General features: G+C 41.3%; 4 protein-coding genes across 7 annotated transcripts; 3 read left to right on the top strand and 1 right to left on the bottom strand.

Moving 5' to 3' along the window:
• The first annotated feature begins 1,832 nt into the window (after positions 1–1,832).
• On the top strand, positions 1,833–6,392 carry LOC125687891 (G-protein coupled receptor 183-like). Its single transcript, XM_048933223.1, has 2 exons — positions 1,833–2,014; positions 2,887–6,392. The coding sequence occupies exon 2, from the start codon at positions 2,913–2,915 to the stop codon at positions 3,966–3,968; it is 1,056 nt and encodes a 351-aa protein (XP_048789180.1). The 5' UTR covers positions 1,833–2,014; positions 2,887–2,912; the 3' UTR covers positions 3,969–6,392.
• A 2,771-nt stretch (positions 6,393–9,163) lies between these two features.
• UBAC2 (UBA domain containing 2) lies at positions 9,164–111,900 on the bottom strand. 4 transcript variants are annotated; one of them, XM_048933206.1, is made up of 10 exons: positions 111,669–111,900; positions 99,643–99,770; positions 96,300–96,419; positions 95,755–95,861; positions 95,430–95,525; positions 38,417–38,540; positions 36,551–36,598; positions 26,281–26,526; positions 12,820–12,942; positions 9,164–9,504 (listed from the first exon to the last, which is right to left on the bottom strand). In XM_048933206.1, exons 1-10 carry the CDS (start codon positions 111,760–111,762, stop codon positions 9,397–9,399), a joined length of 1,194 nt encoding a protein of 397 aa, XP_048789163.1. In that variant the 5' UTR covers positions 111,763–111,900; the 3' UTR covers positions 9,164–9,396. The 4 variants fall into 4 exon arrangements, with proteins under 4 accessions (XP_048789163.1, XP_048789164.1, XP_048789165.1 ...); XM_048933207.1 differs by lacking the exon at positions 111,669–111,900 and adding an exon at positions 107,632–107,802; XM_048933208.1 differs by lacking the exon at positions 95,430–95,525 and having other exon boundaries at positions 111,669–111,854.
• LOC125687890 (G-protein coupled receptor 183-like) lies at positions 38,556–58,531 on the top strand. The gene is made up of 2 exons (XM_048933222.1): positions 38,556–47,339; positions 55,865–58,531. Coding segments are annotated over exons 1-2 (1,116 nt in total). The 5' UTR covers positions 38,556–47,337; the 3' UTR covers positions 56,979–58,531.
• GPR18 (G protein-coupled receptor 18) lies at positions 87,230–95,421 on the top strand. Its single transcript, XM_048933226.1, has 2 exons — positions 87,230–89,870; positions 93,205–95,421. Exons 1-2 carry the CDS (start codon positions 89,829–89,831, stop codon positions 94,210–94,212), a joined length of 1,050 nt encoding a protein of 349 aa, XP_048789183.1. The 5' UTR covers positions 87,230–89,828; the 3' UTR covers positions 94,213–95,421.
• Positions 111,901–119,372: the final 7,472 nt, after the last annotated feature.

Here is a 119,372-nt window from a genome sequence, read left to right on the forward strand (position 1 = left end):
CACCAGAGCTTCTGGTCCACCGGGCCAGGTTTCTGGCCTGAAGGAGCTGTGGGTGCAGCATGGAAGGGTTTGGTGGGGCCATGCAGCGGGTGGGGCTGGGCTGCACGCCTGTAGGCTGCACCTGCTGCATGCAGGGCAGGTCTGTGTTTTGCACAGAAGAAGCCACTTCCTTTCTTCTGCACTGAAAAGAAATAAAATCAGGTGGAGCTCATTGCTTTCACCCTCCTTATTCCCAAGCATACATGCACTGGCCCTGGAAGAAACAGTGGGATCTTTGGGCTTCCTTGATTGTGATTGAGGCTGGTGGTGCCAGCAGGGCCCATCCCTCCTCTGGCTTCTCATTCCCTTGGGAGATCTTTGGTCTCTGTCCAGCATCCTGGTGTTGTGGTGCCTTCTTGCACCTATCAAGCAGCCCTAGGGATGGATGGGGACAGTGGGTCTGGCCTGGGGATGATGCTTTTAGGTTTTCCACAGAAAACTCTCCTGATAGCACCAGGAATGCAGCCAGGAACCTCTCCTGGGCCAGGCAGCACTCACCCCGGTGACCTCAGTGGGAGCATGGGGTACCTCACAGCCCACGATGCATGCTGGCTAAAAGTCGGTCCCATATCTGCTCTTGGGTGTGCACTCAGAAGAACCCCGGGCATTGCCATGATGGAGAAGGAAACTCAAGGACATCTGAGAACCATGCAGGTTTGGGTGGCTGAATTACTGCCAGCTGCACAGGTAGAAAGCCCGTCTTACTAAGGAATATTGTCTCCACAGCAGATCCTTCCCCTCAAGCAATACAGACCCCTAAGCTAGAGAAGTAGATCCATTCATAGATGGTTGCGAGCAGATTTTCACTATTAGTCTTTAAGTCATAGTGGTTCATGGCAATACCATTCACTGTGTAATTTCTATACGCATGACTCACCATCCACGAGTACACAGATTAGTGCTGAGTTTAATGCTGTTCTGTTGTAAAGCATTACAAGTATTATGCAATTAAATAATTGGTTGAGCTTTACTACAATAAAGGGTAATTTAAGTTTAACTGTGACTTTAACCTTGACTTTTCTTGGCCTCAGTTTTTCAGTAGCACCATGAATGCCCCTTGGTGGGAATTTCCTAGCTAATTGGGAGTTTTTGGAAGGAAGAAAACAAAGAAAATAAGCCAGATCATCACCACCACCAAGGAAAAACCCCAAAACACTGAGAAGAGAATAAAAATCCTCCTGGGATTTGAAAGCTCCATCAGTCTTCACTAAATGGTGCCCATGGGGAAGCGCATCCCACCAGCAGCAGCCTAAGAATAAAAGGCAACTAATCTAACTTTCAGTCTGTGTCTCAAGAAGCAATGCCTGATGGTCTCTCCATCCCTCAAAAGAGGGAGATTTGCCCCCAGAAGTGCAACGAGGGACAGCCTGGGATGTTCCACACTGTAGGCTGCACCAGGGTTTGTCCAGGCTTTGTTGGGGTCCCATCAGGCTTCTGTGGCCAAGGGGCTGAGCGTGTGAAGTAGGGCTGGAGCTGCTTTCCTGGCTTACTTGCGTTTTGTGTCCTCACGGACGTTTTCAGAGTAAAACCCAAAGTCGGCAGAGATGTCAGGAGCGATTGCTGTGCAGGTACAGTCATTTATCTGCTTCTACTCAGAATAACCCCGCAGCAGCCAAATGCCTCTCGTACATCGAGAAAGGAAGGAAAAAAAAAAGCAAAAAAAAAAAAGCCCAGTGAGAACAGTTTTACTAAATCTAAGAAGGAAAAAAAAAAAAAAAGCCCAAACCTCCCGGTGCTTTTATAGCGTGAGCCAATACCGAGAGGCGCTCACTCACACAGCAGGAGCCCTGCAGGGAGGGTCCACACGGAGCCAGGGCAAGAGGAAGGGGAGGAGGGCGAAGCGGAGTGGGTGTATGCCTGTGTCTGTCAGTGTGTCTCTCCGTCTGTTCACACCTCAGGGAGTGGGAGGTAGTGTGGGGCTGTGTGTCCACAGAGCAACAGGACAGGGGACACGACCTCAGAACAGCAGCAGGAGGTAAGCAGTGTCCACAAGGGATGGATAGGGTGGGGATGGATGGGATGGATGGGGCTGGATAGGGCAGGATGGGACAGGGAAGGGTGGGATGGGAATGGACAGGGGTGGATGGAATGGAGATGGGCAGGATGGGATGGAGATTGAGTGGATGAGAACAGACTAGGATGGATGGAATGCAGATGGGTTGGAAGGAAACAGGCAGGGAGGGATGGGATGTGGATGGATAGGGCTGTTTGGAATGGAGCAGTGTGATGGAGGACTCAGGAGTCACTGACCCACAGTCCGAAGCACATCAAGGAGAAGGAGGGTGTGTCGTTGGGTAGCAGGGAATGCTCCTCTCACATCTGTGCATGGCATGGGGCATTGTACGCATGAGGATGGCTGGAATCTCTCTTTTCTTTGAATTTTTTGTTTCTGCTTCTGCTCCCTTGCAATTATGCCTGCCCCCCTGAGCTCCCCCCAGCCCCATCTCCATCTGGCTGTTTTCTCAGTGAATCTCCCCATTGCCCCTGTGGTGATGAATCAATGATCTCACCGCCACAGGATGACTTTGGGACCTTGTTTGTACAAGATGCAACTGCTCTCCCCACGCACTGCCATCCTTTCTGGTATTGCTTGGATGTTTTTTAAAAAAAAAGAGAAAGAAAAAGAGATGGTGACAAGAAGCAGAAAGAAGGCAATGAGTCACAGCCTTTGTTGCACTGCTCACACCGAAATCACGAGAGATGCATGTTTCCAAATGACTCGGGCTGTGTGCTGCTGGGGGTGATGAGGAGCAGGACAGACAGGCGGGGGGTGGCAGGGAGCATGAAGGGACAGCCCTGAGGGTGCTGCTCCCGCTGCTGGGCTTTTACATCTGTTCCTATCCTCAGAGAGAAGGCTCACGAGACGCTCCAAAATGGCTGCAGTGGTGGCCACGTCCGCACCTGCCAACATCACCTCCAACCAGAGCACCTGCAATGTGCATAACCATCACTTCTCTGCCAAGGTCACCTTCTCCCTCTTCTACACTGCCCTGCTGGTGTTCGGCGCCTGCGGAAACATCCTGGCCCTCTGCATCACCTTCCAGCGCAGGAAGAAGAAACTCAACTCCACCGACCTCTACCTGGTGAACCTGGCTCTGTCCGACGCCCTCTTCACACTGGCGCTGCCTGGCAGGATCGCCTACTACGTCCTGGAGTTTAACTGGCCCTTTGGGGATTGGTTCTGCCGGGTCACCGCCTTTGTCTTCTACATGAACACCTACGTGAGCATCTACTTCATGACCTGTGTCAGCGTGGACCGCTACATCGCTGTGGTGCGCACCAGGCACCCTGGCAGGACCCGCAGGGTCAGCCGTGCCAGGGCTGTCTGCGCCCTCGTCTGGTTCCTGGTGTTCCTGCAGACGGCACCGCTCCTGCTGCGGCCCATGACGCGCCGGATGGGTGACAAGCTGACATGTATGGAGTACTTCAACTTCGAGGAGATTCCCAAGCTGCCCTACCTGCTCCTGGTGGCCTGTGTGCTCGGCTTCTTCCTGCCCGTGGGCATCATCTTGGTGTGCTATGTGAGGATCAACCTCAAGCTCTGCCAGACCGCCAAGGAGAACCCACTGACAGTGAGGAATGGGCACCACCACCGGGCCTTCACAGTCATCTTGGTGGTGCTGCTGGCCCTCCTGCTTTGCTTCAGCCCCTACCACATCAACATCGTCCAGTTCATGGTCAGGAAGATCCTCCACCAGCCATCTTGCCATGAGCAGCAGGCCTTCAAGATGTCTCTGCAAGTCACCGTGGCATTCATGAACTTCAACTGCTGCATTGACCCCATCATCTACTTCTTTGCCTTCCGAGGCTATAAGCGGAGGCTTCTCCGCATCTTCAGGAACAGCGGCTCCATGGCCACCTCCTCCACTGCCAAGACCCCCTCTGAGAGCAACAGCAACAGCCAGCCACCCGGCTCCAGCTCTGTCTAATGTGACCCTCCTGTTCTCTCCATCTGGCAGCGTGTGGACCATTCCCTGCAGCAGCCGTGGGGCCGGGCCGCAGAGCAGGACCAGACCCCACCGCTCTGCCTGGAACCAGGGGCTTTTGCACAGCTAACACAGCACCAACCCAGCTGCTGCCTGCAGCTCTTTCCCTGCAAGGATGAAGAGCAGCTTGCTGCTGTCCCTTCACCACGCACTGCATGGGATGGGTGGCAAGTGGGCACCATGTGAGCAGATCCTGGTCCCCTCTGTGGCACTGGGAGGAAGCGCATGATTCCCTGCAACATTAATCCACCTCACTCTTCCCATAAAAGGGACTGATGGTGGTCTTGCTCTGCTTTGGCTGACCTTCCCTTGAAGATGAGGACTGGAACATGAGCCAAACCAGGATGTTCCTGGGGCCTTGCTAAGGGTAGGTCACACATGACCCTCACCAGAGCCAGGAGGCATCTGGTTCCCATCAAAGCCTGTGCAGTAAGGAAAAGGTTGGTGTGACCTAGGAGCTCCACAGCTCCGCTCTGAAGCTGCTGGATTACAGGGCTGGACACAAGCAAACCAGATTTCATGGTTTTGTACTGGAGGCTGGAAGGGACACAGATATGCACAGAGATATGAAGAGGAGGAAAACCAGCTTTCTTTTGCTTAACTTTAAAGCAGTTCCATTAATGATACTTCTGATTACCAGAATTTGTTCTTGAAGGCAGTAACATTTCATGCTTGGAGGTTAATAATACAGGTGTGTGCAGCTCTTTGAGTGTGTATGAGTTATCTTTTGGATGAAAATAGCTTCACCTGCACACAGGTGACTGCAGGGATGTACCTGAGGTTGGAAGGGCCTCCAGCAGAGCCCTGCAGGGTACCCGAGCCCTACTCCCAGCAGTCTAAACTCAGTGCTGGCCTGAAGGGAGCCTGTGTCCAAAAAACACATTACAGTGGGCATGGAAGAGCTGGTGGGCAGTAACCGAGGGGTATTTGTGGTCTGAGCACTGCAAAGGAGCCCGGTGTGGATGTCCAGCACACAGCCTGCTGGGAGCCGGGCCACCATGCACAGGAGGTTGGTGGCTTTGTTTGTCCAGCAGAGGATCAGGGGTTGCAAGGAGGGGCTCCCTAGCAGAGGTGTTACTCCGCTCTGTCTCCTCCCATGGAGGCACTCCTGTGCTCTGCTCCACAGCTGATGCAGAAGTGTGAAAATGGGGCATTTTACCACAATAAGACAATCACAGTATCCTCCCCCATGGGCACAGAGCACCTTCTCCACATTTCATTCATTGCATAATGCTTGCCTCAGCCAGCACGTTTGCGCAGCACTGAGACATGCATGTTTCCTGCTGCTCACCTCACTCATGTGTGAACTCGCTGAGAACATTTCATCCCTCCTCTTATCAGCTCCTATCAGCAACTGCATTGCCACAGCTTTTGCTCCCTTCCTGACATCCTTCTCGGTGCAAACGTGCCTGCACCCAGCGCCATGCTGCTGCCATCAGATGAGGGATGCCTGCAGTTGCAGGCACCCGCCAAGATAACATCAGGGGAGCGAACGCAGCGGGAGGGAGCTGCTGGCCTGCTGGGAGCACGTGGCCACACCTGGCAGCACATCTGCTGACAGGGGGAGCTGGGACCTGCCTGGGGTTTCCAACAGTTCTATTTTCATACTAACTTTTCTTCTTTAAACCATACCTGGAACTCCCTGTTTCACACCAGGATACCCATCCTCGTATGGCACCATGATGTTGCCATGTGAAAGTGCGTGCATCAACCGAACCCAACAGCCTCTCACCGAGCAGCTCCTGCCTGCAGGTCTCCATCAGCTGCCATCAACACTCCATCACCTGCTGGGGTGACACTGGGCTCCACTTCACATCTGAGATTGGCTGGGACTGACCGTGCTGTGCTCCTCCCTGGGTAAAAGCAGCACCTCATGCAAAAGCAACCAAGTGAAATGGGTGGATGACCTTAGCAGACGTTCCTACAAGAAAAACCATGGGTGGATTTTCTGTACAGGCTCAGCCACACTGCTGATCTGCTCATGTTATTCCATCTCTCACTTGTTCATCTGAGCCCCATCTCACTCATGTCTTCTTCATTAAACTTAAATGCTGGGTTCGTTACCTACTTTTCTCTGGCTGGAAGGCCAGATGCTGCCTTCAGTTCAGCCATGCAGTCCCTGTCCCCACCACCACTCCCCATCTCATGATTGGGCTGATGGCACCCAGTGGTGCACACCCTCTTGAATTTCAATGTAGAACTGTGTGCTCTTTCTGCAGCCAGGGCCCCTCTTCCCAGCAAAGGAGGAACAATACCATGAAGTGTTAAACCAAGTACTGTATGCTTTACAGAAACTCATACACACATATAATAAAATACTGTGTGTGCATATATAAACACATGTAGTGCTTGTGTGCTCACGTGACTCTCCTAATAAAATAGTGTTTATGCTCCTTTATAAAAAACTCATTTCTATGACTATCCACTTAAAGAAAGTCAATCTCACTTAGGGGAACACATACAAGAAATTAAGCCCATTCTATGATACTACCTTGCACTATACTTGCTTGCTTGGTTCTCGTTTCAGACAGAAGCCATGAGATGTCCATCCCGTGCTCCGGGACCAGAGGGAGGTAGCAGCCCTGGCACCCAACTGCTCACCTCAGCAGCACATGGTCTTTGCTTTGGGAGAGGGAAAAGTTTGGGTGAGGTACAGAGCCCAACCACTCTGCGTCTCAGCAAAGAGCTTGGGCTTGAGAACTGCTCACCAGGCAGTTTTCCACAAATGCAAACAACTGCAGGTATATTTCCAAGTCCCACAGTCATCTAGGAAAGTCCACAGCGAAGTACTGTGATGTTGTTTCACGGTGACGTTCCCATGCTGTTAGAGAAGTCTGAAAAGCAGCTACTGTTACCTAGGGACTTAAAATCCTCTCCATAGAAAAGCATTCTGCTTTATGTCACAGCCTAAACATATCTTTGTGTCATACCTCAAAAAGGAACCGCACGGTGACATTTAAAGCTGTGCTGGGCACTGTGAGGGCTGGAAGGACCACTCTCCTCATGCTCACAGATGCGTCACAATCAAGAGGAGACTGAGGTCTTCCCCAGCTCTGGTGCAGTGGAGCTTTCTTGCACAAAACAGGAACTCCGCTCAACTGCATCAGGGACCCCTCCTTTCACCACTTCTTTTTTTTTTCTTCTTTTTTCCCCGGTTGGAAATCACAGCCCTGGGAGCATTCTGAGCAATAGATTCTTCTACAGAAGTCAGGTTTCTAGCTGACATCACCAAGACCTGAGCTTCACCCCTCGTGTTTGATCATATGTTGTGAAATGGGGCTTTCCAAAGCGTGGCCTTCGGATACCCTCTGTATAGATAACAGCAGTCAAGGATTGAGACTTGGTTTATGCTTTAAAATTCCATGTAAGAAATGCTTGTTCTGCCTATCCCCAGAACAGGGCACGTGTCCATGTGTTCTGTTCAGTCCATCCAGGGAAGGTCGACCTTTATTTCCTTCAGACAACATTTTATGTCTGAAAGAATGTATTAGTCTTTATTGCTGATTATGATGAAATATTTGTGGAGGAAGAGTCTGAATATTTCAAACTTAAAAACGTTTGCTTACACAAATTACTCTATTTTTTTAAGAAGATATTCCAACAGTTGCCCTTCCTAAGGCAGCCAGTTTCCAGCCATTTGGGTATAGAAGCACCCCCAGCTTGCACACACACACACACATGCACAGGACACTGGCTTTATTACAGAAGCCTGTTATGTGCCTAAAGATGAAGAAGTTGGATGTTATGCCTGCATAAGGACTTGCATGCTGGAAGGACCATTTTTAGTCTTATCAGTGAACTAAAAAAACCCCTCAAACAAACAACATCAACAACAAAAAACCAATGTATCTCTCAGTTCCTAAATATTGTGCTGTGATTCCCCAGCAAATATTCCAAGCGAAATGCAACTGGACACATGTCCAGTATGAACACATATGAACACACGCATTCTGTTGGATTTCCCAAACACCCTTCTCTTCCCAGTGTTCTTGCATCTCATTCCCTTTTCACCCACTATAGCCTCATGCTCCTGAGGACCTGTATCTTATTCTGAACACATGTATGTGTTAAATATGCCTGTACGTATATAAATAGACACATATATACTCAACATACCAACAAAAGTACATACACAACAGCTGACATTCAATGTCTGGGACACATGTATGCAGGGGTTTCATGGAGTTGCAGTTTGAAATACTGTATTACTTCAGCTTGGTGTCCTACCCACCTCCTAAAGCTCCTGAGGTGCTCACAATGAGCACTGCTGAGAGTCAAGCCACACAACTTTACCCATCCATCTACACTTCAAAGCCAGCATTATGCTACCTTGGCAGCAGTGTCCCGTTGACTCCTGTGTTACTCTGAGCCACTCTTATGGTTGGCACTCCATCTGCATTAACTACTTCATACCGAAAAGATTCAGCAAATGAGGATCACCCACAACTCTGAAAGTAGAAAATTGGAACTACATAGAAAAGATAGCTTTATATATTTTTCCTTGACAATGGTGTGTAGTCAGCTCAAAATACAAACCTGGCGCATCAGACACAGCACACATCCACTGATGCAGAAGCCTGTCTGAATCAGACGTGGATGTCATTCAAATTACTGCAGTTCTGACCTCGTTGTCTCATTCAATTCACCTTTATTGCTTCCAGTGAGTATCCTCATGCCCTGTGTCTGAACAGCAATCTACTCCATTTGCAAAATTTAAGTGTACAGTGGTCACTTATCATTGCTTGTAATACGCCATATAAATTTTCTTGTACCCTATCTGTGCATTATTATGTGCTGAATGACGACTTTTATTTAAAAAGGAATTCAGGAAACAAAATATTACAGGCATTAATAAAAGTTTCTGGAGTGACATTATAATCTCATAACACTTCAGTGAGTCGAACATGAAGTGACCGTTGAACACCTTATTACTGCAGTCAGAAATCAAGTACTGTAACATAACATGTAAGCTAGAGAAATCAGACGGGCAAACAAAGAAAGCACACCGTTCCTTAATGGGTCAATCTGGTTGTTGTGGTTGTAGGAGCATGTTTTCTTAGTCATTCAGTGTCTAACAATGATTTACAAGGAAAAAAACCACCTATTTTATTTAAAAAATAAATTTAGGTGATATCCAGTAATAAGTAGAAACTAAATTTACTTTGAAAAGGATAACCAGAATAGAAACCACCGGTTGATTCGAAGGCTTGGGAACAGCTCACGTCATTCACTAAGCAGTCACGCGGAGCCCACTTCTCCTTCCTGCCGGCTCGGCAGGGCCGACCTGCATCAGTCTGTCCAGCAGGTGGCTGTGTCCCCTTCGGGAGCATACAAACCCACGGGGAGAGTTCCTTCATCGCTCACATAATCATCAGTGCTGCAGTAGAAAATTAGTGGCTACATTTAAGTCATTATTTGAAGCCCTCAAAGCTTCCAGAGCGTCTCCCCTGGAAAATCCCATCTCCATAAGTCGTGCAACCTGTAAGACAAATAACATAAAACTACTGAACCAACAGTTTTACTCAGATGATGTGTGCATTACCTATTTAACAGTGTCAGGGATCACTTTTTTTTCCACTGTTCAGAAGCTTATCTATCTGAAGAGCGTGCAAGCGCAGATGGGCACCGCCACAAAGACTTGTCTGTGACAGCATGCTTGAAAACACCGCCAGAGAGAGAGAGTGAGACGAGTGCTCTGTGATCACTTGTTCAGAACCAGTCTTTTGCTGTGTTTTCAACCCCGACCCAGTTTTGAAAGAAGAGTGAAATAGAAAGTAAGCTTTGTTGTCTGGCTGGCATTTTTTCTGTTTTTCACTTTGGCACCTTACATGACAAGGGCAGCCTGACCCCAGGGCTCACTGCTCTAGAGAACGTGCCCTGCAGAGCCCAACGCTGACCCAAATGGGAAATCTTACAGCAGATGGGAAGACCTGTACAATTACACTTAGCTGTGCTCTGCTTGAAAAAAAAACTGAACTCTCCAAAGGTCATTAAAAAGCCCAAAACGTTTGCTCCAGGTGGTTTTTACAGCCAACCTGAAAGCTAATCCTGAGACAGAGGCACAGAGATACTTAAATCAGTTCAGTAAAATTCATGGAAGGATTCCACATGTTTTCAGAACAGGGCAAGTCAGTGCCATGTGATGGATGAGTTACCTCGAAATGGGCACACTGAGAGAATCATTTTGGTGATCAGTAACCAATTATCATTCTTTGCAACATCACGTTCTTGACACCTAACCTTTTCCCCTGCGCTAATAGATACTCAAAGTATCACAAATTACTACATGTTAAAAAAAGTACACACATCTAATTAAATCTACGGCTAAGTTTTGATTGAAATTACACTTGAAAACTATGGCTCTCTATTAGGTATAAGTGAAAGTCACAATGTAACTAATTCACTTTTATATTAATCATCCAGAGAGGGGGGCAGCATGCAGAATGAAGCATGGCCAGGGGCAGCAGGAGGCACTCTCCATCCTGCTCATGCCTGCGGGTGGGCTGTGAGGTGGCAGCTGCAGGTCCAGAGTGGCCTGGTAGCCCTGGTGGCTGTCTGGAGGCTGGCATGGAGCCTGTTGCACAGAACCAAGCAAGCAGGAATGCAGCTGAGATCCTCTGCATCCTGTGACACATTAACAATATGTGGTCGTATTTGAAATGCCTCTTGGAAGAAAGAACTCAGGATTTTTAATTTCTGCTGCTTTGGTGGCTTACTGAGAAATACAGTCTTGCTAAGTGTGGTCGGAGGTGGGAGTTCTGGTTCTCTTGATCTAAATTCGCTGTTACAAAATGTTTGAATACTGCTACCTTGGCTGTCAAAATATCAAAAATGCTACCATCCTTTTTTTCATTTCCCCTTCTCGCTCTATCACTTAGTGTCAGTTTCTCACCTTCTTGTAGAGAGAGAAACAAATCGTTACTTTCAACATCACTGCAACATCAATCTGGATCTCATAACCAGTAACTTTCTGAAGTTCCCTTTTCTGACTTTTCACCTAAGATAACGATTTTTATGAGAAAGAGGTCAGGCAATGGAAATAAAAGCTAACCACAGCAATACAATTCAGACGAAAGGTTTTTATGGCAGTGGGCATGAATTGTAACTTTGGCTTTCAAGAAGCGGTGGATGGAGTTTCAATGCTCCCATTTGCAGAAACATCCAGAGGGCATGATGGGAAATACATTTTAACAGCAGAAAGCTCTGTTTATCTGAGTATATTTTAACCACAGAATCCAGCACCAGGAAACTGAGTTGAATGCTGGTAACAGTAATTGAAGGTGCTAAAAAATCCACGAGATAAGCAGAGATTTTTCTACCAGACGTTGCTAACGCTTACAAATCTGAATCCAAAGAACAGGCACAAACCTTGCACTTCTGCCATTCTAAGACGATTCACAGACTTATTAGCACAAATCTGAAAAATCAAAGGTGCTTGGGTAACTCTCTGCCTCGCAAGGCAACCAGACAGCATTTCAGATGGCAGCAACTGGGTGATCTTTACAACTTCAGTGCATTACAACATGTAAGCATATACCGAAGTGCTTTCATACAGCTGAGCCTGGGCCAGGTTTGAGGTCAGAAGGCAGCACAAGTTGGACGAAAAACTGTTACATGAGTTCCAGCACAACAGTACAGTCCATACATACAGAATTTGTCACTTTACTCCCGGCACTGAATAGGCTTTTAGGCTGGTCAAAATTTCAGACTGGTCTCTGAAGGTGTTCTTCAGTGGGGGATTTTCTATTGTTTTTCTCTCTTTCTCTCTCTCTTTCTTTCTTTCTTTCTTGTTGATTGGTTTATTTTTTAATTTTAAATTTTTTTTAACTTTTCTGATGTAGGCCAACAAGTTCTCAATCAAAACCACCAGTTCAGTTAATGTGGGACATAATCTAACACTGAATCAAAACTAGAAATTGGATCATAGCAAAGTTTTCTCTTTGGAACAGTGTCATTTTAAACTAACTGGAAATAAGAGCATGGCACTGGCAGGTATTGATTTGTCTCCTTGAAACAGAAAAAGGGGAAAGAGGAACTCACTCTTGGAACCTATTCTCACTGAAGAATAGCAGATACCTTAGAAAATAAAAAGGCCAGTGCAGCTAACTGCAGATGGGCTAAAACTCAGAGAACTTGACTGCACACAATAAATCCTGAATAAAGAAACAAGATTAATATCCAATTCTTAAACTTCCTGGCAAATCCTCTCTTCGGAGACAACAAACTATCAACAAAAGTCTACATCTACACTACAGGTCTAAATCTACACTAGGCAGAAAAGACAAACTTCTCTGTGGCAACAGTATACAAAATCAGTCAACCATATTATGTAGGGAAACACCCCACAAGTGTCTGCTGCAGCCCAAGGCTGGCAGAACGTTTTTATTTCCAAACAGCCACATGACCCAGTTGGGAACTTAAGCTGGAGACCTCAGTGCAGGAAGAGCTGTATGTCTACAGGGAGAATGATGAAATCTATTTACCATTCTTCCTTTTTTTTTTTTTTTTTTGAAACATATCAGCCCCACTTGTGAAATTGTCTAACCTTTAAATATAAGGAATGAAAAGTTATGCATAAGAGCAGTAATTCCCAAGTTGATATGCAACTCTAGTTTGAAAGATAATGACGAGTCACCGTCCCTGTATTGTGACTGTTAACTGGGATTTCTATTTATGCTGCTGCAGGGAATGATTAAGAAGTTGTGTCACCAGACAAAAAAAAGCAAACAAACCAAAAAACAGAGGTAATTCCTAAAAACAGCTTTTTAAATGAAATATTAAAAGAAAAAATTACCTGTTCTTCAGAAACCTCAGTAGGTGGAGGTGTGTCTTGATCAGATGGGTGATGATCTTGGTAATTCTCATTGTGTCTATGACGTAGAGGAGGAAACAGTCTATTCCAGTTAATCATCCCACCCTGAAAACAGACACTGCTGTCAGTCTTTCCAAAAAGAACTACAGGTTCTTTTACACATAAAGACCATCCATCCCACATAATACAGAAGGCAAACATTTGAGCGAAACGCTTATCTCAAACAAGAGCTGCTGAAGCTTTTTGTGAAGTGAAAACTGGGACTTGTTACCTCTTTCTTAGCTACTGGAAGTAGCTGCTGTAAGCTAAGGAAAAGTGCTAATAAAACGAAGAAAGGACTGCCTGATTTCTTGCTAATACTTCTTGTTTCACATATGTTGTGGGTGATATGGCTCACTACAGTGCTAGGTTTCTGAGGCTGAAGAGCCTGCTCTCTTTGTGACTTTGTGCCAGACTTCGTGTCTGGCAAGGGATGCAACAGCACGTCCTGCATGTGCTTGCTTTACGTGGGTAAGAGTGAAATAAAGAAGCAGGGAGAAGAAGCAAAGATGCTTTTCACTGCATCCACAAAAACACATCAGGAAACTCAGAGCACATGCTGCTGATCACAAGCTCAACTTGCAGGATACCCGTGATAGACTTTCCACGCCAGTGATTATTTCTGTGACACCAATATGACTGTGACAGACTTACCTAACTTCATTGCATTACTACCACTGCGGAAACTGGCTGTACTCCAGTGCCGAATCATTTTCTGACTACATGGTAATAACATAAATACACAGCAGTAACGTAAGTATGGCATAAATCACCTAACAGAAACTTTAACAGCTCAGCTTGAAGCCTTAAAACAGTAAGACACACAGAATGCAAAGTGCAAGCTTTATCATTGCCCGGGAATGATCCATCTTCCTTTCATGAGCTTGCACAAACATTCTGGAAGAGATGTGGTATGACACCAGAACCTGCAAATGGGCAAGAGCAGCACCACTCGCTCCCTCTGCTCTTTGCAATGCAGCTGGTGTCCTTCTCCTCCTGACCCACTCCCTCTGCTACCATGGAAGAGATCCCCCTCCCTTTCAGTATATATAGGACAAGGACTTCCTTCCTCTAGTTGCTCTGTTTTAGGTCTGTGCTGTCGTTTCTCAGAAAATCTTCCTCTTATGAGTTTTTTCTTCTCTCAGCTGGGGCTCTTCCTGCCTTTATGTACTCCTGCAGCATTAAAAGCTCTCTGCTTGATCAGATCAGCAGCAGCAGCTTAACCTACTCCCAGACACACACACACACACACACACACAAAATCATTTATTTCATTTTCCTGCCCTTTCCTTTGTTCTCTTCCATTGTCTCCCTGGGAGACCCAGTCAGCCCAGACACCACAGGAGGCAGTGCAAGAGCACACTTGAAAAAGCAGCTGGGGAGTCATGAGATGCGACCTGTTAGCTTCTAAAGTGTTCCATTCCCTTATGGCACAGTGCATCTTCCCTAAGAAGATCAGCACCAGCTATGAGTCACCACTCATCTTCAGTACAAAGTTTCCACTACTGGCAATTCGGAGTTTAAGACACTATTACATATCCATATTTCTACTTTATAAGCTGCACTAAGCATCTACTTAAGGGTTTTATCTTGAAGGATTTCACATAAGCCTTGTGTTAGCCAAACAGTATAGTGCAGCAAAAAGGAGAATTGGTTTCTAGTTTAAACCTGGAGAGGGATCTCACACCTTCTACTGACAAGCTGAACTCCTCTGTGCTCTTGGAAAATCACATGCCATGTACTTCCCCATCTCTAGTTTCCCCTAGCTCAGAATTATTTTGAGTTTTAATTCATTAATTTTGAATTTCTGGAAGCCTACTAAACTCCATAGTTCAGCAAGAACATGGAACTGATGCTGCTCTGCCTGTGTGTGTTCTTTTCAAATACTTGAGGCAGAGAAAGCAATGCTTCCAAGGGTAATTCATATAAAACTAGTGGATTGAAAAATGCCACCAGGATCAAGGCATGTTTTTTGTAGCATCAGAATTCATAGGGAATAATGCATATTACATATAAAATCTACAATAAATGCATTAATTTATCAGTATGCTGATGCATCTGAAGACTGAAATAAATGCACCTTTCCAGCTGTGCTCTCAGCTTCACCACCAAGCTACCTACTGCACCCCATCCTGCATGCTGACACATAACACTGCAAAGACATCTGCCTTTTATCTTAAACTTAACAATACATGTTAAATTAATGTGCACCAAATGCATTACCTGCAGTAAGAAATCCAGATTCCCTAACAAAATATCTACATCGTTTAGAAGGTTTACTATGGATAACTGGATGAATGCATATTATGGATTATTATGGATAACTGGATATGGATGGCTGAATTCAGAACAGTTCCAGGCAAAGCTTGCTAACTCTATCCCAGAAATAACAAACAGACAAGGCAAATTGGATCAAAATTCCTATGAAAGGATCCTTTTCAGTTGTCCTCAGAATATTTCAATTACTTTTGGAAGTTGTGACAAACGTCAGCTCTTGACAGTATTAATGATGAAAGAATATCTAAAGCACAACTAATGAAGCCCAAAGGTCTTAATGCTACGTGAGTGCTGACGTTTAGGATTAATTACAACTTACTTTGGATGGTCTATTTCTCAACTGTGTATTATTTCCTAGACTGCACCTAAACCATGTAGTTATGCTTCTTGATCTGTAAATGCAAGGAAGTTGTTTCTTGTCGTGGGCTTGCCTCTAATCACATGATGGACACGTACAAAGTCAGACTGAAAAGAGCAGAGATTGAGAGTTGCAACAGGAACTGCTACTGTGGACCATTCCCTAAATATAAGAATACAGCAGGAACTGCTGCTAATGTCTCAGATACATAGAAAGTGGGGATCAAGGCTAAGGATTTCCAGTGTGCACAGTGAGTTTTGGACAACGTTACTATCACAGCAGAAATTGACCTAAGATCTGATTTTTAAATTGATTCAAAGCAAACAGAAAAAAAATGTCTTAAATTAAACAAACCTCTCAAATTCCAGTTAAAAATGTGCACAGATTTCCAGATCAATATTCTGCCTCGTCTTCCAGACATTATTCTGTAGACCTTCTGTCCACAATTTTATGATACATTCTGTATTAGAGGGGTTTTTGACCATGCTAAGACACTTATTCTGAGAAAGGTCAGGAAGATTTCACATGAAGATATCCAATCTGTGAATCTACTTAAGCAATGCTTCTAAACCATCCAAAAGTCTCTACTGGAGAATGGTAAATAAGTATGCCTTCTGCAGGAGACTTGAAAAAAGCTAAAGCCATATTACCAGTGATGGTAACCACAGTCAGCCAACAGTCCAGATCACCAAGCAAACCCACAATGGTGAGGCAGGTCTAAGATTAAGACCAGAAGTCAAATCAGTGGCTTAGGACCTGGACTTTGTACTAAAAAGCAGCGAACTCCCAGTTAGGTGGGTGAGGCCCCAAGACTTCTCACAGATGTTTCTAACCACAGCTCTTTCTCACAAGTCTGCTCCAAGGCTGAAGAGCTGTACCGTGTCAGAGGAGGCCCTCAGTACAGGCAACACAACCCTCTGGAAAGCATGTTGGTGTGCTCAGGATCACAACTGATAAACCAACTGCTTTCCGCAGTCAGTGCTCTGGGCAGAGAGAAACCACTCATCATGTTATCCACACAAAGGTAAGACTTACTGTTCATGCCTTCTTTCTTAGTCCAAATCTTTCATGACCAACTTGGTGAGGATTTTCTGCTTCTCTGCTAGAGGAAGGCAATCACTGAGAAAATCAGTCTATAAACTACCATTCATACAAATATTTTGTACAATTGGTGACTGGGCCCTGATTTCTGCCTGCAGCAGTCTTCCACATGTCATCAGAGAAAACTCATGTCAAAAAGACTGCTTCATTCAGTAGCCAAAGAGCAGGATGGACACATTTAAGGAAGGGTCTATAAGCCTTCCCCATTCTATTCCTCCTACAGCTGTAATTTTTTAACTAAAGAAAACAGCAGTTTCCTTTGATGCTAGCAGTGCAAAGACTGGGTGAATTGGTTGATGGCAAGTTCTTTGTTACCATCTGACAGGAGACAAACAAATCAACGAGACCATCTATAGATCTCTGTTACATCTCTAACAAAAGTGGATTAGGAAAACATTGATGATGTTGGAACTCCTGTTACAGGAAAACAACAAATCAGTCACAAGCTTCAGGCGACCAAACAATGAGATGGAGGAATGGGTTAAAGGAATGGGAAAATGGCATCTATCCATGATAGGAAATATTACAAGGAAATACTATATTGTTGAATTATTCTTGGTAACTGTCAGTACTTCAGTTGTTAGGTCACATACTAGATTTTATTTTTTTTTTCCTAAATGTTGTCTGGGATAATACTGTTTAAAGGCAAAGAGCATCCTCTTTTCCCACAGAACAAGACATTCGTATCAGTCTAGAGCTAGCAAATGTCTGACTGCATAACTTGCTGAAATCCCAACTGCACAACGATTTTTTCACATCATCTCCTTACTCTCTTTCAGAGATGACAGCTCTCCCTGCTTCCCGTTTACATACTTGCCATAGCACATTCTGTAAAACAATTCTCACACAAAGTCTGACAAACAAACATGTATTACACACCACTAATAAATACTCACTGAAGTAGCTACCAAATGTGCTGGTATTACAATTAGATTAATTTCACTAGAATTGAAAATGCCTTACAGAAGTCCTCTTGATAATTTTTCATGTGGTTAAGATTTTTTGATAATGTTATCTCATGTATATGGTTAATGCCAACTTGCCATCTGTTTGCACAAACAGGAAACACCTCCTGATATCTGTCCTGTTCACCTTTTCTCAACACAACAACCACAGTAAAAAAAAAAAAAAAAAAGGAAATTGCTTTGCATTTCATCTTTTAAAGTAACAACTTTAGAGCTTGCTTCCCTGCATAGCAGTCATTACTTGGTGCAGGTATAGATGCTGTCTTACTTCACTGATATAAAGATTCATTCTAAGAAACAAAAAACACTTGCCTTTCAGACACAATCTTTTTGTTAAAAATATTGACCCCAAAGTGTATGTACTGATAATATAAAAAAACAACGTAGCCATGAATGGTACACTGATACCAGCTGCCTCAGTCTCTGAACACTGTAAAAAAGATCAATGGCAATGGTAAAATTTCCAGTGGACTTATTAAAATGTCTGGCCTGTCTCTTTTTGTGAGGTAAAAACTGTTCTGGGGGTTTATTTCATCTTAAACTTTTTTCTTTTTTAACCTTAATAACGTTCTTTTTTGAAAGGAGGTAGAAAAGTAATCATACTGGTGCTGTGAGCATCACTCCTAACGATGGAAAGAATTTTTCACCATGGAAAGTAGTGCAGCAATTTCTAAACATATTCCAATTTCCTCTGGAAATTTATGCTACAGACAAGTCTCCTTAGCCCAGAGGCTTTGTCTCCAACTCTTATTTGCTGTATCCTGAGCTTTGATGTCTGCATTCTCCCAGAGGAGCTCGTGTGTCACAAAAATTCACAAATCCACATGTGGTCTTTTCTGAAGCCTGATCAGTTATTTCCTTTGAAATCCAGGAGGAACACCTCAGTCTGGCCTCTGAAGCCACTAGAGAAACAATGGAAGGGACTTCAGCACAGGCTCAAAGCATTCACAGCAGCAGATGCCAAAGATGCCAAGTGGCAGGCCTATCTGTGCCTTGGGAGGCGAGTGGGCACAGCTGCTTCTGCGACTGTGTTCAAGGGAGGTGTAGGGAGTTTTGAATGCTTCTTAGTGTACTCATGCATGCCCAAGCATTTGGCCTTGCAGTCTGCTTGCCACACATTACAGGAAGGGGTGTTGTTATATCACTCAGGCACACAACTAGCTGGTAGTAAAAGTGAAAAGCTATGAAGGTGCCCCCCAAAACTGCAAGTTAGCTCAGGACAGTGGGAGAGTCAGATGGCTCTGCATTCAACTCATCACAGTACGGTTAAAAACCTATTCTGTACCAAACTGCACATTATTGTAACACTCACATTTCAGTACCGCTGTGATGCAATAGTTCAGCTGGAAAGTGATGGATTGCTACACCAACAAGAAAGAAAGACATTTGATATCAGTCAGATGCTAAAAGATGGCATTTCTGAGAACAGATGTTAACTCGTTCACCCAGCATTAGGAAAGTGTTGAGCAGGGCTCTCATACTTTGTCTGCACTAATAAATGGGGATTTTGATCTTGTCTAGTCAGCACAGGCAAGGCTTCAAACACCTTTTCAAAGCACCTCCATTTGTGGACTTTCCACTTCACTTTTGCATCCTTGCATCAGTTGCTCTTCATCCAGACTGGGCTTTTCAACATCACAGACGTGGTCACAGCTACATCAGCTATCAGTCATAATCACAACCTGAATTTTAAGTAATGGAATGATTTGGAGCTGTTCTTATGTTGGTCCTTTAATATTTGCTAAGTGAGATAACCAGAGTGTGGCAGTCTTCTGTGCCAAATGCTGAAGGCAGATCAAGCAGCATGAACATCCTCTCTGGATTTAAGGAAACCATCTGTTACTCCATTTTTGACATTTTAGACAAAACAAAGGCAGTTCTGACCCTTCTTATTTGGCTCTTTGGATGCAAACTGGTGACAAGTGACTTATTAAAGCTTGATGGATGATTAGACAGATAATACCTCACTCACTTCCTGTGCACAAACATTTTCAAACATAAGTGAGAAATTAGAGTTTCAAAACTGTTTTGATTTGAGAAGCTTAGCTAGCAAACACTGGGTACAAAGAAACCTCAAAACCAGATTCTCCAATACACCAGCATAAACACATACTTGGGTACATAAAGGGCCAGTCTACCAACACATAGGAGGAAAAAAAAAAAGGTTAGTATCCCATTCAAGGGAGCAAAGATTCAGTTGCAAATGGGAAGAGCTTCCATCTGTTGACATCCTAAAGTCAACATTCAAGGTGACGTGCTGGCAATACTGCTTAGCAAAACCTTCCCATCTATTGTGCTTCAACAGGCTTTAGAAACAACCAGTGACACAGATCTGTAGTTGTTATGTGCTATTATCAACGTTCCAATCAGAAAAACTGAATACCAAGATGGACCACACACTATCTGAATTAGACGTTTCTGGTCTCTATGAGCTACAAAAGAAGAGACTTAGAGGAAGAAATGACTTCCAAACAAGATTTCTGAGTGCAGATGAAGGGTAATAGAAAAAACTACTGACTTCTCAGCCCTGAAACTGGATGTCTAATTTGGTTCATGCTTGAAGCCGCAGATGGAAGAACACAAACAGCTAAAAGGAAACTTGCCTTCTGTGGACAGTGGTGGATCAGACAATAAAGAATTAAATGCTCTCAAAATGCTTGGGGAGATTTTTATGCCGTGAGCTTTTTTAATGGGGATTACCTCAAATTAAACTGTCAGAGAGAATAGAACAGTCACATAGGAGAACAAACGTAATCTCTATCTCAAAAATTATTTGCTCTGTTTTGCTTTAGGAAGCATTCCACCATTGCTTCCGTAGGGAAACTGATTACAAACACTAACTCAAATTTAATCATTGTCTAAAGGCTACAGCTCAGAAGCCCAGTCAAACAGAAGGAGAACTGAATAATGGAGTCCAAGAAAAAAATGATAGTTCAATGTGAGGGCAGGAGTGCTACTGAGGAGTAGGAGTCAGACACAGTTAGCCTTGTGACTCTGAGCACTGGCTGTTAATGAGGTACATGAAGCTTACTCTAGTAGTACTACTTATGTCTGTCAACTCCTGGAACTGCTGATTTCCATGAAAAAGAGAGAGAATATAAAGTAGATACATAGAGGAAATGGTCATAAACTCATTACCCGGATCAGCACCCCAGAAATTCAACATTTTTCATGACATCAAAAAAAAAAAAGAACAAAACAACACTGAAATATCTGAATAGTAGGGTTTAGCAACTGCTGCAATGATGTTATCAAAATGGAGCAGTAAAAAAGATTTAATGTATACCAACATCAGCAGAATACACAGCTCTACAGCTGACTAAGCATAAAGCTCACCTTTGGGAATACAAACAAGCATTATTCTCAACACAGAGAAAACATTACAAATTACAGAGGAAAAAAAAAAAAGAGGTTTGAAAACACCAGAAGAATGTCAAAAAGCAAAAACAGGTCACCGAGGTCTGAAAAAATATTGTTTTGTTTGCAAAAATGGGAAAAAAAAAAAAGGCTGATGGTATATCCACAATGCATAAGGGAAGATGGATTCTCAATTTTAGCCAGTGATTATTGCTGCAGCATAAATAAACCCCTAGATCACTTATTAGCAGAATTTGTAAAAATATGACGTCAGTGCTGTAGAAACATGCCTCAGAGATCAGAGCTCAAGTGACTCTTTCATTCTGTGAGTATCCCACCTACAGTTGTGTTTAAAATTTATGGCAACGTTGTAAATAGCACTTTCTATTCAATTATGCCACAAAATCCCAGAGTTCCTATAGGTAACACACATTGGAGTGAAAGCCTAATTAGAGAAAAGGATTTTGCATTGCACTGGGTGAAAACCTCCCTCATTTATTCAGGTAAAGTTGTCTGGTACATTCTTCTCTAACAATGATAGATACATCCATGGGTCAGTATGAACAAACTCCTTCCATCTAACGTTCTGTGAGAATGGGAGCTGGCAATGTGTAAAGGTTGCAAGACATCTCAGGACCCAAGAAGCCTCTTGAAGCATTTATAGTTGGTACTCAAGCTTCTCAAGCTATTTCAGAAGACTTTGCTAAAGTGGCACCTCTCTGCATCAGTGTGAAAATGAAGTATGTTCAGATGTGGTTCTTCCTTGGGACAGCAGAAATAGACTGTCGGTATTCACTGAGGGATTTGTTTCTAGCATCATGAGCAAGGACAACATTCCTAAAGAGGAATTCTTGTCTTAGGAAAGTCACTGCTCCATTAAATTCTGCTTTCCAAGGTCAGAAGTTTACTACTTAAATAAAACTGAAAGGTAAATTGGTAATCTAGCCTCAGTCCTTAGCTCACAAAATAAGTAAGTTGCAAATTTCTCAGGATATGAGACGCCCAGTAACAATAAAGACACTCAATGCATCTCCCCACAGAGCATCTCTCCAGTGTCCCAGGAGGAAGACATCCAGTGAATGAACAATTAGGGGAAGCAGCATTGTTACAGAAGAAGTCTGGTCTCTGCAAGCAGGGGAATCAGAGATATGAATCAAAGGGGGTCTGGCCTCACTAAAAAGTACCAGGAGCTGGAACAGAAAAACAAAGACAGGAGGGAGAACAACACCCACCCCACAAAAAAAGCTTAAAAGCAGAGGAAATAGTAGAAAAGATTTTCATATATTGCTGTAGGCTTATCAGAGACGCTTGAGCACCTCCATGATACTCTTTTTTGAACCAAAAAGTTAAGAGAAACCAGGAGGCAGGCAACAGTGTCTTCAACATGCTCAATGTGAATGAAGGCTACTGAGAGCATTTTTTTAAGATGAATGGACCAGGGTTCATTCTCCAACCCCATATACAGAATGGGCACAGGAATGAGCACTAAAAGGAGAACTGGTATCTAATAGCCAACAGAAGATGCTGACCACCTTTTCTGCAGTCTTCCACAACCTTCCTACAACCCAGTGACATCAGTGCTGCCAGCAACACCTCGCACGCACTCCTCCCTCATCTATTTACAGTTTGGTTATCTGCAGCCTCCCTCTAAGCTTGTCAATGGGAAGTGAAAGTCAGGCTGGCTCCCTGCTAGCACCCCAGTGCACACATGCAGCAATTTCTTCCCCTTTCTCACCAGGGTTTTCATTTGGGTTACAGAAAGACAAACTTCAGAAAAGAGCTGGGAAATGAAACAGATCCAGAAATGCAAAAGTCAGGAGAGAAAGACCAAAAAGATCCATTGATATTACAGTATAAAAAGGATAAAATAGTGCCTGAAGATATAAACTATCTCCTGTTTGGAGTGAGAGAAAGGGAAGTTGCATCGACGCCTTCAGGATGCATTGCAAATGCCGACTGATGGGTAAGATGTGATGGGAAAGAATTTTCTCCAGAGCAAAGAAGGACGTAGAGGAGGAAACACAAAGTATGGGAAATAATAGAAATGAAGGGGAAGAGATGAAAATCTGGGAGGAAAATGATATAGCGGGGAATGAAAACGTGAAAATGATACAAAGGAAATAAAGAGATCAGATTTATGGAAAAAAGGGAAAAGAAGAGGATACATTACTAAAATGAGAAAAGAGGACTGACAAAAGAGAGAGAAAGAAAAGAATTAAGAAACTGGGGTTTAAAAAGGAAAAAATAGCAAGCTGATATTTTTTGAGGGCATGAATACATGTGGCACACATGTTATTTCACTGCCTCAAAAGGTGATGGAGGTGATGTTCAGTAATTCTGAACTGACAGGTTCAGAATTTGTCAGGATTATCATTGGAGGGGAAAAAAGGACAAAAATTTTTCAACATGCACACCACCATCTGGTTAAGGATTGTATCCATAGCAACTAGAAAGCAAGACAAAAATCAGACACCGTGTAACCACACTCCCCTGCGAAACTAGCAACGTAAGGTGATTTTTCAGTTTCTAACAACACGTTCAGACACAGCAGCACTGCACAACTCAGGGCTAAATCAAAACCACGTACATCAAGTAGTGAAGCTGGTGGCTTATGCTCGGGCTGTGTCCCTCACTCAACCTGCTCCTGGAAGCTGTGAGTGGCTGGCAGCCCAGCAGCCACAAGCACACCTCTCTGCTTCAGCATCCTGCAGGCAACATTTCTGGGAGAGGAAGACTGGGAAAGGCAAAGCTCTAAGAACTGCCAGCAAGGAAATTCTGTGTTCTTTTTGGTTTTGGGTTTTTTTTTTTTCTTCCCATAGAAAACACCCAAAATTAATTCTGTTTCAGATAAAAGAACTCAGTAAATGTAAACAGAAAAAAAAACCAAAACCCTCTATATTTTAGTATCTTAGAGATATAGTTTAAACAACTTAAGAAAGTTTTTTTCCCCTATTTTTTCCCTGTTGTTTTTAAGCTTTCTTTTTTTTTGTACATCAGGCTCACATTCTTCAGAATTTCTTGTAAAACCTGAAGAATGAGCTTAGTACAAAAAGGGTCCATTTAAGAAAGGGGCTTCATTACAGCCAGAGGACAGTTTGCCACATTCTGCAGGACAATGCAGCACTGTTAAAACCACACATTGCGTTCCTGTGTCTTCCATATGCTAACAGTACACAGGGAAAGTGCACTGCCTCTTCCCAAACAGAAGAATTGTAGAGTAAAGGAAAAGGAGGAACAAACAGAATGCCTCCCCAGGGGATAACAAGAAAATAGTTGCACAATGACGTGCAGAGGAAAGTTAAAGTTTCCTTTCCTTGGCAAACAACATGGAAAGCAGGAGAGAAAACATTCATTTATCTCATCTATGGACAGCATATTGGGATGCCAAAAATCTGCACAGTATTCTCTTGCAATGTAACTCTAACTTGTATTTGACAACTTGATTGATGTACTTCACAGCTTTTATTACTGTTAGTTTCACAAAAAACCTCCCAGTGACACTGACTGGTGTTCTTTACCAGCTTCAGCCCCAGAGGTAGCATTTACCATCTAAATTCCATCTGCAGTGCGATGCGTTCAACTCCACTGTCTTCAAATTATACCTTTGTAAGCTTCTAAAAGCAAAAGAATTGCACAGTTACAACAATCTGGAAAACTGTTTTCAAGTTTTGAACACTGAGACTGAAATTATCCTGTTTGCCTTTTTGTACCATTGCATCTCAGCTTTTGTGAAGGGCACTATTCATGATTTTGCTGATATCCAGTAAATTTTGTGAGTCATAAACAAAGCCCAGTAAATGCTCTCCTAACACACCTTTTCTGAAGAACCTTTCTGAAACGTTCACACATCGAATCCTTTGCCTTCTGCTCACCGGTTTCACAATTCAGCACTATCAGATCACAAAATGCTGCACTAAAGTTAAAGACCAGTCGATGTAGGCGATTTGAAAGAGTTTCAGCAACTTTTAAGGTAAACCATGTCACCACTGCTCAAACAACACTCACTTATTTTACTTAAACTCCCCCATATTTTATAAAAAACCTGTATTTGAAGTCAATAGTGAAAAGACATTTTGCCAATTTCATTGTTTGTAATCCCAGGAAAAGGAGAAGGATAGGAAGAAAACATTATCAACTCTTAACATTTATAACTCTGAACTTATTTAATGCTTCTTGCAGTTCAAAATATATTATAAAGATTGTCTTTCATAATTGGCAATTTCTTTCTCTTCTCATTTGAAGAAACTTAGCTGAATCTTCACAACAGCTTGTGGCCCGAAAGACACCTTCAAAGCACCTTCTATCAGAACACGGATGTTGAATTATTTCTAGTTCATTTCTTACATTAAAACTGGTAAATGTTGTAATGGGGATAGACATTAGAATCTTTCCACCTGAGGAACAATTTATTCAGTTCAAAATGTTAAGAAATGGAAGAAAACCAAATTCCAGGGAAACAACTAGAGTTGTTGGCCAGAGCTTAAGCTTTATGCTATCCTACATCCAATTCTGCCAACATATTAATGGTAACACAGGTGTATCTACAAGCTACCATAAACATACTAAGAATTCATATATCAGTACAGAGCTGCATTTCAGTCAGAGAAAACTCAATAAAGATCACAAATTGTCAGACTGTAACAAAATAATAAACAAGGTATGCTCACACAGAGAAATCTAAGGCACATATCTGCTAAGTTTGATAGAGCAGCAACATCTATTTTTAAGGCATAGGAAGAAGTTAATTGAGACACTGTCTGCCTTGTTCTGCAGTACAACAGAAAACATGTGAATGTCTTTCACTGCCTTGACTAAAACAGAGAAAACAAAGGGCTCTGCTATTCCATTCAGTAAGGAAATAAAATGAACACTAAATGCAGCAAAGAGAAAGTTCCTGTGGTTGACCTCTGTAAGGGAGTTAGAATTTCAGAACTTTCTCAAAGATGCAAGCCTTATTTAAAGTACATTTGCAAATAAAGTTATTGTGTAGATAATTTTCTCCGAAAAGGATGCAAACAATACAAATACTCAGAACAGACAGAACTTGCTAACTTTCACCAACAGCTTACTGTCTTTAGTAAGAGGAAAGGCAGGCACTTTACCTTTCAGGCTGACTTTTGGAGAAAGAAATGCCAGACGTATTGATATCCTTACAGGACTGTCTGATGCTCTGCTTCTATCTTGCAAAACGATTTTAACATTAAAGTTACAGAAACACCTGAATGGCCAATAGCCGGTGTATGAAAAACCAATTGAGAAGAATATATCAAGCAGGAACCATAAAATATATAAACTGAAAACATATGTTTCCCATAAACATAATCTTTATGGAGCATGCATCAGTACCTGCTGCTGCCTTTGTCTCCTCATTTGGGCAACCTGAGACATCATGATTTGTCGATCCAGGAGCTCCATTCTCTGCTGCCTCTGGATGTCGACTGTTGCTCCCATTCCCACTCGGATTTCATTCGTTGGTTCCGCAGACGAGAAGATTGGTTCAAGAGTCCAGGAAAATATCTTTGCTACCCAGCTGGGTACACAAAGAATTCGATGAACTTTTAATATACTGCTATTGTAGCAAATCCCAGAAATCTAAAAGTCAAAATGAAATGTTAAAAAAATAAAGACTTTAAATACAGCAAATGTACTTTGTACTTAGCTGCAGATGGCCTTTCTATTTTAAACGTACATTTTAATGTTTTCACCCAGACTCTTAGGTCAAGAACCAGGAATAGGGGATTTCTTTACCTTCAACTTCCTCACAACTACAGACTGTTACATTTCAAAATCTGTGTACTGCACTGCCTATGACTCAGAAAGTTGCTCTTTTTTTTTTTTCAGAACTTCAATCCAAACCAAATGACTGTTTCTCAATCAGGTTGAGAAAGATTTCTTCTACCTGAAACCAGTTTTATTTTATTCAAATAAAATTTTGACTTCTAGTAAAGGAACTGGTCAGAATATGCTGCATGCTGACCTGAGAAGACAAAGGCTGCCCTTGAGAATGCTGAAGCACTGTAAACATTCCTTAACAAAAAACAAGTCCCTCATAGTTTCTGTCAGCATTTCCAAGTCTGCCTTTCAGAGAATCACAGATTCCCTTTCAAAGAGTTGATTCCTCTCCTGTTTGTAGGCTCCCTTTAGGTACTAAAAGGCTGCACTGAGGTCACCCCGCAGCCTTCTTTTCTCCAGGCTGAACAAGCCCAGCTCCCTCAGCCTGTCTTCGTAGGGAGGTGCTCCAGTCCCCTGATCATCTTAGTGGCCCTCCTCTGGACCCTCTCCAACAGCTCCCTGTCTTTCTTGTATTGGAGGCTTCAGACCTGGACACAGAACTCCAGATGGGGCCTCACGAGGGCAGAGTAAAGAGGAACAATCACCTCCCTGTCCCTGCTGGGCACCCCTCTTCTGATGAAGCCCAGAGTACCATTTGAGTAAAGACAAAAGTAAAATAGCTGATTTAAAGTTTAACCAAAAAGACTTTTTCCAGTCTACCTTCTAGGGAAAAAATAAAATAAAAAGAACAGTTCATTAAAAACTGACATTGAAGAAAATCAGCCTTTGTGGTGCCCTTCTCCTACCTATTAAAAAAAAATAAAACAAAAAAACATTCCTGTGCTCATGCTCATGCTTGCCTTGGGACTTGATTTCATTGCAGATGATCTACTGTCATCACTCAAGCATCACTTTTAATCCCATTGCAAAACTCTGAAGGCCAAAGTGGTACTCAGAAAGGTCAAGTTCTTCCTCAAGTTCTGCCATTCTGCTTTATGCTATTTTTCTGTAGTTATGACTATTTAACATCTGCTGTTCCTCAAGAATTATGGTAGACAGCAGAGTGAAATGAACAGAAAGAGATAAGGACCATCCAAAATACATAAACGGTATATATCAAATTAGTGCATTAAATTACATTTCATTAAAAACAACGTAGAAACTTCATGTCTGGGCAATTTATCTATCTAAGGATTCTTATCCACTGACATTTGTATAAACATACAGAAAGCATTTCATTGCTGCAAGTAGAAAGGGAGACAGTTTAGAAAAAAATAATATTTCTTGGAAGAGAAAACTTTTTCAGGTTGTTATTAATAATCTAGTGAGAAAATGAAACTTTTAGAATAATAATTTCAGTTCTGCTGTGGGAAATACTGATTTTCTTTTTATTCTATCATATTTTATGACTTCTCATGGGGTTGGACGTAACACCAAACACAGGCCATAGTTCTAAGATGAGAAAGAAAAAACTTAGACTGCCTTTAACCCCTTATCTTTTCATGCTATGAAGAAGTTAAATGAGATTTGACAAGAGGAATGCCATCATCTATGGCATCTTAGGGAAGGCTGCCTTTAACAAAACATGTCTGCATTTAAAGAAAGGTTCTCAAAGGACTCTGGGAATGACAGGGCACTGGAACACAAGCTTCTTCATGACCTCAGTTCTCTCCTCAACTCTAGTGAAACAGTTCCAGAAGACCATAAATCCATGACTAAAACTTGGGCACATCAACTGGAAACTAAGATAAAACTCCAATGAATACATAAGAGTAGTATTCATATCATCTCTGTGATCATCTGCTTTTGGCATATAGTACTTTAGATACCTACCCAGCAAAGAAGGTACCTCAGAAGTTAGCCACTGGCTACTATGGGTGTCAGGGTATATAGGCTCCTTACTCAGCACTTAGATTGTATGGCTACCAGGAAGGTCACTCTTTTGGGAGCAAGAACGACTGAACTTTGTTGCACATATTACATAAAATTTCATCTGATGATTTCACAGATCTTTTCTCCCACTCTGTATCATTAGGCTACAGAGCCAGCCAGGCTCCACCTTTGGTCCCAGTAATTTTGCAAGGAAAGGCAGAAGAGAAGAAAAGGACTCAGAATACTTGGTCAGAAACCACATCAGTATTCCTTCAACTCTTTCACATGTCCTTCCCAACTATCAATCTCTGCCCACCAATCACCTGCAGTCTTCTGTGAAGGCTTAAAATTTTCACCATAATGTATGAAGAGTTCAGAAAGTCACAAGAACAAAACAATGCAAGCAGTGATAGGAAAATCTATATCTTCCTGAATGTATGACAAATCTTGACACGTGTTTGAACATGTTAACCACAAACAGTTCTCATATCAACTCAACACAGAAAGTGCAGCAAATAGGACAGCACCGGCATGAATTTGTGCCAGCACTTTGGGATTTGTTTGTCTCAGAAGAGGAAATGTACATTCTCACATTTTTCTAAGTAGAGATTGCTAGTCAATCAAGAGAATTTAATCAGAAGAGAAGGCTTTAGGAGCCTAAATTTTATGGACAACACTAAGATGGAGCATGCTAAGTGTGAGACTTACACACATGTCTCCTATCTCCCTTCCCAGATTTAATGAGCTCACTGGAGTAGCATGGCTGGTTTATGGCCAGTGCAGCACCAGGTGCAGAGGGCTGTCTTCTTTCTCTCTCCTCTCTTTCCCCAACAGCAGACTAATGTCTTGGCCCCTCCTTGTCCTGCCTTAGTTAGAAACTCATTGCATACCCCAAACGGGATCTTCCATGCTCACAGAGTAGAAGATCAAGAAATCTGACAATATGAAGTTCAGAGGAAAGTCTGAAATAAAATGAATCTCGTGAAGGAAGAAGATAAATCTGTTTATCTGTATATCTTCTACATGTAGTTGCCAAGAAACATACTGTAGGCTAATAACTGTGCAGAGCAATGACAAGACTGCAATTCTTGGTAAATAAAAACAGATTGAAGGACAGATTCAGCTGTGATAGGTACTATGTGTACATGGCCTACATCCATCTCGTTACCTTTATACTTGCTAGGACTTCAGCATCACTCCCACTCCTCTTTCCCTTGATTTACTACCCCAATTGTAAAGCTATTAGATGTAAAAGCTTCAAATACTGTGCTTAGCTTCAAGAAGTTTCACGTGGTGACAAAGAGACACCGATTTGCACACTTCCAATAAACCCTAGATGGAGGCTTGTGTAGTTAAAATACATCTTGTGATTCAGTCTGGTTTAGTGTCATATATTCATCTTAACATCAAGTATTTCCAAGGAACTTCTTTTTTAGCTGGTTTGTATGCAGAACTTTCTAAGTGTCATTAAAAAAAAGAAAAAAAAAAAGCTTTAATGAAGTGTAAAGTTCTTTCTTACACCAGTTTTTCTCATGGTTGTAGTGTATTTCTAGTATTTAAGTAAACAACTTAGTATTTAAATAAACAACTTATTCAGTGAATATAAGATTATATCGTTATATCTTGATTTGAACACTGTACATCAGGTTAAAGGGCTACTTCCACCAAACAGATGATCATCCAGAGTATTCTAGGTTCTAGAAAGTTATCAAGGGAAGACGTGGCCGTCAAGTTCACACTGATAAAATGGAGAATTTTTGGCTAGCAATATCATTTTCTTTCCATCCCTATAAGAAAGGTCAACTTCCTCTCCCCTTCCCTCATGTCTCTCCAAAGAGACATTTTTAAGAAAAAGGAAGTAGCTGTAGTTTCTCTTTTTCATTAGGTAGACCAAACACGGAAGCTCTCCAAGACTTTACAAGACAAGGACACACATGCATCATTACTAAATAAGACATTTTAAATTCTTTACTTGATTGACATTAAGGAGAAAATCGAACAAAGAAAAGGAAGGCAGATTAGTATCAAAATTATGTGAAAAATTATTTTGCATAGTGGTTAGAGCTTGACAGAATTATTTACCTTCACGACCAAACACAATTACTGCAAGATCTCAAAACATTTTTTCTGTATGTGCAGGCATGGATGTACTGCCATTTCAGCACAATATATCTACCTTAACTTGTACTTTTCTCCTTGTGTCACTGCTACAGTTCTATAGGCAACAGAAATCATATTGTTAAAAACATTTAATTTTTTAAAATATTACTGTTAAAAAATTGTCAATGCCTTAATGCAGACATCTCCAATTTAAAAGTCTACATATGAGTTAGTAATTTAAAGCTGGCTTTACAAGTCGACAAAGAGAAGTAGAAGTTGTTGAGATGTGACTCATTCTACAGCAGAAGCTTCAAAATACTCAGCTGAATAACTCTCATGGATTCCCTGTCAAAGCAGCGAAGAAGTAGGTGCTTCTAGGACACAACTCACCTCATCCTAAGCTAGCTGTAGCACTGTAGTCACAGTGAATCATAGAATCATAGAATCATAGAATCACAAGGTTGGAAACGACCTATAAGATCATCTAGTCCAACCATCTCCTCATCACCATTGCCACCACAAGCACTAAACCACATCTTGTAGCTCCTCATCCAGGCACCTCTTGAACACTGCCAGGGACGGCGACTCCACCACCTCCCTGGGCAGCCATTGCAGTGCCTGACCACTCTCTGAGAGAAAAAGTTCTTCCTTATGTCCAACCTAAACCTCCTCTGGTACAACTTGTGGCCATTGCCCCGTGTCCTGCTCGTTGCCTGGGAGAAGAGGCCAAATCCCTCTCCACCACAGCCTCCCTTCAGGAAGTTGTAGAGTGCAATGAGGTCTCCCCTGAGCCTCCTCTTCTCCACACTGAACAATCCCAGCTCCCTCAGCCGCTCCTCATAAGACTTGTGCTCCAGACCCCTTACCAGTTTTGTTGCCCTTCTCTGGACACGTTCCAGGACCTCAATGTCTTGTAGTGAGGGGCCCAAAACTGAACACAGTACTTGAGGTGTGGCCTCACCAGTGCTGAGTACAGGGGGATGATCACCTCCCTGCTCCTGCTGGCCACACTATTTCTAATTCAGGCCAGGATGCCGTTGGCCCTCTTGGCCACCTGGGCACACTGCTGGCTTGTGTTCAGCCGAGCATCAACCAACACCCCCAGGTCCATTTCCTCTTCACAGTCATCCAGCCACTCATCCCCAAGCCTGTAGCACTGCATGTGGTTGTTGTGCCCAAAGTGCAGGACCTGACACTTGGCCTTGTTGAACCTCATCCCATTCACCTCAGCCCAGCGATCCAGCTTATCTAAATACCTCTGAAGGGCCTCCCTGCCCTCAGACAGATCGACACCATCTCCCAGCTTGGTGTCATCTGCAAACTTACTGAGGGTAACAGGGGTGTAAGTGCATAGCTAAGAAAGGTTCAGGAAGCAGTATGCCACTTCCTGAACCAACTGGCACAACTGGCAATGTGGACCAGACATCGTGCACACAAATTCTTCCTCTGATCTTAGAGAAAAATTGAAAGCTTCACACTGAAAGCTAAAATCCATTCTACAGGATCTCAGAAGTCATGGATAAAACAGTATCTTATGACACACACATAATTACCTTCTCCTTTCCCAATTCTTTCTTCTTCTTCCAGAGCTGGAAGAAACTGCATACCCTCCTGCACAAACAGATATGACCTCTCATTCACACTAAGATCCCTTGTATGACAGGGATCATATTTCTCTTTTCAGATGCTTCACCTGATGTAGGAGTATATGTGTCAGCTAGCTGTGCAGACATGAGCATCTAAGCTCACACCACAAAGGAGATCAAGTCAGAAAAGTGAGCATTTCACATGTCAAAGTTAGTCACCTATGCTCATTCAACTGAATATCAACCACTGCCTAAATGCAAGCCACTTTATGTTAGTTTTGGGTGGGATTCAGCAAATTTAGGTGGATATTTGGACATTTGTACCTGTCCAGAATTTAGCACAAACAAACAGATGATGCTTCTTCCTCATTTCCTAATCCCTCTTACTCTAGTGTTGAACATCCTGAACTGTTGCCAGCAGGTCAAGGGAAGTGATCTTTCCTCTCTCGTCTCAGCTCTGATGAGGATGCACCTGGAATATTGCACCCAGTATTGCACCAAGTACAAGAAAGATACAGACTGGCTGGCTGGAGTAAATCCAGCACAGGTCCAGGATGATGATGAGGAAATTAGAGTGTCTTTCACAGGATGAGAGGCTGAGAGAGCTGGGAGTCTTGGAGAAGAAAAGACAGTAGATTTTATCAATGCATACAAAAGCCTGAAGGTAGGGAATGAAGACAGGGAGCCATTTTCTTCTCAGTAGTGCTCAATGGTAGAACAAGAGCCAATGGTTACAAATTAAATTGCTTGAAATTTCATCTGAACATAGGAAAAAAACCTTTTTTTTTACTGTGAAAATGGTAAAAAAAACTAGAACCGGTTGCTTGGAAAGATTGTAGAATTTTCCTCCTTGGAAGTACTCAGAATCTAATGAGACATGGTGCTGAACAACCTGTTGTAGCTGACTGCCTCATTTGGAGGGTTGGACCAGATGTCAATCTCAGTGCAACTTTTCAAACAATCTGAGAACTAAACCTGACAAAATACAAAGTCATATTTCACTCCTGCAAAATTATTCCAATGACAAATATAAGATATATAAGATGAGAACCTGGGAACTTTTTTTTTTTTTTTTAAAAGTGGAAAAGAAGGAGAGAGGATGGGCTGATGTATCTGTATGTGTCCAATACAACATTCAAATGGATACTGTTTTCTAAGGTGTTTCGACTGATCTAAGGAAAAAATAGGCAATTTTTTTCTAAGCTTCACTAAAATAAATGATATGCACTGCAGGGAAACACTTCTGTATTCAGCTAATCCAGTTTTAAGTGAAATGGAATTAGGCTGCATCCATCTGACTTTCAAGATATACCTGGACCTCTAATCTGAAGCTCCCTAATTTTATGATAATAAAAGAAACTTATTATAAAAAACAAATCTGGACTATATGTGCCAAGTATGGTATATACCTGGCAAAGTAAACTGCAAGAAACTAAGAGTCATAAACAATAAGAAGATTAACAATGCAGATTACTTATAAGATATGTAAATATTCAAGATATGTGAATTTGTTCACAATATACTTTTTTTTTTTTTAAATAAACACTATGTATTTATACAGCATGCTTTACACAACATACCAGCAATGGAAACTACCAGGACCACACTGACATACTGAAAAAATGGAAATTAAGAGGTACTACAGCTTCATCTGGAGAGTAAAAAGTTGACTTGAACAGAGTATTCATATGCTGATTTGAAGTTAGTGACCTAGGAAGATATCTTTTACGTCACAGACAGCCACACACAGCTTCTGTATTCTGATAACACAGAATATGTACTCTAAAATTCCCCATCACCAGGCATATTACAGCAACGCCTACCTGTCATATGCCTACAGTCATACACATGTGCAAACACATACAAAAACAAAAAACACAGAAAACATGAACTCATGACGTTCTTTTACATCCTGACATTTATAGATAAGAGCATTAGCAAGGATGAATGCAGAAACCTGCAGCGCCACGTCTTGTAGCTAAAAAGCCAGGTCTCATTTAAGAGCATTCATTGTGTGTTAAAAATACACAAATTGTGAATTTCAATAAACCTAAAATGGGAACATCCTGAGGAGAAAGTGGGAAGCTGAAAACAATTCAGAAATCATGCAGGCTCAGTTCATTTTAACATTCCAGATAGGCAGAAGTGCAGTGAAAGCTAAATGGCAGCAGCATCACATACATTCAGTCATATGAGTGTGTAAGTGTAAGTGCTAAAAGGTGTTCTTATGGTGATTCACATTCCTCTTCAGATTACTTAACGTACTTGGAAACATCACTTCTTTATCCGCTTTCTCAAGAGAAACCAAATTATCATCACTAACAGATGAGAAAATGAGACTTCCTATTCACAGAAGTATGACAGATATGCTGTGTAAAAATGACTGAAATTCATAACACGAACTTTTTTCCAAACTGCAGCACTTGTTACTTATCTGCACTTGTTACGGCAGAGTGCAGATATCTGCTCGTTGCAGAAAAAAAACTTGAGACCGAAAAGAGCATGATGATGACTTAATTCATCCTGACTGAAGTAATATGAAACTTTAAATATCTTTTTTTAAGCCTTCCTGTGACACACGGAAAGCTCAGTTTATTCCTGAGGGCTTATACCTATGTGGAACATACTGTCAACCTGCAATTAAAAAATGATCGTTCATGAAAAAGAATCCTAAGAAAACTGCATTATAGATCTGAATAAAACTGTAAATTAAAAGGCAATTAAAGTAAGAACTGGAATGAAAAAAATGCTTGATCCATTCTTTCAAAGTCTGTATAACCAAGTATACACACTTCCTACTACCAGGAAAGAGGGGGTTGAAATGCCTTTCCTTTTCTTTTCCTCTCCTTTCCTTTCCTCCATAACGAACACCTGTTCAAAAGGAAGGGCTATTAAAAGAGCTAGAAGAGTAACAGGAAGGGTAGAGTGTTTGGAGGAAGTCACAGATTCTCAATTGGGTTCAGAGGAATGTGATGGTCTCCAGGAGAGGAATTCTGGTTTGTTAGTTACGCTGTTGTCATCTGTATTTATGGTGAGACCAAACTGCTGACAGACTACACCATGTACAGCTCCATCTCTCACATCAGTCATTTGGAGTACACAAAAATGGTAAGAGACCAAACCACTGAACTATAGCAGTAATATGTGACATATTCACAGACATTCCACTCTGAGTTTATCTAAATTCTAATCAGTAGGTTCTAAAAACAAGGGTAGAATTTGAGTTATTTGTAAGATTGCATCAACCTAATAATCAGAGAATCATAGAATGGTTTGGGTTGGAAGGGACCTTTAAGATCATGTAGTTCCAACCCCTCTGCTATAGGCAGGAACACCTTCCTCTAGACCAGGTTGCTCACAGCCCCATCCAGCCTGGCCTTGAATGCTTCCAGGGAGGGCGCATCCACAGCCTCTCTGGGCAACCTGTTCCAGTGTTGCATCATTCTCATAATAAAGAATTTCTTTCTAATATCTAGTCTAAATCCACCCTCTTCCAGTTTAAAACCATTTCCCCTTCTCCTGTCACTACATGTTCTTACAAAATCATCTATTTTAGAAGAGGAAGCACTTTCACCGTTTGAAAAGCAAACAGTATTTTGAGTCAATGAATCACAGGTAGAGCTCCTAATTTGTAAGTTTGTAATTTTTTTCAAAAAGCTTATCATCATTTAACAATCTCAAAAAGTTAGTACAATGTGTTTTAGCAGTAAGTGCTTTAATACTAAGAACAGAGTCAGAAAGGAAAATGATAGACCACATCAACTTTATCTGAATGACACAAATAAAGTGATTTCCCACTCCTACTGCCTCCATCACAGTATGAAATGGCTATATGCATGTGTTCTAGGAGGAGAGCAAAACATGAAATCCCACCAGTAAAAAGTTAAAAGTTGCTTTCTGAAATAGATTTGAGGCTTGCTAAAAAAAAGTATAAACACCGGGGTAAATAGAGTATACAAGCAAACAGAAATGTAATGGGTATTTATACCATTTCCACAAAAGCTTTATAGCTGTGGATCTATGCCTGAGACAGTGAATTTAATTGCAGGGCTCAGACAACACTGGCAAACTGCAAATACTACCCATTTTGTTGTTTCATATCAGTTGTATGTCAGTTTATCACCAGCCAATCAGTATTTCACACTTTTAAAGACAAACTATTTACTGTTATAATCAAAAACATTCCTTAGTAATTGCAGCTCTTTTTTGAGTCCAAATGTACTGCCCTGATTGTACACATAACACAGTGTTTCAGATGATGCAATTTCTAAAACAGTAAGACTTACCAATCCACTTAAGGCTAAAATCCAGATGTAGGAACCAGAGGTTAAGAGCTAGAAGGTAAGAGTAGCAATTAAAAATTTTCATTTTACATAGCTGATGTTTCCTGAGCTACTACATACAACATTATGTAGGCTAAATACTTATCATGACCATCGGCAAAGTCACACCTTTATTTCTATGAAAGTCATGTTTAACATTAACAAGTATACATTCCAAAAGTAGAACTGGAAAAAAAAACACAGGGATAACAATTGTTCTTCTTCTACAGAACAATACATTTTATTTTCATACAGTATACTAAGTATAACAGGATGTCAGTTATAGGCTGCACAGAAAAACAAGTCTGAAAGACAGACTGAAGCAAAGGAAATGACTCAGCAGCAGAAGGAGAAGAGTTCCAAGCTGGGCAGTGCAAATGAAGCTCTTAGACATACAGCCACAGAGAGTTGAAGCATGAGTGTCAAAATTAAAGAATTAAAGTGCTCACCCAGTGACATACTTGCAGGCATGAAATCACACAAATTGGTCAAAGTGAATTAAAAAAAAATCTAGATATGCCAACAGGGTGGCCCACCCTTTCCAGTAAAGTGTACGTGACTCATCACCTGGAGAAGGTTATTCTTAGTTGGGAAAAGAGGGTGAAAATTAGACTGATACTGATTACTAAAAGCTCTGTGAGACGCTGCCTGAATTGTGAGAACACCTCTCTGGGCTCACTATGGAAAGAGTGACTTGAGATAAGGGCAGAGTTTGCAAATGAGGAGAAGGCAAATGAGTTTCCTTTGACCTCTGTGTGACGGCAGTGACAATTCCGCATGCAGGAGGGAAAGATCCTGTGGAGATGCAGCGATGAGTACCTGGTCTTGTATGTGTGAAAGCAAGAGGCAAGGGACACAAGGCAAAAGAGCTCAGACAGTATCACCATTTTCACAAGGACTGGAGTTACAGTGTTGTTGATGGTTTTGGGAGAGAGGAAACAATATCTCTAATGGATCGGGAAAACAGGGTGCTGGAGCAGAAATCAACAGAATCCAAATGTTGAACAGCAATGCAGGTGAATGAAACGCTCAAGCAGAGTGGGAACCACAGTTCTGAAACTGGCCGCTCATTCTAAAATGCTCTGTACCACATTGTGTAATTATGGTGCTTTCCACTACTAGTTTTAGAACTATTTTTGAGTCCCTGGAATATATAAAAATGAGTACAATTTCTCATAATTTCACACATGCATAATTCAGATTGTGACACTAGAGTCATTTCTAGGCCACTGGGGGCTCACTACCGTATATCTGAACCAGGTACCCATATTTTTCCATTCACATTTAACACAACACTACTTGAAAGTACTGTGCAACACGTTACACTAAATTATCTGCTACATGGCAGTGCTTGGTATAAAAATAACAAATTTATATGAAAGTGTAATACAACCAAATCCTTGGTTATTTATTAACAGTCTTAACCATAGAAAAATACTGTCTTCTATCTACAGTTTTGCTTGAGCAATATCAAACAAGGCAAAAATAAAAACAAAAATGCTAGCAGATTAGAAAGGTGAAAAATACTTGTGTGTTTGAACCAGGTCCTGCTTTCATCTGGCTCATTTCACTGAATCCCTCTCAAATTTACAGAACTTTAATATTATGTTTTCCTATGCGTGACAATCAAGACTGAAAACTGTGGAATAGAAGATAATCTCCCCACCACTTCACCCAAAAATATGTATCAGAATATATTGTTCAATATTGTAGTTCATGGGAAAGCACTAGCTAGACACAATCATGCACTAGAAGCATCAAAATCACACATTCAGAAATACTAACTGCTATGAAGTCACTAAAAGATGAACAAGCAAGTACATACCATACCTGTAAACCCAGTATATAGACCAATGTCTTGTTTGTAATAGAAAAAAAGCCTAGTACTTGTGTCACCTGCACTCTTGGAATGGAGCAATAGAACGGTACAAACAGAGCAAACACGGGACCCAAGCTGCAAATAGAAAGATACAGATGGTTAATAAGAATGATGTTAGTAATAACAGTATGTAATTTGTAATGTAACAAAACGTAATTAACCCCATGTACATGATAAAAACATGATAAACACTGCCTTGCAAAAAAGAGTATTCCTTGGGAACTGGTGACTTGGTAATCTGTGGCATTCAGGACAACAGATCCAACTACCAAATCATCTACTATTACTATCTACTAAATAAGCCTGCCAAGAAGAAATAGGTGATGAAAAGCATATTATTTCCAAGTATTCAGGAGAGGGGTCAGCAGAGAAGGCAACATTTTAGCTTTAATAGCTGATTGTTTCCACAAAATACAGCCCACAAAAAGAACAGCAGTGGTCTTCCGCATCAGAACAAAATGTATTTGATCTGGACAAAAGGATTATATATATCCCCAGAGGTCAGGAAAATCACTTCACATACGAAGTTGAGCTCCCACTATTCACCCAGGTTTAAGGTGTTACAGTATTGAAAACAGGATGCAATAACGCAATATCTAAAATGGGATAATCAACAGTTTGATTTAAGTTCCATTTTGCCAATGACTCCCGTGGCCCTAGAAACATCTATGATGGAGATGGGAAAAAAAGGTCAGTGAAGGAAAATGCTTTCAGATTTTAATGGGGTGGCTGCACATCTGTAAGCAAGGCATTATCAGCCCTCATTTCAGACTATGAAGAGAAACCTCCCATGGAGCTTAGTGCTTTGCTATAACTAGACACCCTCCATCCCAAAGCACTGTTTGCACAGGTTTGCCAGAATACTGCTCTGCCCAGGCTACTAAAAACAAAGATCCTGTCCGGTTGAATTCCCCCCACCCCCTCACATCTGAGCAATCCTGGTATCACTCCCTGGTGCATCTTGCTGCAGTGCAGCAGGGAGCAGCACCATGGGCATTGAGATGCAGCCAACAGCTGGGCTGAGGGGTTCTGCAAAGCACACGTCCACCCCAGCTGGCTCATCACTGCTTCTTCTGACAGATCCGGGATCAAAGCAGAATTTTACATCATTTACCAGCTTATCAAAAGCTCCAAGACTTACAGTTTCCAAAGACCTTTATAGGACAGGGATCTTATTGCTCTCAGTGGGATTTCTGCACACGGCATAAATCAGAATACAAGAACCTCAAGTGTTCACTCAGAAATCATTTCCCTTCCAGAGGAGCTACCAATAGGTGTAATGCTATGTGAAATGATGGTCTGAATATTAAAACTTTCATTTCCTGGATAACTGCCAAATGCAACACCCACAGCTATGAAGAAAACCTAATGATTAAGTACACAGTTAAAATATGCTGACTCGTTTAATGGGCAGTGGCTTAACAATATTTCATTATCATTTTGATTGCTGTTTTTGAAGTTTAGCTTGCTGAAAACCTTCCTCTCTGAGGACTTAAATGTCTTTTAGATAGAAGACATTAGAAACATTTTTAGTATCATCTGTTTCAGATAAGGCCAGGTCCATGTGGGTGTATGGAGGACACAAACTCATGAACTACTGAAAGATGTTCAATTTCACAGAGGATCCCTCTTATGTAAACTGAGAGCACCCGTACAAACACACATAACACATTCTTAAAATACATCCACATTATTTAAGTTGTAGGGATTGACAGACACAACTACACAACTGCCACATAAAAAATAACTCTTCATTGGAACTGCTCCCATTGCCGACAAAATTCACCATAGTAAATTGGGATTCATAAGCAAAGAAAGAAGAAAAAGAAAGAAAAATAATTTTTCTGCTCTTAGAAAAGCCAGGATAAATTATTTCTGTCTAAATAATGTGATTCTTTCTATTCTTACCAAATTACCTGAGGGAGTACCAAAATCATGGCATGCTTTTCAGGTTTTATTCTTCTTGTGATAAATAGTGACTCAGATCAAGAAATTTTGCATGCAAGCCTGCACTCAATCATAGCATGGGAAAATACAAAAGGGAAATTCTCATGCTGTTGCAGCTCCCGTTCCAAAGGGTCAGGCTGCTTAAGACTAGCGAATGACTAGGGCCATTACCGACACATACATCAACATGATGGAGAAGCAAATGGCGTTTATTGCAACTACACAGCAGTTTATATACCCTACATGCTTCGTCTACGCCCCTAAAGCATGCGTCATAAATCCATCACAGAGTAGGGGAGGTCCTGACACGTCACATTCCGATAACCCTGCTTTACGCCTACTACAACATCATGCCTAGAACTGTATTCTAGAAGAAGATCACAGAATGTTGAAAGGTTCCCTCAATGTTAATATTCATCACTAATGTCAGCACAAAACATAGAAAGCACCATCTCAGATCGTGGTACTAATCTGAGTAACTCAAAGTCCAGCATTTAACACAGCTCTCTACCTAATAATCTTGAGGAGCTTGAAGAAACAACAGATTTTTATAAAATTACTTATTTGTTAGAAAGACTTCTCATCTTCTATAAATGGGTATTACAAATGTATCAGGTATGCCCCAAGTGCAGGGGGAGATGGCCAATGTTACTGCCAGTTGTTCTCATTATTACTGAAATGTCATGGTGGTCAGGTCCTAATGACTGGAAAAATGCAAATGTCAACACCATCTTCAAGGAGGGAAGGAAGATGATTCAGGTAGCACCTCACCTCAGTCCCTAGAAAAGTTACAGAGCAGTTTTCTTCACAGCCTTTCCCGGACATGTGAAGGACAAACTGATAGCCATGTTGATTTACCAAGGTCAACCCATGTCCAGTCAAACTGATTAGTTTCTATGATGAGGTGACTGGCATCATGGACAACAGTCAACACATTGGAACACAAGGCTACATTCAGGTACATCTTGACAGAGAAATGGGCTGATAAGAATTTTATGGATTTCAACAAAAGCAACTGTGAAATCTTCCACTAGGGTTGGAATAACCCTGTGCAGCAGTATAAGCTTTCTATTCAGCAAATAGTCACAAAAGAAGCTGGAAAATAATTTTTTTGCCTGTAACTGGATGGTAACTGATGAGTGACTTTCCTGTCCTGCAAGGTTTTCCATCCTACTATCCCCATCATCCTGCTGAGGAAGCAGGGAGAGCAGCATGGTAGGTACCTGGTGACCAGTCAAAGCTGACCCACCACACTTGCTGCAAATCTAAGGGCTGGTACTTAACTAGTTTCATTGAGTTAATTAATTGTTTAGCAGTATATGGTCAGATTTGGTATCTACTCTTTTGAAGGACTATTTTAGTTCTCTCTGTTCCTTCATTTCCTTCTCCTCTCCTCTTTGCTTTCCTCTTAATGTCTTTTAATCTTCTTTCCCTCCCTCTCCTCTTTACTTTCCTCTTTACTTTCAAAGATCCTGGTCCCAGCCTTATGCTTACAACAATATCAGAAACAACATGGTTAATTAACACCCTGCCAATCAGTTTCTACTAGAAACTTGAGATATTCATGTGCAAAGAAGAAACACAGACTCAAACATACGCAGACTCTGTTTTTCTGCTCACCTCCTGTTTAGGAAATTAGTTTCAGTCACATGGGTTAGAAAATAACATTTTCAAACAGAACAAAATACTCTCAGTCCCAAAAGATTAAATTCTGAAGTCTGAACACTTGACATGAACACAACGTCCACCTCAAAGGCCTACTGTAGGCTCTGGAATGATTATATCCTCATTTTGAAGCATGTTAGATTTCAACATGTGCAGAGGAAAAAAAAAACAACAGCACAGCAAAACAGAAGAGAACTTTTTCATGGAGGAAAAAAAATGAAGAAACAATAATGTTGGAAAGAAAGCACCTGTATCCGTTACTGTACAGACTTCTGACAGAGAACAAAGACTCAAGGATAAGGATTCATCACTGAGTGAAATGGGTTACTCAGAGTTTAAAAGGGTGAATATTAAAAGCAGATTAAAACCTTTAATATTAGTAAGCATATGCACAAAATGTAGGAAACAATGGTTCTAAACCGTAAGAAGAGACGGGTAGTAAGAGACACGTTACTTCTGCAAAAATATCTGCTGCTGTCAATGGAAGTTCTGTGGGATTCAAATTTGCAGAAACAACCTGTTATTTTATTCAGAATGACTCACTACATTTACTAACTGCGGTACCGTATTTTTCTTTAGTTCACATTATTTAAGTTCTTTATAAAAACATTAGCCCAACAAACCCACAACCGCTTAGTTTTTTTGGGGGACTGAAAATATCAGCTCTAAAAGCAGCTGCACATAATACGGAGAGAGTACAAACAGTGTGCTTGTTCAGTAACTCAAGTTATCAAGTTTATTGAGTGCTCTATATTCCTACAGGCTGTCCAGGCACTGCCAAACTATGCATAAAGTAGCTGCCTTTGTTCTGAAAATGCTAAACTTCTTCTTGATGACATTTCTTAAAATTGGGTAGCTGCCTGACATATGACAGCCCTTGACAGCTGTGATCCTCTCACTGATGAAGCCCAGGATGACAAGCACCCAACCTTTCTGCCACACATGAGCAAAACCAGTAGGTTATGTTACCCAATGCTGTATCTGATTGCCAGTATTTTGTAGGAATGCAGGAAAATGGAGGGAAAAAAATACCCCAAACAAGACAACCAAATGAAAACATTAAGAGAAGTCATGCATCTTGAGGGGAAAATAGAGTTTCCAGCTCTCCGTGAATATCCCAACAGAATAACTGCAACTTTGGGTTCACTACAATATGTGACCAATGAACCAACAGAATGCAGATATCTACTGCTCCTATGAAAAGCTCTAAAGGCTTTGAAACAATTTATTCCATAAGCTGCTTGGTTCCATTTTAAACCATTAATGCTTTCTGTTCTCTCCCTTACCATCAGCAAGATGACTAACAAAGAACTTTCCTCTTCTGCTGGTAAGAGACTTTCTTCTAATTTCAGTTTTATTTATCATTAATAAGATGTTACCATTGTCCTTTATCACTTTCTACAAATGTCAGTTAGTGATATCTCCCCCCAACTTTTGTTTGCAAAGCTCAAGATAGTATCTGGTACTCTTTCACAAAACCCTTCTCCATCCCCCTGTTAGTATCTCCAGTCTGTTACAATAGGTTAACATAAAAATCCTTCACTTAGGTATTCTTAATATGCAGTCATCATGCAAGCCATTTTTGCAGAACACCAAACACTTATTCAGCTTATGGTACTATAATGATTTAAAAATAAATAAATCATTGTCCCTGTTCTTTCTCTAATATGATTAGCATGCTGCCATTCACATGAAGACCAAAACCAACCCATCCTGGGGAATACCAATGAAACTGAGAGGTATAAGAACAGCTGGCCAAGCCATGCATCCCAACTGAGGACAGCATCACAGCAACAGCTATGATCCCTGGTAATGCCAACTAGGTGTTACACAGTCAGCTACCTCTGCCTACCCACTGTCAGTTGCTGCTCTGCATCAGACATCTGCAGCAAGTGATTGGTAGAGACAGCTACAAGGCAGTTCTGCTTTTGTGACTGATTTCATTAACCCTAGCTTGAGTTCAGCAAGCAAGAGGAGCCTGTACCATAAAAGGCAGGCTCTCCCAGTGAATCCCACCAAGTCTGGCACAGAAAATGGGGTTGGGCAGAAAACAAATGAAGGCGCGAGAAAGCACTAAAGGGGTTTGGATGGCTATTTTGTTGAAGAAGTATGATCAAATAGCTGTGTTTAAATTTTTGTGTCACAAGTTCATTTAGCTTGAGCATTTAACTACATCTTCTTTATCCAGTCTAGCCTGACACATTTCATTTGGCCTCTGGAGAACAGACAGCAACTGTGACTCACCAAGGAGTCATCACTTGCTGTTCCTCAAACTCAAGTCACTTGAGAAATAACATTTGTTTGCAAAAGGACAGGATTCAGCTGGACACTAGTTTGAGACACCTGAACTTGCCTAGAAAAAAAAAGGTGTTAATTTTGGAAGGAAAAGCAGTTTTCTAGTAAAGAAACTGAACTGGGACTCAGGCTGGCTGGGTTCATTTTCTAGTTGATCCATGAACACCTTGTGTAATTTCAGAAGTCACTCCTTACCTTGCATAGTAGCTGTCTAGATACAGAATAGTAAAGCTAAATCCAGTATCTTTTGTAAACTGCTCAAATAGAGCATGAACTAAGCAAGCAGACTGAAAAATAAGTTTTCATAGGCATCATGACACAGCACTCAAAATATTAACTGTACTGCTTTAATGTAACCACCTCTGAAAGTAATGTCTTAGTGTACTAATTTATATGTTACTCTCCTTGCATGCCAAAAGCAAAACAGTCAACTTGTGTATTCCAATAGCAAAAACAAACAAATCACACTTTCTGACACATGCCACTTTTTGGTTTAGATTTTCACATTCTGGGTCAGTTAGATGGACTGGAAGGATGCTGTCTACGAGGGTGGATAGTGATAGGACAAGGGGGAATGGGTTTAAACTGAGGTAAGGGAAGTTTAGGTTAGATATTAGGAGGAAGTTTTTCACACAGAGGGTGGTGACGCACTGGAACAGGCTGCCCAAGCAGGCTGTGGATGCCCCATCCCTGGAGGCAGTCAAGGCCAGGCTGGATGTGGCTCTGGGCAGCCTGATCTAATGATTGATGACCTTGCACATAGCAGGGGGGTGGAAACTAGATGATCATTGTGGTTCTTTTCAACCCAGGCCATTCTATGATTCTATGATGCAATCTGTGTCATTCTGCTCAAGCAATTAACATCCCATAAGGCTGGAATGGTGGCTAATGTACATGCGTGGCTCCATGGGCACAATCTAGTAATGCATCTTAACCAAAAAAAGATAGTATTTAATTTTATCTGATCAAAGCAGGAAGCACATATTGGTATTATTTTTTATAATGCTAAAGCTATTATGAGATAAACATTTCCCTTAATGTGAAGTTGGGTTATTAATGTCAGTCCTCGAGCAAAGACTACTACAAGTCTCGAGAAATTTCTCACTTCTACCACAAATTTTTGCTGCTGGACAGAGAACCACATTGCGGTATTACTTTATGACGTATGGAGCAAGTTCCCTATAGGGTTGTTCTTGAATCAGTAGTTAATTCTCTTCATTTAAAGAGATTCTACTCTGTGATGAAGATAACATATAAAATAATTGAAAAAGAAGGAAGAAGTCTGCAGCAAGCCCAGTAAGTTTTCTGAAAGGCTTCCTGAGCCTGGTTTTGGAAGAGGAGTGCCTATCAACAACTGAGGAGCTGGTAGTACTTGAAGCAGTTCAGCTCCCTGGCATCTCAGGAGAACCAAGTCATGTCTGCAGTGTGGGGTTCAGTACTGAAAAACACGTTCTAAAGTCTACTAAATGTTCCAAGTATGCACAGACACATCTAGCGAGGCTCTATGTCATTTTCTATAGCAAGAACATAGAAGACAAGGTATGTTTAAAAAGGTTTAACTTCATCATTAAATCTGCAGTTACTTAAGGCTTCCTGATGAGACAGATATGTTACTTGAGATCTGATCTGCACACCTCTAGCACGGCAGCAGCAGCAGCAGTTTGTCCTATGAGCACAGCTGAGCCTTCCCAAAACAGTGTTCCATCTCTGCATTGGCTGGAGTCACTAACATCAGCATCACTGTGCCTGCTTGCTCATTTTTGAGAATCAGGATGCTGAACGAGGCCACCTGAAACACAAACTGCCTTTTGCAGTCACAAATGATCAGTATGAGTTTGTGGGGAAAATCCCAGGTAACTCCCAGCCACTGCATCTAACAGCAAAGGGCAGGGCTTTCCATCTATCTCTGATCTATTTCAGCCTTCTTAGCAAACATACCATTTCACTGATAGATCAGGGCTTCACATCCAGAAACAACGTTTTTCCAGGTACCAACACATGACCTCACAATTTGGCCTTCCATTCCTCTCCCCATTCCCATCTATATGCATCAATGCATTTTTATCAGAATCAGATCTGTGTTTTAAAAGCCATTTATTCATGTTAATGTGTTTGCCTTGCATGTGTATTGTAAATGTATATATTACTATCGTGATTATCTGTAGCCTTGCTCAAAATGCAGTCAACTCAGGCACACAGCCTCACTAATCTCTAGAACCGCTCATGTTCTTCAACTCCCTCATCTATTTTTAAAGGGCATTTCTGTAAAGCCTCATCATTATGATACTAAAACAGTGCTGGGAATGTACATGGGCTGTTGAGACGACTGTTTCTACACGGCCTATCGATATGCCTAAAGTTTGACTTTTTTGTGCTGTGTCAGATTTCAGCAGGAGGAATTCATTTGAAAGTGTGTACTGATGATCCAACCCCAAACTAAATTTAAGCCTTCTTTTAATCGAGATATACTATGTTTAAAGTCTGAGGTTTTCCTGGGCTGTGTCAGGTCTTATCCATAGTGACCAGCGTAAAAGTGTGCAATCCTCATAGGATTCTACTCCAGGATAAACGTAAGCCTTTTTTTTAAAATGCAGACGTCATAAAAACAAGGTTTTTCACTCAGGATTTTTTGGTTGGTCAAGTAAACTTCTGGGTAAAGTCCCTTCTGCGACAGTCAGTAATACGCAACTTGTGGGTCGGGGGGAGGAGGGGGGTGCTCCTAATTACTCTTTTTGAGCAGACTAATTGTAAAAGAATTAAAAATAGACACTTTCACATCCCATATGACAGTAGCCAGCAAATCAAGACCAGCACACAAACAAGTTTTTTTTTGAAGCACATGAACAAATCTACCCCTCCCACAAAAGGGACTCACGTAATCACTCTTGAAAACAATGTGCAAGGGTAAACTTTCACAGTCAGGCTATCTTAACTAACTGCTCACAGGATCTAAGAAGCTGCAGATATGTAAGTACAGAAAAGATATATATATATATACATATTTCTTTTTTTCATGTCAGCAAACAACTCCAGAAAGATGCTTTCTTTTTGCATTATACTGAACATTTTCACGTGGCAGGAGAGAAGAATCTTGTGGAGGAAATTCTGTCAGATTTTATACTGCTATCTTAATATGCTTTTTGTTCATTTTCGTTTAAAGACAGATGATCCATAATATCAAGTTATTTCTAATGCTTTCTTATAATAACAAATTCTTATAAGAAAATTTCTAATTAATTTGACAATCAAAAAGAAATATTTGATACTACATTATCTCAGGGTTTTGTTTAGTTTAAGTAATTTAAATTATACTAATGCAAAAGAACTGCTGTTGAAGTAGTAAGTGGAACACTGGAATTCACAATTCATTCACTGAATACTGCAGAATATTTTAATATTAGGAGAGAGCCTTAAAACAAATCTGTAACGTGGTAATGAATCCACAGCTTGCTCATTCATATGTGCTCCTTGTCTCTATTCTCAGCTCAAGAGCTCCTCAGTCGCTCTTCCCATATTTGAATGTTGTAGCAGAGTGTTTTAAGAACCTAAAATGTTAGGAGCTAATTCCTTTTCTACCATTTCTTTGAAAGCTTTCTGAAGGCATTCTTTTTCTGAATCATAGTCAGCTTTCCCCTTACTACTGATGTTCATAACATAAAACTAAATAAATATTACTAGTAATTCGACTTTTTTACACCTTCATGTTAAATACTTTTTCGTGTTATAATGGTAAAACCAGATAGGCTGTTAAAAAAGCAAGCATTTACCAGGAAAAAAATAGATGCATGCAAGCCCTTGAACATAGAATAGAAGAGGTCTGAGATTTCTATGGCTCCTCCAGAATAGAGACAAAGGTACTGAAAACTGAGCTGGGAACTTGCCTTTAACAGCTGAAGTCTTATCCCTTTTTGTTCAAAGAATGAGGAGTGTGGATACATGCAAGGAATAATAAATTTAAGCTAAAGTTGTGAAGTTTTAATCCCTGAAATTAATTAAAGCCGGCACCTGCACAGGTTCCATATCACTCCTTCAGGAAACATACATGTATATATATATATATTTATATATACACATATGTTCAAGGTTTGCATTTTTCTAGTTTCTAAGATACAAAGTCTTTATTTGTATCTCATTAGACATTTTTTCCTCTTCTACTTGCAGAAGTGCAATTGTTAGTGGCTTTTATTTATTTGCCATATTTCGGAGCCTCTCCGTTTCATACTAAGTAGACTTGGGCAGGTAAACTGAAGGGAGGTTAATCTTCTCAGCATCAGCATCGCTGTAAAAATTAACGTGCATCTTTGATCAATATAATTTAGGTCAGATAATTCTTACACTTTTCGTAGTTATCACATTTGGAAAGAAAGATCCAACAGATACGAGCCAGACACATACGTGTCTTCTTCTTTGCCTTTAACTATTTATGTAGCATTTCAACTCCTTCACTTCCATTTCACTTATTTTACTGTAACTGTTATTATTTTAGAATACAAAATGAAATTGTCATGCAATTTGGTAAAGCAGGTAGTAATAGATAAAAGCTGAACCAGAAAGATCCTACACAGCATGCATCCAAAAATCCTGTTACAGAATTCACTTACAGAATATTTTAATTCTTCCTACTCATCTTTAAGAGAATTTAACTCATGCAATGCACACTTTGGGTTCTCCATGGAGTGATTTAAACATTTTGTTTTAGTATTCCAACAAATTTGGATTTCTACTAGGAAAAAGTACTAGACTGGAACTATCTCACTAAAATCAGCCATGAGTAGTGAGGATTCAGTCACTGTAAGTTTGGACGTGAAACTTAACAGCTTTGAAAATAATGTACTAAAAGAATACGAGAATTACAGCACTAGAAAGAAACAGGAAGCTTTAGGAAACGCCTGTCTCTTGCTTCAGCTTTTGTGAAGCCACGTGTTGTCCCAAGCCTAGATAAATGCAGCTTTCTCAGATAAATGTACCTTCCCATATTAACAAAGCATTCTGCTATGCAACTTGACGTGCATACTTTTTAATATATGTAAGATGGTCGGAAAAAAACTCATTTTTCAAGTACATAGAACACATAATACAGTGAGGATCACAATAATGGTAAATTAAGAGTTCAGACAGAAAATATTACTGGTCAAAAGAAAACAATTAATTTCAGAAATTAAGAAAAAAAACCACATTACTCGAAGCATTGCGTATTTCCCATCTTTCTCTGTTTTTAAACTCACTAAAGCTTACACAGCTTTGATCTATAGAGGGCTGCAGAGCTCAGTGAAGTCCTCAAATTAGGCAGTACAAGGAAATAGAAGTCTATTTCCCAACCATTTCTCCTAAATCATTTATACATACCCCTAAGTTTTATTCCCCAATACAGTTTGTTCATCCATCTCAAAGTAATGCAAAAAATCATGCTATGTGCAGAGCAAGGATAGATCTATGATCTGCCATGCCTTACCAAGAAAGGTAATTATATAGTTCTTAGACTAGATAGTGGACAGGTGGACCAGAGATTTACCTCAAAGAGTAAAAATTATTAAAGAGACAGACAGACAAATCGCACATTAAATTACAACACCCAGTTAAAGCCTTTTATAGCATGTCCCACAGTGCAAAAAAATAAAATAAAAAATAAACAAACAAACCAAAAAATTCCACAGATGGTGCTCCTCTACCAAAAGCAGGAGATGAAAGCAAGGAGAAAACTCATTTAGCTCACAGAGAGCGCTTTTTATCACTGCTTGCACATGATTTAAACTGTGTAATCTAAGTTTGTAATACTATAATTGTAGGCTTATAGCTTAGGTTTACCACTTCCATAGTTCAATGAATGCAACACAGTATTCCATGTTTAAAGGCCATCACAGGTAAACACGTGAAGGAAGCCGGGGTAGGGGTGATACCTGTGTGCCTATTATTGCTATAAAATATCTATCAACCACATAGAACAGATTAAAAGCAAGCTATCTAACAAATCTCATGAAGTCACTGGCTAAAGAAAAACTCACAACTGAGCGTGTGTATTTCAACGCTTGTCCACTCATTATCAGAAAGCAAATGCAACACTAAAACTGGAAGAGAGCAAGGGACAGAACACCAAGAAACAAATGGCACCGCTTGGAAGACACAATACTATTGGGCACAATACTAACTTCATACTCTGCCAGGTGCATGTTCCTCTCAGGTAGAAGCAGAGAACAAGAGCCATGCCATAGACTGCAGTTATCCCAGGATCCAGTGAATCTGGGAAGCACTCAGGATTGCAGGTAGATCATGTCATAAGCTCTCTAGCAAATGCTGCCCAACTCTGCCTCAAACACATAGTCCACTGAGCAAAAAAGTGGGGGTCACAGTGGTGAGCATGTTTCGTGGAAGGTGAGGGCCATCTGGAACCCCATTCTCCCTTACTGGAATTGAACTGGAGTGGGAGCAGAAGTCCCAAGACTATTCTTTCTCACTGAGACATTTGAGAAGCTCACTTTGAATTGTCAAAACAACGAGACTATGCAAATACTCCTGGAGGTGGACAGGGGCTATTAAAGCAATCTTTATTCCGAGAGGAAAGTCTCAACAGAAACAGCAACTGTAAACTGCTTTTGGAGAAATTTATTTAAATAAGAGGTGACCACGATGTAGGAGGGAGGTTGACCAAACACTACTACAGCACAAAGGGCTAATTCTCCTTCTCTCGAGTCCTCCAAATGAAGACCAAACACCCTTGTGGAAAATATGCTTTAAGTGAATAGCTAGTGGGATCTATATGCAAATAACTAAAACGTTAACACCCACCTCTTGCAATATCAATGAGTAAGTGGTTTTTGGCATTAGAGCTTTATCCGTGTCACTGACTGCATATCTGCAGACAAACTTTCTCTACAATACTGATAAAGGCACTGATAAAGAGACAAGAATTTTAAATATTTAATGCATTAAAATCACGTACCCCTGTGGAAAAAAAAAGTGGCAATATCTTACAAAATAATTAAATTGGTAAAGTAAATTAACTGATGTATTCATAAAGTACAACGAGGGCATATAACTCAGTAACTCCACTATGAATCAAGTCAATGCACTGATCAGCTGCTGTGAGGTTTGCAGCAATAAGGAGGCAACACTCTCCAGTTTTGCTCTAGGAATCTAAAAACAAGTGCCACCCAAACTGGGGCCACTGTTGTTTTTTTCAGATATGTTCTGTGCAAGATGACATATATTCTGTAAGTGTAATAGACAGATCACGAAGGATTGCTGCAAAGAAATATTGACTTGATAGAAAACATGAGACTCAAAATAACCTTATTTTACTTAATAGTCCAGACACCCTTTATGAAGAAATTGTTTTAAGTGCAGCCCTGTTCAAGATTGACAAGAAAAGCTGAAAAACTTGCTGATGTCAGTAGAGTTCATCTAACAACAGTCAGAACTGACAGAATCACAGAATCACAGAATTGTAGGGGTTGGAAGGGACCTCCAGAGATCATCGAGTCCAACCCCCCTGCCAAAGCAGGTTCCTACACCAGGTCAACTCAGATGTACAAAGAAGCTCAGCTGATGTATATTACATTTTCAGATGGCAGCAACTTTATCATCTGCTTGAGCTCCAAGATGGATATAGAATCTCAAGGGTTTTTAAGAAATATTAAATATACTCAGGAAATGTAGCATTTAGACATTATGGTGACTGCTCAAAATGTCCAGACGTACCTATATAGAAACAGAACTCATCTAGAGTATTGTAAAATGTGTACCCTACATTAACATGCAAAATACTTTGGGGATAGCAGAAGACCAAATGGACCCCCTTGCCCAGGGCTGACTCCCACAGCCAGCAGAAGAGCCTGCTGGCATCCTTCTTTAAGGAGCACCAATGTGTGCATCTGGGAGGGAAATTAGCTGTGGTTCTTCAGCGCTCTTCTCATTCGCTTGTGGCCAGTTTGTCCCACTGTGGAACTAGAAAACTTCACTAAGAATCAGGAATGTAGCTCTAGTGGTCTTGCGTCAAGGGTAAAGAGAAGGAAGAATTGTCTGAGATGGCTGCTCCCTGTGTGTGTCCATGCACCAGGGATGGATACAAGCACTCTCCTGGCTGCAACTCCTGTTCAACAGAGCCATGCTTCTATGCAAGGGTGAACATCCTACTTTGAGCAACATTAAGTTCTAACGTTAAAGTAGATGATCCTACTTTATCATGCAAAAGTAGATAAGGTTTTATAAAATTCTACTATTGATGTCAGAAGAAATGACTAAAATTACAGAATTTTGCCTAAACCATACAAACACTGACAGACAGAAGAATGGATGTGACAAATATACATTATTTATGAGCAAAAACTACCATAACTTTACAGAGAACAGGAAATTTACTCAAATTTGTTCAGATTTGACTTCCAACCCTGAAAGCAGTGTTCGCATTTCTTGATGTGCTACTTATTTCCTTGAGATGTTTAAGAATCAGAACACCACACGTTAATCCGTCAGAAATCTCCAACCTGTCTATCCTACTACCTGTGCATGAATGGACTTGATAGAGTATCTACATGCTACATTTCTTCCTACCACATGTAATGTAACTTATTCATGTATCTTATTGCATTGAATCCACCGCGATATAAAGATCAGGAATTTGAGATCCATCACCAGCTACGCAGGTTTACTCTTTAAAAGAGAACCTTGCATGCCCCAGCCAATCTAAGCCAAAGTCTGATCAAACTGTATAATTCAAAAAGCGCTGCAGGTAAATTAATTGTGAACAACCCGAAGTAAATAGGATAATCTCATCAAAACATGAAAGAAGATACTAACCTTTTAATGCTTCCACAAGCTAATAAAAAGGTAATGAATACTTCATTAAAGGTGTAGCTTAAAACCCAAAAAATGGAGAGGTATTTTACTGGAAGTCTTCTTTAAGGTACAGAATGTTGTAGCTGTTTGTAAATATTGACTGTTGAAAGGCAAATCCTTCAGAAATAATCCAGATACTTTAATTAAAGATATCAGATGGATTTAACATTTAAGTTTATAACAGCTCTTCTCTCCAGATAATATTCTGCATTAAAGTAGAAGCAATCATGACTCCTATTTTAACCCATAACTGCAGATAAGCAGGCTGACAGGTTTTATGAGTCATCCAGATGGAAAAGATGTCTGATATCAAAACTAGCATTAATATTTACTATCTAGAAACGTCTCTCCATTACAGTCATAACAACACAAGCAGCCTGAAGAGTTTGAAAAGGAATAGCTAGCATGATTGCTGAGAGCATGCCATGATTACACATAAGAATAATTTCTTCAGGGTTTGTTTTTCTTCTTTTAAGTACATAAATAGAGCACCGTATAATTCTGAAGTTATGGTACTTTCAACAGTGTTGAGAGACTTTCGTAAGAGCATTCTGTAGCAGTCACCTTCTTACAACTGGGTATGAACACATAGAAAAAGTCTAAGATTGCAGTGTGCCTGGTTGGCTGTTGGAAGTTTTCCTGAAGTTTTTTAGAGAGTGCAGGAACTAAAATCATCGCACTTCTTTTCACAAGCAGTCTCACCAACAAGAACTGAAAGACACAACTAATCTTCACAGACAAGAGTGGGAAACATGCCTTTTCTTTAAAAACTCAGTGTCATCGAATACGTAGTCTGAGTGAAGACCAACTAAGAAGGAATACTATGAAAATGACAAATACCTTAAGGATGGTACTAATCAACAATAGATTTCTCACTTTGATTTGTGAGCTAAATTCTTCAGACTTTAGGTAATATTTTGCAGAACAGCTCTGCTCAAGGGGTAAAATCAGATGCCCCCCATCCTTTCCGACGCTTGTGCTGTGTAACTATTAGGTGTAACATCACACTTAAAAGCATTCTGTACTAGAAGCAACATCAACAGGATGGCGTCCTTTCCACTTCTAAAATTCTGCTAAATCATTTTTTTCCATTTTGAGTTCCCCAAGTCATTGCCACTTTGCAGATCTACCATGTCATTTCTGACTATGCAGGTTAAGCAATTTTTTAAATCTGCTAAATCATAATGTATATGAAATACTTCAGATAGGTTATATCTCTTTTGCAGCACCACCTAACAGAGACTAAATTAGTAGTCTTAGGAATTTATGGATATAAACAATATCTCAATTAGATTTCCAAAGTCAGTTCTTAGCACTACTATTAAATAGGCTGAATTGTTATTATTCAAGCACTGCAACAAGCTGTCCAGGGATGTGCTGGATTCACCATACCCGAGAGGTGTTCAAGAAATGTGAAGATGTGTCACTGAAGGACGTGGGTTAGCGGTATGGCAGGATGGACTGACAGTTGGACTTCATGATCTTAGAGGTCTTTTCCAAATCTTTAATGACTCCATGATTATAATCATATAATTATATAATTTTGAAGCTGAGAGAATTGGGACTCTGGAGAAGAGAAGGTTGTGAGGTGACCTGATAACAGCCTTTCAGTATCTAAAGGGAAGCTACAGGAAAAAAGGGGCAGACCCTTTAGCAAGGTCTGTGGTGACAGAAAAAGGGGAAATGGCTTCAAACTCAAAGAGGGTAGATTCAGGTTAGATACAAGGAAAAGGTCTTCTACAGTGAGAGTGGTGAGGCACTGGAACAGGTTGCCTAGAGCTGTAGTTGATGCCCCGTCCCCAGAGACTTTCAACGTGAGGGTGGATCAGGCTCTGGGCAAACTGATCTGGCTCTGGTGTCCATGTCCATCGCAGGGGAGTTGGACCAGATGGTTGGAAGTTAGACCTCTAAAGGTCTCTTCCAACTGTAAGGATTCTATGAGTAATGCCAATAAGATAAGCAACAACACTGAAAGAAATTAGTTTCCCCAAACAATTTAAACCATTGCGAAGTGCATCTTTAGAAACAACTGCCTAAAAAATAAACTGTAATACATTATAAGATTTTTTTTTTATATCTGACCCTTGGGGATTTCATATAGTCATTTATCACATGATTTCTTCAGACTTCTTTTTCCTCTCAGACTGGTTTCACTAGTTGTCGACTTCCTGATCATCTGTCAGCTTCACTTCCAAGTACATGGGGAGTTGCAGGGGAGATTTAGGTTAGGAAGTTTTTCACTCAGAGGTTTGTGAACAGGCTGTCCAAGGAGGTGTGGATGCCCCAGCTAGATGTAGCTCTGGGCAGCCTGGTATAGGGATGGCATCCCTGCATGTAGCGGGGGGTAGAAACTAAATGATCTTTGAGGTCCTTTTCAACCCAGGCCATTCTATGATTCTATGATGTCTCTGGTATATTATTTTGCCCACTGTCTGATTTTATTTTTCAGTAGTGAAAGGATTGAGATCAAAAATATAAAAGCCGGGGAAAGTCATCTTTTTGTTTGTTTTTGGAAGCAGGCTTGAAAAAGTATTTCAACCAAGGTTTCATTTCAGCTTTTTAGAATCTTGCTTTTTTCTGATACAGATTGGCCACTGTTATGCAGAACTAGTTTATCTACATTTATTACAAAATGTCCCCTTTTGTTTTTTTCATGTAAGGTCCACTGAGCTTCCTGCAGAAACACCAGTTGCAGAAATGGACACTTTCACAACTTCTCAGACAAACAGTTCTACCTGCGACTTGTATGAACATAAGGATACAGCAAGGATAATCCTATCTGTGTTCTACAGCCTCATCTTAATTCTTGGAGTACTCGGAAACACAATTGCCCTCACTGTCATTTTTAAAAACAGAAAGAAGATAAATTCTACTACCCTCTATTCAACAAATCTCGTCCTCTCAGATCTACTGTTCTGTATTGCCCTGCCTATAAGGATAGCCTACTATGCCATGGGATTCCACTGGCCTTTTGGAGAAGCACTATGCCGAATAACTGCTCTCTTGTTTTACATTAACACTTATGCAGGTGTGAACTTCATGACATGTCTGAGTATCGACAGATTTTTCGCCGTTGTCCATCCATTCCGATACAAGATCAGAAGGATTAAATATGCCAAGGGCATTTGTGTATTTATCTGGTTTCTTGTATTCAGCCAAACGTTCCCATTGCTTATACAGCCTATGACACATGAAGAAAATGAAAGGACTACATGTATGGAATATCCAAACTTTGAAAAAATAGCCCATTTACCATTTATACTTCTTGCTGCCTGCTTAGTAGGATACCTTATTCCCCTTGGAATTATACTATTTTGTTATTCTCAGATCAGCTGCAAACTTTTTCAAACAGCCAAGGAAAATCCACTGACTGAAAAATCAGGGATAAACAAAAAAGCTATCAATACAATCCTATTTGTAATTATAGTGTTCATCATTTGCTTTACCCCTTATCATGTTGCAATCATACAACACATGATTAAGAAGCTCCAGTATCAACCCTTATGCAATGAAAACCAAATTTTCCAGAAATCACTCCATTATACCGTGTTTCTGATGAATTTTAATTGCTGTCTAGATCCCTTCATCTATTTCTTTGCATGCAAAGGATACAAAAGGACTGTACTGAAAATACTGAGGCGACAAGTGAGCGTATCAATTTCAAGTGCTGCCAGATCACACCATGAAGAAAGCTCACGCGATGTGGGAGAAACACAAATGATGGTACTCGCAAAATCTGCCAATGGGAAGTTACCTGAAAAATCAAGTCTGTAGTATACTGCAGTGAAGTGGGCTTAAAAATCCAGGGTCCATGGTAAAAATTCTTAGCATTCCCTGTACAGTAGCTTCAGGAAGATTCTGTTTCTCAGGATGTCAGGAAATCAAGGACTGTTGTTAGACCGAAAAAGAATTATCACACGACAGCAGGAAGACTCAAAATTACAACTTCCTAGCTACATCATTTTGACTGATCTCATTAGTTTTTCCAGGAAATGCACACCATTGTGAACGTCCAAATTCCATACTCCTGGATGTCATCAACTCAAGCAAAGACTTGACTCAGTTTAACTGGATGCCTGAGAAAGGATTAAACCAAAAATAGCTTATAATTCAAGAGTTACAACTAGCACACCTGAAAATTACAAGAGCTCTAGCTGAGCTACAAGTACATCAGTGGGTTTGTTATCTCAATCACAGAAGTCAAGCAGTCAAATTTTTAGATAAAATGGACAGCTTCTATGCACAGTTTGACTACTGCAAGTGTTGATAGTCATTTGGAGGTAGAAGTGTATTTTATAGTACTTATAGATCATGGAGTACTATATAGATTACATATGTCTTACTGAAAAATTCACAGATAGTTTTGTCAAATATTACAGATGAAAATTTAATGCACTCTTCAATTCTCCCCAATACTGACTGTGCCCCACACATTCAATCTCTTGTATTTTCAAGGTCTATTACCTCTTGAATCCTTTTTCTAAGGGAGAACTTTTCTTTCCAGTATGTATTATAAAGAGACTCTAAGTTGTATATAAATTATTTATGAACGCAGAAATAAGTTGATGCTAGAGATTGAAACACAAAAAGTGCACTGTTTTGCTTAAAAGTACAGGGATACAGGTTTAAAAGGCATGGGGAGGAGCAGCTGAGGGTTAGGGAAAGGGTCTGCACCAGGGGACTGTGGGCACAGAGTGGGCTGTCCAGGGCTGTGGGCACGGCTCCATGCTGCCAGAGTTCATGGAGCATCTGGACACTGCTTTCAGACAAATGGTCTCATTTTTGTGTGGTCCTGTGTGAAGCTGGGCGTAGGACTTGATGATCCTTATGGGTCCCTTTGGAGTTGGGATATTCTAGGATTCTATGATCGATCAATGGCATCAGCAGGATTGGCTGGGAAAGAACAAACTTTTGAACCATGCCTTCAGAGAGCACACCTGGAATGCATTTGGGCACATTGAAATGGTGCCCAAAGAGACCAAATGACATAAACACATCCTACTGGAATTGGCTGAATACCAACATACATCCAGGATGTGGGTCTTGGTTTCCTGCTGTCATGTCCTTCCATAACGTGTCAATTTCCTTCCCTGCTTTATTTCTGGCCCCTGTGTCTTTTCTTTTGTCTTCTGTCTTATTAATATACCTTCACTCGCCAACACAACTTGGTAATTGCGCCATGTGATGAAAAAGGAAATCTAAAGAATGCCTGATAATTACTGGCAAAAGGTAGGCCAGATGTCAGAATAAATTTTATTTATTGCAGCTATATCTCTCCAGCATTGAGACTGTTCTGAAAAGCAATCAAATAAAACAGTTACATTTGCCATCTTTGCAATTTCTTCCTTCCTCATGTGTTGACCTCCGCTTACCTCCTAACGTGGAAGGGTTGTAGCTGAAAAGCAGTACGGAAAAATTAATTAATGATTACTTTATTATGGGAAAGAAAAAGCAAAGGACCCTATATTTCATACCACTCAGACTGTCAAAATTTAATTTCCAGTTCCAGAAGACACTATGTTGCCACAGGAAAGTAAAATACAAAAATTTGTTTTTAACATGAGAAGTTTCACTTAATTCTGTATATTATAGCAATTTCGTTCTCACCAGTTTTTTTTAATAAACTATTTAAGAATTTGTTGCTATAGGAGTCAATAAATGATAACTTGATAAAGTCACAGACTACTCATGATTGCCTAGAAGTTCTAAAAATAAACTATATATATTAACACCATAGCATTACAAGCTCTTTTTACTCTACTAATGTCTGTTTTTTTCACTTCTGGCATGCATTTATGGTCATAAAGCCTTAAGGCTAGAAATCCATAAAATACAACTCAAGTATATATCACAACACTATTAAAACACAATGTTCTGGGTCATAGAAGGCCCTGTGCAGGCATACAGGGACAATTCAGCAGGACAGCATCCTAGCTGGAGCGGAGCTCGCTTGTAAGGTACCCTAAGGAACCCTTGCACTGTGTTTCAGAAGCATGTTATGACACATGGCCTTCAGGAGGGGCTTCAGGGCTGGGCTGTGGTGCTAGACCGGGGTTGGCTCCATCTTTACGGCTTTAAACTGGAAGAAGGTAGATTTAGGTTAGATGTTAGGAAGAAATTCTTCACTGTGAGGGTGGTGAGACACTGGATCAGGTTGCCCAGAGAGGCTGCGGATGCCCCCTCTGTGGAGGCATTCAAAGTCAGGCTGGATGGGGCTTTGAGCAACCTGGTCTAGAGGGAGGTGTCCTGCCTATAGCAGGGGGTTGGAACTACATGATTGTAAAGATCCTTTCCAACCCAAACCGTTCTATGATTCTATGATTCTATAATGCACATATTTACTCATTTTTAAGCAGAAACAAAGTGAAGGGCTGCATTGACAACTTCAGTTTCTCTGTCCTTGTTTTCTCATGCTAGCAATTCTATTATTTTCAAGTCCAGACTCTGAGAATATTGACATGATTTTAAAAACAAACAGCTAACTTCATACAAAAACACTGCTTTTGCTCAAATAAACAAAACAATAATGATTATAAAATAAAAATAAAAATAATAACATTAAAAATCTTAAAAAATAAGATCAGCTTCCTGACAAAAGTCCTGAAGACAAAGTGACAATTTACAGCTGAGGTAGCTGATGCCACTGCTTCCCCTCAATGCTCATCAGTACTTAACCGATCACGCAAACTCCTATTAGTGAGATTCTTTTATATGAAATTTGAAACTGCCTATTAGAAACTGGCAAAAGTAGTGGTGGTGATTTCAGCTGGCCCATGACTCTGTTTTAAAGGAGCTGTCTTTCTTCTACCACTTGTGCTGTGGGGCCATCACCACAGCGGTGGTAAGAAGCTGCTGTATAGGAGCAAGGGAGGCTGAAAAATTCTGAAAGCTTGCAGCTCTTCCCAAATGACTGATTTTCTTCAAGAAGCCTTTTCCTGTTCATTTTACAGGCGCCCTTTCCCTGGTATTGTTTGTTGGAATATTTTTAGAACAGAATTTTTACCCATCAAAGCACACCTCCAGTCCCTCTCCTCCTGCATGCCTCAAACACATGAATAAAGGGAGTAAAACTGTAGCTGGTACCTCTTCTCCTCTCCAACACTGAGTAGACAACATGCTGAGAAAGTAGGAAGCGAAAGGGCTCTGAAGACATGAAGAGACTGTTGAAACAAAACAATTAAAATTAAGTATCCTGACTTTTTCCTTCGAAAGAAGGTTAGTCATTAACACTGAGGAAGTTCACACCAGCAAACTCCCAGAGCAAAATGGAGATTGGCAGACAGTTATTCCAAAGGTAGCACATAACATTTAACAAACATGACTGGCACTAGTAGATGTCCAGGAAATATCCACTGCCAGTGTTTCTCATGAGTAGGAACTTCAAACTACTTCTGTATTTCTTGTTTGAGATATCATGGAACACTGTCTTAAAGTAAACCAGAGCTCTTTTCTAATGAAACAGATACATTAGTGCAAGACACATCACAGAGTAAGATTCCCTTGGATCTTGTACTTTCCACAAAGAGAAAGGAAAGATCTGATTCTGTTGGTCTGAGAATAAAAGAGAATGCCACGTTATGCAACATTGGCTGAAGCAGTACGAACTTTGCAAGAGAAAATCAGAATCCATCTTTGGTAAAAGGTTTTGATGAGCTTTTTGGTATGACAAGCTGAGAACTGGTTGTACAGATCTGGATCTTCTTCTCCCTTTTCACACATGAAGCAAGTAGCTGACAAGCAGCATTAGACAGTAGCTTAACTCAGGAGGATTTCAATGAAGTTCTATTGACAAACGGTCCTTATTTGGAGGGCAAAGTCCAGCCAGGACCTTAAAAACTCTTCATGACAAAATAATGGAACATCTTTCAATTCAAAACTTAGCAGGGTATGGCTAGGGCAGCTGCTAAAAGAACTAAAATAAGCTTGTATGAAAAGTTCTGTTTCTTTAGTTCCACTACATAATCAAAGGTAAATGGAAGAGTTAATGATGGGGAAGACAACTTCAAAGAACCATCATTTTACAAGTTCTCTTTGCTAAATTAAAACAAGTAGTCTTTTTTGCTGTTTCTTCCTGCAAAAGGACTTTCCTGAGATGTCTGGCATTCGGGTTGTGAAGGAAAAACGTTTTAGACTTAGGTGAAGATCTGCAACCTTAGCAGAAAGCAGGTCTGATAAGAGGAGAATAGCATTCTGGGTTTCCAAATAGCCAGAGTCACTAGATCGTAAAACCAAACTACCCAAGCCATACCAAGCTTTTCTGTAGGAGATTCAAAGCTCCTGGAAAGCTGATAGAAGGGACACAATTATCTCCAAATACGTACTGTTTCCTTTCAGGACTGAGATGATCTCACATTATGCAGTCTGTTGATATACAACAAGTATATGGTCTCTAAATAACAAAATTGAGAAAGCAGGGGAAGAGAAAGGCAGGGTGCTTTGCCTTCCATGGTATCTAATCAGAAACTGGCTGGGCATCAGCCTGCTTTGGGTAGGTGGTGAGCAACTGCTTTTGCACTGCTTGTTTTTTTCTCACTTACTGAATTGTCTTCACCTCCACCTATGACTTTTCTCGCTTTTAGTCTTCCTATTCTCTTCATATCCATCTGGGGAAGAAAGAATGAGCCAGCAGCAGCGTGGGTGTTTAGCTGCTGGCCAGCATCAAGCCACCATACAGGCCTATATGGAATATATATGCTGTAAGACACTGATATATAATCTGCACTTAGCTTCCACAGACTATGCTAGCATGCTCACTAACCAAATGGACAGAGCTGCAGTTATCCTCCACATTCAAACACTGTGGCTTTTTGGAATGTTGTCTGACATTCAGCTTGGACAGAAACAAAGACATTAGAAAGATCTTAGCAAAGTCTAATGGGAGAAAACTTAAAAAAAACAACAACCAATTAAAAGAAACAAAAGAAGAAAAAAAACCCAGCTGTCAGAATTGTATCTGGCTAGCAACACTATTTACCTTAGAATTAGCCTAAAAGAAACTGGTCTTTGTCAAACAAGTTGTAATGGTTCCAGCAAACCCCTGTTGACTCAAAATGACAACATCAGAATGGAAGAATGAGGTAGGATGTCCATCAGTGACTGGAACAGTACTCAGGAGAGCTTTGGGACACAAACTCCTGCAGGAACTGCTGCCTAACTCCTGCTATCATCCTAAAAGCTACACAGATGAGGAACTTGTCAGCTACATTCATCTCTTAGCAAAAGCCAATAACAGCAGCTGTGTGAAATAGTAAACACGCTACCAGAAATAGCACAGTTCCTGAAGCTGCTTAATGACTCCTCTTTTACCAGCTAGCTTATTAATATAAAAAGGTTGCAGTAACGACTAATCTAGTCCTGAAATTCAAAAGCTTTCAGGTAAGCAAGGAATGCATAGACTCCATGAAGACTATGAACCTCTAATAAAGTGAAAATGAATGTGGCACAGCTGAAGAGAATGAGGAAAGAAACTCTGCCTTATACAATCAGTTTTAGAGAACCTGAAAAGCAGAGATGTAGTCTGTCTCTTCTACCTTCTTGCCTGTGATACAGAGCAGAAAAAGAGCTCAAGACAACAGTTTGTATTTTAGCAGTATCTCACTATGCTGTCTCAGTACAGACAAGGTGAAGGGACATCAAGAATCTTGATAAAACATGGAATTCATGTTAGAGGAACATCTACTTCCATCTGTAGACTAAGGCTACAGTACAAAACGAACACAATCAAGCTGCAATTCTTCTCTGAAGAAAAACTAGGTTTTCTGTAACAAATGCTCAAACACATTTCCTCTTTTTTTTTTTTTTCTCCTCTCAGAATACTGCCTTGGTTTCCTGCAATGTCTAACTTTGGACCTCTTGAGGCAGATATCTTATCTTTGCATATAACAGTCCACAGTCAGTCTTTCTTCCATCAGTTTGTCTGGCCCCTTTTTGAACTCACATAACAGTCTGCAGCATCATGAAGCAAGAAGTTCCACTCTGTGCATGGTGTCTAGGACCACTTCATTTTGTCTGTGACACCTGCAAGTTTCATTTGAAGTCCTCTGTTTGCCGTACTGGAAATGAGTGAACATGCTGACTCTATGTTTACCCAGTCCACATCCCTCATGATTTCAGACATGCCACGAAACCCCTTCTTTCGAGTCATCTAATCTCTTATCACATGAACGCCAAGCTATCGGTCACTTCATACAAACTGCAGAGAGAAGGAAAGAAGGCCAAAACACAGAAAAAAAGCACATTTGAATGTGCTAGGGCTGGTGGCAGAAGAGAGCAGGCTATCCAACAGTGCACCATATTACTTTTCCTACCACAGGAGCACACGGATGACTCTCAAAAATGGGATGCCAATTCATTACTGCCAAATTTGGACCACCTTGCTCAAACACATAAAATAAAGAAGAACCAGACCTCAAATGTCTGGAAAAACAGGCTCAAAGGAATTTCAACAAATCAGAGAAGTCAAATGTGAAGTCCTGTACCTGGAACATGGAATCATACAACAGAGCAGACTGGGCACAGCCTGGATAGCAGGCAGCTTGGCAAAAAGGGCTTGAGTCTTGGCAGACAGTAAGTTCAAAAGGAGTCAGTACTGTGGCCTCTTAGCCAAATATGCACAGGACCATGTTAGAAAGAATGTCAAGGGAAGCAATCCTTCTCCAGTCAGCATGTGTGAGATCATACCTGGAGTACCCTGACCCTTGTTTTGCTCCTGGGGAGCAAAGCAAAGATGGAGACACACAGTTGCAGTAAGTAACAATCAGACAGGAGGCAGCATTTTTTCACCATGACATTAGGTGAAAAGGTGGCTCAGAAAGGCTGTGCAATTTCTATCCTTTAGAGATTTTCAACATCTACTGGACACAGCTCTAAATCAGTACTACCAGGGAAAGACAATCTCCTGAAATTCCTTCCAACCTGCATCCTTCTATGACTGTAACAAATTTGGTCAAAACACTGATCAAGTCAGACAAGAAGGCAGCATGAAACTCACTGTTCTTGGGGCAAAACTAGCAAATAATAACTGAAAATACTGTCTAGTATTGTCCTTTAAGCTCACTGTCACTGGTATCCTCCTAAAATAAAAAATGGTCAAGACACAGCTTAGATTTCTTTCCAAAAGGCTGCATCCATTTTTTTTCTCAGTGCAAAAATATGAGTTTCTCCTCTTCCCCTTTTCCTCACTTGTGACAGATGTTGTGCAAAGTGCTAAACTAAAAAAGCAAGCTTTGCACCTGTTCTGAACGCAGCAACATTTGTGGTTATCCTACCCTCTCCAGAAAAGTATGCAGTTTTATACCATGCACAAGGAGAAATATGTTCCTCACTCTAATAAGCTAGACATAGCAGTTTCATCCTTCCTGTGGCATGTAACTTTCGAGGGAAGTTGTGGTTAGTTAGCAGAAGGCACATCGATGCAGCCTACTTTAAATATAGAGATGCTGAAAACTGATTATTCTCAATTTACTAGGCTACTAAGCAGTCAAATAATGTTTTGACAACAGCTAATGATACCAAGCAATCTGGTGAAACCTTCATAATGCAATTTCTAAGTATGGAAAGTTAAAATAATTCTGTTTAGTTGTAATAACAATATAGATCCCTTTGCCCCGTTGGACAGGAAGAGATGAAGCAGCTGTGTCAGTGGCATCTATGAGGTATTTTTGACAGTGAAAGAAATGAAGACCCCAGTTTTTGGGTTCTTTGCATGTTAGAAAACACATTTTTGCATGCTAGAAAAAACTGAAAAAAGAAGTACAGCGCATTTTCAATGGAAGCTATTTGAAACAACACAGGTACCCATCAAAATCATATTCCTTCACTTAGCTGAGCACAGATCAACTATTTTAAATGTGTCTGGGCTAGCAAATAAGAAAAATATATAGTAGTTTATTTTTATGCTAAAAGAGGGACAAGAGGGCAAAGTTTCATATTCATATTAGTTTAGATAAACTACAGAATGATCCCATTATTTGGGTTTTCTCATAAATCACCACTTAAATTCCACAAGAGCTCAAAGTTGAAAATCCAAGTTAAAGCCCAGAAAGGTACCATTTGTTTGAGCAATTTTTTCTGATAGAACAAACAGAAAGTCTGCCTTCTGTCTTTCCATCTATAATCATCTGTATATGATTCTGCTCTTTGTACTTACAAATATATGTTTATTTTCTAAAGTACTCTTCTGTTGTTATGTTTAAACACATTAAGGAGATGGTGCTTAGGAACACGGCTTAGTAGTGGACTTGGTCTCTGCGTGGATGGTTGGACTGGATGATCTTAAGGATCTTTTCAAACCTAAATGATTCTATGTTTCTCTTTGTATATCTCCAATTCTTGACAACATCTCCTTATCTCTCCTCATGGCTTTGTTCTAGACAAAAAACAATGTAATTTATCAGACAGGATATCTGGCTAGAGGTCTCTAAGAACACAATGTCTTGTGTATCGCTAAAAAACTGTGGCCTGGAAGAAAGTATCTCAGTTCTATGGAGAAACAAAATATCAAGCCATCTGAATTTGTTGGCAAAACACATTATGTTTGCATAAATATCACCAAAGAAGGATCTTTCATCTTTAACTCCTCCTTAACCCACGAGCTACAGCAGAATAATAAGCAACATGCTCTGATACCACCAGCAGCAGTGGAACTAGTGATGGCTACAAAATGAGCAGCTTTCAATTCTGGGCACAGCTAGGCTACCTCTTCATCCTCTTCTGCTACTTTTCTCTTGCACCAGTAAGGCCATTCAGCCAGTATCCTCATCCCATGCCTTTGGCCTCAAGCAGTCTCTGCATACATGTGAGCACCAGGGAAGCTGCCAACAGCTAAGCAAACCTACCCAGCTAGACAGACCACTCCATGGACCACCACAGATAGTGAATCTAAGGGGAAATGCCTCCCGCTGCCCAAACTTGTTTTACTGCTTCCATTAAAGGCCACTGTACGTTGCCTCCAGATTTCTGTTGTGTGTGGAAGTTGAATTTGGAAAAGTCAGTTCCTCTTGCTGTAGTTCTGCATTTCTAATAGAGTAAATTCATTGCTGGTGATGAGTGGACACTTACTGCACAGCTCAGCATCTCCATTCAAGCAGCCAAGCACCACCATCATCCTATAACCCTTTTGCAGTGCTTCTTGTGCTACAGCTTGCAAATTCCTGCTGAAATTAAATGACTCACAATTAGAATTCTAATAAAAATGTCCACTATAATATTTTTGGAACAGAAATCAGTGAAGAGTTAGTAACATACTGTATTTTGCACTGGAACAGTCTGCGCAGAGAGGCTGTGGATGCCCCATCCCTGAAGGTGCTCCAGGCCTGATTGGAAGGGCCCTGACATAGCAGGAGGCATCCCCACCCACAAGAGGGAGTTGGGACTGGGTGGAGTTTAAGGTCCCTTCCGACCAAAGCCCTTCTGTGATTCTGTGCTTTTAGCAACAGATAAAGCCTCTTCAGCCTAAGATAAGTTCTTCAGAGCTTTTTTTTTTTTTTTTAAAGTGGTGTTTGTCTTTACAGTTTGAATCAGTTTTCCAAAAGATAGCAATGTTTACTGTTAATTTATATCCTCCGTAAAAAGTGATGTGAATATCAGGGCAAAACTGTGGGGTTTGAACTCTGAACTCTCTTCTCAGAAATCTGATTCTAATGCTCTTTCACAAGGTGTCACTTTCTATTTCCAAGCAAAAACAGGAAACAAGTGCACCTCATTGGTCACAGACACACTTGGGTGGAAGAAATTTTTGGTTCTCTCTTCAGAGTTTGCCAGCATCTCAAAAAATGAAATAAAATAAAACAAAACAAAAAACCCAGTTCAAAATAAGAATGATGATTAATGCTCCATCTAATTCACTTACTCACAGCAAACTCTTCCATAGATATAAGAATGATAGCAGTTGCAAAGAAGGGAAAAACATTGGGGTGTATCAGTAAGATACACCAAAAATTACAGAGCATTAAAGAAGTAAAGGTTAGGGTCTTAAGTGCCCTTTGCTTACAACAGCAACACTTTTCTGACCCATAACATATTAAAAAAAAAAACAACAAAAGAGCAGAACTTCGAATCAGGTTGCAGCAGTAACTTCACCAATAATTATTTGTTTCACTGTGGTAGAAGCCAGCAGTGGACAACTGTTCCATAAATGGTGAGGGAGCCACACAACCACTAATCCAGGTGTATGCCTCATAGACACCATGGAACTACTACTTAATTAAGGTGTACCTAATCAATAACACAATCAACCAATGTGTGCTTAGGCAATGCATGATTTGTTGATGTACAAGTAGTCAATGCATATTTAATCATAAGTACAGGTATAATGTATTATCTCCCCCAAATGAAATTCAGATTATGCACATTTGTTCTAGGACTGTAGCTTTATTAATGAGCCAAGAGTAATGGAGCATATTGTCCAAGGGAATCTGAAAAGCTAAGTCCTCACTCAAGGCTTGACTGCTGACAGTTATGGTAGATTCTGCACCATGAGAAAGACCCTGCAGAAACATCAGTTATCTCAGAGCTGGTGAACCTCACCACAGGAAGGCACTGACCGAAGGCCTACCCAATGCTCTTATCAGCTCAGGGCTCTCAGCATCAGGAGAGACATAAGGTTTCACCACTTGTTATTAGCTTTTCTTGGCTAGTAATAAACAGCTATGTGCATTTAGGTGCTTGTGCCTTCCTTGCAAGGAAGCAGAAAGAACCAGCCTCTCCTTGATGCAAAATGCTTGCTATTTCATTTATTGCTTTTCTAACTAATACCAGAATGATAAAGCTGATTACAATCCCTTCCCTCCAAAAATAAAAGGTGTTCTTTCAAATCAAAAAGACCAAAGTGATTAGGTTAAAAAATTAAATGGATGAATTTTTGTTGCAAACAGAACCAAAGTGGGACAGCTACTGATAAGGCTATAAGAGAATATAGGAAAAAAATGCAAGCAAATTGCTGGTCATGGAGAGCGTAACAGTGAGCTATCCTAAAATTTGACAGAGTTTCAAGCAGTGCTGCCTCTGATAGGAACTGGAATGAAGTGGTGATTGTAAGAAAAGAAAAATGTAAAATCTAAATGTTACAAATACTCCCATCTTTTAGGGTGATGAGGATGGCCAACAAATACACAGAAATATAGTAACTACTTAACACTTTTAGAGAAAGTATCTGTTTTCATTTCAGAAAGTTTAGTAGAAATACAAAATATGGCAACCATCCGTTTATTTTTCCACTTTTTTCAATCCCATATTCCTCTCTATCTGCTACTCTGATTCTGACAGACAAGTAACAAACCATTCAGAGAGATGTAAGTAGTGCAGCTTCTTTTTAACAATTATTGGTTCTTCTAATAATCTTTGTTTAAAACTATCTAGTACATAAATCCAATTACAACTCATTTATTTTTAGAAAGGGTTAAGATAGCTGGCAATATTTAACTAAGTTGGCAAAGGCTCACATAATGTTTCTCTCCATAAGCTACTTCCAGAATGCTGACTGCAGCAATTAAACCTGCTGTAGTGCGGGCCAGTTTCTCTCCCTTTAAAAATAAAATATTTCCAACTTGAATAATAACACTTACTTCACAGAGCTCTAATAATAGCATCCTTATTGCTTGTGACTGATAAAAGTAATAAAAAGAAGTAAGTGTGGAAGTGGTGACACTTACTTCTCTAAGTGTCTGCCTGCAGATACAAACGCCACTTAGTACTCTCTGCTTGCATCTGCCAGAATCAGAAATAGCAGCCAGAAGGACCAGGGAAGCGATTGCCCCCTTCTACGCAGCACTGGTGAGACTGCATTTTGAGTGCTGTGCTCAGTTTTGGGCCCCTCACCTCAAGAACCATACTGAGTTGCTTCAGTGTGTGCAAGAAGGGTATTGAAACCGGTCAAGGGACTGGACACATGACTTGTGAGGAGTGGCTGCAGGAACTGGGGTTATTTAGTGTGGGGGAAAAAGAGCTTCAATGGAGACCTTATTGCACTCTGCTACTACCTAAAAGGAAGTCGTGGTGAGCAGGGTGTCAATCTCTTTTCTCAGGTGACAAATGACAGGATGCAAGGAAATAGTGTTGTGCCAGGGTGGGATGTGATTGAATATTATCACAAGGAATTTCTTCACATTTTCTCAAGCTTTGGGACAGGCTACCCAGGGAAGTGGTGGAGGCCCCATGACTGGAGGTACTGAAGAGACCTGGGGATGTGGGACTAAGGGATGTGGTTTAGTGATGGTGCTCAGTAGGTCTGGCAGATGGCTGGACTTGATGACCTCGAAGGTCATTCCCAAACAAAAGGAAAAACCTTTCAAAGCTGAATTGCTTTACTTCTAAATTCATTCAACCATTTGTGTCACGGAGTTGACCAGATCAATCTATGTCCGTAACAGGGGTGACAGGCCTCTGCCCTCCCCCCCCCCCCCCACCCCAGTCCCACAAAAATGGGAAGGAAGGAAGGGAGGAAAAGAGCAGCGGCAGCAATCTATGGAGGAAAACTTATTTTACTATAATATCGGAATACAAGATAACACAATATATACAATTTAATTGAAATTGGGATGAATAAATCAGACAAGGTGAGAGAGGGAGAGTTCCCGGGACCGATTCAAACCTGAAAAGCTTGGAACGGCTAGGAAAGCACCCTCCAGCACCCACTGCAAGGCAGCAAGAGAGCGCCCCCCCCCCACCCGGAAGGGCCAGATCCCGTGACTTCTGTAATGTACAGGGATAGGTACTTGGAATTGGGGCAGTGACACTTTAATGCCCCGTACACTACATGATGTTTTGATGTGGAATACTGAAACCCAAAAACAAAAACAGAAACAAAAAACATAGAACCATGACATTCCACCCCTTATTCTACATCGTTACATCATGCTTAAAATATATATATACATATATACAAACAAACAAAAAATGATTAAAATGCACACATGGCTATATACATATACATAGAATTAGTAACTGCACTCCCCCGGCATCAAGTTTCCTTGTGGTACACATTGGACATCCCCATTCTTCTGCATTACCCACCAAGTGGATCCTGGTCCCTGGGCAAAAACTGTACCACGAAGAGGTTTGCCCTTTCCAGAAGCTGGAAGAACCCAAACTGCCTTTCCTAACATGTTCTTTACATGTACAACAGGGACTTTATCTCCCTCTACGGTATGTAGGGAACTGGATTGATTAGGACCGTCACGATTAATAGATCCTCTGGTATTGACTAACCAGGTGGCTTCTGCCAAATGCTTCTCCCAGTGCTTAAATGTTCCGCCACCCAGTGCTTTTAGCATCGTTTTTAACAATCCATTGTATCGTTCAATTTTACCAGAGGCTGGTGCATGATAGGGAATATGGTAAATCCACTCAATGCCATGATCTTTGGCCCAAGTATTTACAAGAGAATTTTTGAAATGAGTCCCATTATCTGACTCAATCCTTTCCGGGGTGCCATGTCGCCACAGGACTTGTTTCTCGAGACCCAGTATGGTGTTTCGGGCGGTAGCATGGGGTACTGCATATGTTTCAAGCCACCCAGTGGTTGCCTCCACCATAGTAAGCACATAATGCTTACCATTGCGAGATCGTGGCAAGGTGATATAATCAACCTGCCATGCCTCCCCATATTTGTACTTTTGCCATCGCCCTTCTTCCCACAGAGGTTTCATCCTCTTGGCTTGTTTGATGATGGCACATGTTTCACAGTTATGAATAACCTGTGCAATGGCATCCATAGCTAAGTCCACCCCTCGGTCTCTAGCCCATTTGTATGTTGCATCTCTCCCTTGATGACCTGAGGTCTCATGGGCCCACCGAGCCAGAAATAATTCACCCTTGTTCTGCCAGTCCAGGTCTATTTGAGCCACCTCAATTCTGGCAGCTCGGTCTACCTGATGGTTATTTTGCTGTTCTTCAGTAGCCCGACTCTTGGGCACATGAGCATCTACATGGCGCACCTTTACAACCATAGTCTTTGTTCGGGCAGCAATGTCTTTCCACAGTTCAGCAGCCCAAATAGGTTTACCCCTTCTTTGCCAGTTATTTTGCTCCCACTGCTGTAACCACCCCCATAAGGCATTTGCTACCATCCATGAGTCAGTGTAAAGATAGAGCATTGGCCACCTCTCCCGTTCAGCGACATCTAAGGCCAGTTGGACGGCCTTTACCTCTGCAAATTGGCTTGATTCGCCTTTCCCTTCAGTGGCCTCTGCAACTCGTCGTGTGGGGCTCCACACAGCAGATTTCCATCTGCGATGCTTTCCCACAATACGACACGATCCATCTGTAAACAGGGCATATTTCTTTTCATTCTCTGGTAGTTCATTGTATGGTGGGGCTTCTTTAGCACGTGATACTTCTTCTGCTGGTGGTGTTCCAAACTTTTTACCTTCAGGCCAGTCCATGATGACTTCTAGGATTCCTGGACGGCTGAGGTTCCCCATCCGTGCTCGTTGTGTAATCAGTGCAATCCACTTACTCCAAGTGGCATCAGTAGCATGATGGGTGGAGGGAACCTTTCCTTTAAACATCCAGTTCAGCACTGGCAGTCGAGGTGCCAGAAGGAGCTGTGTTTCAGTACCGACTACTTCGGAAGCAGCCCGAACCCCTTCATAAGCGGCTAAGATCTCCTTCTCAGTTGGAGTGTAGTGCTCTTCAGACCCTCTGTATGCCCGACTCCAGAATCCCAGGGGTCGGCCTCGTGTCTCTCCTGAGGCTCTTTGCCACAAACTCCAAGTGGGACCGTTCTCTCCAGCAGCAGTGTAGAGGATGTTCTTTATACCCTGTCCTGTTCGTACTGGCCCTAGGGCCACGGCACGGGCTATCTCCTGTTTAATCTGTTCAAAAGCCTGCTGCTGCTCAGGGCCCCATGTAAACTCATTTCTCATTCGCGTCACATAATAAAGGGGGCTTACAATGAGGCTGTAGTTTGGAACATGCATTCTCCAAAAGCCCACTGCACCCAGAAAAGATTGTGTCTCTCTTTTGCTAGTGGGTGGAGACATAGCAGTGATTTTGTCGATCACGTCTGTCGGGATGTGACGACGGCCATCTTGCCACTTTATACCTAGGAACTGAATCTCCTGGGCAGGTCCTTTCACTTTGCTTCGCTTAATAGCAAAACCAGCACTCAGAAGAATTTGGATCATCCTCTCTCCTTTTGTGAAGACTTCTTGTGCTGTATCGCCCCACACAATGATGTCATCAATGTACTGCAGGTGCTCAGGAGCGCTGCCCTGTTCCAATACAGTTTGAATCAACCCATGGCAAATGGTCGGGCTGTGTTTCCACCCCTGGGGCAAACGGTTCCAGGTATACTGAATGCCCCTCCATGTGAAAGCAAACTGTGGCTTACATTCTTTGGCCAAAGGGATGGAAAAGAAGGCATTAGCAATGTCAATGGTGGCATACCATTTGGCCGCTTTTGACTCCAGTTCATACTGGAGTTCTAACATGTCCGGCACAGCAGCACTCAGTGGGGGTGTGACTTCATTCAGGCCACGGTAGTCCACCGTCAGCCTCCATTCTCCACTGGCTTTACGCACTGGCCATATGGGGCTGTTAAAAGGCGAGTGAGTTTTGCTGATCACTCCCTGGCTCTCTAGTTGACGAATTAACTTATGAATAGGGAGCAAAGAATCCCTGTTGGTGCGGTACTGACGCCTGTGCACCACTTTTGTAGCAATTGGTACCTGTTGCTCTTTTACTCGCAGCAGCCCCACAGCAGATGGATCTTCTGACAGGCCAGGCAAAACAGACAGCTGCTTAATGTTGTCTGTGTCCACAGCAGCTATTCCAAAGGCCCATCGATACCCCTTAGGATCCTTGAAATGCCCCCTTCTGAGATAATCAATACCTAGTATACATGGAGCCCCTGGGCCCGTCACAATAGGATGTTTTTGCCAGTCCTTACCAGTGAGGCTTATCTCGGCCTCCAACACAGTCAATTCTTGAGAGCCCCCGGTCACTCCAGAAATATGGATTGATTCTGTCCCTTCATGACTCGAGGGCATCAGAGTGCACTGTGCACCAGTGTCCACCAGGGCCTTATATTTCAGTGGTTCTGATGTGCCAGGCCATCGAATCCACACAGTCCAATATACTCTATTATCCCTTTCCCCCCCCTGACTGAGGGCAGGGCCCCTCTATTCATTACCTGTGGTAACTGGAGCAACTGCACTGGTGGTAGATCTGCCTTGTAATTCTTTCACCCGGGCTCGTAGTACAGGAGTAGGTTGACCGTGCCACTTCCCCATGTCTTCTCCATGGTCACGTAGGTAATACCATAAGGCAATTCGCGGTGTATTATTCCTTACTTGAGCCGGAGAGCGTCTGCCTCTAACAGCTGAGATTTTTGATCGTGCACGTAAGAAGGAAGGTTTATCGTCTTTAGTTAGGTGGGCTCGGATTATCTCCTTCATCTCCTTCACCTCCTTCGCTAGACTCATTTGATTATCCTGATCTTCATCCAGCGTCTCTGATACTGTTACAGGTTTGTCACGGTTAATCAGTTGAGACACTTGCTCCGTCATCATTCTTGATATTGCAGCAACGGCAGAATGAATTGGAGACAGCAATTGTTCGTAGTTTTGGAGCGTAACAATTAATTCATAAATTAAGGGTGTTCTCTGTTGTTCCTGGTATCTGTCACACGCTGACGTTAGTGTAGCGGCATATTTGTCCGGCGCTGTTGTCACGATTTTCTGCCATATCTCAGGCGTTGTCCTCACTCTTTCAGGGTCGCGGTTTTGTTGTGGGTGGTTAGGAACAAAGTCAGGGTCATACAGCATTTCCACCACGCCTATTTCCCTCAAATACTGGATACCCTTTTCAACTGTATCCCATTTTTTCATTGCAATCTTCAAGCTATTTTTGAAGGGATACTTTTCCTTCACAGCTGTTAACACTCGTTCCCAGAGGGAGGCAGCCTCATCCGAACACCGACTAATTCCTCTATCAATAGCTGGATCTCTGGCAATGGCACCTAGTTGGCGAGCTTCATTACCATCCAGAGACAAGCTATGGGCCCCACTGTCCCAACAGCGAACCAACCAGGAAACAATACTTTCATTCAGGCGCCGTGTGAACTCCTTTCTTGAACCTTGGATTTCAGTCATCTTTAGAGGCCGGCGAGTAGTAATAGAGACTTCCTCTTCATCACTTTCTTCTGCATGTCTCTTAGTTTTTGCTTTTGCCTTTCGCGATGGTGGTGGTTCTGAGGAGGGCCCCTCGCCTGGATCTTCCTCCTCCTCCTCCTCTTCTTCTCTTTTTCGTTCAAGACGCGAAGACACTCGTTTCCATTTCTTGCCCTCCACAGGAGCAACCGGTATTGTTACTGGTGTCTCCTGTGATTGATTAGATTTGACTTGGGGATTTTCCCCTTTGGCTTGAACCTCAGCTCGGAAACTCTCTCTCTCCCGAATGGTATTATATAGGGCACGGTAAGCACAAGCCAAACCCCAAATAAGTTGTACCTCCTTAGATTTATGTAAGCCGCATAGTCCCTGACTCAAATACTGGCTTAGTTTCTCAGGATCCCACAGGTGTTCAAGAGTAAAATCCCATGACACTGCGGGTCCCCATGCTTCTAAGACCTTTCCTAAACCTCTCCATATTCCCTGCCAATCATCATTCTCTAGTTTTGGAGTAGACTCCTTATTACGAATGCGTTGGAGTACATTCAGGAAAATTAACGACATGCACACCAACATGAGTATTAATTCAAGATTCGAAAAACGTTTGATAAACCGAGAAGAAAACCTGGAGACTGGTCTGAACATTGTGTTGTTTGTAAAATTAGCTATTCCATTTGGGATGTAGCTGTTTGTGAAATTAGCCATTCCTTCTGGGATGTAGTTGTTTGTGAAATTAGCCATTCCTTCTGGGATGTAAATGTCAAAATTCAAATCATACCACATTGCAAGTAGGTAAAACATAGGTGTCTCCATCAGTGCCCTTAGGTAGTTATATATGAATGCAATTCCACAACACGTAAGTATGAGATGGATTATTGGCCAGTAGGTTGTGACTAACACCATTGCTTTAAATCCTTTACCCAGCACCCCCAGGATAACAAGTGGGTTCATCACTGGTGCTTGCTAAAAAAGGGTTAATGAATTGAAGCTAACAAGAGGAGGGAAAAAAAAAGAAAAAAGGCACTACCCAGACGAAGTAGTGCTCAAAGTTTACAAATATCCCAGAACACTGGCAGTACGCCTAATCTTTCAAGGTCAGGTTTTCCAGCACAGAAACCTGAACTACTGATAATGCTCCCTAACGAAGCTCTCTAAGAGCAGAGAGAGGAAAAAAAAAATTGTTCTAAAAGCTAAAAAGCAGTTGAGCCCCACGTTGGGCGCCAAAATCTGTCACGGAGTTGACCAGATCAATCTATGTCCGTAACAGGGGTGACAGGCCTCTGCCCTCCCCCCCCCCCCCCACCCCAGTCCCACAAAAATGGGAAGGAAGGAAGGGAGGAAAAGAGCAGCGGCAGCAATCTATGGAGGAAAACTTATTTTACTATAATATCGGAATACAAGATAACACAATATATACAATTTAATTGAAATTGGGATGAATAAATCAGACAAGGTGAGAGAGGGAGAGTTCCCGGGACCGATTCAAACCTGAAAAGCTTGGAACGGCTAGGAAAGCACCCTCCAGCACCCACTGCAAGGCAGCAAGAGAGCGCCCCCCCCCACCCGGAAGGGCCAGATCCCGTGACTTCTGTAATGTACAGGGATAGGTACTTGGAATTGGGGCAGTGACACTTTAATGCCCCGTACACTACATGATGTTTTGATGTGGAATACTGAAACCCAAAAACAAAAACAGAAACAAAAAACATAGAACCATGACAATTTGCAACACTTTCTTTATCAAAATACCTCCTCCACCTTCCTTTCTCTTAAATAACATTAAATAACATCTAACTATCAATTTTGTGTGCATGCACATGTGCTCATCTGAAAAGCTTGATATCAGCAACACAGAAGTAAGCCTAACATCTCAGATGGCACAGCTTTGTATAGGACAGAGATTTTGGCTGATAACAGTATTTCGGTCCCTTATCGCCCTTAAATACAGGGCTTGTAGCAACAAAACGTGTAGAACCCTGACAGGCAGGTTACAGGGTTCTTCCTCATCTGTCTCCCTCCTCTGGCAAAGGTTACTGGTGCTAGAGCAGCCAATGCTTTACCAACAAGCACCCTAGCAATCAAACCTGAATCTTGTGATACAGTCACAGAGAGACAAAGTCCTTCCTCTGCCCTCCAGCTACACGCTCCCATTGCTTTCCTTGCTTTGGTCCTGGTATTCATCCACCCACAACTGAGAAGGCTCAGAAACTTCAGGCAGAGCAAAATGCTATATGTGTGCTTTTATAACATTGTTTTACCTCCCTATAACTACTGCCTGTATGAAGCCAGATGACTGCAAGTTGCAGATAGGAAAGTGCAGGCTGCACGGCTCCGTAAGCAGCACCCTGCACTTATCAACTCACTCACATATTAAAACTGCACCTTCAGCAGGTGAGGAAAAGCCACGTTTATTCTTGCTGACTTCTTTAGAAGGCTCTGGTAGAGGGATGGAGAACACAGCTGAGGAAGTGATAATTACATTTCGAATTAACACAGCTCTTTCCATCAGGCAAATACATCAGAGTCCTCAGGTCAGATAATGTGTCACTTTACATATACAACTATTTTCTGGATGTGTTGGTTCTCAGTTTTTTTTTTTTTTAACTATTGTTCAGCCTCTTCTGCTCCATGGATTAAGGTCCTCATAGCTCTCCCGAGATAATAAAAACCATCAGCTCTCATTTTCTGATCTAGTCCCTTGATTCTAGCTCCTTTTCACTTTTACTACTGCACTGAACAGAAATTATTTTAATGGAGTTTACTGGCATGTATTGCAGATTTTTTTGGAGGTGGGATAAACTGTAGATGGAAGAAAGTATGCACAGAGGCAAAAGAAAGGAAGGAGTATTTGCTATTAAGTGTACATTTGCATGAACATTCACTAGGATTACTGCAAACACTCACCTCTCATAAATGCAGCCTAAAGAAATTAACTGAAGAAGGAATGTAGACTTCTTAGCATACGAGAGATTAGATTGCACAGAAGCTAGCTACTGTGACAGACCCATAGCTACTGTCTTGGGCCTTTTATATACACTAAAGTGTGAATAAAACATGAGCTTTTTTATTTCTGGAATGGAAACACTCCTTGACTCCACAGTGGACACAGAGGTTCATTTCTGGTATTTACTGCTAGCTACCCTGTCTTCCCACAGTTTGCTGTTCACTGTGACAATCCATCCAGTTCTGAGCCACTCAATACAAAAGAGACATGGACACAGTGAACAAAGCCCAACCAAAGTGATGATGCCCCCGAGGCTGTGGGGTCTCCTCCCTGGAGAGCTCCAGAAGCTGCTTGGCCATGGGTCTGGGCACCCTGCTCTGCTTGGGTCCAGAGCTCCTGATCAGCCATCCCGAGATTCTCTGACACTGTGAAATATGTGAACTTAGATGAAATATCAATCAAGCAGTTGATTTCTGACAAGTGATGCAGGAATTTAGGCTGAATTCTGGGTAAAACGTTGAGAAGAAAAGAGGGAAAGCACAAGATGTTACACTGCTTCAGCGACATAGGGTTAAATGTTCTTTCATACCTCTGTCAGAGTGCACAGCTATTAAAACACTATGTTAATCAAAAAGTGAAAAAAAGATGGTAGTCACAGACCCAGAGAACCACAGTGTGATAAAGGACATAACCAAATTAACATCTCATTATGGAATATGACCCTTAAGTGAAGGAAAACAAACAACCAAACATCAAGTCCTTTAAAAAATGAATGGTGACAAGTGACAGAAAAGCCATCCACAGAAAAGCTCAAAACGTTATTTTGAGCAGCTCTTCATGGAGATGGCTTTATTTTCCTAAGTTTATAAGACACTTTAAAAAAAATGTATACACTTTTTTTTTTAAAAGAAGGAAAATACAGTTTTAAAACACATCAAGTATTTTGTAATACACCAAGATAATACTGGACTGTTTAAGAGCTGCAAAAAAATAACTTCTTTTTTATTTAGTATTTTACCAGAGTGTAGTGGATGTGTTTTACCAATCTAAACATCTTTTTCTACACCAGAACGCAGTGGCAAAAAAAGAAAAAAGTAGATATGGAATGGCTGCTGTGTTTGCTGAGATAGTCTTAGGAACAAAGCTGCCTCTCAGATAGAGTGGTGCCATCACAATTAATTCATTTGCATCTTGCCCCATCTTTCTGTATTGTCAGAAAATTGGAAAAGGTGGCCTCAAGTCTGACTGGCTCTAGAACAGAAGATAATATTTTTTAAAAACAGTTCTGAGACATCATCTCTGATCATCTGCTCATGACACATTTGACTTAAGCACTCAAAATCCCACTCAACAATTTGCCAGTAAGTAAAGTAAGTTCCATCTGGCTAAGAAAGAGGGTGATACATCACTTGTCAGGTGTATGCAACACATCATGGTATTGCCAGCTACCACTAAGCAATAATTGAATATTAATGGACAGAAGGATTACCTATCCCAGTCTGGCACATGGACTGAGAAACTCAATATCCAAGGTCTCTGTTCCTTTTGAAGCTATCAGAATAAGCTCCCTAGACTAGGTAATAGAAATCTGTGACTATATATCTGAAAATGCCTGAAAACAAGAGGCATGCTTTAATCCTTCAGACTAATGTGAATCCCTCAGGTAATTTGAATTACCACTGCTATACACTCCTTGAATCACAGAATCACAGAATTGTAGGGGTTGGAAGGGACCTCCAGAGATCATCGAGTCCAACCCCCCAGTACAGTACAAAAACAATACAAACTGACAATTCCAGTTGAGCAATAAGGAAAGAACCACAGAATCATAGAATGGCCTGGGTTGAAAAGGACCACAGTGATCATCCAGTTTCAACCCCCCTGCTATGTGCAGGGCAGCAGACCAGGCTGCCCAGAGCCACATCCAGCCTGGCCTTGAATGCCTCCAGGGATGGGGCATCCACAACCTCCTTGGGCAACCTGTTCCAGTGCGTCACCACCCTCTGTGTAAAAAACATGTATGGCCATACTGCCATGTAGCTCACTAAAGCTACACAAGTCCACAGGGACATGCTGGCAAACACTGGAGCCTGAGTAAAAATGTCCTCCAAGTCTTGGGGTGGGAGGGGAAAGAAAGTAGAAAGTACAACCTGGTAACAATCAAAATCATGTTCCTATGAAGGGCAGCTGAGGCTTTTACAGTTTCTATGAATCTAAAGAGCAGAGACCAGTCTAACAGTTGCTCAAGACCATGATACTTATTTTGGTAAGCTGCCCCTCAGGAGCCACTCTACTGAGCCAAAAAGCGTGGGCAACTTTTCTTCATTTAAGACAGCTACTTCAAGAGATCTTTGAGAAGCATATAGCCTTAAAAGTGTAACCTTTTATTAGCAATGGTCCAACCTGTTATGGGCACTGCTTTTTTCTCTGTATCGAACATACACATTTTGTACATATCTTTGGACCATACATTGTCTTGGACAACACTCTTGTACAGTTTGAATAGAGCTGGGAGAGGGATTCAATGATTCTCCCTTATGTTCACCTTTTTTTGTGTTTCTACCATAATAGAAGGGCAGAGAGAGGCACAGGGTCGCATCAACCTCCTAGAACTATTTGCACAGATAAGTTTGACTGCTGTGTGAGCTAGGCAGGGAGGGGTGGACATCACAGCTAAACAAACTTTGGACTTCCTTTTTGGCTTCTGACACCTGACCCTGGATTCAGCTACCAGGCCTCGCGTTCCAGCACAGACACACCAGTTCTCTGCACTCTCCCGATTCCATACAGCCAGCACATGACCTAGTCCACACCCAAGCAAGGCAAGGGAACACACAGTTACATGATGAGCTGAAGAGGGGCTTGTACTCCCAACTCCCCAGGGATTTCAGCGCTAAACATGACCTTTCATCAGATCCTGTATTTAGCGCAAAGCTTGGGTTAGAGCAGAGCCACAAAGGACAGCAATTCACGATGACCATTCTGACAAGCACAGATATTTCTGTATCATTTATTACGGCACGTTCTCATGGTAGCAATATGTTGGAGCCAACTATTGAGACACGATGCACACATCCTCCGTTCCAAGATTTTGAGTGCAGTTCTGTAGAACAGGTCAGCAATTGGTTACCCCTTGATACCCTTCCACAGTAAGCATAATTCACTATTTCTTGGGTGAGACTTTTCAAAACCTCATTGGTCAAAAAGGAAATCAAATTTCTTCTCATAACTTCTCACATTATAATCAGAACATTGTAACAGATATCATAACATTTTTTCAAACCTCCTTTTACTAGTCCTTAATGTTCATCTTGCTCACACAGTTTGCTAGATCCACAGTACTTGAAAATTAGTGTTTCCCACATTTTTTGGGGTGGTTTTATTGTTCCTGTCAGGTTTGCCTGGGTTTTTTTTTGTGTTTTTTTTTTTTTTTTTTTTTTTTTTTTTAAGACATTTCATACTTTGTTTTGGTCCCTGGCTTTAGCTCATGTTTGCTTTTTACACAGTCAACTTTGGATATTCTAAGGCCCAAGTTGCTGGCAGGAAACTATTTAGCTTGTTCATGAGAAAACAGAAACAAAATAGAAAAGCTGTGGCAAAGAAGTGATTTCTTCGCAAAAATACTTCCCCATTAAGACCACCAAACAATCCTCTTTTTTTTTTTTTTTTTTCAAATATAGACCCAGGTGTCTGAAGCAAAAGTGATGACTACACACAACTAGTACATTTAGTAAGCATAAAATACAAGCAAGGAAGAAATTTTAAAATAAAGTCACACTGAAAATTCTTGTTCTTTGCACATAGGGTCTGCAAAGTCCTTTAATTCTGAAAAAGACACATTCTGATTTCTTAATACTTCAAGGAGCAACCACAGTAGTTTTCTTACTACACCTATATGCACTGTCTTTCCTCATGCCTATTTGTTTATTAAAGACTCAATCACACAACTGTACCTTCTCAGAAAACCACTGAACTTAGTGAATCAACTTATTTGCACATCAAGAGGAGATCTTTTAAAGAACCCACCCATACAAGACCTCCTTCGTGAAGTTTCTCAGTCACCCTCTCTGCCCTAAGACAGCAATCACATACATTTTATTATTACAAAAATATATAACACGGAATCACAGAATGGCCAGGGTTGGAAAGGACCCCAAGGATCATGAATCTCCAACCCCCCACCACATGCAGGGCCACCAACCTCCCCATTTAATACTGGACCAGGCTGCCCAGGGCCCCATCCAACCTGGTCTTGAACACCTCCGGGGATGGGGCATCCACAGCCTCCCTGGGCAGCCTGTTCCACCACCTCACCACTCCCTCTGTAAAGAATTTCACCCTGACATCCAACCTAAATCTTCCCTCCTTCAACTTAAAAACATTTCCCCTTGTCCTGCAGTTATCAACCCTTTCAAAGAATTGATTCCCCTCCTGTTTGTAGGCTCCCTTTAGGCACTGAAAGGCTGCAATGAGGTCACCCCGCAGCCTTCTTTTCTCCAGGCTGAACAAGCCCAGCTCCCTGTCTTTGTAACACAGTATTCCGTAACACCAAAACATCTCCAACTGCTTTGAAGAATTACCCATCCTTTCTTTCCTTCTTTCCCCTACCCCAATAAAAAAATTAGATACCCCAATCAAACAATTGCCCTCCAGATCTGAGGAGAGGGAAGGAAGAGTCACAGATCATCATCTGAACAAAGGCAGTTCATTTTGAAATGGTGAGGGATATTTCACCTGCTTTACAAAAGGATACCAGATCCTTAATAAAAAAAACATTCTAGCAGACGCATAGCAGAACTTGTACCAATATCAGACAACTGGTATTTTTAGAACATAATGACTACTACAAGACTGTTTTCAAAGTAACATGGGGCACTACCATCAGTAAGCCAAGTTACAAACAATAGCCAAAATTATCATTTGTTCAGAATTGTTTGGCACAGACATCTACAATTAGCTACAGGATTTCCTTCTGAATTCCAAAGGGACTTCCACTTTCCTGTCTTCCTTTACCGGGGTTGAACATCAGGAACAAACAAGGTGCTGCTGCTTCCCGAAAGAGGAAGAGAAGGGGTAAAAAAAATAACCAAACACTGTGCTGACAGTAAGAAAAGAAAGAAAAGTCAATTTTCTTAGAACTAACCATCCCCAGGTAGACTGAAAATAACCTTTACGAATCAACTTCTAAGCTAAAAAGGAGGCTTCCTACTTCCATTAGTAAGAAAGCATCGTTCCTTTTCATGAAATAATTTAAATGCTTACAATGCAAACACTCAGTCTTCCAGAAAAGCAATGTGCTGCAGTATGAAAGTTGTTGCTACCACATCTTATTTTGATAGGGTTATCAGACAAACAAAACAAAATAAAACTTGGGGGTGGCTGGCTTTAAAAGCTCAAGGATGTTTAATTTATTAATCTTTATCCTTATGTTACATAATAACTCCAAAAGAGTGACAAACACTGTTTCCCTTTCTTTTCCCATTCCTCAACAAAGCATCTTCTAACTCTCCACTTTCACAGGGTAAAATCAGACTCTAAGTAAGGATGTATTCACCTACAATTCATTCTCAGGACTGCATCTTATTGTTCAAAAATGAAATGCAAGAAGGTGACGTTGCAAGACGAGAAATACAACTCTTTGTACAGTAAAAGAATTTGCAATTCCACAATTGCAAATTCTAAGCTAACAAATAATGAGGTAGCTTACTTCCCCAGGAAGGTCCAAATGGTTTTCCTGCATAATTGGCTATGTAGAGGAGGTGCATAAAGGAATGATCTAGTTATTCCTGTTTTTTGCTGTGTCAAAGATCTGTTGCTACACTAGCTTAAGACCCATAGATGGCAGCATTGACACAGTAATTAATCATCACCACACTGCACGTCAAAATGCATTTCACACCATCTCTTATTGGATGCTAAACCCTGTTTCCAACTGTCAAATCTATTAGCACCAGGCAATATAAGCACCAAGCCATGAACTGCATGACAGTACAGAGAAGCCAGATTCAACACCACTATCAGAAGGTACTATATTAAATAGTCAAGTAATTCGACACCATCATCTTGGAAATAAAATACAACATTAGATAAAATTAAGCACTATAGGCAATTGGCATATTTCTTGAATATCTACACATGCTGTCTAATTAGAAAGAAGGAACAGAGATATGTCCCACACCTATTCACTTTTACTGCCCTTCCTTCTTTCCTTCCTTCACTGCACCTAAACCAAAATAGAGCCTTACATTTCCTCCAGTGTCTGCTGCAGTGCTGTTAGAGCCCCACCAGCACACAGTTCACAGCTCAATTACAGGCAAATGAAAACACAGACTCACACGCTGGCTGAGGCTGGCAGGAAGATCTGGACCCACCTGCTCCAGCAGCACCACCCAGAGCAGGGTGCCCAGGCCCACGGCCAGGCGGTTCTGGAGAGCTGCAGGGAGGAGACCCCACAGCCTCTGGGCAGCCTGTGCCAGTGCTGCCAGTGCTCCGGCACCCGCACAGCGCAGCACTGCTCCTGGTGTTCAGGGGGAGCCTCCCAGGCTACAGTCTGTGCCCATGGCCTCCTGTCTTGGCACAGGGCACCTCTGAACAGAGACTGTCTCTGTTCTTTGTGCAACCTCCCTCCAGGTGTTTATAGACATCAGTGAGCCTCCTCTTCTCCAGGCTGGGCAGTTCCAGCTCTCACAGCCTGTTTAATAAATGTTCCAGCCCCCTGGTTGCTTTGGTAGCCATCTCTTGGGCTCCCTGCAATTACGCCCAAGTCTCTCTTGTATTCTGGGGCTCAGAACTGGACACAACTCAGGATCTTCTGTTTAACGATATACCACATGTTCTGGGATAAAAATGAAAATGCATAGCATGAATGTGTTCAGAAAAGGATAGCTACACAAGCTTAGCTTTAGCTGCCTTTCTTTTCTTATTGCCATCATTACTAACACAACACTTTCACAAAGAAACTCAGTGCCTACATTATTGAACTTGAAATCCATGTCCTATCTTATTCTGCTAGGCTCCTTGCTGCAATAAGCCTCAATGGTTTCACCTCTTCTCTCTCAGATCTGTAAATGTATATTTGGTAAGAAAGAACAGAGCTCACTAACAGGGCAGATACAGACTTGGGATGCGATGGAAAAGATAAGAGCCTTTATTTCTTGCCTTGCAGAAGTTCATTTCAAAGTGCAAAAAAGAATGACATGCAAATAATCAGCCTTCATAATGTGTTTGAGTAGCACACCTCCATTGGCACTTTTCATATAGCATTAACAGAATGGCACGCCTGCATGTCAGGTACAAAGACAGTAACTTCTCTGCAACCATTTGGCAGCAGCCAACTCTGCTGTCTTGCTTTGCCAGCTCTCAGCATCAGCTGGACCTGTCCCAGTGCCCGGGTGCCTGTTCCATGCCCTGAGCATGTGCTTGTGCTCACCTTATCCTCCACTCCTTTCCAAGAACAGTGCTGAGGACACACCAAGCAGCCCTGCTCTGTGGAGACCCGCTGTTCCATGGCAGGACCTGAGCTGCTTTGGCCTGTCCATATGGTTAGCAAGAACCCCTCCTCTCCTGAATACTTCTTTTCATATCAGCTCATCCTCACCGACTGCAGCAAACCAGGCTTCACAACGTCAACACATCTCTGTATTCATTAATCTGTGCCAGAGACAGGTGGCATGGAAGAACAGTACAGGAGTGACAGAAGACTGTCACTTCATGACAGCAAGCTACCTGCCAGGGCCGGGCACCAAGCACAGGAATGCCACATGGAGAAAGGTGTCCTTGAACTTAAAGGACATTGCTTGTTCTAATTCTGCAGCTCTTCTGATTTCTGGCACTTCACTGATGTGCTAAAGCATATGGAGCACTTCTTCATTATTTAATTTATAATTATATATTCTCTGGCTGGTAACTAAGCAGAGGTTGTCCAAGCTCCTGAGCTCTGGAGAAGTCAAAATGATTTTCCCTACCTTCTGCACCAGACTTCATCAAACATCTTGACTATAACAGCTCTCAGTAAAGAAATATCTTTTGAAACACTAACTCCATGTCTGGGAGGCATACTAAGTTTCGAAACACTACTCCTACACACTTGAGTGGTTCAACAGTAAAAATATCACACACTGCATAATCAGTCCGGAAGGAATATTTGAACATAGTCACCTGGACAGTGCCTAACAGGAGCAAATACCACATTGGATAGCACAGCCCTGACAATTTCAGTCATTTTTTTAAAAAAAGCTTAATATTCATATCGATTTTAAATAGTTACAAAATATTTGTGATGGGAAATCTGTACTTCTGGCAAAAGAAAAGCTGTTTCTCACTGTAACAGAACAAAGGTGGAAAGCTGAACACAGACCCAACATTTTAAGAAATCTGCCATAGGCAATATGGATTTGATCAACAAGCATGGAGCTGTTTTGTCTCCATCAGAAGAGGGGTGGCCAGCAGGGAGGTGATTGTCCCTCTCTACTCTGCTGTTGTGAGGCCCCATCTGGAGTACTGCGTCCAGGTCTGGAGCCCCCAGTACAAGAAAGACAGAGAGCTGTTGGAGAGGGTCCAGGGGAGGGCCACAAAGATGATCAGGGGGCTGGAGCACCTCCTCTACAAAGACAGGCTGAGGGAGCTGGGCTTGTTCAGCCTGGAGAAAAGAAAGCTGTGGGGTGACCTCATTGCAGCCTTTCAGTACCTAAAGGGAGCCTACAAACAGGAGGGGAATCAACTCTTTGAAAGGGTTGATAACTGCAGGACAAGGGGAAATGGTTTTAAGTTGAGGGAGGGGAGATTTAGGTTGGATGTCAGGGTGAAATTCTTTACAGAGAGAGTGGTGAGATGCTGGAATAGGCTGCCCAGAGAGGTTGTGGATGCCCCGTCCCTGGAGGTGTTCAAGGCCAGATTGGATGGGGCCCTGGGCAGCCTGGGCTAGCACTAAATGGGGAGATTGGTAATCCTGCATGTGGCAGGGGGTTGGAGATTCATGATCCTTGAGGTCCCTTTCAACCCGAGCCATTCTGAGATTCTGTTTTGGTATTTGGCATGGGGTAATATCATAGAATCCTTAGAGCTGGAAGGGACCTTTAAAGGTCATCTAGTCCAGCTTCCCTGCAATGAACAGAGACATCCACATAGATCAGGTAGCCCAGGGCCTGATTCAGCCTCACCTTGAAAGTCTCCAGGCATGGGATATCAACCATTTGCAAATACACAGATGGTGAGATTGCTGCAGTGTAACAAACTGCTGTCTCTAGTCCACCACTAGACATCTCAGAGTTGCAAATTTCAATACATCTCAACAAATTTTTGAAATACTGCTTCTTTCAAAGGCTGATGTTGCCGAGCAGAGGAACTGTCAGTCTGATGCACTGCGTATTTTTAGGGTATTTAGTGACATGGGATGTGTCCTGGCTGCACAGAAACAAACAAAACCTTAGGAGAAATACAGAATAGCAATTTCATTACTGATTTTTTTTTTTTTTTTTTTTCAAAAGGGAAAACCAGTAACTCCATCCTCAAACTACACCATATTTTAGCCAAACCCAGAATAGAAAGCAATACACCACAGCAAGCAAAACGTGCCAGGTATGGCTAGCTAGGCTGCAGCCCCTTTTCAGCTGCTCTGTTTCCCATCCCAGCAGCTCTGCTGCACACAGCATTTATAATTACTCCATGTTGTTGCACATGAGAAGAGGGACAGCTATGCCAGAACCCAGCCTCTGAGTAAAATATGCCAAAGCCAGAAAAAAAACAGAATTTATGCATTTATTGCCTCCACAATTTTAACTGGTGGTCTATTATTCATGGCCTTCACCACGGTACAACACAATATGGGTATAAAAAGCAAGGCACAATTTCATCATGTTTGAGAACTGTAACCCGAAATTGCATTTGTGAACTCACCCACAACAGCAGGCTGGTAAGTGAACAGGCTGGCTCATGTGGACAGCTGCTTCCTGTACCATTGGCTGTGCAAGAAGCTTCAGTTCATTCTTTCCAACCAGTCCAAACGATGCCAAGTTTAGAAAGAAATGGAAAACACAAGCTCAAGCCAAAGCAGAGGGTAAATATTCTGCCCCTTCAGTGCAGAACTTCAGCTTACACGACGTGGTAAGCAGACAGGCAAAATGCACTCTGCTGCATTATAAGTAAACAACTGAGAAAGAAAACCAAGCACTACCTGCCTCCTGCAAGAACAACAGCATGAAGACAATCCCCTCAGTGATGCATTTTGACATCACTGCAAGTGATCAGACTGACTTCTTTTAAGGCTTACCAGTGAAGTCAGGGCAGCACACCACACACGCACCGTGCTTTACTCTCAGACATGAAGCACGTTGGCTTGGCTTTGAACTACTCAAAGGTGGCTTTAACAGAAGCTAGCATTCTCCCTGAACATCAGAACAAAGCAAAACAAAAAAACAGCCCTGGATGGAACCGAACATTCATTTCAGTAAACACTCCCTTCCGAGGAAAACCACTGTGAGACACTCATCTCTAGCTGACAAAACAGTACAGAATAAGAGGCAAACAGAAAGAACAGCAGGTGCTTCCTACAACAGAAGCTGCAGCACCAGGGGAATGCAGCACAGCAGAGAGACCAGCTACCTCCCTCAAACCACAGCCAGTGCAAGTGTTCACACCCAGCATGCACCCAGAATTAATTCTGCACTCTCTCTTTAGCTCTGGGGAACAGTGCCTCTCCATTTGCTTATGCCTTTAAGTTGAAGGTGCCTCAAGAGTTTTGTAGATTGGTTACCAAAGAATAAAATGCTCCTGTCCACAAGAGCTGAAAAGCCAGGTATTCTTTTTCAGGAGCTGCATACTCTTTTTTTAAACATTTCAACAATATCTGTGTCACTGGACTTCAGTGACCTTTCACTAAACTCGAAAACAGCATGAGTGACTCATCCTTCTGGAGCATGCTCCAGAGTTGTTATGTTAAGGATAAAGCCTTAGCTTTCAACACTGTTTAGTCCTTCACATGTTCTTTTGTAAAACACATCTTTTTAAAATAGTCTTTAACCCAAAAATATTAAGCTTAACTATTGATATTTCTATAGGATGGACTGGGCAGGATTTATAGCTCGTTGCACCTGAGAGATGTTTAAAATGATTACAAAAAATAAGTATCAGCCAATCTGAAAAGGGAAGTCCAAATGTTTAAAGATATCACCAATCTACATACTGGAAACTAAACCAAACCCCACCTTGTGGTTAGGTCATCTGTCACTGACGTGTGCAAATATCTATGCACTACCATAAGCCCATTGAACAGAGACAGATTACATGATTCCAGAGCAGAGCATACTCTTCACAGAAGTTACTTTCAGTACTAGGTGGGGATCACCTGCTGACATTACTCTTACAGTCAGTGAAAAAGGGTGATCCCGCAAACAAACCTGATTCTGGCTATGTCTGGGCTGTAGGACTTTGTTGCTTCTGGAACCACCTGCAATCCTGGCAAATTCTTGACTGCATGTCAGGAGGAGATCAAAATACTGTGCCCTTCCTCAACACGTATCTCTTGTCACTTCATTGGCAGAGGAAAAAAAATGGAGGCAAACAGAGGTAACAAGCTCTCCATGGCCTGCTTCAACGTCCTAATGACAGCCTGAGAACTGCCACTGATGACCACTCTGCAGAGAATCTGGAATATCTCCTTCTCCAAATGGCTCTTTTGAAGTTTGGCTCTTTTTTTTGATTGATTTCTTGACTGACTCCCTTAGCTATTAGCTACTGAGGATATTCCCATCCCACCTCAGGTGTCTGTTGGGACACAGTTGATAGATTTTATTCCATTTCAATAATGGCTGAACATTCTTTACAAAGCCTATTTCTGCAAACCTGTTAAACAGGAGAGCCATTATTTTTCAGACATCAAGGCACTGCTGCAGCGTTAGTAAATTACAGTCGGTGCAGATTTAAACAAAGCAAAGTCCTCCAGAGAATCAAACTTCTCACTTCAAACACACACAGTGAGCTCCTGTCACTTTCAGGCTGAATACTACCCCAGCCAATTTAAATAAAACGGGGATTTCCATGAAAATGACTGCAGTCTAAAGAGAATATTTTAGCACTGTGCTTGTTAGAAACTTTCCACAACCAAGACGTGTATTTTTTGTCCTTACCCTTTTGTAAAAATATCAACCCAAAGCAGGCTTCTTCACAATTGAATCAAAGAATGATTTGGGTTGGAAGGGACCTTTAAGATCATGTCATTCCAACCCCCTGCTATAGGCAGGGACACCTCCCTCCAGACCAGGTTGCTCACAGCCCCATCCAACCCGGCCTTTATCACAAACAATTCAGAAAGTATTTTAAAATGATATTTAGTACAATTGCCTGGCTTGGCCACAGTGGAAATATTATATCAGGTATGAGAACTATGAGGTCACAAATCCTGCAAGTTACCTTGTATGCGTATGAAATATTAAAAGGACACTTTTAAGTATTGACCAATAGCAAGCTCAAAACTAGCTAGATTGCGTCACTGCTTCCTGCTGTGAAGAGCTATTTTATAGCATAGCGAGGCTGAGCAGAAAGGAGGAAGTCTAAAGCTTCTACAGACGAGGGACTATGAAACAAACATGGCAGCAGACACTTTGTACTGCACAAAACGTAAGTTACAAACCATTACTTTGCATCAGTAATGTAACTTGGATGTATATGCATAGTGCTAAGATTTACTTCTTTCTTCAGAAGCTGAACACAGGTGTATATTCTGGGACTAATGAACTGAAATCTAATTCTTTAGAGTGCTTAATGCCTTCAAACCATAAGCAGCATTCTCTAAATAATGTTCAAAGCAAAATGAATGTTTGTATAAATAGTAGTCCCCTAATCATTGTTCAGGTTTTTTACAATGAATTTAAAAATATGTCGTAACTAAAGCAGTAAATATGTTATCACTAAATAAAAAAAAAAAAAAAAAAAAAAAAAACACCATGTTTTCATTAAATGAAAAACACAAAACTATCTTGTTCCTTGGTCTCTCTATGATCCACTGAAAGCCCTGACCTCCTTGATGAAATGTGAGGAAATGTAAGGGATAGAAGGAGATAAAAAATGTAGGAGGAGAGTTGAGGGTTTGGGAAGAGAGATACACAGAAAATCCTTAGAATGGGATTTACTCATACTAAAACTCTAAAGGAAAATAATTAATTCTAGTTTTGCCCTGAAAGTCTCTGTTCTTGCTCATGAAATCTAGATAAAACTTTACAATTCTTGTTAGTTACTAAGAACCACAGCCATAATTAAAATATAAAACACGTTGACATAACATATGGACCGATGTCAGGTCAATAATTCAAGATTAGCACAGACAGCTGGAAACCAGTTATTCCAGGAGCTATTCAGAAAGTGTTCAGCCTAGAGAAGAGAAGGCTCCAGGGGCACCTCAGAGTGGCTGTCCAGCAAGGGAGGGTGATAAGAAAGAAAGGGACAGACTCTGCTATAACAGTAATAATATAGTAATATATAATATAATATATATAACATATATATATTATATTATAATATTATAAGTATTATAATTATAATAACTTTATATGTTATAATAATATATATTATAATCTTATATAATATTATATATATTATATAACAATATAATAATATAATAGTCTGCTATAATAGTACAAAGCAAAGGACTGAAAAAGGGGAGATTTAGATTGGGTATGAGGAAGAAGTTTTTTTAAGTGAGGGTGGTGAGTCTGCCCAGAGAGGTGGCAGATGCCCCATCCTTGGAGACATTCAAGGATAGGGCACTGAGCAACCTAGTCCAGCTGTGGATGCCCCTTTCATTGCAGGGGAGTTGGACTAGATGACCTTTAAGGGGTCCTTTTCAACTGAAATGATTCCACAATTTTAAGCGCTTCTATAAACAGAACAAATTAAATGCTCCCATTATGAAAGATAGCAACCCAGGCAAAACTGTCCAACCAGAGATGCATGAAGACCTACTTGGGCTGATCTCAACCTGGAATCCAGGCAGACAAGTACTGACAAGAGAAAAAAAAACAAAAATAACTGAATCATTGTACCTGTGTATAAATGCAGAGGCTCTTTTTTTTCCCCAAACATAATTAATTCTTAACTGCATAAATGTCAAATTTCAGATTCTTAAAAAGTAAACTTACAATAAATACATAACATTTGGCAACACTGACTTCTACAACTAAATTTAAGAAAAAAAACCACTTTCTGTTAGAGTATGTCCATTCTCTGAAACAATTGGCACCACTTTGAAATAATCTGCAAATCAGCCACACAGCCCCAGTTTTCCAGTTACAAGCTCAAACCAGATTCAGCTTCCTCTCTTCCCATCAACATCAACGTGCTAGTTATTACAGAAACAAGACTTGACTAGAAATGACTACAGTTACTGCAAGCCCAAAGGGGAGAGCAAAACCAAAACTCGTGTCCCTTATTAACATTCATCTATAAAAACTGAATTCTTCTACCTGTCTTATATGTTGGTATTCAGTTTACAGACTGGTCAGGATCTGGATATAGATAGTAATGAACTATGTCATAAACAACCATCGGCAACAGAAAATACAAGGGAAAAAAATTGGATTTTTTTTTTTTAATTAAAGCTTATGAGGACTTTATTCCACAATTTTAAGAATATTTTTAATATTCAACATTGGCATGAGTGTACACAGCCACAAAGCTTTGCTGAAGAACTATTTTGAAATAAAGTTTCTGAATCGTTTCCAACAATGCCAAAAGAACTTACTTAAATGTGTGGGATTTTTTTCTAGCAATATGTGGACAAATTTATGTAACAGTAATAAAACCGGGACAGTACAATAAATATTACTTCAGATGTGCTACAAGCACGTGCTACAATATTTTCTGTCACACATATGCCATCTACCCAAAATAGACACTGGAGGTGTTCAAGGCCAGGTTGTATGGGTCCTAAGCAGCCTGAGCTGGTGGGGGGGCAGCCCTGCCATAACAGGAGGGTTGGGACTGGATGGGCTTTGAGGTCCCTTCCAACCCACACCATTCTGTGATTCTGTGAAATTATGCTGCTGGAGTTAGTCAGATGCTTGTCACAAATTGGAAGATCAGTCAAACAACCAACTCACTCTTTCCTCCTCCTCTTCAGAAAGTTGCCACATGGCTGGGTAAAAGGCCAAACCAGAGAAGCTCCCCCATGCGAAGTCACAGTGCAATAAAACAGAGAGCCAGGAAAGAGGGGGAAGGGTGGGCTCACCAAAACACCCCTGCAAGTATCAGGCAACACCCGCCTTCTGCAAGGGGCTCCAGAATAAGATGGGGGACAATCTTATCAGTTGAGTCTGCACAATGAAATTTGAGATTTCAGACTCCCAGCTGAAAGAAGGAACAGTGGATGGTTCATTCTGAAGCTCTGGGAATAAAGACTTTATTCAACCCACAGAGCTATTAAGATAGATTTTTAATGTCTTTCATGAGCAACAGCATGCACACACATATTCTTTTGAGATCTACGTAGTTTCCACACCATTAAAATGCAATGTAAATACCTCACTTAGCATATCCAAATGTTACTACATGTCATGCTCACTTCTTTCTTTTCATAACTAGCCAATTTTTTCAGCAGGAACAAGCTGAAGAAATATTCTTTAGAAAATAGCTCTGTTACTACAATTACAGCCATTTCTATCTAATTACCGGCTATTGGAACGCATTCAAAAATAGTTGAGCAATCTTGACTTTCTCATTCCTCTTAAGTAACTGTATATTTAATTAATATAGCTTATCAAAACTATTTCTCATAAATCTGACAGCACACATACTTTCTTCATGGCACAGTATGTATTCAGCCAGAAAAAGCAACAAAAGTAGCACACTTTTCCCCACCAGACAATACAAAACCCCGTTCTACAAAAATTTGCATTTGTTTTTTTAAAGAAAGTTTTTACTTGAAGGAGAATAATCTTCCTCTGTCATCTATTTTCAGGGTTTTAATGGGCGTGCAACAACTATTCCTAAAACCAATTACGATATGATGCCTGAGAATCACTACCCTGAAGAATACAGGATTTCATCACTGGTCTTCTACAGTTTTGTATTCACAGTAGGACTGGTAGTGAATGCCACGGCACTATGGGTTTTCAGCTGCACTACCAAGAAGAGAACCACTATAACCATATACATGATGAATGTGGCTTTACTTGACATAGCCTTTATACTTTCCTTGCCTTTTCGGATAATCTACCATGGGAAAGAAACATGGCCTTTTGGAGATATATTCTGTCGGATTATCAGTGCTTTCACTGTATTTTATCCAGCCATTGCTCTGTGGTTGCTTGCTTTCATAAGCGTAGACAGATTTATGGCTATTGTCCAGCCCAAACATATCAAAGAACTGAAAAATACAAAAAAAGCCCTGCTGGCTTGTACGGGGATCTGGATAATGACCCTTGCAACAACTTCCCCGTTGCTCTTCCTACGTTCTGATCCAGACAAAGCCTGCAATATCACCACCTGCAAGAAAATGCTCGATATCATCCATTTAAGGGAAGTAAATATGTTGAACTTTTCTCGCTTGATATTTTTCTTTTTGATTCCCTTGCTTATTATGATGGGGTGCTACCTAGTCATTATTTACAATTTTATCCATGGCAAGACTTCCAAGTTGAAGCCTAAGGCCAAAGAGAGATCCATAAGAATCATAGTTACTTTGATTGCTCAAGTACTTGTGTGCTTTGTACCCTTCCACATTTGCTTCGCCCTCATGATGTTAAATGAAGGTACAAGTTACAATCCGTGGGCAGCCTTCACCACCTTTCTCATGAACCTCAGCACTTGCTTGGATGTTATACTGTACTATATTGTTTCTAAACAATTTCAGGCTAGAGTCATCAGTGTCATTCTTTATCGCAATTACCTCCGAAGTGTGCGCAGGAAGAGTTTTCGAACTGCAAGTGTAAGATCACTCAATAATATCAACAGTGAAATGATATAAAAAAAAAACAAACAAAAAGTGAAAACATTAGAGGGATTCTCTAATGAAAACGAGAGATTATTCTTCCAAATTCCAGAATTTTGGCTCTGCTGGAAAATGTTCTGTGCCCGGAAGTAACAGATGTTTGTTGCACTGTAACTATGCGAGACGTACAATAATGGCACTTCTGCATGTTTGCTCAACAGCCTTTGTAAATCTGAAATGAACTAAAACTTACTATCAGTGTTAAACTGCCCACCACTTTTGTCACCTTAACAAATTGTAGCTATCACCAGACAAGAAATAACCATTAGTGTAATAAAGCATTAACACTGAGAAACTGTGATGCAAGGTATCATCTATTGTTTGTAATTACACAGCCTAACAATCTTAAACTACTGTATATCCCACTCTTCTAAAATCAGCTTCATTTTCTCCTGACCAATATGTCAGTATGACTTAGAAAGTACAAATATTTCACCAAAATATTTATTTGACGCAGATTTCCTTCTAACAGCTTATGCAGACATAGATAAAAAGTCATAAAAAAATCAGTAGCTGAAGTGCTCATTAGTTCACTGTGTGATATGTACACTTATTACACTCTACACTTTTTATACAGATGAAAATGCTAAATTTGCTTAGATACTCTAGCAGCTTATGCGTGCCTAGCAGCTGTGTTCCAGCACAAAAACATTGCAGTGTTATTCAAGCTTTAGACTCCTTTTGAATACTCACACTTCACGAGGAATGTATACTTGTAACAACAAAAGACATGCTTTATCTTTATTATTAGATCAGCCTTTTGCTACTTTCAAGAGATACACTAAAAAAGTAAAGCTCTGTAATCTTAGCATGGTGCTCAGCATCTAAACTCTTGCCTCATGAGCTTCTATTACTACCTCAGAGCATGTGACATCTGGAAACTCAAGTCTATATGAGGCTGATGTCTCTTAACCACAAAGGCTCTGCAAGCTCTATGGTTCTACTACAACAGATACACCTCCTATTATTAATGGCAGAAATGCCAAATACAGATGACACAAAACTCAACCACTAAATATCTTAAAGCTTTAAGAACTTTAAATGCAAACAAATTAAATAATATGCTCAAGCTTTGAAACACACACGTATGAAATACCAGAATGAAATGCATATAACTGCATTTAAAAGTGAACATTAAGATACGAATTAGAGTTAAGCTATCTTTGGCATTTAAGAAAGAAATCAGTACCAACCTGATTTCATTTACAGGTTTATTGAACAAAAATAAATATGGTGCTAATTTGTGCACTGTAAGCCACTTCTCAGTCATGCTGACAATGGATCTGGCGCTAACAGAAAGGAAAATCATCATCAGGTGGATAAATTTTAAGAACCTTAGCCTCAGATCACAACTAGAAAATGAGTGTTAGAAAATATTTCTACCACAAAACATTTACACTGGAGTTCAAAAGGAGTATGCTTAATTTAAAAGGTTACATGAGGAAAGGCTTTTAAATTCAAACCTACACAAAATATTCCCTTAAAATCCTATCTAAAATAACACTAGGAGCTACTTACAAACCAGAAGGCAAGCTGTTGATGGTGATGCCAAATACATACTGAGCAGCTTCTACAAGGAGAAGATCAAACAAAGCTGACAGCATCCAAGCACCCAGTAGAAAGGACTAGAAAGAAAAAGGTTAATTTTAATTCAATTCCTTAAAAATAAGATTTTAATATATCTCTTAAATAAGAAAATCACTACACTAGTTCAGTCAAGACAAATATAATATTTAGCACAGCATAAATTCAGATGTAAATGTTTAAATGCTGAAGAATGAAAAAGAGTTTGATTCGTTACCAAAAATAAATTCTGTGGATGCAGTAACTTTCAACTGATACAGATGCAAACTTAGAATAACCCACTGATTGCAAGATGAACTTAAATTCTGACTTACAGAAACCCAAATCACTTTAAAACTCTTAAATGTATATGGAATATACGGAATATTCTATATGGAATATTAGTAATAAAAACTACAATATTAATCTAAGACTACAAGATTCAAAACAGTGTAGAAAGTAATTTCTGATAAAAGGAGAAAAGCAACTCTAGAACTTACTGAAAATTTTCTGCTGCCGTATCTTCTTTCAAATATTCTGAAGTTGTAAATGAGCAGGCTGCTGCAGAATGTGTCTTTCAGATCAAGGCATATCACTCTCCCACATACAAGTCTCCAAATCTAGAAGGTTGAAGATTGTTACCTTAAGTCTCTCTACCCTCACAGAAATTCTTCAGAGCGCTTGTGCTCAGAGTGAAGGAATATAAGACTAAACTCAGACAGCAGGAATGCAGTATGGCATTAAAAGAGGGAAATAAAGAACTAGAATTCTATAGAGATTTCAAGAAGACTGTTCAAAAATGTTTTCAAACAAGAAGTCTATCTATTAAAACAGATCTACAATTTAAATCAAGTCAACCCCGATTTTCATGATCCTAGTTCGTGTTTACAAATAAAAATGGAAACACTAACCCTAGTAAATTGTATAGATTATCAAAAAATTATTTTTAAGTGACCTCCAGAGACCATCTAAACCAGTGTACTGCTCAAAGTATGTTTAATCAGTTCAGTCTGCTTGCAACCATGTCCAGTCAAGACTTGAACATCCACAAAAAATGGAAGCTCCACAACCTCCCTAGGCAACTTGTTGCAGTACTTGGCCAATCTCACAGACAAGAAAAATAAACCAAGTATTTTTATCTAGGCAGAAGTTCCTAAGTTCCAACTTTTGTTTGTTACCTCTTGTTCTAATCAAAGTGCACTTCCAAGCAGAGTCTGGCTCCAGCTCTTCTGTAGTTATTTATCAGGTACTTTGCAGACAGGACTAAGGTATCTCCTCTCCGCTTTCTTTTCTCAAGGCTTTTCACCAAGTTCTCTCAGTCTCTCCTTGTATACCACATGCTCTAACCCTCTGTCATTCTAGGTGGACCCACTCCAGTGGGGTTCCTGACTTCCTTGCACTGATGATCCCAGAACAGGGTACTTGTGAGACCACATCTGAGCGCTGTGTCAGCTAGCAGGGAAGGATGGCTTGCCTGGATCTACTGCCACACTGTCACTAACACAGCCCAGGAAGTGGTTGGTGTTCTTGGATGCATGAGCACACTGCTTACTCCTGTTTAACTTGCTGTCCACCAAGATCTGTAGGTGTCCTCTACAGAGCTGCTTCCTAAGCACTTGCTCTCCAACCTGCATTCTTACTGCCTGGAGTTATTCTGTCCCAGAGAAGGACTTTCTACTTCACAAAGCTCCCATTTCTTCAGTTTTCCATGGTCTTTCTCAACAGCAGCCCTGTATTCCAGCATGTTGCCCACACCCCAAAATTGGGGTCACCCACTAATTTGCTGAGAGTTTAGTTCTTGCCGTCATTCAGGTGGTTAATGAAGTCACTAAACAGTACTGGTTCCAGTACTGAACCCTGAGAAGCCCTCCCCTAATTACTACCTGACAAGTTGACTTTGTACCAGTAACCACAACACCAATTTTCCATCGATCTATTAATCCATTTATTCAGTATATACCTCACCAATTTGGCACAAAATCAAGGACACTATGGGAGATGGGTTAAAAGCCTTGCTAAAGTCAAGGTATACAAAATCCACTGATTTCTCCTTATTCACAGTACCACTTGCCTCATTTGGTCAGGCACTGCTTCATAGAAATAGAGAACTGTGGAGATGAGACTGTCCAGTCCAACACACTTGTTCTAAACAAAGTCAGCTAGAGGGGTACGTTAATTGGCCATCTCCAGACTGGTTTTGAATACCTCTAAGGATAGAGACTATGCAACTTGTTTGGGAAACCTGTTCCTCCATTCTATCAGACTTACCTTAAAATATATTTCTCTTTAAGTGAAATTCATTGTATTTCAATGAATCATCTCTTGTTATGTAAATAAACAGCACTGAGAAGAGTCTGGCACCCTCATCATTATTCCTCCTTCTCCCATTAGGTATTCACACATACTGGAAAATCCACCCTAAGCCTCTTCTTCAGGCTAAGCAATCCCAGTCTCTCCTTGTACATCAAATGATACAGCTCCTGGCTGTACCCATGTACCCAGTTCTATCTTATAATCACAAACCTAGAACAAAGGACAGCACTCTGGATGTGGCTTCACCAGGGCTGAGCAGAAGGGAAGGAGAGTCCCACTCAAACTCCTTGTGATGGATATTATACTCCATAGGTGTCTTCCAAGTTTGTTCTCCTACAACTCCCTGCAACTGGTCTTATTCCCTCCTCTCAGGACCCTGAATTCCATCAGGAAATTCATGGTCACTGCAACCAAGGCTGCACCTGTTCTTCACACATCCCCAGTCAGACCTTTCTTGGTTTTAAGTAAGAGATCCGGTCAAAACATTTTCCCTCCTCAACTCCTTGAATATCTGTGCTAGGAATTTGTCACCAAAGCAGTTCAGAAACCTCCTTCAGAAACTCCGTTGTATTGGCCCCCACAAGCACATATCAGCATAGTTAAATCCCTCCATGAGAGCCAGGGCCTGAAAATGTAAGGCTTCTTTCAATTGTCTGAAGTCCTCATCTACTTCATAGTCACAGGGTCAGTCTGTAACAAAGTTAGACCACAAAGTTGCCTGTGATAGTCTGGCCCCTAATCCTGACCCACAAATTTTCAACTTCCCCCATCATCCGTCAGTTCTGCACAGTCCCACTCCTCTTTTGCGCTCCTTGCCTACCTGGGCTATTCTCCCTAAAGAGCCTGTACCTGCCTGTTGCAGCACTCTCGTCACATCTCCAGGACTACAGTGAGATTATGGCACATTAAAGGTAACACAGCTCTCGTACTTGACAAGAAAGATCACAGAGTGCAACAACATGCAGAATCACCAGCTAGGCCTAATAATTGTTAAGGCTTGTAGATGAGGAACAGCAGTTCTCTTCAACAGAAAAATTTCAGTTTCTCATAATTCACTATAGCAGAAGGTACAGTGTGACATTTATGTCCTCTGTCCTTAAAATAAATGGTAGGTTATCAACAGTAGCTGATCACAATAGTCTTGTCCAACCTCAAAAAAATTAAGCACAAGAGGATAACTGACATTCATATCAGAACACCTCTATTGCTATTTGGGTTAAGTAACACTTCACTCAAAGCAAGCTTCCCAACTGCAAGGAGAGATGACACAAACAATCATTTCCCAGGCAAAAGAAAGAAGTGAAAGGCTTGTGTTGACAGTTTCAGATCAAGTTTTTCTCACTTCAAACAAAAAGCAGGTAATGGCCTGCTACACTCTGCTGCAGACTACTAGGGTAACTTAAAAGCTAAGAACAAGCTGGTCTACAGCAGTAAACAAAGGTAAAGAATCAGAAGAGAAAAAGAAAGGAAAAAATGCACAGAAGAGAGTCTCTTGCAGTCTCTTTCCACAAAAAATTGACCGATCCTTACCTGAAAATCCTCTTTTATAGCTTGTAGGTTATACGCAAAGAACTTCTGATAATGTTGGAAGAGCAGAGTCAACAGAATCGAGATGGCACTTGGGACTAATAACAGACTCTTTGACAAAGGTGCTTTATCTTAAAGAGAAAATAAACAGAAAAACACTTTAGAGGAAAATCTCTTCCATTTAAAAAGAGCCATATTTAGACAGGCGATCCGCAAACAATAGTGCATCATCTCAGTTTTATCTGATCAACTTCCCTTGCAAATAGATAGTAAAAACACCTCAACACGACGAAGTCTTCAGAGATACTAATGACAATTAAATATTCATTAGACATCTTGTCTTCAACATTCTCTCATGAAATTAATTGTTTGGTTATAATTATTCAAAGCTCTCCATACCTACGGAGATCACCTGTCCCACACAGCTCTCCTAACACTCAATGATGTTTCAGGAAACAAAACAATTACTTGTTACTAGCAAAACAGTCATGTAAATGGACTTCAAACAAATACAGTTGTTTCTTTTGTGTTTGAGATCAACCTTTATTCTCAAGGCTATGAATAAATGTTGTGAATAAGTTTCCTTTCTCTTCACCATGCTTGGATCCACCATTCAAGGAGGAACGTTTAAGCTAGCTTACACAACATTCATCCTCCTTCCATTCAAACACTGTAACTATTAACAAAGAAATTAATAAAACTGCACGTGTGAAATCATAACTTCTTCCCCTCTAAGAGCAGGAATTTCAAAAACAACATTCCAAAGAAAGCATGCAGACAACAGTGAACACCTTCAATGTGCATTTACTAAAATCCATCAAGTGGAACATCCAGCACAAGTATATGCAGCAATTCATCCTAAGCACTTGGTGCAGCTGCTGCAAAAAATCAGGCATTGATACAGCCATTCAAACCAGTATAAAATCTCTGAAATACCACTCTATGACTTCTCCCTTTTTCACATCTGCAATTTTTATCATATTTACTTCTTTCCCAGCACCCCAGTTATAGCACAGAATCTACTCATCTATGCATCTGCATTTTTGCAGGTTACTATCACAAAACACATAGCTCTGCTGTCGTTATTCTTAGATAACAAAAGGAATAACATGATTAAAACTACTAAAGGGAAGTAAACACAGTGATCACTTAGCACATAATCCAGATAAACCATCATAAATGATCCAGTCAACAACATCTGCCACGTACCAAAAGATTGAACTGCCAGAAAAGGAAGATGATAATAAGCACCAAAGCCAAGATTTTAATCATAGTACAATCTCACTACCATCAAAAATAGGTTATTACTGAGTAATCGAAGCAGGATCCTCACCCAAGTGCTAACTGATAGCTTCAGGAACTTTCGCTGTCAACTGTCTGCAGTTCACACCACCTTGAGATTCTCAGCCTTCTGTCACTCACCAGGTGGGGGAAACATCTTCTGATGTGCATCGTATCATCTACTTGTGCTTATAATTATTATTTCAGATCCCGACTGTACTTTTGAGTTCAGCACTTATAGACTCACTTTCCTTACTCCATTTAAATAATCAATGCCTTGGAAGTACTACCCTTTTGGAGAAATTAAGCAGTGACTTGGAACAACACAGGCTCTACTCCTACAAACAGATTTTCTTCGGGAATTGGATCAGGAAAGTGGCAACATCTGGTCATTGTTTTTCAGGTTTTTTTAGTACAGGAAAATTATCCAGCTTTCAATTTACCCATTTGTTTTTATTTCTCTAGTAACAAGGTTTTCTATAGTCTTTAGATGTCCCTTTTTCAATTACTCATTCAACTGATTCATTTTAATGCTTAAAAAAAGAAAGAAAAAAAAAAAAAAGCCAGCATTCCATTAGTAAACTTAACTTAGATAATATGAAAAGGTCAGTTTTATAACCAGAATACAAGAGAAAGTTGAAAGCAAAGACTAATCAGACGCATTATAGTAGTCACAATGGTAGACATTCCTGAGCCAAAGTTTGATAACACTTGGCATTTCACATTATTGAAGGAGTTTAAACACATTTTACAGGAACTCTTTAATCCCACCATGTACACATAACAATCCTGTTACCATAAAAAACACAGTAAGCAAATCACTAGATATCTCTCCATACCTTTATATTCCTACACAGGTTTTATACCTGTTTTCAGATTTCATTGTAATTTTCCATGCCATTAGATCATTATTAGAATCATAGAATCCCTAAGGTGGAAGAGACCTCCAAGATCATCCATTCACGTACCACCAACGTTGCCCACTAAACCACGTTCCTCAGTACAACATCTAATTGTTCCTTGAACACTTCCAGGGTCAGTGACTCAACCATCTCCCCGGGCAGCCCATTCCAGTGCCTAGCATTGCTTTACAGTTAATACACAAAGTTCATTTCTAATTTGTGTGTGTTCAAAAATCACCCACAGAACACCATCCAAAAGTACAAACATGCCATTTTACCACAGTCTCCCTTTCAGCTTTCAGATGAGACACTTTAAACCCTATTATAGAGGATAGAACTTAATTTTTAAGCCCGTCACCAAGTGAAAAACCACATAAGTAACCAAGCCATTACTGTGACAGCTCCCCACAGGGAAAGTCACATGAGTAACGGAAACTTCTACCCTCAAGTTTCTCAAAATGTCATCCTACTTGAGAAGTGTATTGCTGGCCAGTTAAATGAAGAAAGATTACCTATTTCAGATGAACAACACAACTTCCAAAACACTTTTTTTCAAGTGTTTCTGGTACACCCAGTATAAGCCAGTAGTTTGCCTTACCATTCAACACCATACAGATCCTTACCAAGGACTGCTGCTGTGAGGCCACCAGTGAGAGAACCCCCCTGCTGCTGCCAGTACCATCTGCATCTACCTGTAAGACCAAAAACAACTCCAGAGGACAGATACTGCACAACTAGGCATTCTGACATCCAGATTAAATGCCTTGATTAGAATGGAAATGTAACACTCAGGAAGCAGAATTCTGGTCTGATAGATCTGCAACATCATGCGGGATGCAAACATGTCCTGCCAGTCCCCATGGTATTGCTGTCTACAGGCAGCACTAACATCTATGTGCACAGGGAGGAAAACATACCTCCGTTCCTCCGTGTCATGTAAAGAATGTAGACTGAAAGGATAAACTCTCATTTTGACCCTGAAAAGCTAAAATGTACCAAATGTTATCTTCAAAGATCTCAGAATATATTTGCAATCCCAAAGCACTTTTTAAGCGACGATTCACCCAAGCAACAGGCAATAACAGCATCATTGCTGCAACAGATAAGTGAACAGAGCAATTCTGTAACACTGGTGAAGCATGCCAAAACCACAATGAAAAACACAGAACCAGCCTTCACTGCAGATCTTTGCTTCTCTCTGGTGCACTGGAGAAGTTCGCACCAAAACTACCCTCATAAATCCCCAGAAGCATTGCAGCCTACCACTTTCTTGGTGACACTGCCACATTCAAAGGACAGAACTGAGGAACAGCAGGTGTCCCTGGAGACTTTCAAAGCAAGGCTGGATCAGGCCCTGGGCTACCCGATCTGCCTGTGGTGTCCCTGTTCATTGCAAGGGAGTTAAACTAGACAGCCTTCAAAGGTCCCTTCCAACTCCAAGGATTTCATGATCTCTCACAGAGGGGGAGGCTGATGGCACAAGCTGTTGCAGCTTCAGAAGCCACCACTGCATTAAGAAGAACACGAGAGCTGCAGTAGCAGGGTTTTTGAAATGTTTTTCTGTTCCTTGCCTGTTCAGCACTCATCGGTGGGGAGATGCGGCAGCTGAGAATACCAAAAGAGGCAGCAAGACTAACCTGCTGTTCAAGAATGACTTTTCAGGGAACAGCTTCACCCCTTAGACTGCTATTGCGAGCCCAAGACTCAAGTGTTGACTTGTGAGAGGACCCCACTGCAAACCCCAGCTGACAGGCCGTGGCTGCAGAAGCTCAGGTTAGCTCAGGACATTTCCCTGCAGATCCCAAGTGAGCACACACCAGAGTTGCAGAAGAAACATGATCTGTAATGGCTTTTTAAACTGTCACCTGGAAACATCCCCAGATGAACTGCCTGAGGCAGCCTCATCACTTCCATACAGACAAATTAACTGTTGGGGACCACGACAACGGCATGAAGTACACATGAACTACCTGATGATGCCTATACACATTGATACACAAGATACATGAGTCTTTCAAACCATAACTGATGGACATCTGAACACACAGTTTCTCCTATATCAAGTGCACTGGCAGAGTCAGTAGTCTGTGGGGCTTTTTTTCATTTTTTCCTGCCTTCGGCTGTCATTCAGCTATTCATCCACTGTGTTTCATGATCTGAACAAGAACCAGCAGCACATCCACTTGCCTAAAGTGGCATTTCAAAACAGAGTTTTCAAGGAGTCTTACTTCTCTCCCTTCAGACACAAGTCTGCTAGCACACCACACAGAAATACCATTAAGAGCATGAACGATTCATTTTGAGTACTAGGAAACCTTGCTTATCCTTTATTGTAATGGTTGTTGAAACTCACTATCTGAATTAATATCCAAATAGTTTTTAAGTGTTTACCAGACACCACGTGCTTCTGGGAAACCGGAATAATTGTATCAGATCTGAGGATCTCAGGTCTAAAGACTGTTCTTTGCTATCATGGTGCACTGGGTCCTGAACAGCAGCTGAAAGCAAATCAGAGCATGCTGTGGAGGGAGGACAACACGAGATACTGACACGTGTAATGCTGCTGGAGGAAGGGGGAAGATGTCACAAGCCGGCACACCAGCTGTGAGGACTGAACTCTTCCAAGTGATCACTTTTTAGGTCAGTTGATCCAGTAATTATTTTTCCAGTGCCTCATCCTTTGGAATAGAACATGCAACACAAGAGGACCCTGCAAAAATACTGGAGTTATTGCTGCAAGGATGATATGACTGAATGACATATCCTTGCTCACAAAAGCAACTCCTGCCCCTAGGCACGCAGCACAGGCACAGGAAGGGAATGTTCTGCTCAGAGTGCCTCATCACAGCGTACTCTGGTGGTTAATCAGCATGATGTCTGCAAGTGAATGCAGTCATAAGAGTGTCACAACAGGAAGGGATTTTCACCAGAAGCTTATGAACTTAGCGCAGAACCTTAGCATACATCCTCTTAACATGGCAAGAAAAATCTAGTCTGCGCTCCTGTTATGCTACAAAAGACCAAAGGATTTCAGTCCTGCAGCAGAAACGCGTTTGGCAGGAAGTAAGTCAGAAAAGAGACCAGTGGTGATCACATTTTACACCTGTTTTTACAAGACATTGGTAGGACTGTAATCAAACCTATAACCTATACACTTACTGTCTAAGGAGGAGTTGGTGTTAGCTTAGGTTACAAACTGCAACAGATATTAAAAAAAAAAAAAAAAAAAAAAAAGAAGAAGAAGAAGGAAAGAAAATCTTTGTTTTAAATGGAACATTTGAAAAAAGAAAAAAAAATAGAAAGTGAAACAGTGCTTATCTAGTTGAGCAGTCTCTTCTTCCTCCCTTCCTCCCAGCCACAGAGCATATTACCCTACTACTATTAATACACAATGCCGGAGACATCAGGTACAGCTACAGCACTGTGCTGCACAGATCCCCAAGGTGGTCTGAAATTAGCTAGCTCTGTGGCAGAAGTGCAACAGCCACATTTTTGCAGCACGCAATGACTGGCTAATTGAGCTCCTGTGGCCGCACCGTTCCCAGGACTCAAGCTCATGTTTTGATCCACACTGCTCTCTAGCATGCTGTTGTACAAGCTGAACTGTTTTCCCAGATACCACTAGACTGCTTAAAACTTATGCACACAAGCCAGATACAGTCAATACATACTCCATTTTTCCTTTAGTCACATCACAGAGCATCAGCTTATGTAGTTTAATTATTTTCCTAATGCCTGCACACAGTACACTTCAGGTTACACAAGCTGAAGAGCACATTACTGCACTTCTGTCTTGGGGACAACCAACCTTGAGCATTCCACCACAAGGTTCACAGAGAGGTTAATGCCTACGTAGCGTTAGAGGAAACCCTTACATTTAAGTTCAAAGAGCTCGCCTCCCTACTGCTGCACAAAGTACTTTGTGCACAGTAGGCAAAGTAGTCAAACAATTTTCAGGTTAGCAAGTGGATGTGCTTTAAACTTAGACTTCGGTTTTACCTTAAAACCAAACATTAGCTCCAGCTGACTCTCCTACTATCCATACCCATGGACAGCAGTGAACATAGCAGCACTACAGCTCTGAGCAGCTAGCCCCACACCAGCCCTGATACACTCATGCTGGCCTCTGCTGAGCCGCTGAAGCATTTCAGTAGCATTATTCACGGGATGTGAGCATCTGGCAAAATGTGACAGATACAATCATAAGACAGTTCGGGTAGGAAGCTGATCCTGAATTTGTTCTAGACACTGCACTGAATACAATGTAACAACACTCAAATTGCTTCTCCCTTGGCAACACAAACTATTAAACTCATCTTTGCATCTTTGTAACGTTTCCAGAGTCTGCAGTAGTCCACAGTCACTTACTTTGCTTTATTCCAAAATTAGCAAAGTGAATAATAAACTAAGAATTCAAAGAATGACTATAACATCTTAGTCCAAGGTGCTACCAATCTTCCTTGGATCATTATTACCAGATGGAGTAAAAAGTTTAAAGCCAGCTGCAATTGCAGCCACTAGGAGTCAACAGCTACATTCTCCTGTCTGTTTCAGACGAGGATTAAACATGACATACAAGAACCAAAGAACTTCAGATGAGTTAAAGAACTATTTAAGTTCTGATTAAAAGTTTCAGAATCAAAAAGTTGTTTTTAAAAAAAGGTGACCGGGCCAAACCACTACACACCTGCTCCTGGAAAACTGACTGGTGAAACTGGTGGAACACTTTGCCTAAGGAGCCCATTCAGACTCACATTACCAACACCCGGTGGAGCTCTGGGGTCACTGGTTGTCCATTTTGGCATGGCTAAAGATGAGAACCTTGCTGGAAGGTGTGACAACAAGGCGATGGGACAGAATGCAGGAGCCACTGGCATTTCTGACATGTCAGAAGACACTAAAATCCTTACTCTGTGATAGATAAAACCAACAACTAGGTCAATTTCTAAATGACCTAAGATAGGAATTCAAGGCCAGGCTGGATGCGGCTCTGGGCAGCCTGGTCTGGTAGCTGGCGACCCTGCACATAGCAGGGGGCTGAAACTAGATGGTCATTGTAGTCCTTTTCAACCCAGGCCATTCTGTGATTCTATGATAAGTGACTGAAAAAACAACAACAACAACAACAACAAAGATTTACCAAACTGTATCACCACATGGCTTGTACCAAACACTACAGGTGTTATAAAGGCACTCAGAGGTGGCACGCTGGGCTACGAGAGCCTTCAGCCTGACCCACCGCATCACTTGTACTGCAGTCTAACTAGCATCTGGTTGTCCTACCTGGGGTGAGTTGGTGAGGAGCGCACTTTGTACCAGTTTATCAGAGAAAACAAGGAGGTTGAACTGCGCACACTGTGCCAGCAGAACGGCATCTCCGCGGGGCCAGCACGGATCATTCTGCTGATCACAGTTCACCCACTCAGCCAAACCAGGCACCTTCTCACGCCACGTACTTTCTCGCAGCTTTACACATCGTCTCGCACCTCCGAAGAGCTGTTCTACGGCGCAGAAACAATCGCCCACCGGGAGCCGTCATTGCAGCACGACGTTACCAGACCACCCCCCCACCCCCGTCGGTGCTCCCCGTGACACAGTCAGGACCCATCGCAACAGTCGGCTCTCGGCCCGCGCCTCGCACCGGCCGGTCGGAGCTCCCCCCGCGCTGCGGGGCGCCGTCAGCCCCCCCGCTGCGGAGCTCCCGCCGGCAGCGCGGCCCCGTCCCGCCCCGTCCCCCGGCGGAGGGGCCGGCCGTCCGCCACGCTGAGACGCCGACACACCCCTCGCCGCCGCCAGGACCGGTACTCACAGAGCCCGTTGGAGCCGGTGCTGGTGAACATGGTGGCGGCCCGGCGGCGGCCCAGCCGCGGCGGGCGCCGCTAGCGGAACCCCCAGAGGCCGGGCAAACCCCACGGAACCGCGGCGGGCCCAGGGACGCGCGAGTAAGGCGGCCGCGACGGGCCAAACGCCGCCGCCAGCGAGCGGGCAGCGCCCCCTACCGGGACCGCCGGGAGGGGAAGGCGGCGGCGGGTGCGGGGAGCCGGGCGGGGGCGCGCTGGAGTGGGCCCCGTGGTCAGGATCGCGGAGAAGGGAGGTCCGTGAGACGCAGGGGAAGCAGAGACCGTGGAAGTGGTGTTGTTCGAGCGACTGGGTCGTTTGCACGGTCGGGAGGGGTGTTGTCTTTGCTGTGAACCTCATGGCTACAGGGAATCTTGGGTCACGGTAGATGAGCTGTTTGCTGTACAGCCATCACACAGCGCCAAGTGGTTTAGGCTGGAACGGACCTCAAAGCCCGCCCAGCCCAACCCGTGCCACAGGCAGGGCTGCCGTCCACCAGCTCAGGCTGCACAGCGCCCATCCAGCTGCCTTGAGTGCCTCCAGGGATGTGGCACCACAGCCTCCCCGGGCAGCTGTGCCAGCGCCTCACCGCCCTCTGAGCAAAGAATTACTTCTTCCTAACATTCAACCTAAATCTCCTCTCTTGTAGTTTGACAGCTCCACTGTCTTATCACTACACTGCCTGACAAAGAGTCCCTCTCCAGCTTTCCTGTAGGCACCGTCAAATACTGGAAGGCCTCAGTGAGGTCTCCCCAGAGCCTTTCTTCTCCAGCCTGAACTAGCTCAGCCCTCAGCCTGTGTCCACAGAAGAGGTTCTCCAGTCTTCTAATCATCCTCATGGCCCTCCTGTGGAATCACTCCAACAGCTCCATGTCTTTTTGGTGCTGGAAGCCCCTTCTATCTCAATGCATCTTCCATTTAGTGATGTTTAGGGATATACAATAACCAGAACAGGCAAAGTACACTGTTAATTAACCTGCAGCCCAGACAGGGGGCAGATTCAGAAGGCAGGTGTAGGCCAAACGCAGCAGCAGGGGACATCTTGAGGCCACAGCAGAAGACCACCTTGTTTGCACAGGGTTTGAAAGGTACACAGTCAGCACTCAGACATTCCAGGCATGGGGGAGGCCAAGCACTGCTAGACTGATATAACGTATGTGAGTCCAGGTATTTCTATCTAATTACTTGCCCCTTTCTAAAGATGAGTTAAATTTGAAAACTGAGGACCCTTCAATCCATAAGTTTTGGAAAAGTACGACACCTGGCTCGTCCCAGGAGCCCACAGTGTGTCTGCACAACAGCCAAGTGTATGTGCTTATTACAGCTAATGGAGGCACAGTCCATAGGTTCAGTGGAGACTGGAGAGACTTTTGGATGATCAGAGAAATGTGTCTATTTTGGGATGAAATGAACTACCCCCTAAAGGCCAGCAACTATTGATCAGAGAGCCTCTAGCTGTAACAGTATAGATATCAACATTTAAGGTAGGATGAGGCAAAATCCACCCTCAATTTCATTCAAAGCCTGAATCCACCCTCAGTTTCATTCAAATATGGTATAATAAGACAGAAAATTGGGGCACCCAATTTCAGTGAAATGTTCAAGTCTACACAGAAACCCGAGCTTATTGAAATAAGTTATACAAGGCACTTGGAGAGGGATAGTGCTCTGCTCTGTGTCACAGATGTGAGTGTCAGGAAGAAAGAGGATGATGTCTGTGAATTTAGAACTGAGAGCCCCAAAGTCCTATTTTTTAGCACACTGAACTGTGAGCCTTAACTTTGATTATTTCCCTTGATTTATGTTCCCATATCGTGTCATATTAGAGAGATTCTTTTCTGTTCAGCACTGGTATTGGATGGAAATCAGAATCATTAAACATCCAAGAGTCTTAAATGCATTCTGCTGAATAAGGCTGAATTTGGGCAAACACTTAAATTCTCTTTTGAAAGCAGCTCTGTGGATTTGCTATCAGAGATACTGAATGAGTAGCAAGCAGTAGTGCAGCATCATACCATAATACGTACTTGCAGATTTATCAATACTGCTGAGATACTGGGAGCTGGCTCTGGATTTCTGTGCTATTTTGTGTAAGTCTACAAATACACTACTGAGTCTATAAAGCATCTAAAGATCTAGCATCTAATGTCTCTGTTTCAAAAAATAAAAAAGATTGAGTTATTTTTTCTGAGATTAGATCGGATGAGATGCATAATGTGTTTTTGAGAAAACTGTGTACCCAGTGCTAATAATTACACTTTCATGTACCAATTGAATGGTACAGGAAATGTAGCTTTTGCCTTCAGACACAGTGGCAACCAGAGACTTCATTAAAGAAGAGAGCTTTCCTGCTGACATTGGCAGCTCCAGCTGATAGCTTGTCATAAGAATTATGTGAATGATTTGCATTATTTAAATATGAAGTGTTGTCCTCTTTGGAGTTAAATGAAATCGTCAGTCCTTGTGCTTGCCTTGGAACATATCCCAGAATAGGAAAGCTAGCACTTATCTGCTAATCTACTCAGAACAAGCTTAGAAGGCTTTGACACTGCTCAAATGTCAGCTTAAATATCTGCATTTGTTTTTTACATCTAGTTAGCAAGGTCAGTTTGCTATGTTCAAAATAAACTTATTTAGATGTTCTGCTAAAAAAAAAAAAATAAAAATCCCAGGACACTGAAAATCTGAAAATTATATTTCTCTTGTCTAATTAGATTAGATTTCTTTCTTCTTCAAACTTGCATTGTTTTTAAACCAACTCTTAATTACTAATTAATCTCCAAGAGTCAGGTGCTCCCCTGCCACAAAGAATGAAGGATAGCAGCAGAGTAGAACAGGATGGAAATGCAACACCTCACACAGGAATCTGCTGTCTTAACTCAGTGCTATCAGAATTCTGCAGGTTCATGGGTGATGGTCCCTCATGTCTGAGGTTTCATAGTATGGTGCATGCAGCTATTACAGCTACATGAAATATTAGCAGATGCCTGGAAATAGGTTAATGTTAAACTTAATGATTTCAGTAACTTCTTCAATAACTGACAGTTCCCAACCCTTGTTTTCAGCTGCAGAAGAATGTAGAGAAAGCAGTTTACAATACATACTCTGCAGAGGAGATGTGAGAGGAGGATGGGAAGAAAGTAGAGAGATACAGTGGGATGAAATCAGCCCAATTGATCCTGTGCCTTTCCAAGAGTGAAGAATTTCTCTCACTCCTTTGGGAGTGAATAATGTTTTGTAACACAGCAGACCTGCCTATCCTCTTAAACTATAGTGGGTTCATTCTATTACACTGACTTTATTTTTTCTATAAACTGAAGAAATGGAACATTTTCTAGATGAGTTCTTTCCATGTAGAGCTTAGAATTAGTGTGAGGAGAAACAGAGTGGCTAAAGGAGAAACTTTTAGGTAGTTCTTGAGGAGCATTGCAAAGTAAAGGAAAGTAGGAAAAAAGAGGCAAGAATATTGTGCATTTTTTTTCCTCTGATATTGGTAGGTGACCATGCATCACACTATTATGAAAAATGTAAAGGCTGCTCAAATGCTTTCTGTCTGTTAAGGATTTAGCCACTTGAATGAGATGTTCTGCGAAATTTCGAATACAGGGATGAACTTGAGCTCCATATCGATGTATAATAATAGTAATGTGTGGATAACTATTCTTTCAATAACTCAAACATAATTCAAACATCACCTTCCTGTTTTCCAGCTAGAACCCCAGAAAGGGATGCAGTCGTAGTACAGTGTTTAAGGGACTGGCTGACTTGGAGCAGAGCCAAATCACCAGCTGGTGGTCACCGGCAGCCACAACCTCCCACTTCTTGCATTGCTCACTTCCATCCCCAGCCACTTTCCAACAATTATCCCTATTTTGTCCCAGCAAATCACCAGAAATGTGTTGCATCCGCTTCCTCTTAGGTTTATGTTGTGCCCTCCAAATGTGGACGAGAGAAGAACAGCGAGGCACAAAATAAGTAAATAAACGAAAGTTGAGAACAAGTGCCTACCTGGACTCGTGGAGGTTACCTTGATTTCTTCCTCACATTTTATCTTTGTGTGTTGAATGTACCCACCAACCGTTTTACACTGACTCATAATCATCTCTTCTGTTTTAACAGTTGACCATCAACTCCTAAGCACCACGTGCAGGCAGGTATTGGCATCTCTGTATTCAGGGGCAGCATCAAGCATTTGATCAGCAGCTCTGTGTTTGAATACCAGTAAAACACTCCCTTGGGTTTGCCATCCTTACATTCTCTGTCACAGGAGCCAGGTTATTTATTTCAAAGAAGGCCAGGATCCTGTGAAAAACAAGAGCATATGGTAGGTAGCATAACCCGCAACTAGATTCTAATGCAAACACATTAAAAGAGAATTAGGCAAATTGATTCTGGTATTTCTTAATTGATGACATTGATCTCAGCTTTTACATTTAATGTTCTATGTTATTGTTTTATCTGACTTAGGCAGGACTTCATTCTTGTATTACAAATACACACTTCCAACTGTCTTTGGCTGAGCAGCTCACTGGATTTTAGCTCACTCAACCGAAGGACATTAATTTGCTGCAAGGAAAATTGGGAAAGATCAGTAAGCATCAGTGAAATGATCAAATTTAAGCAGAGTGCATAGGAGACTCAATTAAGGAATCCTTTAGAAGGGCAAAATATTATGTGTAGCACTGTATAGCATACATAATATGAAGTTCAGCAACATACTTTGCGTATCTGTACCCCATAACACACACTAGAGTTCATGCACAAGTCATCTTTTTCAGATTGAATTTATGTAAATAGTACCTTTGTGATCTGGCATACGATGCTTAATTACGCAAAGCTACTAACGAGGATTGCAAAACATTTAAGCTTTTAAAATGCAGAAGGTACTTACATTCCTGCATGCCGTTGTGGCTGTGTTGAAATTGACTGTTAATTAAAATTGGATTTAAAAAAAAACAAGCGCACTCAGAGGAGTATTTTTTAAGGATTTTTTTCCCTCCCTGATACTTAATTCATATTTCCCAGGCATCCTCCTCCTCTTGCTCCACATCATACTGCTATCTGTGTTTCACCACATGGTGTAAAGGTTATTAATCTCCCATGTTTACACTCAGAGGCAAATCTGTGTTTAAGGGAACACGTGGCCACCCACATCATGATTTTATCAGGCCGGTAGCTTAACACTAGTGATAGAGCCAAAGAAATGATAAAGCCTTAAGAAGTTCTTCTCCCCAGTAGCATTACTTTACATGCATTTACTTCAATTTGCACATGAAGGGATAGTACATCTTTTTCCCCTCGGCTATAATTACCCATAGCAAAGGATACTTGTGTTCATGTGATTTCACTGGAATACAATGATTCCTCAGAAGAACTTGTACGAAGTTAAAGAAAGTTCACCCCAGAAATGTACTTGCATGATATTTACAATAGAAGTCAGGATGCCTTCGGGATGTAGGCATTCCTGGAGTTTCATCTATCTTTTTTTTCCCTCTAAAAATGTTAATAATGGGCGAATTTGATGCAAAAGAAATCTGTATCATATAAAAGTATAACATTTTGCCCAGCTACAGCCTTTAAATTGCAACCAGAAAAAAACAAAAAACAAAAAAAACCCTCTTCTTAGATGAAAGATTCATTGAAAGATGAACTATTGCTAAAAACAAACAAACAAACAAACAAAAAACACACACACACAAAACAAACAACAGTTCATTGATAGATGCAGCAGAGCTATTGTAAGCACAATTAAAATTCCTCTTGCTGCTGTGTTACACTTGTCCCAGCATGGACCGTTTTCTGCTTCCTGCTACAAACCCCTCGTAACTAGTGAGATGTCTAAAACTGGGGATTAGATCTCGTCTAATCCTGAAATATAGAAGTAGTTAAATAGTCTGCAAAAAATAGTCTGAGGTGGTGGTGTCACCACACAGAGCTCTGCAGCTTCACCTCTGGGCAAATCAGGCCTTCCTGGCGCAGGGGGCTTCTTAGGCCTGCCCTCAGCACATTTTGCCATCTGGGACTGTTTCTCTTCTCCCCACACCACAAGGGGGAGATGATGCTATTTTACTATCCACGAGAAAAAAATTAAAAAAAGGCGGTTTTACAGTAAGCCTCAGTGAAAGAATTTACGGGGATGTTAAATTGGAGAAACAAGTGCTGAGTTTCAAGCTGTCATGATTTTGAAAGCAAAAACCTCCAATGTCTGGGCAGTGAAGGCTTGCAGACGTGTCCATGTGCTGCCTGCGGCCAGGCCACAGAGCATTGGTTTCACATCTCAGCTCTCAGGAAGATGCTCACTTGTCAGGGAGTGTTCCAGCACCAACAAGACTATTGGACAAGACACTTTGATTCATTTTATATCTGAGAGTATCTTGAGAATAAATTCAATTCAATTTCAGTGTTTTCAGCCATTTACCTATGGCTTTGATCCCTAAATTCAGTGCAGTTCTATCCTTTCACAATAGCATGGTTAGGGTCTCAATAGCTAATGATTTCAACATATTATCCAGTCAGTGTGAGTGAGAACTCGTGTCTTTGTATGCGCAAGAAAAGCAGCTCAGGGGCTGAATTCTGTGTCAGTGAAAATGCTGGCAATGTATGGGCAAAAATTAATCTTTTGCCTCCTAGGCTGTACTCAGAGGTCATACAAAGCCCAGATGATACATGATTCCTTGTAGGTAAACTATTTTGCCTGTGGGTCACAGCATAAAAAGATAAACAGCATGGCCAGGAAAAGCACCCCTTTGGAGCAAATGTCACGGGAATTTGGGGCTTAATACTCAAGTGCTTGCACTTAAGATCAGTAAATAACTCTACAAATTTAAAAAAAAAAAAAAAAAACAGTAAAAAAGAGCAAGTTTGCCCCAACCATATTGTAACCTGAGTCATAGAATATCTCAAATTGGAAGGGTCCCACAAGGACCATCGGGTCCAACTCCTTGGCTCCATAGGACGGCTGAAGCTGAGGGGGGAAATGTCAGGGCAGCCTGAGGCAGCCACAGCTGTGTGTCACTGGGGAACAACACGGCGGGGCACCCCGAGGCAGCCATGGCTGTGTGTCAAAGCCATCTCAATTTGAAAGACAAGAGTCCCATCGGTTTCTGTGGAGTTTGCTGCACTCTGAACTTTAAAACTGCAACTAGTGCAAGGCGAAACTAAGGCAGATGGAAAGTGCTCATTATAGATGGGATGATTCACGGCACAGATGGGCTCTGCAGCATTTTTGGTTTGTTTTGAAACAGGAATGTGGGGGGGGATAGTAGTTAACATGAAGTGGGAGGCTGTGTTTTCTCTGTGTGTATGGTAATGGCATGAAAGAAGATATTAACTTGAGGGGAAAAAAAAAGAGAAGGAGTGGTCATAGAAGGCTGGGTGGAATGTGAGGAATTAGCACGGGGTGGAGCAAGAGATGAGGGGAAAAACAGAGCATAGTTGGAGTTACACAACTTGTCAGGCTTTGAATGTGTGAGTGGCAGAAGAACAACCCATAAAAAGCTCAGAGGATGAGACATGGCAAGAGTGGTTGGCAAAAATGATAACACCAGTGGGATCCAGGCCAGCTGGTGTGCACACAGTGGAACAATAACTAAAAAACAAAGGAAGTGAGATAAAGCAAAAGAATAGTTGGTGAATGATCTTGAAGAATTCCTGTTGCCTTGTATGTTGTATCCACAGTCTCTTTTTCTGTAAGTTCATGCAATTAAATGATCTGTGCTATCTGACTAGGCTGTCCTGTATCATCAGTACCCTTGTGCAAGCACAAACGGTACAAAAATCTCTGCAAAATCTTAATTGTACAGGACCTTCTGAGTTTGTGCATGTGTGTGTGGGCAACACAAGCCCAAACCCTTCCATTACAGTGCAGACAAGTAGATTTTCTTGCAGAATGCTTGTCAATTAATACTGTGTACATGCACATACATAGCCAGAACTGACCCAGTCTCTTTTTGATGACTCACAGCCTGTGGGTGAAACCAAGGAGGTGTTTGGAGGTGAGCTGAAGAGGTTGTTGTACTGCTCTGGAAAAAAAAAAATTGTCTATCACTGATGGTTCTGTGGTGGAAAGTGCTTAATGGAAATCTGGACTGACGATCATATGGCTATTTCATAGTAATCAGAAGTAATGATACATGCAAAAAAGCCACATCAGCAGCTTCAGCCTAATAGAATGAACCCCTACCTGTTACAAGCAGAAAATGGGAATAGATCTAATTGTGCTGTCAGAACTCATCCTAATATAATTCAAAACTGAATTACATACACTTTGAACTGGAAGTCCATAAGTCACCAGAACGGCAATTACTGTAAGCAATCTTAAGGAAGTATCAAAGGTCTTTGCAAATATGAGGCTGATACTTTCTAAATACTCAGACTATGCAACCTGACTTCTCCCTCCTCTGAAAGACACTCACGGAAGAAAATCAATCAGTGGATCATTGGGTTCAAATGAAATCACGTAACCACCTATGATAAGAATTTAGGGTGAGGCCTGAGAAGCAGTTCACCACGGTGGAAAATTATAAAGGGAGTGTCTTTCATCACGTACTGTATTTCTTCATTTTGTCTGGCTGATACAGCCACAACCAAGATCATTTTCTCAGACACAGGCATAATTAATAAGGCATTGGCCTGGATTCAAGGTAAGAGTGTTTTAGACCTTTAAGAACAGAACTGAGAAGCAAACAGAAATTAGATTACTCACTGCTGAATGAAGACCTTCAAGAATTTAATTGAGTGTGGGGAAAATTAGAAAGCTTTTCACAGTGGACAAGAGATAAAGGTGCAAGTGCAGTATTCTTTTTCTGCACTGTCAAATCCAACAGGAAAGTCAGTGTGAGAAACCAACTGACAGTATTATGAAAACCCAAGTACTGATATTAGTAAGAAAGCAGTAATTATGATCCCCCTATCAGCATCCTGTCTGACTTTCCCAAGGACCCTAGCAATTAAGGACATTTGAATATATTTACAAAGAATGATTTAATCAAGCAAAAAATGTATGTACATTTGGAAGGGATTCTAGATGTTGGCCTATTAAAGGGTGGTTAAACAACAGCGGTTCTTGTCTCCTTGAAAGGTTTATTGACAACTGACCCTCTTCCCTTAAATCACAGCATACAAATGAGTGTTTGGAATTTTATTTACACTATGATAGAAATACAGGGCAATCTGTGTGTTTGATCAGTTCTGTCCTAGGAATGTTTGCTGACATACGAACTCCTTACATAACCAAACTGTCTCCTGACCCAGAAGGGATTATTTTGTCTCTTCCTTGCTGTGAGGGTGCTCATAATTTAATGGACTCACTCTGCATATTCCCATTTCCCAAGTATGAAGGACCTGGCTGCTGCTATGGATGTGCCATAATTTCTTTGCAAAGATATTTAGTCTTTCAACCGGTCATGCTACTTTCTGGCAAGAGAGGAGCCTAATAAAATGATTAAATGGTTAATGATAAAATGATTTAATGATTTAATCATTAAATGATTAATGATTAAATGATGTCGTTTCCGAAGACTGTAAATGGAGATCTGGCCTCATATACTTTGTGACAAGAGTGCCAGGGGCCAAATGCCTCATCTTCATGTGTCAAGTGACCTAAGGCTTGTCTCCGTGGGGAAACTCTTGTGTCACAGGTATGGGACACATTTAGAGTTTAATAATTATTTTATAACTTCCCTCTGCACAGACTTCCTTGTTCTGCAAGAGAAATTATCTTGAGGTTTAGCATAATCTTACACAGAATATATACAAAACACCAGCAAGAGCGTCTAAGCCATCATTTTGTTCACAGCAACTTTCTAGCAGTGGTTATTTCAGGCTTTTCCTTTTTGAAAACAGGTTTGGTGGATTTTTTCATAACTTCTATTTACCAGCCAGCAATATTTAGTTTAGTGACTTGCTGTCAAACATAATTAGAATGGATACGGAGTAGTGGAAGACCAGTCTCACACAAAAGGTTTATAATTTAGTAGACCATTCATAAAAAGAGAAAGGTTTACACAGGGATCCAGAAAAAAATAACCCTCAAGAGTGAATGAATCGTGATTCTCTCTGGCTGGTCATGTCCATTTTAGGAAGGATTTTGAGGCCCTACATTAACTGGGGGTTTGGTATTCTCTCAGATTATAAAAAGAGATCCAGAATGACTACAGTTTCCAAGAATTCTTCCTTAGAAGAGAAAGAGTACATGAACCTCAGACAGCTGGAATTATTAGAAAAAAAAAAAGGAAAGCTGTAGAGTCTGAAGACATGGATGCCAGCTACTGCTATGTTGCAGCCACAAGCGACAAAAGAAAAGAGGCATCAGAACATCTCTGCTCTGATCATAGGAGCATGCTGGGAACAAGCTTTAAGATGGTAAAAAGACTGCTCCGAAGTTCAGATTCACAAGCAAGAATCAGATGTCCCTCTCTAGCTGGGGATTTGTCCAGAGGGGCTGAAGTGCACCACTGTTACTTCACTGTTTCCTTCCCAAGGACTGTGGCCTTATGCAGTGCTAGCACTGCGCCTCTGAGATCTTGGAGTTCTGCTGTTTCATCCCTCTCACACAGACCCAAGCAACACCTGACCTGTGACCATTGGGTTCAGTAGGGACTCTTTCTGTGCTGTAGGTCAACAGTTCAGATGACGACCAGAATTCTCCCCTGCCTGTAAATCACGTGGTTATGTGCTGACTGCACTCCTTTTTTCTTTCTCTTTCTCTTTCTTTCTCTTTTTTTCCCTTTCCTCCCCTCTCCTCTCATCTTCCTTTTCAGTTTTGACTCTGTATAGACAAGTACTGAAAAATTATGCAAACATAAAGGTTTGCGTCTCCTTTCACATTCATATGAACTCCAATTCAGATTCAAATGTATAATACCTATACACATGCATAGATTTTGCTCATCATGACTTACAGCCCTGGAGCATGGAATTACGTGTCTGCAGTGCAAGTGCAAACAGGCCAGCAAACAGTCATTTTTCAGCAACAGCCTTTGCCATTCTCAGCACTGCAGAGACTACATGATGAGAAAGTAGCACAGACGCATTACAATATCACATAATTCTATTCCGAGACTTAATATCTTTTGTAGTCTCCTTTTAAAAATAACAACTGAAATTCTGAGGTTTTCTGAGGCTCCCTGCTTAGGTTTTTCCAAAGGAAATTTTTTAACATTGCAAAGACAGTGTGAGAAACGTGATGCAAGTTTACCACAGAGATTCAGAAAGAAAACATCTAAAATCATAAAAGATGCTTCTGGAATGTCCATAAGCCAGTTTTATTATCCAGAGAGGCTGACTCATGTTTTTTGAGAAATTGAATTAGCTGCACTATGAGGGGCCACCCTATCTCATCTATGCAACAACCCATATCAATAAAACTGCTATAAAACATCACTGTCTTTATTTAGCAATGCACTCTGCCCACTGGTCCATACCAGTGACATTTGTGGCACAGTGACAGTCTTGAACGTTTTGTGCAGGCCTCCTGGTGATCCTCTAACACAGCTCTTTGTGAAGATCAGAAGAGATCTGATGAGAAAGCAATTGATTTTAAGAGATATGTTATGCCTATACACATTCAAAATAGTTGAGAGCACACTGGAACTCTGAGTTCAGACTTCACGCTTGCATCTCCAGATAGTTTGAGGAATATTAATCTAGACATCGCCTTGGTGCATGTGGCTGACATCTCTTCTGATATTTGTCCCTTCTCCAACAGAAACA

The sequence above is a fragment of the Lagopus muta genome, chromosome 1 (assembly GCF_023343835.1).
Source record: "Lagopus muta isolate bLagMut1 chromosome 1, bLagMut1 primary, whole genome shotgun sequence".
Lineage (NCBI taxonomy): Eukaryota > Metazoa > Chordata > Aves > Galliformes > Phasianidae > Lagopus > Lagopus muta.

What these genes read in the sequence shown, in the direction of transcription:
- LOC125687891 (XM_048933223.1), top strand. Translation starts at nt 2,913, where the DNA reads ATGGCTGCAGTGGTGGCCACGTCCGCACCTGCCAACATCACCTCCAAC.
- GPR18 (XM_048933226.1), top strand. Translation starts at nt 89,829, where the DNA reads ATGAAACAAACATGGCAGCAGACACTTTGTACTGCACAAAAC. An exon ending in CACTTTGTACTGCACAAAAC is followed by an intron (nt 89,871 to 93,204) that starts GTAAGTTACAAA and finishes ATCTATTTTCAG; the next exon opens with GGTTTTAATGGGCGTGCAAC.
- UBAC2 (XM_048933206.1), bottom strand. Translation starts at nt 111,762, where the DNA reads ATGATTATGAGTCAGTGTAAAACGGTTGGTGGGTACATTCAACACACA. An exon ending in ACGGCAGCAGAAAATTTTCA is followed by an intron (nt 95,862 to 96,299) that starts GTAAGTTCTAGA and finishes TTTTCTTTCTAG; the next exon opens with TCCTTTCTACTGGGTGCTTG. An exon ending in AACAGCTTGCCTTCTGGTTT is followed by an intron (nt 95,526 to 95,754) that starts GTAAGTAGCTCC and finishes CCTTTCTGTTAG; the next exon opens with CGCCAGATCCATTGTCAGCA.